The 144,179-nt window shown below is 37.5% G+C and overlaps 2 protein-coding genes across 2 annotated transcripts; one reads left to right on the plus strand and one right to left on the minus strand.

The window, feature by feature from the left end:
- Positions 1 to 11,457: 11,457 nt before the first annotated feature.
- Positions 11,458 to 31,455, minus strand: FANCB (FA complementation group B). Its single transcript, XM_063084372.1, has 8 exons — positions 30,508 to 31,455; positions 25,504 to 25,656; positions 24,594 to 24,683; positions 19,807 to 19,935; positions 17,111 to 17,277; positions 12,755 to 13,179; positions 12,397 to 12,634; positions 11,458 to 11,872 (listed from the first exon to the last, which is right to left on the minus strand). The coding sequence occupies exons 1-8, from the start codon at positions 31,453 to 31,455 to the stop codon at positions 11,458 to 11,460; spliced, it is 2,565 nt and encodes an 854-aa protein (XP_062940442.1).
- Positions 31,456 to 37,578: 6,123 nt separating this feature from the next.
- On the plus strand, positions 37,579 to 93,048 carry MOSPD2 (motile sperm domain containing 2). The gene is made up of 15 exons (XM_063083892.1): positions 37,579 to 37,666; positions 37,817 to 37,886; positions 59,752 to 59,904; positions 60,866 to 60,952; positions 62,610 to 62,764; positions 65,935 to 65,995; positions 68,103 to 68,141; positions 73,108 to 73,232; positions 75,997 to 76,173; positions 76,826 to 76,938; positions 79,905 to 80,001; positions 81,189 to 81,285; positions 81,676 to 81,805; positions 91,902 to 92,004; positions 92,596 to 93,048. The coding sequence occupies exons 1-15, from the start codon at positions 37,658 to 37,660 to the stop codon at positions 92,731 to 92,733; spliced, it is 1,554 nt and encodes a 517-aa protein (XP_062939962.1). The 5' UTR covers positions 37,579 to 37,657; the 3' UTR covers positions 92,734 to 93,048.
- The last annotated feature ends 51,131 nt before the right edge of the window (positions 93,049 to 144,179 follow it).

The raw sequence follows: 144,179 nt of genomic DNA on the forward strand, positions 1-144,179 counted from the left end.
TCTTCCCCTCCTCCCCCAGTTGTTCATGTATTTATTTATTTATTTATAGCTCCCACAAATAAGCGAGAACATGTGTTTTTTCTCTTTCTCTGCCTGACTCGTTTCACTTAATATAATTCTCTCTAGGTCCATCCATCTCATTGCAAATGGCAGTATTTCATTCTTTTTTATAGCTGAGTAGTATTCCATTGCGTAGATATGCCACATTTTCCATATCCACTCATCTGATGATGGACATTTGGGCTGGTTCCAACTCTTGGCTATTGTAAAGAGTGCTGCGATGAACACTGGGGAACAGGTATACCTTTGACTTGATGATTTCCATTCCTCTGGGTATATTCCCAGCAGTGGAATAGCTGGGTCATATGGTAGATCTATCTGCAATTGTTTGAGGAACCTCCGTACCATTTTCCATAGAGGCTGCACCATTTTGCAGTGCCACCAACAATGTATGAGAATTCCTTTTTCTCTGCAACCTCACCAGCATTTAACATTCACAGTCTTTTGGATATTAGCCATCCTAATTAGGGTGAGATGGTATCTGAGTGTGGTTTTGATTTGCATTTCCCAAATGCTGAGTGATTTTTAGCATTTTTTTGTGTGTCTGTTGGCCATTTCTATATCTTCCTTTGAGAAATGCCTATTTAGCTCTTTTGCCCATTTTTGAATTGGGTTACCTGTTTTTTTCTTGTAAAGTTGTTTGAGTTCCTTGTATATTATGGATATTAATCCTTTGTCAGATGTATATTTTGCAAATATTTTCTCCCACTCTGTGGGTTGTCATTTAACTCTGTTAACTGTTTCTTTTGCTGTGCAGAAGCTTTTTAGTTTGATATAATCCCATTTGTTTATTTTTCCTTGAGTTGCCCATGCTTTGGGGTCATATTCATGAAGTCTGTGTCCAGTCCTATTTCCTGAAGTGTTTCTCCTGTTTTCTTTGAGAAGTTTTATTGTTTCAGGGCATATATTTAATTGTTTAATCCATTTTGAGTGATTTTGGTATATGGTGAGAGGTATGGGTCTAGTTTCATTCTCCTGCATATTGATATCCAGTTATCCCAGCACCATTGGCTGAAGAGGCAGTCTCTTTCCCAGTGTATAGGCTTGGTGCCTTTGTCAAAGACCAGATGGCTGTAGGTGTGAGGGTTCATTCCTGGATTCTCTATTCTATTCCATTGATCAGTATGTCTGTTTTTATGCCAGTACCATGCTGTTTTGGTTATTCTAGCTTTGTAGTATAGTTTAAAGTCAGGTAGTGTTATACCTCCAACTTTATTTTTTTTGTTCAGAATTGCTTTGCCTATGCGTGGTCTTTTGTTATTCCATATAAATGTCTGGGTAGTTTTTTCCATGTCTGAGACTAACAAATTTCTGGAAACTATACAAACACATGGAAATTAAACAGAATTCTACTTAATGATATATGGGTCCAAGAAGAAATCAAACAGAAAATCAAAAAATTTATTGAAACTAATGAAAACAATTATACATCATACCAAAACCTATGGGATACTGCAAAAGCAGTACTAAGGGGGAAATTTATCCCATTAAATGCTTACTTCAGAAGAATGGAAAGATGGCAAGTGAACAACCTAATACTTCACCTTAAAGAACTAGAAAAACAAGAACAATCCAAATCCAAAGTTAGCAGACAGAAAGAAATCATTAAGATCAGAGCAGAACTTAATGAAATAGAAACCCAAAAAACAATACAAAAGAACAATGAATCAAAAAGTTGGTTTTTTGAAAAGATAAACAAAATTGACAAACCATTAGCATGGCTAACTAAAAAAAGAAGAGAGAAGATCCAAATAACAAAAATTAGAAATGAAAAAGGTGATATTACAACTCATACATCTGAAATACAAGGAATCATTCAAGACTACTATAAACAACTATACGACAACAAATTTGAAAATCTGGAGGAAATGGATAAATTTCTGGACACACACAAGCTCCCAAAACTGAGCCAAGAAGATGTAGAATATCTGAACAGACCAATAACAATAAAGGAGACTGAAGCTGTTATTGGAAGGTTCCCAACAAAGAAAAGCCCAGGACCAGATGGTTCACAGCAGAATTTTACCAAACATTCAGAGAGGAATTGGCACCAATTCTCTACAACTATTCCAAAAGATTGAAACAGAGACAATTCTCCCAAACTCATTCTATGAAGCAAACATCACCCTGATACCAAAACCAGACAAAGATACAACTAAAAAAGAAAACTACAGGCTGATATCCTTGATGAATATAGATGCGAAAATCCTTGATAAAGTACTAGCTAACAGAATACAGCAATACATACACAAAATTATACACCATGATCAAGTGGGATTCATCCCAGGGATGCAAGGTTGGTTCAACATATGCAAATCAATAAATGTGATACACCATATCAATAAAATCAAACACAAGGACCAATGATCATCTCTATAGATGCTGAAAAAGCATTTGATAATATTCAACACTCATTCATGATAAAGACTCTCTATAAGTTATGTATAGATGGAAAGTATCTCAACATAATTAAAGCCATATATGATAAACCCACTGCCAATATCATCCTGAATGGGGAAAAGCTTTTCCTTTAAGAACAGGAACTAGACAAGGATGCCCATTCTCACCATTCGTATTCAACATCGTGTTGGAAGTACTAGCCAGAGCAATCAGAGAAGAGAAGGAAATAAAGGGCATCCAGATTGGAAAAGAGGAAATCAAACTGTCCCTCTTTGCAGATGACATGATCCTATATATCGAACAGCCTAAAGCCTCTACAAAAATAACCTCCTGGAGTTGATAAATGATTTCAGCCAAGTAGCAGGATACAAAATCAACACACAAAAAGCAGTAGCATTTCTATTCTTCAATACTGAACATGCAGAAAGAGAAATCAAGAAAGCTTGCCCATTTACAATAGCCACCAAAAAAATAAAATACTTAGGAATTGAGTTAACCAAGGATGTGAAAAATCTACATAATGAGAACTGCAAACCACTGCTGAGAGAAATTAAAGAGAACACAAGAAGATGGAAAGATATCCCATGCTCTTGGATTGGAAGAATCAACATTGTGAAAATGTCCATACTACTCAAAGTGATATACAAATTCAGGGCAATCTCCATCAAAATTACAATTTAAATATTTTAGACCCCTTTTTGCTGTTCAAAGTGCTTTGTCTTGAACTTCTTTGTGTATACATTTCTCTCTGGGATTCTCCCTGAATCATATGGTAAAACACAATTATAACACCTTAATCTCATAACCACCTTCAACATGAATATCATTAGCCTTTACCAGATCCCCAAAGAGTCCCTTACCAAAAATTAAGGACTCCTGCTGTGAGATGGTGTCCCTACTGGGTATAATGCCCTATAAGGATGTTCTCATGGAACTCCCTGAACTTACATTACCTTAGCATAGCATAAAAAACTCTGTGCCACTGCCACTCCCATTAAGACTGCAAGCTTTTTGAAAGCCAAGGAGAGTTTTATCTTTATATCTCCAGCAGCTGGATGTGTTCCTCTATACGACAATGTATTCAATGAAACCTCAATAAACACATGACTGAATGGAAAAATTTCTATATCCCCTTCTACTTTATACATCATTGATATTTTGAAAGAAGTAAAATGTTTTCTATAGGCATATCGTTTAGAAGGGTTAGAGCAAAGGGTGAAAATAGAAAACAGAATTCCACCTACTTTTCTTCTTAAATAGTGTAGTATTCATAGAGAATATTGATGTTAACTTTTAAGGCTAGACATCTCACATCTTTTCCTAGAATTCCAAGCCCTACACCATAATGATTGCCAGCCAGTGACAAAAACTTGAGAGACTCTCAAGACCTAGACATGTCTCAAAGAGAAACTACTTAAGGGTTATTTAGAGAACTGACACTTTCATTTAAGAAACCTCCAAAATATGTACCAGCAGTGGTAATACAGTAATTCTGCAGTGATGGTTCTAACAAAGACAACTGGAAACAAAAAAATAGGAAGAGACGTACGGGTTGAGTATCTCTTCTCTGAAATGCTTGGGACCACAAGTGTTTTGGATATTTTTTGGATTTTGAAATATTTGCAGAATATATGCCAGCTGAGAATCCCTAATCTGAAAATCCGAAATCCAAAATGCTCCAATGAACATTTCTTTTTAAGGGTCATGTTGGCGCTCAAACAGTTTCAAGTTTTGGAGCATTTTGGATTTCAGATTTTTGGATTAGGGATATTCAACCTGTATTTACATACAGTTGGAGGGAAGTAGTTAAGAGATAAAAGTAGGCTGGGACCATAAATCAACTCTAAGAACTTGCCCATTACAGGATTTAGAATAACATGGCCCACATTTTCCCTGACATTTCAATTATATTAACGGATTTATACTTTTGTGAAATTGTTTTTTGTAACTCCCCCCTTTTATAATAAATGCATTTTGTTAATATATAACTGTCAGGACATGACAATGTTTTATTACAAACTGACTTTATAAGCAGACTAGCATAGTGGTGAAAGAACAAATGTTCTGGAGCTAGACTGGAGGATTTGAATCTTGGCTCCGCTCCTTATGAGCTACGTGACCCTGGGTAAATTATTTAACCTGTTTGGGTCTCAATTTATATATAAATAAAAGTTGGTTAATAGTACACATCTTATAGCAACACTGTCTAATAGAACTTTCTGTGACTATGGAAATGTTCTACTCTGCACTGACCAAATGGTAGCCAGTAGCCACATGTGGCTGTTGAGCACTTGAAATGTGGCTAGAGAAACTAAGGAGCTAAATTTTTAATTTTGCTCTATTCTAAACGATTTAAATGGCCATCCATGACTATTGGCTACTATCCTGGAAAGCACAGAATAGGGTTGTAAGGATCATAGGAACTAAGCATTCAGATCAATGTCTGGCACACAATAATTAATAAATGTTCACTATCGATATTACCCAACATGCCACATCATAAAAATTGGTGGCCAAGTGTGGGTCTTCTTCAACTCTTCTTGAACCTTGTGGATAATTCTTTTTCCTACTATTTATATTTCCTAGCTAATTCTTCACCTGTCCAGTGAAACTGACTTCAGGAAACACCAGACTAGTCTGCACACCAAGCCCTACTACCTTCCCTTCCTGGACCCAAGACATGTACTGCATGTTCAGCTTTTCTAAAGGTTTTACAGATTATTAAGAACATATTTGGTCCTGGATCCCTTCAGACTTTACCCCTGCCAGCCCCCTTCCCCTCCCCCTCCCAATGTTTTTACTGCTTTTACCAGAATCCTTCAAGTGATGGAGCACATTAATTTCCTATTTGGCTAACTTGTAATAGGATTTCACTATTGCACTTGACACAACCAAATTACTGAGTCATTCTAAATCTTAAAACATCTAATCAGGCTTACAAAAACCACACTAAAAATTACCATCACCTTGTTTTTTGATCAGGTTAGAATAAAGTTAGACAGGATTATCTTTCACTCCCCTAGTAGTCATATATATTAAAAGGCAACCACTCACATTCTAGCACATATCTGTTATCTTTGAAAAAGCTACAAGCTCTAAATTAATCTTTTTTTGGTATAGCAGTACTACTCTATTTCCAAAACAGTTCCATGACATCAAATCAGTTTTTCTTCTAGCACAAAGACTCTTAGAACAATAAAAATTGATAAAAATATCTTCCTATTCCTAGTAGAGAGGATATAGCTGAGAATATTAGAAGAGTTGTAAGAAGAAATGAGAATTGAAAGTCTGAATTATTCAGATATCTAAGAAACATGTTAGACAGGTATGGTCCTTACAGTTATAATTTTGTATCTTATCTTAAAACAGGGAATATTGAGAAATAGGTTAAATAACCTGACATATATCTCAACTCCAGTGAGGAAAGTATAATAAACTGGCCTGGTGTAATACTAGAGGGAAGCTAAGGAATAGAGAAAAGAAAATTAAGAACAAGTAAAGCTTTTATTTCAGGTTCATACTACTATCGAGTATGTACGAATTCGAACTGTAAACTCAAAAAATAAAAAATAAAGGAAAAAAAGCCTAGCAAGCCACTGCCCCAAAATAAAATGTGCTTATAGGGGAAGAGGGTGGGTGGTTCTTTACTACTCTTCTTTAAGAAGTGTAAGCATCCTATCTCGTCTTCTGTCTTGGGACTCCACATGCCTTCTTCTCTGGGATTCTTTTTCCCATTTCTAGCAGTTAGAAATGATTTTATCTACAAGTATAGTCATGTGTCACTTAAGGACTGGACACGTTCTGAGAATTGTTAGGCAATTTCATCATTGTGTAAACATCACAGAGTGTACTTATATGAACTTGGTGGTATAACCTACTACATACCTAGACTATATGGTATAGCCTATTGCTTTGACCACTGTCCTATGAGGAGACTTCAGAAAGTTCATGGAAAAATGAAATTAAAAGATAAAAATAAATACTTTATTTCTCAACATAAGCTCCATCAAGTTCAAGACACATTTATAAGCGATGATATTAGCTCTTTAGCCCATCCCTAGAAACCTGAGGGTCCTGGGAATTTAACCACTTCAATGTAGTCTTTTTCATATTACTAAGTGAAGAAAAATGGGTGCCCTTTAAAGATTTTTTAAGATTAGGAAACAAAAAAGTCAAAAGAAGCCAAATCAGGACTGCGAGGTGGATGCCTAATGACTTCCCATCAAAGTTGCCTTCGTTTGATGAGAGGAATGAGCAGGAGCATTGTTGTGGTAAAGGACTCTCTGGTGAAGCTTCCCCAAGCATATTTTTCTGCTAAAGCTTTGGCTAGCATTCTCCAAACACTCTCATAATAATAAGCAGATGTTATCATTCTTTGGCCCTCCAGAAAGTCAACAAGCAAAATTCCTTGAGCAATGCCCCAAACTGTTGCTATGACCTTTGCTCTTGACCAGCCTGCTTTTGCTTTGACTAGACCACTTTTATCTCTTGGTAGCCATTGCTTTGATTGTGCTTTGTCTTCAGGATTGCATTCATAAAGCCATGTGTCATCTCCTATTACAATTCGTGAAAGAAATGCTTCAGGATCTTGATCACACTTATTTAAAATTTCCACTGAAAGCTCTGTTCTTGTCTGCTGCTGATCTGAACGCAACAGTTTTGGCACACATAGAGTGGAAAGTTTTCTCAACTCTAATTTTTCAGTCAGAATTGCGTAAGCTGAAGCAGTTGAGATGTTTATAGTGGCGGCTATTGGTTTTGCCATTAATCGTCAGTCCTCGTCAATGAGGGCACAAACAAGATTAATTTTTCCTCACAAATTGTTGTGGATGATCTGCCACTGCAGGCTGCATCTTCAAAACTGTCTCGTCCCTTCTTAAAATGAGTTATTTATTTGTAAATTGATTTCTTTGGGGTATTGTCCCCATAAACATTTTTTAAAGCATCAACTATTTCACCGTTCTTCTACCCAAGCTTCACCATAAATTTCATGTTTGTTCTTCAATTTTAGCAGAATTCATGTTGCTTTGATAGGGGGTCTTTATGAACTGATGTCTTATCCTTCTTAGTGCTTCAAACTAGATTTCATTCAAACATTTTATAACAAGTTAGTATGAGTTTATTTTGATGCAAAAAAATTTTGTGATCTATAGTTTTTGTTTTCGTTTTTTTTCACTCGTGTGGCAGCTGGCCAGCACAGGGATCAAACCGTGGACCTTGGTGTTATCAGCACCACGCTCTAACCAACTGAGCTAACCGGCCAGCCCAACTTTTTCATAATATGCATTTCCCATGAACTTTCTGGAGACCCCTTGATCTGTCATTGACCAAAACATCATTATGTGGCACATGCCTGTTATAGAAACCTTGATTTCCATTACAAGGATTTTTTTTTTTTCTAAAGTAATCAGCAGTCCAGAGAAAGGATGGGGTTTAGGTTTAATTCAGGGGCACAGCAATAAAAATCTTGCAGCTGCTGTCAAATTCATCCAAAGGCTTAATTTCCTTGTGATTGTAACTCTCAACTTTTTAAATTAGGGCCACAAGCTTCCAGCAGGCCATATAGAGAGTCTCTTCCTCACTAAAGAACCAAGTCCTTCCCCACAGTCCAATTAGGCCCAATTTAAGTCTTGTGCCCATTCCAGACCAGTGATAGCTGCCAGGGAAAGGTCTTACACTAACTGGCTTAGATTAGTCAGGACCAACCTCTGGAAATGGGGATAATGTCCCCCCTCTCCCAATCACATGAATTGTGGGAAAGGAAGTTTCCTGAACAAAGTGAGGGTTTTGGTATGAAAAAAGGAGGAAACAGATGTGGAGGAGGCAATCAAGTGCACCAGACTTCTCTCTCACTCCTGACTGACGTGGTATCTAGTGCTAAAAGTTTTGACTGATTACTAATGGTATGCTTTAGCAGCCCTAACACTACTTATACTTTGGAGTAAGTAGCTGCTGCTGTGGGGAAATGGATAATTAAAGATGAAGTTAAGGCTCCTAAAGAAACTGCCTAGCTGAACCCCAAGCCATGATGTTGACCCACAGTTATACACACAGGCACTTCTGTCCAGCATAGCTGCTCACGAGTGTAGCTCAGCAAAAACCCGAACAGTGAGAGCATGGTAGGTGTCTGATTTACTGCCCTTATAAAAGTACAGTACCTGGATAGTACCCACCACCCTCCTGAATAAAAGGGCAAGACAGGATTACTGAAATAAGGTCCTAGAAAGTGACTAGACCAATAACATTGCAAGGATACTTGTAACAGCAGGATTTTATATAATAGGGCTATTTTCTTGAGGCAGTAAGTATTCAAGTAACAGATATAGAAAACCCAAAGATGGAAAACAGAACAAACCCTTGAAGAATTCATTCTATTTATGTGTCAGCATTCTTTCCACTGTGACATGCGAACTTCAGCAGTAAAAGCTTAAGGTTCTTCAGATAGAGTTACCCAAGAAAGAGCTTTCACTCCTAGATTCTTATAATGGAAAGTAATGTTTTTGCAGTTTAGAGGACAAGGAAGAGAAAGGATTCTTCTCAGTATCTGGTATTGTCCAAGTTTTAGGCAAAAAACAAAAAAGCAAAAAACAAAAAATGAACACAGAAAAACAGGTGGAGATGTAAGGTAATTAGATCTTTTCCTTTCTCAAACTAGGAGAAAATTTAGTAGTCAATTCTGTATGGTATAAAGATGTTAGGACAATAAAAGATTCATGTGTATATTACTTAGAATTCTTAAAGGGTCCGCTGTTTATGAAATAACTTGCAACAAGTGTACAGGACCAAGGTGTTTTCATGCATTCCCTTAATTTGGTTTAACCTTTTTTTTTAATGCTGAGGACAATACTAATAACTACACTTCATGGATTGCTGTGAAGGATTAAACTCTTCACGTGTAGATATGCATATGAATATGTGTACGTTTCAAGCTTACTATCTGGCACAGAGTTAATGAATATTACAATTCTTGCCCCTTACCTAATCCTGCTCACTGAACTGAAGTGTCACGTCTAGGCTGGCTTGCACATATTCCTTAGTTAAGGGGTCAGGGGCCAACACACAGTTATTTGTCTGAAAACTGTGGCGTGCTCTGTTCCAAAACCAAATTTGTTTTCAACTCAGCAGTGTGGATTTGGGAGGACTGTTTTTGAGGGGAGTCTCAGATTTGTGACGAGGACAGTAGTCAGTGGAATATGCTTGCAGATGAAGACAGACAGAATCATGAAAGTGACAAGGGTGTCATTTCCTCAAACTTTGGCTTTTCTAGTTTATACTAGGCAGAAAAAATATACTGAAGTACAAAACTCACTTGCAAAGGAGTGATTTGGCATAAATAGATTAATACCTTTTGATTGCCTTTATAAATAAAAAATAAATAATGTACTAGCTTTTAGTATCCTAACTTCCTTACAGATAAACTATTACAATTAAATCCTGCTTTATTTTTTGACAGCCTCCATTTTAAATTTAGTTCCTATATTTTATACTCGGTTGTTTTTTTCAGAACATGTCACGGGCAATTTCAAAAGATAGCACATGACACAGTTTCCAGATTTCCACAATTAATCCTGAATTTACTCCATTTCCATTTGCAGAGTCTGAAATATTTTCCATTGACATCTACAGCTCTATTTCAATTTGCAATGGATTGCTAGAAAAAGAGGTAGCATATTATTTGGATAACCATAAAAAACAAGACAAGAAACTAATAATCTATATTCTCTAAAAATCATTTACATTACCAGATCATTAGGAATGAGCACTTCTAAGGTGGGGGGCGGGGGAAATTAGCACTTCATAACTGCAAGCATAAGATGGCACATCTATAATCATCTTTATTTCTTTCAACAGAGATGGAGACTTCCATCTCACTTGAGGGTTTTACAGCAAAAAGGATCAGGAACATTTCTTTCGGTTCATATCTTTTGTGTCATTTTCCCTCTCCTGACACACTCTTATTAGTTCAGAATTCTTATTTTTCAAAAAAAAAGACCAAGTTGAATTTTTATCCCTTTGATATATCTCTCACTGGATCCCTTATAAATCATCTCTTAACTAAAGAAAATTTTCACTTATTTATAAATTTCTCAGTTCCTAAGGAGCACCATATTCTTTACGTTATTTTAGTTAGAATTTCATATTTTGCTTTGCCTAGAGTTGGAATTTCAGATGGCTTAAAATCATTTTCAATGTTTTTTTAAAGTGGCCTATGAGGTATACTTAGCCTTTTAAAAGAGATATATGCTTTTTGGAAAAGAGCCCTAAAATTTTAACATTCCTATAGATTTACACAATTGCAGAGCAGCTTTCTAATAAAATTTAAACTAACAAGGGTTTCAAAAATTTTCATTTTAAGGGTCTCATCCAAACATTCTGCTACTTAAATTTCTGTAGGAGCTTGATATTTACAGAAACTTTTGAATCCTCACAATCTTGATTAATTTACCTATTTTAAGTTGATTTTTACATGCTAAGTTTTACTATACAGAATACAAGAAAAAAGCATTACATTTTTTAAAGACTTAAACCAAAATATTGTTATACCATTTCTGTCTTCACTGAAGTGGTAACTCTAAGTCAGGATTTTTCAACCTCCGCATTACTTACACTATAAACTGGACAATTCTTTGTTGAGAGGCTGTCCTGCACATAGTAGGATGTTTATTAGCAGCATCTCTGGCCTTCTCTACTCACTAGATACCCATAGCACCCCAGCCTCACCTCTTCCCATCCACACAACTTCTGAAAATCAAAAAATGTCTCCAGGCATAGCCAAATACTGCTTGGGATGAGGTTAAGGGAGAAGCAGAGGGAGGCAAAATGGCCCCAGTTGAGAACTGTTACTCTATAAAGCATACTATTTTGTACATCATCAAAACTAAAGATTTCAACTACAATACACCTCAATCTTTATTTTTACAAAGGAGGCATATAATAGAAACAAAACTTTATGGCAGTGAAAATATATTTTAATATATGATCAAACTGAAATTGTAATTATAAACTGGTCAGTTTCTGTGCAGCAAGGTCAGATTTCAACTGAACCTCAGCTAATTTCAAAGTCATTTCTCTGTAAAGGGCACCACTCTCTTTTAGGTTCATTCCCAATGTTTTCTTCTTTTCTCTTTCAAGTTCTTTTCTGTACAGACGGATTTTTTCCTGTCTGTCTGATAAATCAGCCACATCACCACTACTCTTTCCTTTGCTTGCTTCACATGTCTGCATGAAACTGCTTTCAACCTTGACTGAGGCAGAAGAAAGAGAATCAAGGGTAAACAGTTCCTTCTCCAAAGTTGATGCTAAATAATCAATTAGGTAATCCTCATTTCCTAATTTTAGATTTTTGAAGAAACAGTTTATAGGGAGAATGCTGATGAGATTATGAAGGCACTGAAACAGAACTGTTTGATTCCTGGAAAAAAACCAAATACATAAATGTTACAAAAATCAGGACAGCACAAAGCAGTTGTGTACAACATACTGTAGCAATCAATTAATATTCATTTATAAACACTGTAATGATGAATGGAACATATAATCATGTGATCACTGATAAAAGTCAGACCGTATCAAATATACGTATTCTATACCAAGTCAGTTAATATTAATCCGGTTGCTTCCTAACTTTTTTTTTTTTTTTGGCTGAGTAATAAGATCAGTGTAATATTTCTTAAAATTTCACTGTGGAAGAGGTAACGGGAAATCCTAAAATAATTAGTAGGTCCTAAAAAAAGCCAAACACAAACATAAAATTAAAACAGAGATCTTCAGTTTCTAAATGAGGTCACATCTGTCCATTTGTGCTATACCAGGCCATGGATTTGACATGCCCCATGATAGCACAGAACTTTATGTGGGGATCACCGTTAGACCAAGCATTCACCACACTCACACACACCAGCTTCTCTGGACCAATTCCAATTTGATACACATTACCTGGAATAGACTACTAAAATCCCTTCAAATGGTGTTTTTTGTTTCCAGTTGAAGAGTGTCCCATAGAAACTTCCTGGTCTTTTACAAAAGCACATTTCTGGAAATTCTTTGATTACTTCACATTTCATGTGTTCTAAGAGCCATGTCTTCACTGAATTCAAGGTATAGCCAGGTGATGTAATTCGAAAACAAGATTTGTGTGATGCTGCAAGAAGTGAACAAAGGCCTTCCATGTGTTCTACAAGAAAAACACATCACAAGTTCTATCATTAAACTCTGCCCATTATCACATAAACAGAGTTCTTAAAATTTTCTGATTCAGTTAAGTATATGATTAAAAAGTACCAACAAAGATTACCTATAGGTTTCTTCTCTGGGAATGTCAGTAGGTATTTCCCACTTGAAAGATCACGTATACTTAAAAAAAATCTGCCACACAGAATATAACGATCTTCAGTATTGTTTTCCTTCTCCCTAATTTGTAACAGCACAATGCAACAAAATTTACTGAATGCTAAAAGTGGTGAAAGAGATGTTACAGCAGTAATTATCTGTGCATATTCTTTCTTAGATGGTTGTGCACAAACAAAGCTTTCCTCTTCCTTACTGTCAAGGGTCAACTTGATCCTTTTTGCCTCTGATCCTATTTCACACAGCATCAAGTGTGGTGCTGGGACAGAATTCTTACTCAACTTAATCACTCTATTTTGACACTTAGTAAGCTGAAAGCTGGGCCTATGGGCTTGATCCATTAACAGTGATAAAGTCACATCATTCAGGGACCTGTAAAAAATCCAGAGTTTAGTTTAGTTTAAAAGCTCATTCTTTAAAATCAAATAGATGATTAAATGCCACACAAACGACAACAGATTTTTTTATTCTCTCCCTTCCTAGGAAACATCATTTAAATATATAAAATATATCAGAGTTAAGAGTAAAAGCCAAACACATTTTAAAAGTCCTAGAATAGCACTCCTCTTAAAACAGGCAAGCAAAAACACTATAAATTATGCTAGACTTTAGAAAAATATTTTTAAGATAGAGGAGTGGTAAAAAAACACCTGAATTTTACTTTTGAGGTAGGTTCTCCTCCCTACCCCCTTTTTAAACAAACAAACAAAAACCACTACTCATTTATTAAATAGTTTATTTTGGCAATAATTTAGAATGCAAATATGTCAAAACTAAAAATTGCCTTTTATACTCCCTTAAATGACTCATATAAAAATCTGCTTTTTAATGCAGAATATTGTTTATCCCTCAGCAATACTTTCTAGATTTATATTTCTAACAATTTACTAGTATGATACAAGTTTATTTTAGTATGTTACCACATTGCCAAAGTTAACTAAATAAAACAGATGAGGATGATGAAAGAGAGGACTTTAACACACAGGAATTTCATTGTATATATAGTGGGTTTTACTAAGGATTAAAAAGAACTTAAAAAAAAAATCTTAATTTGTAATAGCCATATGGTTGGTATTATTATTCTGTGAATATTGCATATATATTATGGAATGAATCAAATGAGTAATTATGTCGGTACAAATGAGAATTGGGATTTTCAGCAAGGCAGAAAAGAGATACAGATGCAAGATTGGTGGTGATAAGTAAAAACCTTGAAGTCCGTAGTCTGAAGTAGAAGTTTCAGCATGGACTTACACTATATTTTCTCTCTAAAAAGACCAAAAAACCACAACCAACCAACAAAAAAACATATCTCCTATCTGTGCCCATTAAAAGGCCTAGAAACAACAAACCATTCAGGAACACTGAAGGTCTAACTAAATAATTGATGATGAGAAGTTTTTCTTTATAGAAGTATTCTAGCTAATAAATAAAGAAGCAATAATAGAATTACAATACCACCATTTTGAAAACCCTAATGAAACAATGGGACTTGGCAATGATCATCAGTAGCTGCTAATATCACGAAATGAAAATGATTATACTTTATAAATATATGCCTCCTGATGGAAGAAAGCAACACTATTAAATATCCTGTTAACAAAAATTCAAACATTAATCTGCTCCAGCCTCTAGGTCTAACTACCAATTTAGAGGAAACACAGGAGACAGAGAAACATGTTAAGCAATAACACAGGATGAAATCAGCAAAATCAAGGCTAGAGAACTTCACAGGGCAAACTGCCTGGTTTCTTCAAAACATACATTGCAAGAAAAAAAAAGACACGAAGATTACAAGGGACTTAGAGATATCAGTCAAGTCCGATTTATAGACCTTATTAAGGCTCACGATTTCAAAAAAATATTTTAAAATTGAGACAAATGGGAAATGTAAACATTTACTGGGGGAATTACTGTTAATTTTGAGGGGGATGGTTATACATTTTTTTAAAGTTCTTATTTCTTAGATACTTACACTGGAATAGTAATAGACAAAATAATATGATGCTTTCGAGTGCTTCAAAATAATCCGGGGAATGGGGGTGAGGAGTACATGGAGGCATAGACAAAACAAAATTAGCAATGAGTTGATAATTACTGGAGCTCGATGATGGTAAAATAGGATTTGCCATACTATATTCTCTGTGTGTTTGAAATTATCTACATATAAGAAAAATTTTTAAAGTAATTCCATTTAGTATATTAAGAAAATAAAAGATCAAAAACATAAGCGACAATAAAAAGTGACTAGGCAGATCTGAAAAAGAACACACAGAACTCAAGATAAATGCAAATAATAAATACTAGAAACTCCATGACTGGATAATATAGCTGAATAGAGAGAACTGAAGATAAAATTAGTGAACAGAATACAGATCAGAAGAAATTATCTAAGATTCAGCACAGGGAGGTGAATAGAAAATATGAAAGAGAGGTTAAGAGACATAGAGAACAGAATGAGAAGGTCTAACAAAGGACTAACTGGAGTTCCATAAGGAGATAGATACTAGAGAAAATGGGAAGCATCAATATTTGAAGAGATAATAATTAAGAATATTTTGAATTGCTGATAAAAAAAATTCAATTCTCAGAGCCACGAAGCTCAACAACCTAAAAGAGAATAAAAAAAGAAATCTGCATCTGATCATGTCATGGTGAAATAGTTGTAAAAAGAATAAGAGAATAAGCCCAAAGAAAGTAGAAGAAAATAAGAAAGGATCTGAAATGAATAAAAAGGAGACATATGATTGAAGGTCAACAAAAAAATTAATTATTTGAAAAGACTAATAAAATGAATGAATCTCTGGCAAGATTAATCAAGAAAAAACAGAGACCCAAATAAGATTTGGAATAAAAAGAGACTGACAAAGAATTACTGACAACACAGTTGGTAAATACCTAAGAAGATCTTAAGAACAACTTATGCTAATAAATGTGATCACACAGGTAAAATGGATAAATTAATAGAAAAACATAAGCAAAATGTATTTAAGAATAAATAAAAATCAGAATAATCCAATAATTATTAAAGAAATTGAATAAGTAGTTAAAAATTGCTTCACAAAGAAAATGTCAGGTTTCTACTTCTTTCTAAGTAAGTACAACCAAATATCACAGAATGGATAATTCCAAATTTGCACAAACTACTCCAGAGAAAAGGAAATAAAGGAAATACTACTCAACTCATTTATAAACTAGTACAGCCTTGATACCAAAACCAGGCAAGTACTGTTCAGGAAAATTTCAAGCCAATTTCACTCATGAACATAGATGCAAATATTCTTGACCAAGCATTAGCAAACCAAATCCAGCAATGTACTAAAATGATATAATGAACTTGGCTTCAACTCAGGAATGCAGGACTGGTTTTATAATAAAAAATTGATTCCTATAACTCGCCATAATAAAGAAAAGAAAAACTCATATGACCAATCAGCCAAAAACAACTTAGAAATTACACTGAAACAAAAGAATAAACCTGTATCTCAAATTCAGTAGGTAAGTAGTCTGGATTCCTTACTGTGTTAAGCTGCTCAAATATACTGCCATCGTCTCTCCAACTATTACAAGGCACTAGTTGGTTTCTCTCTGCTTGCATATTGACGGTTCAAATGTAGTTACTGCAATGCCTATATTTAGCCTTTTTTAGCTAAAAAGCTCTTTGCTAGTCTCCAGACAGCACAGATATTACTTCCCTATCCATGATTTCAACAGCCCAAAAGAGAAAATTCTCTATTATCAGAGGGAGATGCTTTGTTATCTAACTAAATTTTCACCTGTCCACTTTAATCAATACTCTCTAAATGTTACTAACACTTCTAAATGTTCTGATTAGAAAATTCTGTGCATTAATTAAATCTCCACCCTGAGACTACAACATCTTGATTTCATAAACCTCATTCTCTTCATATTATTAATTCAATACATTTGCATAAAAGAGAAACTTCTACAGCTATGCTGGTCAAGAGAGTAGACACTAGACACTTGTTGGTATACAACACTAGAAATGTGGCTACTCTGAACTGTGATGTGTTATGCATGTAAAATACACACCAAATTTTAAAAACAGTATGAAAAAATAAATGTAAAATATCTCATTAATAATTTTTTGTACTGATTGCATATTGAAATGATAACTGGGTTAAATAAAACATAGTATAATTAATTTCACCTGCTACAATTTACATTTTTTAATATGGCTACTAGAACATTTAAAATTGTACGATGTGGCTTACATTGATTTCCATTGGACGGCACCATTCTACAGCATCGAGATAGTGTTACCATGTTAGAATTTACTTACAGTTTCAAAGAGGACGTGATTTTCACTCCAACAACCAAGCTATCATCCATTACATGATACCATATCTTCTCTACTAGCTGTTCTGAATCTTTAAAATTGTCTGATAAATTATCATCAAAGGTATGGACAGAATTTTCTTCTTCACCACAAAAAGGAACAAGATGTCCCTTAGAGAAAAATATGTTTAAAAACCTGATTACAAAAATCTACAAAATATAGCAAAACTAAAAAAAAAAAGTAAACCAGCTTTTGGCCGGGTCTTATGGCCTAACCATTTAAAAATAAATTATAATAGATTATAGATTACACGCAATTTACTAAAATAAAATTTATAAAACATATATAATTAACTATCTACTCCAATCAAGAAGCATGGCATGACTGGAAACAAGATGGGGCATCCAGCATAGAGCAAGCAGGAACATAAACCCGGAGTCCATTTTGAAAAATAATCTGACAACACATACCCCAGGCATACTGAAAACAATCCAATCGGTATTTTATCAGTGACTTGCACTAAGCCTTTAACTGTAAACTTCTGTATGAATAAAACTGATTAAACTATCTTTGGACTGCTTACAGATTACTGCTAAAATTTTATTCTTAAAGTCCAGACCACACTCACTCATTTCCACACACATACTGATTTATAATAGTAGTAGGAGTAGCAGTAATGATGATAATAATATACATCTATTGAATGCTTACTTTATGCCAGGCACTATTCTAAATGCCATTCATGTAACAATTTATTTAATCCTCACAATAATCCTAGTACCCTAGGACAGTAGTATTATTATCTACATTTTATAGATAAAGAAGATAAGTAACTTGCCCAAGGTCACACAGCTAGCAAGTAGCAGAGCTGGGATTTGAACTGAAACAGACTGGTTCCAGAGCACATGCTCTACCTTAACCATTACTCTATACTGCCTATGTGGTAATTACTAAAAACAGAATGGGCACTTACACAAACAATAGTACCCCTTTATCTGTGGTTTTGCTTACCACATTTTCAGTTACCTGTGGTCAATTGCAGTCTGAAAATATTAAATGGAAAACCCCAGAAATAAACAGTTCATGTTTCAAGTCGCATGCTGTTCTGAGTAGTGTGATGAAATCTCAGGCCTTCCAGCTCTGTCCCACCCGGGACGTGAATCATCCATATCCATGCCGTATTTGTTACCCACCCATTGGTCATTTAGTAGACATCACAGTTCCGTCAGATCGACTGCAATGATATCACAGTGCTTGCATTCAAGCCACTCTTATTTAACTTAATAATGACCCCAGAAGCACAAGAGTAATGATGCTGGCAATTTGCATATGCCAAAGAAAAGCCATAAAGTGCTTCCTTTAAGTGAAAAGGTGATCTTGTCATTCCTCGGCTAGGGGTTGGTACTATCTGCGGTTTCAGCCATCCACTGGAGGTCTTGGAATGTATGCCCCCCGGATAAAGGGGGCAGGTGTCTACTGTAGTGGACTAAACATGTTCCTAGGAATTTGATGCTTCTGCCAGTAGCTGTGAGATCTTGAGGCAGGTTATTCATCTGAAACCTGAGGAAATTTTTACTATCTGCCAGGCTTACTTTTAAAATTAACAATGTAAAGGGCCAAAAAATGGGGCCTCACACATACTGGTTCCAATACATGAATTTCTAAACATTCCTTTCCCTCTCTAATACTGGCAAAATCGTTAAGGTGAGGTAGGAAAAGGAAATGGGGAAACTTAATTTTAACAATGACTTTCATGAGGTTTCCCAGGAAATTAAGACAGTAATGCAGAAATGCAACATGATGTGCTTTTGTTGTGTTTTTTACATTAACAGGATTGTATTTTGGACCAAAACCCTCATATTGCTAAGACTGAAATACAGACACAAGGCATAGACCATGACAAGAATGGTCAACCTAGAAGGAAGTCAGAGCTAGGAACCAAAGTGACCTGAGGGAATAAAATGCAACATAAGTTTCTCTATGTTCAGCTTTTCTTATGTGTAATTTTGCTATGCTGTGTCTTTCTCTGTATGGAATAAATGTGCACAAATACTATTTTCACGAAGTCTGAATAGTTTTTGCTAACTTTCTATGTCACTGTACAGCATAAGTAACTATAAGGTACCGGAAGAGGTTCTTATGATGGTCAGCCACAAGGAAAAAGAGAATAAATTATAAAAGGCAGATAGAGGGGCTAAAAAAACATAGCAATTTAGGAACATTTACTAGAAGAATGAACATCCTTAGAAATGAACAATGCAACAGAGTAAACGAACAATTATTAAAGTAATGTTGAAATTATGTCATCACCAATACAAGGTTAAATAATGCTCAGTATATTCTATTCAAGAAGTCAGGAAATATAAAATTCACTTAGAAGTAATTTCTATCCAAACCATACAAAAGAAAAGTTTAATAGTTAAACCTTTTTCAAACAAAAGGACTTGTTCCCTAAGATTCCTGATAGCTGAGGTTTTAATATCCTACGGAATTTTATGCAAACTGGTAAAATATTAGTTCCTTAAGCAAATATTTTTCAATGTCATAAAAGTCCACCACTATAATCCCTGCCACTTTTCTTCTTGATCCACTGAGCAGCATTTTCTAATATGTTCCAATATTCCAATTTAAGTAACTCTTCAATAGCCCACAGATTTTCAATTCACAAAATGATAAAATGGTCACACGATTAATTTTACCTCTTCTGCACTCGATGTACTATCATCTTTCCCTTGAATCAGGTTTATTAAAGCTTTGCAAGATTTTGAAATAATTTTTTCCTTAAGCAAGAGATGCTGCTGTAATTCCCGAATAGAGGCCAAACCGACCTGTAAAGTAGAAAGAAAAATAGTTGCCAGAGGCATAATTTCAAATGAAACTGGACATGCCATTAATTCAGGAAGTACTTTCTCCAAATATGCTTATTGATTCATTTTTCTACAGAAAAGCAGAGACTACTTCTCGGAGCAAAACTGTTTTATTTATAGATTTTAAGTCTCTAATTATCAAAAAAAAATGTGACTTTTTTCTTTCAAAGAAAAATACAGCAAATAACTGCAATATAGTTTATATATCAAATTGAGAGAATGCCAATGCATCAGCATCCAATTAAGTAACTAGGAGTCAAAATGAATTAAAAATTGAGGCCCACAAATACTTTCCCCACACACAAAAAATCTTTTTCTTGTTGCTGAAATAATTTCAGCTTCAAAAACAAAGCATCCACATAAGCAAAGACATCATGAATAGAAATGATCACTTTTAATTTGATACTGTTTGAAATCTTCTGTTCATATAACCTTTATAGCAAAATTTTAAAAACACAAAATGGCCCCCAAATTGTCATAAGTTTATTTTTGTGCTAATAAACAGTGCTAGGGTTGACTCTACTGGAAAAAAAAACAAAACTGAAAATAATAATAATTTGGCTCTGAACTGGGCATAGAGCAATCCATTCTTTTTATTATACCAGATAATAGATTTCAGCACTAAGGATGAAACACTCATGAAATATATTTTGCTACTGAAAATTTAAAGAGTAGTGTCATTGAACCGACAGAAGTTGTTTCATTTCAGATGAGTATCTGAGGCTGTTTATTAATTGGGCTTTTAAGAAAACATGTTTTTCTAGATTTAAAAAACAAAATGCATCCCTTTTTTGGATTCCTGTCTGTTAAACTAAACTTTAAGGCAGGTAAATTCTTTTTATCAATGAATACAAGTTGGAGGGTGAAGACTAAATTATTTCCATACCTTACCTCACTGCACAAAGTATGTAAAGTGTCTAGCTAATGTTTTAAAACTTATGTTGATGTAGTTCTATGGGCTCCACATCATTCACACTCCATCACTCATTCACTCAGTAATTCATGACTTGCGGGGAGGGAGATGTACTCATCAGAAGTATACGGCCACATCTGAGCTGCTGGAAGGGTAGGGAGTGGAAGAAAGGACTACGTGCACAGATAGAAAATGCACCCTTGGAAATCATCAGTGTTCTCTCTTCCCTCCTCTCCTCAATATGCCCTCCCCTACTCCAGGATGAAATAGTGAATCACTAGACTAGTTAATCTATGCTGTGAAATTTTGTTCTAAAACTACAAAAATAAAGTTAGACATGGTAAGAAATTCAAACAGTATAAAAGTACACCTCACCTTCTCTTCCTAGATAATCAATCCCATTCACACAGCCAATAGATTGTTTACCTTTCCAGAATTTTTCCACATTCGTGTTAAGGAATGCTTTCTTTCTCTTCCCCACAAATAAAAGACCTACCCCCAAATACATGAGCATATTGTATTGCATGACACTGAACCTTGCTTTTTTGTGCTTTGTTGTGATCTCTACCATACATGCAGAAGAGTGTACAATAAAAAAAAAATAGTTTACAGACTAATAATGAAGTTAATGCCCATGTGACTACACCCATATCAATAAGTAGCACTCCAGGAACTGCCCGTGGGCTGTGGGCCCTCTGAAATCATAAACTTCCCTTTCTCCCCTGGAGGAAACACTACCCTGGCCTTTTAAGATAACTTGTTTGTCTTCATAATTTTACCAACATTGTATGAATTCCTAAGGAATATTTTTAGTTTTTTGTGTCATTTTGTTTCTGAACCTTTTACAAATAAAAACATTCAGTATGTGCTAGGTTTTAGAGTCACCCATGTTGTCACTAGAAGCTATAGTTTGTTCCTTTCATTGACCTGCAGTATTCCATCATATGACTACCACAATTTACTTCTCCATTCTTCCATTGATGGGCATTTTTTGGGTTAAGCCCAGCTGTGGAGTATTACAAATAGTGCTGCTCTGAAAACTCCTGTACATGTACATCCTCTAAGGTCCTGGTTTTCCCATATTTCCTGTCACATTGATTGAAAAACAAATTTCATGGGAGAAAGAACAGTGAAATGGACTCTAGTTCTAGCCCTGCAAGTCACTTAACCTTTCTGGCTCTCCATTTGTTTCCTCAGGTGTAAAATGGGGAGAAGGTAGACTTAATTTGTAAAAGGCCTTCTAATACTTAGAACTTTATTATCCACATTGAGAGCTACTGTTAGCAAGTGGATGCTTGAAACAAAATGGACACTCAACTATCTCTTATCCCTCCACCTTCAATTGTCCCTGCCTTCCCTCTATGTTGTTTAAAACCTTTCACATTTTCCTTCTTTGTCTCTGTGCTACCTTCTGAATAATATATATATAATATATTCTGGTTCACTAGTTTGCTCTGCATCTCTTCCACCTCTTTGAGTTAACTACAAAAGTAATCTGTTTTTTATTTCAATGTGTTTTTATTTGACAGAAATGATTTTTGGTTATTTTCTGTGAATAATTACTCATGATGTCTTGTTTCTTTATGTGCTTAGTTATTGTGTGGGCAGCTCATTTTCTTTGAAAAATTACTTGTGGGATTTATAGGAGGCCTAGGATAAATGTGTATTTCCAGAGATGATTTTATGTTCATTTCTGCGCCTGGGGCATCACTGCTTTATTTCAATACCCATGCTTCCAGAGCAAAAGTAGCATCAGTGTTCTGCTTACCTCTCTGGATTCCTGCCTTGAAAGTTTGGCTTGATAACTTATTCTTAAATTGTCAGCTTTTTGAAGCTTTTAAAAAGATTTTTAAAAAATATTTCATCTATCATTTTGGTTGTTTTTAATCAGGAAAGTTGGTCCTGCTTCATTAATTAAACCTTCATAAAGTCATGCTTTCATAAATTAAACTATTTTGGTATCTTTCTAAATTAGTATAAAGATATACCTTATTCTTTTTGACAGCTCCATAGTATTCCATAATTCAGGTATATCATAATTTATTTACGATGTTCCTATTGATGGATATTTAGATTTTGACCAGTATTGTTGTTTATAAACACTACACATTCTTGTAAAATCACCTTCATTCTTAGAATGGATTACTAGAAGTGAAACTGTGGGAGTAAAAAAGACATGTGAAATTCATATTTAAGTAGCTACAACAAGTTTCCCTCTAAGAAAGTTGAGACACTTTAGATTCCCAATAATAATGTGTAAGAATGAACATTTATATTAAGGATATTAATCCTTTTTCACGTGTTACAATTTCTTTTTCCACAATGTCTTTTTATTTTTCTACTGTTCACATTCATATCTAATATGTATTCAATAAGCATTTATTCATTTGAATAAATGAATTCACTTTAATAACTGAAATAGTTGCAAAATAATTTTTAAAGGGCTTGCAAAATAATTTTTAAAGGGCCTGCAAAGTATAAATATATATTATCTGGCCTTTCCAGAAAAAGTTTTTCAACCGCAGGGACAGAGGAAAAAGTTAAATGACACCACAAGGAAACAGTCAGACAAATCCGAAAGGAGGGGCAACTAGCTTGGCCCCCTCATTACTGTCATTTAAAACATGGGGAGAGGGGACATTATTCTAGATTAAAAGACCAAGTAGAGATATTATAATCAAATGCAAGAGCAAACTTTGATTAGATTCTGAAAACAGCAGCCATAAAAAATGTTTTTGTGACAACTGAATCATTTGAATATGGACTAGATAGTAAACAAAATTAAGAAATCATTATTAATTTTCTAATTGTAATAATGGCATTGTGGTTACACAGGAGAACGTATTTTTAGGAGATTCCTGTTGAAATACATAGGAGTGAAGTTATTATAACACTTATAACTTTCAAATGGCTCTGCAAAAATGTACACACACACACACACACACAAACACAAACAGATAAGACAAATATGATTTTAAAAAGTAACAATAGTTGAATCTTCATGGAGACCTCAGAGATAATCCCCGCATTCTTGGAACTTTTTTCTATATATCTGAAAATTTTTGTAAACAAAAAAGTCAGGTTACAAAAGGATACGCATCTTATAATCGCATTTCCACATAAATTTGCATATGTTCATAAAAAAATTTGCAAGAATATACATGCCAAAATGTTATAACTGGTTATTTCTCAGTTGTGAAATCACAGGTAATCATTAGTTTCTTTTTAATATTTCTTTGCATAGTCTCAGTATTTTACAGGAACTGTGAATTACTTTGGTACATTTAGAAAAAAACCGAAAACTCTTTTTAGGGAGCTTTTTAGGGAAAACTTAAGGGTAAACTGTTCATGTTTGGAACATGTTATGATTTATCATATTCACCACCCTTATAAAAAAGATACTGTGGTATAGTGATGCTATAGAAAGAATGTTTTCAGAAGCGAGCCTCTTATATTTTCTCTCATGAGGCTTATTAAATCTATGTAATCTTACTACAAAAGAGTATGCTTTTTAGATGATACATTTATAAGTAATGCCCTAATAGTTTTTATAGAGGTGCCAAAAAGGTAAAGATCCTTTGAAATACCATTTTTTTCCCCAAACACTGAGTTGCTTATACTTTAAGGGCCTTTCTTTCAATGTTCTTTACTTCATTTAGAATAGCACTAATCAAAAAGCAAAAAAGCAAAAAACACAGACACTAACTTTCAATCTTCTTTCCAGAGGTGAAACCACCAAGTAATAATGCTGTCTGTCTTCAAAGAAATCATCTTCATTGCAATCCAACAGTTCACTCTAATAAATACAAAACAAAAAACAAAAAACAAAAAACAACCAAATAACGCTAAAGCTGAAATTTGGAAATAAATTGAAAATTCATAAGATTAACAAAATACAATTAAAATTTATCCAGTCTAAGGGCCCCATGTTACACACAATAAAAGACAATTTTATATATATTTTCCCATTATCTATATATTTATATATATATTTTCCCATTATCTTCTGATAACTACAAAAAAATTACTATAATTACTACTATTACCACCTAACATTTGTATACTGCTTTACAAAGTATCAGCTTATTAGCATTTTATAAAATCCTAAAATCCCATAACTAAAGAAAATAAGAATTATCCTCATTTTACAAATGAAAAAAAACTGAGGCTTGGAGATATTTTGTACAGATCTGAAACTTCAGGGGTATAATTTCCCTTATGCCCAAAATCTCAAGCTATTTTGAGCTGTTACTTCTTTTAACAAAGCAGTTTCACTTCATTCTATTCCTTAATTAATCCAATCCTATAATGTTTATTGGTATAAAATGTGATTTGCAGAAGCAATAGTAAAATTAACTTATAGTATTACTGTCACTTGAGTAACCACCAGATATACTATATTCCAAATTTATATCAAAAACATAGTCAATTTGCATGACATTAGTTGAAAGGACATTCAATGTATATATTTAAAAAATTCAATCCATGTATTTCTAAAGTTCAAAAATTAACTTTAAGTATAAAATCACAAATATTTAAATGGTGGGTCAAAAGCTTTTAAGCACTTAACTTTTCTAAAATGGTTCTTAAAGTATATGTATAATAATAGAACTTACTGAATAGTTCATGTTGCCAAGGTCTGTTATTTTAAATGAAGTCAGGCAATCTGAGTTCAAGGAGTCCTTAAAAAGTAGCAGTACTTGTTCAGTTCCAGTTCCAATGAAGTCATCTATCAGTACTGAGCTAAGTTTTTCCCATTTAGCAGCAACCTGAAATGGAGCATTAAAGGAAGAATAAAGTAAGGAAAAGAAATCAGATGTGAAAAACACTAATAAGTCCTTTTGTTTCCTTTACACATAATTTGTTATCCTCAGTCTTACAAATGAGTAATAAAAATGGTAGTGTAAAAACTAAAATAAAGATACTGGGGTTTCAAAAAACATAAGGAGTTATAACAACTTTATAGATAGCAAGGTACTTAGATTTAATATTTTATTAATGTTTGTCCAGGGAGTGACATGTTCCTGATTTCTACATTAAACTTTTATATAATCTATTTATAAATTATAACACTTTTCAAGACTAAATCTTTTAGAAATTCTAACATTTATCACGAGTAAAACTCTAGTGAAGATTCTTTAGCACGGCTAATTTAAGGTTGACCCTCATTCCCATAAGCCTTAGTGGGTATGTATTTATGATCAAACCAATTACCCAAGGAATTCAGTTGCATTAGGTAACCTAAGGTACTAGTAGACACTTTGAGAGCTCCCAAAGCAGAATAATGTATAACAGAGTCAAGGTGAACTTAATACCTTAAACTCTGTTTGTAGTGGGAAGGAACATAGTGATGTCAGGGGCACAAAAGGTGAGGAACCCTAATAGTGGGACACTTAGAACTGTCCTAGCCTAATGAAATGATTTTGTCAGTTTATATCAGAACATGAGATCCCAAGTTTAAAATAGAAGACAACTTCTTAAAGGCCCATAAAGCTGAAAGGCTCCAGATTGGTCCCCTGGAAAACTAACAGGCGGATCAGATCTCCCTTCTCCCTGAGGCAGAAAAGCTAAAACTCCCATTCAGAATCCCACAAGTGTAAATAAATCATCTAGATGATACAGGAGGGTGACTTGTATTAGCGAAATTTATGCAAGAATTTAAGGAAGGCTCTTCAATCTACATAACCAAATATCAATCTTGTCCCTATGAGGCTAATTTCTAAAGCTGTGATTCTTTACTTGTGCAGGGAGGCAGCTTATTTGTAAACCCATATCCTTCCTTCCTCCCACCTTCCCATGATTATCATGGAATATAACGAACTGTGGGGAGAGAGTAGTAAATAAGAATGTGCTTGGGAGGCAAACGCCACAGAGCTGTGCATGCATGCATGTACACTAAAATGTGCAATCTATAGCTTTAGAACAGTGCTATCCAATAGAAATGAAGGTGAGCCACAAATGCAAGACATACATATAATTTTTAATTTTCTAGTAGCAGTGAAAAGAAAAAGTGAAATTAATTTTAATATATTTAACCTAGTATATCCAAAATACTATGATTTCAATTCAATATAATTAAAAAAAAGATATTTTGCTCTTATTTTTCACTAAGTCTTTAAAATCTGGTGTGTATTTGCCATTTATAACACATTTTAATTCAGACTAGCCATATTTCAAATGTTGAATAACCACATATGGCTAGTGGCTACTGTATTAGACAGCACAGCTCTAGAACATATTAACCTCTATCGACAACACACCAATTTCTTTGCTTCAGGTATACTTGACAATGACCTGTTTTGAAATGCCAGCTGTACAGATTCTTGTCGAAACTTGCAGAGGCAATTTCTACTCAAGACAGAAAGCCTAAGAGAAAAGTTGATCATGTATTCCTCTAGACTCAGCTGTTTCAAGTCCTATCACTGGATTAAACATTATACTTGGAGCTTTTATGAACAACTGATCTGGGAACACATTAAACTTGATTTTCATTATTTATACTTGTATTTTACCTATCTTTGTAAGCTGCCTTCATTCCTTCTTGGAATGAGGTAGTAAAAGGGTGAATAGATGGATCCATAGCCAATGTAAATTAAGACTGCTTCTGCTGCTTTCCGTTTTAGGGCAAAACTGCTATCGAAGACCCATTTTTTTAAATAAGGTATTAATTTTATTATCCAAAACCTCTTACACAATACCACAAACAGTAAATTCCTCTCAGAACTCAATGTTAGAAAAAAATTATCCCTTATAGTGTGTTCCATTCAATTGTAAAACCTGCTATATTTACATTTTTTTTGTCTTAGCTGCTAAACTGAGTCTAATTGCTCAAATGCAATTACTTCCCTTAACCTAGGTTTCCTGACATGATTATCTCCCCTCCCCACTTTACTTCTAGATACTTAGCCTCACTCTTATTTTTACAATAATATAATATTTTCCTTAAGCTATATACCCACCCTTTTTTTAAAGGAGGTGAATATACTTGTAAATGTAACACCAAGATAGAGGCAGGAGCTGCAAAATGCCCAGAGTGGCAAGGTTAGAGGCTATTTAGAAACATTTTCTTGTAGATATCAGGGTGTGACTCCAGAGCTTTCAAAACAGGGCATTTGAGAGCAGCTTAGAAGTACAGAATCCCTGAAGAGGTAGCTTACAGGGGGGTAAAAAATCAGTAGGGATTTAGGTAAGTAATTTGTAGAAAGGATAGTGGTCCATTGTAGAGAAAACTCTAGATCACACTTCAAGTCAAGGAGGCAGCAGTTACAAATCCTCCTATAGGGACTGATGCAGTCTCCTGCTTTGAGTAACATGTTAATGGCAGAGCTTTACAGTGTCCAAATGGGACACACTTCAAGGAAGTGAGGACTATATTCCACTGAATTAATGAAGTGCGAGGAAAATCGAGGAAAATGTTTTTCCTTATCCAAGTGAATAGAGGACCTTGAATAGGTGCAAGTAACTGATGACAGCCCTGGCCCTTGTCTAACATAAAAATAGCTACTGCTTACTGAGCTCCTCCTATACACCAAGCACTGTGCATATCATTTGATTTAATTGTCCCCTCTCAGAGGCCAGGTATAGTGACCACGCTAGTTGTCGGGCTCTTTTACCTGCCGGTAATCCTGACTGGGCCAATGGTTGAGCTAGGGCAGAGGAGTCTGGAACACACGCACACGCACACGCACACGCACACGCACACGCACACGCACAGTGTTTACCAAACGACCCTGAACTGGCTCGAGGTAAGGGGAGCCTGACCAAATTGTTCCATTTTCCCAACAGTCCCAATTTAATAAAGGAGGAAAATGAGTTCACAAGAATTAAACACATTCCTTAAGGCAACAGCAGTAAACTGCTCAGTTGGGATTCAAACCCAGGTGAAGTGTTTTCTTTCCATTACACTGATCCCCATAAGGATTATAGGGTGTATCAGATGTTTTTTTTCCCCCTCTACCATTTCTCCAAAGGAAAATAGACTAGAAAAAGACAAAATGTTACTTTTCAAATACCTCCCAAATATACAACATGCTTTTTAAAGACTGTTTTCAAAGTAAAACAGGATAGCTCTCAAATTATTTTTCTTTTGAGAATTTAAGTATTCTTAAGAGAATACGTATTATAGAGGTTGAATATGTATTACAGAAATTAAACATAATCCCTATTAACATAAAGGTAATTTATAAGGCAAAGCCTGATAAAACACAATTCCAACTTGATATTTCCACACACAAACACACAATGTAACAATTCATATACAAAAAAAGTATATCAATATTCCATACCAAGGTGATAATACGATGATAAAAATTTTAGTTGAGCTTCCAATTAAATGGACAGGGTACACAAAATAAAGCAGTAGAACTTAAAAAGTTATATAATGTACTATAAAATACTTCTAAAATACTTTTGGAAGAGACATTTCTGACTAGTAATGATGATTTGTCTTGATTTATGAATACTTCGAATCACAAAACTGAATGAGCTGATACACATCTTAAGCCGAGAGGATGTAATGTTACCCAAAAAATCAGGGTCAGAAAAATATTATTGGTGGAAACACCCCGTTACACACCTCCAATTTCCTATTCATTTTCTGTGCCTTTTTACCTGTTATTGAACACTCGATACCAGTGAGTATTTTAAGGCAATTTCCAAACTTTACATTAAAAGAGAAGACTATAATACGTGAATATTTGCTCAAAGGTCAGCTCTGAGTTTCAAAACTCAGCTGACCCCTGAAAAACATGAGTCTGAATTGCATGGATCCACTTACACATGGATTTTTTTCTATAAATATATGTACAGTACATATAGTATTGTAAACATATTTTCTCCTTATGATTTTCTTAACATTTTCTTTTCTGTAGCTTAATTGTAAAAATACAGCATAGAATATATACAACATACAAAATATGTGTTAATGAACTGTTTGTTATCGGTAAGGCTTCTGGTCAACAGCAGTCTATTAGTAAAGTTTTGGGGCAGTCAAAAGTTACGCAGATTTCCCACTAAGGGGGAGGGCCATGCCCCTAACCCCAGTGTTGTTCAAGGGTCCACTGTATAACATAATAAAAATCTCTAAGCAACAGTTTTTAGAAAAAGTAACACCACTTGTCTCTGAAGAACAATTATTTGTCTCTAAAGGGATAATAATACATTTCAAGGAATTTATGTTTCATTTTCAGAAATAGAGGGAGACAAAAATTTAAATAGATAATTACCAACGTTTAAAAAGTTGAACTAATTTGAATTTTCTAGTAAGGGTTATGAAGTCAAATCACTAATAATATTACTATAAGTAAAAATATATATTATAACAATAATAAAAATTAGAAATAGTTATAAGACAAACATATAATTATAGTTATATATTGATTTATATATTTCCAAACAACTTAAAGTCTTTATGACTCAAAATGGCAAGGCAAAAAAAAACTACTGTCAGGTAGTACTCAGGTAACCTTAAGAAAAAAAGAATGACGTAATATATATGATTTTAATTGTAGCACTAAAAATTGACTTAGATAATAAGACTCCATGATCAACTCTATAAAGCATAGAAATGCTTAAAAAGTCTAAGACCACCAACTAAATTATCATGAGAATAAATAGTGTACCTGAAAGTTCTTTTTCCAAACAGCACAAACATCATTGGACCTAAAGGATATGATGAAAAAGAGGTTTCCTCCACCTGAATCCATAAGTTGAACTGCACAAGGATCTTCAAATGGAAGCTGGCACACTCTTTGAGGAGTCCCATTTTGGAATGAAATCAGCTGATTCTTTTGAGTAAGGACAACCAGAGACATCCTTAACTGGTTGTTGACAATCTTAGTTGCACAGACATGCACACAAGTTACCAGACTGCTATAAACAGGAGGGATGATGTATGTATCACTTAATACTTCTTGACATTCAAGAGAGTATACACAAAATTTGGTATTCTGAATTGCATAATCTGATTTTGAATACTTTCGGGTGCATCCTTTTTCAGATAGATAATATTCCCTTAGTCCCAATAAAACCATACCTAGATTTTCAATCTCCCCTACCCAATGAACAGAAGAAAAATCAAATGACACACTAATAACTTTGCCAGTTTCAGAAGAGATACGGAAGAATGTTTTGAGATGTCGCCACATAAGTGAAGGGCCATTAAGGACCCTTATGTTGTCCTTCAACTCATGGCCTAGTTTAAAACTCAAACGCTTTTCAAATTTATTGGTACTATGAAGAAACAATAGAATATATTTGAAAACGTTATTTTTATTGCTTTGTATCATAATGCAAGGGAGGTTAATTCCAGTTCTGAAATCTGACACACAGTTGCAACACATAATTTTTAAGTTTAAGTTTTCTTCCTTTATGTGGAAGAATCCAGTGGACTTCTGAACAAATGCTCTTGTTCCTCTGTCAAATACCATTCTTCTGACATGTAATATGGGTGTTTTCGCAGGCCCTTTATCTGCCAAATTTTCTTTAGACAACTGAAAAACAAGGACTTCCCCATTGTAACACAAGAGCCTTTCTTGTTCGTTAGATGACATTGCTTGTTTGCTAGTCATTCCACTGTATCAAGTCTTTGTGTTGATCCAGTTTTCAAATGCAAATTCTTTCCAGTTGATGCTTTAAACCTAGAGAAAATGAGAAAAGAAATGAGAAAAACTGCCATGAAGTAGGCAGAATTGAAAAGAAAACATGTTTCTCTGTTAAGAGAACTATCACATAGGTAAGTATAAATTTTACTAAGTAAACGTTTTTAAGCTTTTCATACTATTTTGACAATGTCACACTTACTGGAAAAAAACATATCCCAAATACTATTTCCGTATATGGCTTAAAAAACATAGCTTGCTAAGAATGAAAACAACTACATCAAAAAAGATAAATGAATGTGTTAACAGGATGTATTTAAGAGTTAGATGCTCTATTAAAAGTGAATTCAGATATTCTTTCTGGCTCTGGGAATTCCTTGAGGGTTCTAGTCTCTCTGTTTCAAAGCCACCAACTGTAATCTGGTTTCCAACTCTCTGCCTTAGCCATTTTAAAATGACAATTCAGTTAGTCAATGGTTTATTGTCTTAGAGCTCAGTCTCTCCCCAAATATGGTGATTCTTGAATTAGACTGCTCTCACTGCCCAGGCAATTGGTCTCCTACTTCCCAGAGACAGAAGGTCGTACAGGCTCCATAACAAAAATGAAACCCCAGAAATAAAAATAGGAGATGGTATAACAAGGCTTAAAAAAAAACCTCCATAGGAGTAATAGAAATAAATCTTACTTTACAAAAACAATGCATTTTTTATGACTGAAGAAACTCACTATTCTTATTCAAAGTAGGAAAAAATTGAGGATTAATATAACTTATTATAATGAACAGAAGAATTAAATAATAGCTATCAATCATTCATGCTTATGTCAGGTACATTACATGTGTTATTTCATTTAATGCTCACAACTAGTCTCTCAAAATAAGTATTCTTATCGCATCTTTTAAACGAGAGAAAACCTTATTTTAATGAAGGTAAGAAAATTTTTCAAGATTACAACATTAAGCTGCAATTACAATACTAATTAACAATGGCAACAGATTTGCAAGAGGGCCCTCTGACTCCTGAGTCTAACTTTTAACCTTATTGTCCTTTACTGTGAACAAACCGGTTTTAAGAAAGGCAACTTTAAGGGCCAGCCCATGGCTCACTTGGGAGAGTGCGGTGCTGACAACACCAAGTCAAGGGTTAAGATCCCCTTACTGGTCATCTTTTTAAAAAAAAAAAAAAAAAAAAAAAAGAAAGGCAACTTGAGAGAATTAGTAAAATAGAATAAAGAACAACAGAACATCCTCTAAATTGAACACACACATAAAAAAAGATGTTGATCTCTCTTTATTCAATAGATATATACACTAAGTCATTCCGTCAACAGTGTTTAGCACTACTGACTGCTTACTATATGCTAAGCAGAAATGCACATGCTTAGAGAACCCATGTGAACAATGGGTCTGCCTTTTACTAGTTGTGTGACTTTGGGCAAGTTACTTACACCCTTTGTGCCTCATATCCACATCTATATAATGGGGTGTAATAACAGTACCTACTTCACAAGGTACTGGAATTAAATATAAAGCACTTGAAATAGAGCCTGTCACACAGGAAATAATGTTAGCTGCTATCATCCTCATAATGGCCAGCTCCAGCTCATACAGTATCTAACCTTAGAAACATCAAAAGAATAGTTACAGACTTAACGACTGGTAAATGCTTCACTATGACTATGAATAACTCTCATACTCTTTTCTCCTACTTGTGGATCATTTTGTACACCAGGAAATTCAACTGTTTCAGAAATAACTGAACACTAGGTCATTTACAAGTAATAATGTTTTACTCTAAATGAGAAGCAAAGTCCAAAAGCTTAAGTTTTGTTCTTCAATTATAAAAATCGACCAATAGTCCAATTAGAAAAAAAAGTATCACTGTGAACCATACATGAAAATTTGACTTAAAGTAGCCTGCATTTTATAGCAATGACTTTGATTTACAGAGGCAATTCTACTTAAAAGCAGATTAGATTAGTCAGCATCTACTTTCAAGATGGAGATGTCACATCTTATTGTTTCATTTCCAAATACATCACTTGTTCACAAATTCTCTGATATTCTTTCCATCAAGAAGTGGTACCTAATTCCTCTCTCTTTGAAAGAGGGCTGGGCATCCTAACTCGCTTCTAGCCAACAAAATAGGGCAGAAGTAACAATGTGTGACTTCCAAGACTGGGTCATAAAGAGCACTGTGGCTTCCTCTTTTACCTCTTTCTTGGATCACTTGCACTGGGGGAAGCCACCTGCCATACCATTAAGACACTCAGGAAGCCCCGTGGAGATGTGCACACGGCAAGGAACTATGGCTTCCTACCAACAACCAGCAAAGGACTTAGGCCTTCTGCCAACAGCCATGTGAATGAAATCCTACAGCTACAGTCAAGCCTTTAGATGACTGCAGCCCTAGGGAGAGACGCTGAGCCAGAACCACCCAGCTAAGCTGCTCCCAAATTCCTGACTCTCAGAAATTATGAGATAATAAATGTGTGTTGTTTTAAGCTGATAAATTTTGAAGTAATTTGTTATTCAGCAATAGATAACTAATAGTTTATTCTATGGCATTTGTTTTTAAAATTAAATTGATGTTATTGTTTTTGAGAATTTCATGAAACTCATTACCTGAAGTAACTGGTAATATATTGTCACAGTGCAAAATTAGGAGTAGAAGTCACTGGCTTACTGGTTTGCTGTTAGGCAATTAATGCAAAGGTCTGGGACAGTAGGTATCACAAAGTAGTTTCAGCTTCATCAGTAAAGAAAATAGGTAGATAAATCAAAGGTGTGGCTTTTACTTATGAAACTATCATTTACTTTAAAGAAAATAAACATATTAGTTGTATTACATTAAAATGTATGAATAATAATGTAATTCGAATTTCCCAAAGACATGTCAGGTTCCTTAGAAGATTTCTAAAAAAAGAAAAGCATTAAAATTATATACTCTGAGATAAAGATCTAAGAACTCATTGTCTTTTACAACCTACTCAGTTTTTCAGGTTTCTTAACATTAAAAACAACCAAAAATAATCTCTGTGAGGATTTTACTATTTTATTTTAATACTAAATGTCACAACTAATGTTTAATCAGCACAATGCTCTCGGTCACCTACCAACAGAAGAAAACAGGTAACTCAAATAAGTTTTATCTCCTGTTGCAGCTATTGGGGGTGTGGGATTTAGAAGCAGGTTATTTATAAAGTAATACATAATTATTTGGAGTTTTTCCTGTTCTGTATTACTATACATCAAAGTTGACTATCTATTTTACATATAGAATTAAAAGATATGTGTATATACTAGAAAAAACTATTTTTACATATATGCTAATGTAATTATAATATCCACTCTTCTCTATTGACCTTTGCCCCTTGAAATAAACATGGTATTCCCCCCCTTTTTTTGATACTCTCTTTAAATGTTAATAAATTCATTTTAGCACTATACATTTCAGAATTCTATAAATAAACTATCGGTGTGGTTCAGGAAGGTCCTAGAAGAACACTATAATATCTGCACATGAAATCCAAAAAAGTCTGTAAGAAACCCTATCAATCGTGACTAAGAGAAAATATCTTTGGAAAAATGGTACAATTAAGATGCCCAACTAAAAATTGCACTTAATAATACTGATCACAATCTTATAAACATAATACTAATAGATGTCCTGTTTCCAACATATATGACATTGTTAACCTAAGTAAATTAACTTGGCTACAAAATAGGTCTACTGTTAAAACGTTTTTCTCCATACATAAGTAGAAGTTATTTGTTGGGGCCTACCAAGAATTGATATTCTCTTTCCCAACATATTTAATATACTGGAAATATCAGTGAATGTAGGGGAATGGTGATTCACTAAGTTAGAGCATCAGGGAAGATTAAATTAAAGGTTTTCTAAGTCATAGTAAGGACTGCTAACTTACTCCTATAAGCAATGATAAATCACTGTGAGATTTCAAAATCAGAAACCACAGGATTGTACTTCTTAATTGTAAAGATCCTTGGGACCACGTTGAAGATGAGTGAGGTGCGATTGAAAACTGAGCTAATAATTAGGAGATAATTATGAGTACTATTAATAAAAGGGAGAGATGACTTTGGAAGGTAATTTGGCAGTAAACTGAAATGCATTTATCCAGCAATTTCATTTTTAGATATGAACCCAGAGAAATAAATATAAGCCCAGAGAAATAAGCACAAGGACATTGCTCTAGAATGTTCACTGTGCTGTTATCTGCAATTTTAAAAAAAAGTAAAAATTTCAATGGCCTCAAATAGGGGAATGAATAAATGTAGATGGAATGTCATACAATAGTTAAAAGGAATGAATTAGATCTATGTACGAGTATATCATGGCTAGACTTCAAAAATAAAATGAATGAGAAAATTAAGTTGCAAACAAATGTATACTGCAGTATATTATTTATATAAATTAAAACACATAAAAACAGCATTACCTATTTTCTATTTACCTACAATGACTACATCCCTGAGTGTTGTCTCAGGGGATAGTGCCAAGTACTGTTCTAAACACTTCGGATTTACTCATTTATTCTTCACGACATTTTTATGCCACAGGCACTATTTCTATCCCATTTTACGGATGGAGAAACTGAGTCGCCAAGTTTCATGATCTTCTCAAAAGCCTAGAGATGAAAAATGACAGAGCCAGGATTCCAACCCAGGCAGTCTGGTCAAAAAAAAAAACCTGGAACAATTTCCTGCCAAGTTCTGAATGACTGTTGATTCTGCACAAAGGGGTGGATATCAGGGTACAGGAATGCAGCCAGAGGGAGACTTTAGTTATATCTGAAATATTTCTTAAGGATGTATGCAAAAAGTTTTTAAACCGTGCGGTTTTGGGTTTTTTGTTTTTTGGGGGGTTTTTTTTTGCCAAAAAAATGTAAACATACAAAAGTCTGGGGCGAAAGATGCTAAAGTGCCATGTTATTACGGCTGACTACGGATGATGGAAAGAAATATGGGGGGCTTTCTTACAACTTCTTTGTAGTTCTCGGTAACTTTCAAATTTTAAAAAGGACACTATTGTATGAGCAATGATTTCCTCTCAATTATTATTTTTCGGTGCCTTACAAATGTAAAACTTCCTCAACCTCGGCATTATTGACATTTTGCGCTGGATAACCGCTGTGGGGTGTCCTGCGCACTGAAGGATGTTTGGCAACGTCCCTGGGCTCTACCCACTAGAAGCCTTTGCACCCCCCACCTCGAGGTATGATAACCAAAAATGTCTCCAGAAGACGCCAAAGGTTACCTGGGTGGCAGAACTACCCCTCCGTTGATCACTAAATCCATAAACTGAAAGACGCTTTTCATCTTTAACTTTATACAGCTGTTTGGGCTTAAAGATTGCAAAGGTATTTTCCTTGTTAATCTCACACTCCAAGTGGGAAGGATGTCAAAGGAATGAAGGAAGTTTTAAGCGAAAAATTCTCTGAATATAGCAAGAACTAAAAATCCGGTTAACATTTCACAGAATGACAGAGCCAGCCCGGGACGCCCAAATCCTTCACCCCCTCCCGCACTGCGGGGACAAGGGGAGCAAATCCAACCCCGCCGCCCCCTCCGCGAAGGCCCGGGATGGGAAGACGCGCCGACCCTACCCTACCTCAGCGCAGCGGCCGCGTTCCCGACGCCCCACGCGGACGCACCGCCCACGACTCGAAACCTCCCGCCAGCGCGCTGCACCCTGGGAGGCTGCGTCGAATGCAGAGGAGCCAGAGCCTACCGAGCTGCCCGGAAACGGTTGCCAAGGGAGGCTGAGGAGGCGGGGCCCCCGGGGAGCGTTGCAAAAGCGAACCGCCTACCCAGCTCTCTAAGGCCGAGATCGGCGTGGGAAGGGCCCGCAATCTCGCGGCTGGCGGAGGCGGGACCGCAGTGCTGGAGATCACGGAAGGCGGAGCCCGAAAGCGAAGCGAATGGGACGCTGGCTGAGGGCCTGGTCCCGCCTCTAGACCCAGGAGGCCGCATTGGATTGGGCAGTGCGGCGGCACTTCCGTCCGCCTTCCGGTGTCACGCGACCTCCTCCCCCTCCCGCCCTTCTCTGTCTACCTCTGGGGCGGGCTGGCGGGTGATGAGATACTCGGGCGGCGGCGGTGGAAGGGGCGACGGGGGCAGCAACTGCAGTCACATCCACGACCGCGACCATGGCCGAGGTGAGAAGCCGACTGCACAGCTGCTGGCCCCCTGGACCCGGAAGCCGGCTCTGAGGCAGGGGGCCATGCGCTGGGGTGCAGGTGGGCTGGGTTGAGGGTAAGCGGGGTGGTGCGAGTCGTATCTAAGTTCCGGTCGTGTCTCCCATCCAGAATCACACCCAGAAAAAAGCCAAGCTCATCTCTGAGACCCGACGGAGGTTCGAAGCTGAGTATGTGGCAGGTAGGTACTGCGTTCACGGGGTTGAGGCAGCTGTGCAGTGAGCATCCCTAACTTTGCTGGGGTGTTTGTGGGTGTTTCTGTGGGAGGCGTTAGGGACCATTTCAACCCTCACAGGAATGATGCTCTGCACATTTCAAAGGCTTTTCTTTTTATAACGTTCTGTGTACTCTGCTCCAAGTTGGCCGATGGTATGTTTGATGCTTCCTTTAAAGGGTTAATGTAAGTTGGAAATTGGTGAGTTCCTATTATCTCGAATTTATGGAACTTGCAGGACACTTGTTAGGCCTACGACACATATGACGCTGCCCAGTCCACGGTTTCTCTGCTGGCCTTTCACCAGCAACACTCGAGAACCTGGAAACTGCAGTAATACTACTGATGTGTACTTAATTTAGTGCAAATTCCTTGGATAGTTTTGCCTGATTCCACTTCATACAACCGAGCATGCTACCCACAGAGTAGAACCTCCAGTGCTGTAACAAGTTCTTTTCATCTCACACCGTATCTAGCAAAGTTCTTTTGAGTCCAGAATGGACTTATTGGTTGAACATTTTGTGTCCAAATGTTACACATACTTAAGTTGTCAGGTACCTAGCTGATAATTTAACACTTGTACAGTAATTTTTATAAAACATGCAGGATAATTCATTATAAATATGGAATTAAAAAAGGATCTATGTGTTACCTACTTTAAGATTGTAATCCTGACGCTGCCACTAAATAGCTTACTTATATATTCTGAGTCTTTGTTTCCATATTTGTGAAATGCAGATAATAAGGTTAGGAGGATTAAGTGAAAAAGTATATATCAAACCGTCTAATATTAGCCTAACGTACAGTAGGCTGTCAATGAATATTTTGCCTCAGTAGTCATTTTGGTTACTCTGAAAGGAGTTAAGCTTACACATCTTGACATTAGTGCTCAGTACAGGTTCCCTGGAACTTTAAACTGTCCTAGATTATACATCAGTTGATGACCTAGAACAAATATAGAAATCTGTTCCAAATAATTTGGTCATTGAATCTTTTCATCTCTCCTTGCCAATTTTCTTCACACCCCAAAGTTTGCACCAGAGAGTTGCAAAAGCACTTGGTTCACTTTTAGCCCAGAGATCTCATTTCTAATAACATAGCTGGTTTCAGTAAGGAGATAATTCTAAAATTGCTTTCTATAGAAATGTAATCCTTATAGCTACATGGTTGATAATATTTTAAGAAGTAATTCAGAACTAGACCATATAATGAGCTAGTGACTATCCAGTAGTCATTTAAGTAGCCTAAGGGAGGAAGCAGAATATAGGCAGAAATTTAGCAATAGACAAGATCTTAAAGGTCATCTTGATTCAACTTTCTCATTTTAAAATGAAGAAAGTGAGATTAAGTGATTTTGTCAATGTCCCTGGTGTTAGTGGTTAGGCTGGGGCTAATGCTCAGGTCTTCTGAATTTCATTATAGTAATCTTTCAGCAACACCATGATATCAAATTAGATCACATCACTCCTCAGCTTGAAACCTTTCAGTGCCAACCCACTGCATTTAGAATAAAATCCCAATTCTCTGTTTCTACTCTCCTTGCTTAATACAGATTCGACTGCTGCCCACATTAAGAAAAGTATTATACGTTACAACCCGGTATACACATGTGCACACTCTCATAACTGAAGCAAAAGTTCCTTAAAGAATACCAGAGTACTTCAAAAAGTTCATGGAAAGATTCCTATTATCTTTTGATTCTATTTTTCCATGAACTTTTTGAAGTGCCCTCCTACTTATTCTGAAAACATGTGACTGATGTTTTTTCTATTTGACTTCCTTTTAGAAAATGCAATGACCCACAAAATTGACATCACAATCTAAAATGTGACCCACTGTTTGAAAAACATGACTAGCCACACTGCCTAGTTTGTGTTCTTCAAACAGAATGAGTCTGTTTCCATCTTGGGACCTCTCCACTTCTCTGCCTTTGTGCATGGCTAGGTCCTTTTTTTTTCTTTTCAAGGTTTAAATGTATTTGAGAGGCCTTCACTAATTATTAAATAGCCTCCTTGTCTTGTTGGTTTTGTCTCCTTTACAGCTCTTACCATAATCTGTAATGACCTTGTTCATTTGTTTATTTGATTATTATTCATTTCCTCGAGTAGAATGTATGTGGCTTCTGTAGCAACCTGTAGACATTGAGGTCAGGGGCCTGGATGTCACACTGACCTCTGTATACCTAGCACAGTTCTCATTACATACTCATTGAATGAGTATAGCGATACTTAAATATATACATGGGAAGATTAGCCCGATTCTGTAGTATTAAGATCTGCGTTAACCAGCTCCCCTCCTCCACCAAAACTTAGCAAAGAGCAGTCTCACAAGACAAGCCTTATTTCTAAGTAAAGTACTATATGGCATTAAGTATAGGAAGGGTTTTTGTCTTTAAATACATGCATTTGGGTATGTGCAAACGCACTTGTGTGGGTTATCTGAACAGCAATTGTAAATGTCAATTTAAAGACTTGCATGGGAAAGGAAAATAGAAACCTTTAAAGACTTTCTCGCCTTAAAGTTTCAGTCGTTTCCTGAAATACAGCATCAGATAAAGGAAGAATGGGAGAGTGGTAAGAAGTTTCTTTTTAATTTGCCTGAGTTTTCTCCTTTAAGTTTGCTTTTTAGAAATTAAGTGTTTAGAACATCCACTTTCCTTCTTCCTCTTTCACCCTTTCTATTGTCAATAATATTTTGTTTCAGAAGAGGCTTAAGGTAGACTTAAGCAAACATGATGTTTTTCCTAAAGGAAAATAATTCATTATCTACAAGTATATCACATCAAGCACTAACTGTATTCCAAAAACTCTTTTGGAAGTAAGTTCTTGGGAATTTCAAGCACATTTTTGTGTCCATAGAAATTAAGTTACCAATTATGGATAGATTTTTAGCTGGCAAAAAGGATGAAATATAAGTCCATATTATGGTACTTTTTTTCCTCATTGTTCTGTGAGAAATTCCATGCTGAGTCTCAAATGAGAAACATTTCCTGTTCTTTCTTCCTTCTTCCTCCTTGTACCTTAGGCAAGAGACTAATCTCTTGTGACAGTAATTTATTCAGTTCCTCAAGTACTCATTATGTGCTTAATTCTGGGAAGCAGTATATCACTATTAGAGAAAGAGCTGAAGAAGGATACTACTTCAATCTACTAGAACTACTACAATCTACTAGAGGCGTTAAAACAGAGATAACTATTAAAATTAAGGCAAATTGTATTAAGAGTAACAAGAGTGCTAAAATATGTTCTGTAAGAGTCAAAGACAAGGAGAAATAACATGTTTGGGGTGACTGGTGCAGAGATAGAAAAAACTTAATAGAAAAGGGGGTGTTTCTTATGAACTTTGGAGGATGGTTGAACTCGTCCAGAAGGTGATCCAGGCCAATGAAATAGTCTGAGTTAAGGCACTGAGGTGAGAAGGTAAGGGGCATATTCAGGAAGCAACAGGAAGCCCACTTTGATAAGCCTTAAGGAGGGTAAGTACACATAGCTAAAAATGGTGGGAATATAGTGTAGAGTGTCTTGGACACCAGAGCGATGTGTTTGTACTTTAGTGAATATGCAAAGCCATTGAGAGGTATATGGGGTTTGTTATTTTAGGTTTGTTGTCTGACTTTACAAGTATATGAATTCACATAAATGAATTGGGTTAATACCAGAAAAGTCTGAAGAAACTCCCAGAGATAGGTCTGCTAACAGTGGATACATTTTTTTCTAGTCTTTTTTCTATACATTTAAGAAAACAGAGTTAAAAAACCACTCTGTATGTAACTTTGTGTTACATTTTTATTGATGTGATCTTATTTCTCCATTTTTTTGAAGTAAGCAACATTGTATGTTACCATTTAATATTTGGTTCTATAAATAAAAGATAGTTTTCTTATCTTTTATCTTAGTCCCTTTTTGGACATTGAGACTCTTTCCAGTTTTTTGTTAATGCAATTTTTTGTTCAGTACTTCAGATAATTTCCTTAAGATTCACATGTAGGAATCGAATTATTGGTTTCAAGAGTGTGAGTATTTTTGAGGCGTTTGATAATATGTGCTAAATTTCCTCCATGGTAGTTGCACTAATATTCATTCTTACCAGCCTGTAGGAGAGTGTTAGTCTCACCACATCCTTACCTATGTTTAGTGTCATCATTTCTTAATTGATGGTTCTGTGTTTTAGTTTGCATTTAATTGTTAGTAAGGGTAAACATCTTTTCATGTTTATATCCATTTGTAGATTAAACTTTTTTTTTCATTAGTATGGCTTTTAATATTGGTATGGGCTTTTCTAGTTATGTCACTTTTACTTATTTTCAGTTTTTTAATGTATTCAAAACTACTCATTCCTTTGAGGTTTCTTCCATTGCTATTAAGTTAGATAATTTTCTCTTACCCAGTGACCTTTCTAATTTCATTTTCATTTGGTTTATTATGTTTTAATTTTGAAAATTTTTAAGTGTACAAATTGTTTAAAACATTAATAAAATAAACACCTATATACTCACGACTCAGCCAAAAACTAGAACCTCCCAGGACCTTAGAAGCTTCCTATGTACCCCCCATCCCTGTCACTTTTCTTGCATTTGGTGTTACTCATTCCTTTGCTTTTCATTAGTTTTACCACCTATGATATATTCCTCACTTATACTTTGTTAGGTTTTGCCTCCTTTTGAACTTTACATAAAACCTGAATATATTTTTCCATGACTCGCTTCTATTGCTCAAGATTCATTCATATTGTGAAATATAACTGTAATTCATTCCTTTTTATGGCTGTGTAGTAGTTCATAGAATGAATATACCAAAAGATGGACTTGGGGTTGTTTCTAGGTTTTTGTATCATGTACAGTACCAGTATGAACATTCTTATAGATGTCTGGTGCACGCTTGTGAGAACTTTTGTAGGGCACTGGTTCTCAAAGTTGCCTCAAGAACTGGTTCCTTGAGACCATTTCAAGGAGTTTAAGAGGTCAAAACTATTTTTGTAATAATACTAAAACATTTTCCATTGTCAATGTCATTCTCTAAGCATACAGCAGTGTTTTCAAGAGGCTACGTGGCATTTGATGATGTCATTGCTCTGATAGCTGATAGAATGTGTGCTTGTGTGTTCTCATGTTTACATTTTTCTCAGTTTTAATACCTAATACAGTAACTACCAATAAATAAAATCCATATAAACAAAAAGCTCTTTGGGGGTCCTCATTTATTTTTAAGAGTGTAAAAGGGGTCCTGAGGCCAAAAAGTTTGAGAACTGCTGCTGTAGAGTTTTCACCCAGCAGTGAAAAGGGTAGGTCATAGAATAGGCACATGTTCAACTTTACTAGGTAATGCCAAGCTGTTTCCCAAAGTGATTGTATCAGTTTTCATTTTAACCAGCAGTATTTGAGTGTTCTTGTTTTCCCATACCCTAAAATTTGGCACTGTAAGTTATTGAAAATAGTTGCCCATCTGATGGTGGCTTTGAGATATCTCATTGTGGTTTTAATTTGCATTTCATGGAATACCAGTGAAATTGAGCATTTTTTTCATATCTTTATGGGCCATTTTGTTTCCGCTTCTGTGGAAATAACTTCTTTGGGCTCTTCTTGTCCCTTTGTTCTTCCATATAAATTTTGGAATCAGCTTATCATGTTTCTGAAAAGAAAAACAAGCAAAAAGCTTTTGTTGGAGTTTTAAGTGGAATTGTGTTAAATCAGAAGATCACTTTCAGGAGAGGTGACATCATCACAGTTGAGTACTCCTATTCAAGAACCTGCTCTGTTTATCAATGTGTTAAACTCTTCCTTATTGAAAGATTTATAATTTTCCCCATTGCAGTTAGTCTACCTTTTATTAGATTTATTCCCAGGTACTATAAATGTTTTATTTTTGCTGTTGTTACTTAATTGGTTGTTTTAATAATGGTTGCTGGTTTATGGATACTGCATTTGACTTTTTTCCATTAATATTGAATTCAGAAACCTTACTAACTGTTATTAATTCTGTTGAATTATCTCTAGATTAGCTTGGGATTTGTATGTAAATAATAACGTCACCATGAAATACTGAGTTTTCTCTCCAACTTTCCAATTCTTACGTCATTCAATGTTTTTACTGTGCTACACTGGCTGGAAACTATAGAACACCGTAGGATAGAAGCAGTGATTACAGCTTACTTGTCTTGTTCTTGATCATAGAAAGGTAGCTCTGATCGTGTCACCATTAAGTATGATCTTTGTAGATATCCTTTATCAAAATGAAGAAGTTTCCTTCCATTCCTGTATTTCTAGTTTGGGGTTTTGTTTGTTTGTTTGTTTGTTTTGTATTGTTCCCATCACGATTGATGGTTGAATTTTATAAAACAGTTTTTTCTTCTATTGTGCACATTTATTGTATGTGATGAAATTTTCATTTGGTTTTTCTCCTTTAATCTGTTAATGTAATAGATTATATCGATCAGGTTTTTAAAGCAAATTGCTAGATTCAGTCTACTAGTAGTTTGTTGAGAAATATTGCATCTGTGTTCGTGAATTGGCCTGTAATTTTCCTTTTTTGTGTTTTGTGTGTGTGTGTGTGTGTGTGTGTGTGTGTGTGTGTGTGTGTGTGTAATATTGACATCAAGATTATGTAAGCTTTATAAGCTTAGGAGTGTATCCTCGTCTCTGTTCCCTGGAAGATATGTTCATTGTTCAGCTCTAACCTGGTTCCCCAAATTCACCATCATAATTTATTATCGTTGTTTCTTATATCAGTGTTTGTTTACTTACCATATATTTACTAATATTTTGATCATTCCTTAAGTTTCAGATCTTGTATATAGAATCATTACTGTTTAATCTAAAGCATAACCTGTAGATTTCCCCTGGTGGGGTCTATTAGTGTTAAACTCTCTTAGTTTCAAAAATGTCTTTATTTTGTCCGTGTTTTTTTCTTAATTAAGTAATTACTTTGAGGAATGCCTTCAATTTATTAGACTGAAGGAGACAAAGTGGTTAGAGAAATAGGAGAGTCAGGAAGCTTTAGCATCATAGATGACAAAAGAGGGGACTTAAAAGGACAAGAAGATCAGCAGTGAATGGAAGGAACCCTTGTAGGTAAAGGATGCATATAACAGGGATTGTCCTTATCGACTGCCATATCTGCAATGGAAAGGTGGAAGGCAAATGACATTTAAAATGTAACTATACTATTGGGTAGTTTATTAACTATCCAAAAGTCCTTCACAAGGGACCACTTAAGGCTTCACTTATCTTTGCGTCTGCAATACCTAGCTGCTTTTTGGACTAGCATATGGTGGGTGATCCTCATAAGTAATGAGTTGTTATTATCCACAAGCAAAGAAGCCTTTGAAAGATAGACAGACAGACCTTGTATTTTCTTAAATTTTGTTCCATCAAGATCAACCTTTGTAAAGTTGTCATGATCAGAATAAGAGGAAAAGATCTTAAGAGTATATCAGATGAACAGATAAAGAAAATGTGGCGTATATACACAATATAATACTATTCAGCCTTAAAAAAGAAGGAAATCCTGTCGTTTGTGACAACATGGATGAACCTGGAGGATGTTAAGTGAAATAAGCTAGACACAGAAAGACAGATATCACACTCTCTCACTTATATGTGAAATCTGAAGAAGTTGAACTCATAGAAGTGGAGAGTAGAGTGGTAGTTACCAGAGGCTAGGGGTGGGAAGATGTTGGTCAAAGGATACAAAATTTTAGTCAGATAGGAGGAATAAATTCAAGAGGGCTATTGTACAACATGGTGACTATAATTAATAACAATGTAATATATACTTGAAAATTGCTAAGAGAGTAGATTTTAAGTGTTCTCACCACAAAAAACTTGGTTTAGCCATTTCACAAGGTGTACATATGTGAAAAAATCATATTGTAAACCATAAATACATACAATTTTGTCAGTTAAAAATAAATCAATTTTTTAAAAAGTATTAATCAGTTTTTGTGCTTATTTTATATCTGAAAATATCAAGCTTCTCTGCTTTAGAGAATATATTCTCACAGAGACCTCAGTGGCAAATTTGTGTTGGGATAAAGAATTGGTAGACCTGCTCATTTATCTTTATTATCAATAATGACTTGTTTTAGGTTCCTGGTATATATTCTTTTTTTAAAAAAATTTATCTTCTTAAGTTGTTGGTACCTATTCTTCATATATCCTCATTCTGAATGTTCCTGAGATATGCAACTTTGAAGAATCTGTTACTAGAATACTGTCATTTCTAGGATGTCAATTTGTTTTTAGTTATTGTCATTTGAAAAGCTTACACAGGAAGAATGGTGTGTTTATCAGGTCTCCTGTGTACTCATGATAGTAGAGTACATGAATGATTTTTCATTACTGAAAATTTAATCTCTAACAAGAATTCTGGCCTGGCCAGTTAGCTCATTTGGTTAGAGCATGGTATTATAACACCAAGGTCAAGGATTTGGATCCCCGTGTTGGCCAGCCACCAAAAAAATAAAAAATTAAAAAAAAAAAAAAAAAAAGAATTTTGGTTTGATAAGATCTCTAGGAGATTGAGTAAAGTTCACAAAAATTCCTAAAGGACTATTTTTCCCCTGCAGCCATTTTGCAAGGAATGGGAGGACAAAAAATTTGGTACATTTCAAGTCAGAACTATTTTTAGCTGAATTTGTGTTGACCACAGAGATTTGGCATATATGCAGAGAACTTTTTTGATATTAGTTACTTTGCATTTACGAGTTGGACCATGATTTACAGACTTTTTTTTTTCTCATTATATTGCTATATATTCACAACTGACATAAGACAATCATAGACAGTTTTTAAGTTTTTATACAAGTACTTACTCTATACCCAGATTATTGGAGGAAAAAAATGGATAAAAATATATGAGAAAATAAGACATGAGAAACCCCATATATATTTAATAGAACTTCCAGAAGGAAAAAAATAGAGACAGTACTATTAGAAGAGATAATTGACAGTTACCTAGAGTTTATGAAAGACATCCAATCCTCAGATTAAAGAAGCATAGTAAAATCTGAGCATCATGAATTAAAAAAATCTGAAGCTGTATCATAATGAAACTAGAAACATCAAGGACAAAGAGAAAATCTTAAAAACCAGAGAGAAATGACAAATTATCTACAAAGGAACAGAAGTCAGACTGGTACTTGTTTTTTCATTAGTAGTAGTAATATCAGGAAACAGTGAGATAATTTTCTGAAAGTGCTGAGGGAAATAACTGCTCACTTACAGTATTTATTCAAAAGTAAAGGTATAATGTTTCAGGCATGCAGAGATTGACAGTCCGTGGCTGATTTTAAAAAAAAACAACAAAAAAACACTACTTCACTAATTAGTAAATAGAACTCAGAAAGAAACAGAGGGATGCAAGAAGCAATGAAAAGCAAAGAAATAGGTAAGCAAATTAGCAAAGAAAAAACTAATTGTTGATAATAAAAAAAATTAACAAACTGGAAGTAAAAACGTTACAAGAACTTGTATTGTTTAGAATGAGGATTAAGATATTAACTTTAGATCTTGTCATTTTAAGAGTGAATATTTAAAATAAGGGTAACCACTGAGAGATAGAGTGATAGAGTTTGGATATGTTGTGCCCCCCAAAGCTCATTTCAAAATCTGTCACAATCTGGCCCCAACTTGGCAACGTTGGGAGCGGTTTAGGTCATGGGGGCGAATCCCGTATGAATAGATTAATGCTCTGGGTTGGGGGTAGTGAGTTGAGTTCTTGCTCTATTAGTTCCCGTGAGAGCTGGTTGTTTAAAGAATCCTGGCACCTCCTCTCCCTCTCTCTCGCTTCCTCTTGCCACGTGATCTTGTATCTGCTGGCTGCCTGCTGTTTTCCACCATGAGTAGAAGCTGCCTGAGGCCTGCACCAGATGCAACTGTCCCAGAATCATAAGCCAAATAAACCTCTGTTCTTTGTAAATTACCCAGTTTCAGGTATTCCGTTATAAGCAACAGAAATGGACTAGAGATACATAGAGATTCATAAAATGTTTAACTTCCAAACCAGTGAAGAGATGAAAAGGGGGAATAAAGAAAAAGTCATCTCTCCAGCAAGAAGCAGGAAAAGAGAAGAAAAGAAGCGTGGTAACTAGAAGACACAGAGGAATACACCGCAGAAATAATCCCAACTTTATCAGTAGTTACTACAAATATAAACAGATTTATACATGTTAACCCTCAGATGAGATTTTAGAAGTCATAATTGCATGTGGCCTTCATTATTGAAGTTCTGGGCCCTCAAGGGCTACTGGGGAACAGACTTGTATGTGGTTAATCATTCAGTAACAGATTTAGTGTGTACCTACTGTGTGTTGCACAGAAGAGGGGAGTGGGGAGGAGGGTGTGACTTTCCAAAGTCTCTGACCTCATGGATCATAGTGGAGGAGACAACGTCAGTACCACTCCCCTCGTGCTATCCCCCATGTCTCACCAGGGCCTTGACATTAAGGGTGTGATTTGAGGAGCTGTTCCCTAAAAATGACTGATTCTTTCTCAAGAATACTGCTAACATATTGCTTTTGATGAAACTGGCCTCTCATTCTCCCATATGACCAAGAAGAGCCAAATGAAAAGTTGTAGATAGTATGCCCACACTGAGGCTTTGAGGGTGAGTTCCTAATATGCAGGAATGAACTGAGGTCCATTACATCTAATTAGCCTGGATAACTGGCTGGTGACTAATGAGGGCCTGGAGAACAGTATTCAAAGTTTAGCTTGTCTTGTGCAGGTCTGCAAGGAATCCAGCTCTTGAAGGATAGCAACTGAAGAAAGAAGCACCTCCCCTATCTATAATAGACTGGTATTCAAAGTCCTATTTTTGTATAGCCCTCAAGTTGAGAATGGTTTTTGTATTTTTAAAGGGTTGTAAAACACATACACACACACAAAGAAGTATCAGCAGCAGAGGACACATGTAGCCCTTAAAGTCTAAGATACTTAGATTTTTACCATCTGGTCCTATATACAAAAAGTTCACCAACCCCTGCAGTAGACCAGTGGTTCTCTAAGTGTGGTCCCTGCACGAGCAGCATCAGCATCATGTAGGAACTGGTTACAAGTGCCGATTCTCAGATCCCACCCCACATTAGACATTCTAGGTGCAGGGCCCAGTAATCCCTATTTTAACAAGGCCTCCTGGTGATTCTTTTCCTTTTTTAATTTTTTTTTAAATTTTAACATTTACATGTACGTATTTGTGGAGTACAGTGTGTTGTTTCAGTACGTTCATATACTGCACAATGATTCACTTAGGGTCAATAGCATAGTTTTGTACTCATTGGTCCAGTGCTTCTCCCCCCTAACCTCCTCTCTTCCTGGCCTCTGGTAATCATTATTCTACTGTATAATTCTATGAGAACTACTTTTTTCCCTTCAGATTCCATGTATGAGTGAGATCTTTTGGTGTTTATCTTTCAGTACCTGACTTACTTCACTTAACATGATGGTTTCGAGTTCCATCCATGTTGCTGCAAATGATAGGATATCATTTCTTTTTATATCTCAACAGTATTCCATTGTGTGTATATACCACAGTTTTTTAATCCATTCACCCGTTGATGGGAATTTATGTTGATTCCATCTCTTGGCTATTGTGAATAGTGTTCCCATGAACGTGGGAGTGCAGGTGTCTTTCTGATATATTGATTTCATTTCTTTTGGGTATATACCCAGTAGTGAGATAGCTGGATCATAAGGTAGATCTATTTTTAGTTCTCTAAGGAACTTCCATACTGTTTTGCCATACCAGTTTAAATTCCCACCAATAACATAGGAGGATTCCCTTTTTCCATATCCTCACAAGCATTTATTTTCTTTTTTAAAAAAATTTATTTATTTATTTATTTATTTTATTTTATTATTATTTTTTTAAATTTTATTTTGTCAATATACATTGTGACTGATTATTGCTCCCCATCACCAAAACCTCCCTCGATCCTCCCTCCCCCCTCCCCCCCGACAATGTCCTTTCTGTTTACAAGCATTTATTTTCTGTCTTGTTGATAACAGCGATTCCAGCTGGGGTGAGACGATATCTCATTGTGGTTTTAATTTGCATTTCCCTGATGATTAGTGATTTTCAGCACTTTTTCTGTGTTTGTTGGCCATTTGTATGTCTTCTTTTGAGAAATGTCTGTTCAGGCCCTTTGCCCATTTTGTAATTGGGTTATTTGCTTTTTTGCTATTCAGCTTGAGTTCTTTATGTGTTCTAGAGATTAGCCCTTTATCTGATGTGTAGTTGGCAAATACTTTCTCCCATTCTGTAGGTTGTCTCTTCACTTTGTTGATAGTGTCTCTTGCTGTGCAGAAGCTTTTTCATTTGATGTAGTCCTATTAATGTATTTTTGCATTAGTTGCCTTTGCTTTTGTAGTCTCATTCAAAAAAGCTCTGCCCACTCCCGTTTCATATGTTTTCTTCCAGTAGTTCCATAGTTTCTAGTCTTAAATTTAGTTCGTTAATCAAGTTTGAGTTGATTTTTGTGTATGGTGAGAAATAGGGGTCTAGTTTCAATTCTCTGCATGTGGATATCCAGTTTTCTGAGCACAATTTATTGAAAAGGCTGTCCTTTCCCCACTGTATATTCTTGGCACCTTTGTTGAAAATCAGTTGGCTGTTAAGTGTGTGGGTTTATTTCTGGGCTTGCTATTCTGTTCCATTGGTCTATTTGTCTGTTTTTATGCCAGTACCATGCTGTTTTGGTTACTATAACTTTATAGTATATTTTGAAGTCAGGAAATATGGTGCCTGCAGTGTTCTTTTTGTTCAAGATTTCTTTTTTGTGGTTCCATACAAATTTTAAGATTACTTTTTCTACTTATGTGAAAAATAGCATTGATATTTTGAATAGGGATTGTGTTGAATGTGTACATTGCTTTGAGTAAAATGGACATTTTGATGATGTTAATTCTTCTGACCCAAGAACACAGAGTATCTTTCCATTCATTTGGGTCCTCTTCAGTTCTTTTCACCAATGTTTTTATAGTTTTCACCATAGAGGTTTTTTACCTCCTTGGTTAAATTTACTCCTAGGTATTTCATTTCTTTGATAGCTACTGTGAATGGGATTACTTTCTTGATTTCTTCTTCAGCTATTTTGTTATTAGCATATAAGGAGACTATTGATTTTTGTGTGTTGACTTTGTATCCTGCTGCTTTACTGAACCCATTTATTAGTTCTAGTAATTTTTTGATGGAGTCTTTAGGGTTTTCTATGTATGTGATCATGTCATCTGCAAATAGGGATAGTTTGACTTCCTTCTTTCCAATTTGGATGTCCTTTATTGCTTTCTCTCACCCCATTGCACTGACTAGCTCTTCCATTAGTCTGTTGAATAAGAATGGGGAAAGTGGGTGATGGAGTTTGGATGTGTTGTACCGAGAAAATTGGTACTGAGGAGTGGGATATTGCTGTACAGATACTTGAAAATGTGGATGCAGCTTTGGAACTGGGTATTAGGCAAGAATGGAGGAGGATGGAGGACTTAGAAGAAGAGAAAAAGATGAGAGAATGTTTGGAACATTTTAGAGATTGGTTAAATGGTTGTGACCGGAATGTTGATAGAAATGTGGAAAGTAAAGGCCATGTGGATGATGAGGTCTCAGAAAGAAATGAGGAACTTATTGGGAATTGGACAAAAGATCACCCTTGCTATACCATAGCAAAGAACTTAGCTGCACTGTGTCAATGCCCTTGGACTTTGTGGAAGGTGGGACTTAAGACTTGTGAACCAGAGCATTTCCAAGCAGCAAAGAGGAAATTTCCAAGCAGCAAAGCATTAAGGAAGCTGCATGGTTACCTTTTTTTTTTTTTTTTTTTTTTTGTCTTTTTCGTGACGGGCACTCAGCCAGTGAGTGCACCAGCCAGTCCTAAATAGGATCCGAACCCGCGGCGGGAGCGTCGCTGTGCTCCCAGCGCCTCATTCTCCCAAGTGCACCATGGGCTCGGCCCTACTTTTCACAGCTTACACTGAGTTAAGGCGGCAAAGGCAAAGGCGTAATGTAAAGCCAGAATTTAAAGGGAAGCAAGGTGTAGAGATTTGGAAAATTTGCAGCCTGCCATGTGGTAGAGAAGTGGAGAGCAGGAGAAAAATGCAAGGGTGAAGCAGATAAACTGGCTGGTAAAGACATTAGTTTGGTGATGAGGCAGCCAGATGCTAAGAACCAAGACAATGGAGAAAAAGCCCTAAAGGCATTTGAGAAGTCTGGAAGGGTGCCCCACCCATCACAGGCCCTGAGGCCTAGAAGGACTGAGTTGTCCTCGAGGACAGACCTGGGGCACAGCTGCCCTTGGGAACCTGCTGCCTGCATCCTAGCTGCTCTGGCCGGAGCAGCCCTGCCTCAAATGGCCCCAAGTGTGATTCGTGCAGCAGCACTGGAGAGTAAAAGCCTGTAACCCTGGTGGTGTCCAAGTTAAGTCAGCAGGCCAGCAGGACCTGAGAGCACTGGAGGCATGGCAGCCTCCACCAGATTCCAGAGGATGTATGGAAAAGCCTGGGGGCCCAAGCAGAGACCTGCTGCAGGGGCAGATCCACCTTAGTGGCCATCTACTAGAAGAATGCTGAGTAGGAAAGTGGGGTTGGAGCCCCCACAGAGAGCCCCCACCAGGGAAATGTCTACTAGAGCCAAGGCAGCGGGGCTGCCACCAGGACCCCAAAACTGCAGGGCCACTGGCAATGTGCATTGCAGGCCTGGAAAAGCCACAGGCACCAGCACAGCCCACACCTGGCAGAACTGTGGGAGTGAGGCTGCCTGATGCTTTGGTGGCCCAGATGCCCCATTGTGCCCAGGATGCACGACTTGGAGTCAAAGAAGATTATTTTGGAGCTTTAAGACATAATGTCTGCCCTGCTGATTTTTGTACTTGTTTGGGGCCTGTTTCTCCTTTCTTTTGGCCTATTACTTCCTTTTGGAGTTGAAATATATACCCAGTGTCTGTTCCACCATTGTATATTGGCAGTAGATAAATTTGGTTTTGGTTTTTACATGTTCACAGCTGGAAGGAGTTTTACTTTTGGTCTCTGGTGAGACTTTGGACTTTGGACTTCGGAATTTTAAGTTGGTGCTGGAGAAAACTAAGACTTTTGGGACTGTTGGAATGATTGTATTTTGTATGTGAGAGCAACATGAGTTTTGAGGGGCCAGGGGCAGAATGATGGAGTTTGGATGTGTTGTCCCCTCCAAAACTCATGTGGAAATTTGATCCTCAATGTGGCAGTGTTGGAAACTGATTGAGTCATGGGGGTGGATCCCTCATGAATGGATTAGATCTCTCTAGGTGGGGAGAGTAATGAGTGAGTAATGAGCTCTATTAGTTCCTGTGAGAGCTGGTTGTTTATAGGACCCTGGCACCTCCCCTCTCCTCCTTCCCCCTCTCCCCCTCCCTCTTCCCCTCCATCTCCCTCCTGCCATGTGATCTTCTTGTACCCGCCGGCTGCCTGCCACTTTTCTGCCATGAGTAGAAGCAGCCCGTGCCAGATGCAGCTATCCCAGAATCGTAAGCCAAATAAACCTTTGTTCTTTATAAATTACCCAGTCTCTAGTATTTCTGTTATAGCAACACAAAATGGACTAATACATTGGGCATCTTTGTCTTATTCCAGATCTTAATGGAAAAAGCCTCCAATTTTTGTCCACTTGGTATAATATTAGCTGTGTTTTTGTCATATATGGCCTTTATTCCATTGAGAGATATTCCTTCACTACCTAATTTGTTGAGGTTTTTTTCCCTTTTTTTTTTATATTAATCACAAAGTGGGGTGGGATTTTATGCTTTTTTGGTATCTGTTGAATGATCATATGGTTTTTTGGGGGGGTTCCCTATATTCTGTTGATGTGATGTATCATGTTTATTGATTTGCATATGTTGAACCATCCTTGCATCCCTGTGATGAATCCCACTTGATCATGGTGAATGATCTTTTTAATGTGATGTTGGATTCTGTTTGCTAGTATTTTATTGAGGATGTTTGCATCTGTTTTCATAAGGGATATTGGTCTGTAGTTTTCATTTGTTGTTGTGTCTTTTTCTGATTTTGGTATGAGGCCTCATAGATTGAGTTTGGAAGTATTCCCTCCCTTTCAATTTTATGGAAGAGTTTGAGAACAATTGGTATTAGTTCTTGTTTAAGTATTTGGTAGAATTTGGCAGTGAAGCCATCTGGTCCTGGGTTTTCTTTCTTGGGAGACTTTTTATTACTTCTTCACAGTCATTACTTGTTATTGGCCTGTTTAGGTTTTCTCGTTCTTCACAATTCAAACTTGATGAGTTGTATGTATCCAGGAATTTATCCATTTCTTCTAGATTTTCCAGTTTGTTTGCATATAGTTGTTCATAGTAGTCTCTTAGAATCCTTTGTATTTCTGAGGTATCAGTTGTAATGTCTCCTTTTTGTATTTCTGATTTTATTCATTTGAGTCTTCTCTCCTTTTCTCTTCATTAGTCTAGCTAAAGGTTTTCGATTTTATCTTTTAAAAACATCAACTCTTTGTTTCACTGACCTTTTGTATTATTTTTTAAATCTAATTCATTTAATTCTGCTCTGATCATTATTTCTCTCCTTCTGATTTGGGGTTGAGTTTGCTCTTGTTTTTCTAGCTCCTTGAGGTATAATATTTTGTTGTTTATTTCGAGTCTTTCTTCTTTTTTGATGTAGGCATTTATTGCTATAACCTTTCCTCTTAGAAATGCTTTTACATGTCCCATAGGTTCCAGTATGTTGTGTTTTCATTTTTGTTTGTCCACAGGAATTTTTTTAATTTCCTTTTTGATTTCTTCTTTGACCCATTCATAGTTTGGGACCATGTTGTTTAATTTCTATGCATTTGTATGGTTTCTAGTTTCCCTTTCGTTGTTGATTTCTAGTTTTATTCCATTATTGTTGGACAAGGTACTTGATATGATTTCACTTTTTAAAAATTTGTTGAGACTTCTTTTGTGACCTAACATAAATATGGTTTACTCTAGAAAATGTTCCATGTGCTGCTGAGAAGAACTGTAGAGCCAGGGCTGGGTCTGGAGCTCACAGACCCCTCAAGCCCATTCACAGACCCTTCACACGCAGATCTATGAGCTAGGTAACTGGCAAAAGAGTCCTTGGAGCCTTGGTTGAAGTAGGAATAGTCTTTATTCAGCACACACACATCTACAAGCTAAGCAGTCCACAGAGAACCTCAAAACCTCAATTGCTCCTGGCAAAGTCCAAAGAAAAACTGAGCAGCTGCCAGCATAGTAAACATGCTCTATTTTTAGATGCAAGCTCTATGGGCCAGCTTCTGCTTCACAAACTGCAGAGCACACAATAGCGACAGTCGTAGATGTCTCTTCATAGCTTCTCCTGCTTTTGTAAACTCTGCAGGTCAGTCCTCTTCTTTCCCCAAGCTCCACCAGTCCCAGGTTGGTAGTCTTTGCTTTTTAGTAGTTGGAAATTGTTTGATCGTGGGGGAGAGTGACACGGGGGACCATCTATTCTGCCATCTTGATGACGTCACTCCTCCCCTCCTTGTGATTCTGATAAATGCTGAAGTGAGAGATTCAATGCTATAGGTCAGTGACTTAATCCTGTCATAAAAGGTTACCAATCCCTCAGTGTCACCAGATAGCTTCACAGGAAAGTGGAGGTTCACAGCAAAGGGTAAGTTGTGACCAACTTGCAGAGGATGCTCTTGAAGGAATATTTTATTTTGGCTCCCGTTGTTGGCATTTACACAATCCAGCCAATAGAAGTAGTCCATCCAATACAAATGCCCTTCCAAGGCCCTACCAGGACTTTCAGTGGATCCGTAAGAGATCAGTCGTGGAGAAATAAGAGATCCTAAGGCATTTAAACTACTATGATGATCTAGAGTTATATGTTTGTTGCTTTTGAATGTTATGACACTTGGTTAATAAGTGTTCTCTAGTTTTCAATATCAGAATACTTTCATATTTTTCAACGTTTATCTGAAATCTAGGCAATTTATAATAACTGCAATATGCTTCCAAGTTTTTCTCAACTGGTTAACTAATAGGTAAGTTAGAATTTAGTCTTCCTTTAATGGTTAACCTTCTACCTTACATTAGTAGAAATTCATTTGTATAATGTTTAAAATTTTTCAGTGTTCTTGTCTTCCTAAGGACCATGGGTAGGCAGACCTTATCTCCATTTTTCAGAGAACAAAATACAGTCCAGATTGACATTTCCTGTCTCATTATACATAGTAGCATGTGTCTTCTGATACCAACACTCTATGCTACATCCCAAATATGGCTAGAATTTTTTTTACATTTGTTAACCTTAAAATACAGTTTCTGACCGGTTGGTAATGTCACCAGCCAACAAGTACAAGAAAGAGAAAGAAAAGTTAATAATGGAATTTGCTGTTTTACAAGTAAGAATTGTAGTCTATTTTTCTTGAGCTTTGAGCTATTTTGAAAATATGCAAAGATGAGGCTTAAAAATGCACCACTTGAGATTGGTGTTGGTTTGTGATGAAGTTTTCACTGGTCCACAATGAGATGAAAATAATAAGGACAAGGCATTATGAGAGTATATTCATATGCATACATATGTGTGTATAACTAAACCCTCTCATCTCTACACTTTAATCATTAATAGGTAAAGCCTTTCAAAATTACATCCTAGGTGTGTGTGTGCACACACATGTGTATTTTTATATCTTCAGATAACTTTTGAGTGTACATCTGTAGCTTCTTCCCATAATATCTTGCCTTAGTCTGTTTTGTGCTGTCATAACAAAATACCTGAGACTGGGTAATATAAAGAACAGAAAGTTATTTTCTCACAGTTCTGGAAGATGGAAAGTCCAAGATCAAGCATTTGGTGTCTGGTGAGGGCCTTCTTGCTGCATTTGCACATGGCAATAGTTGGAAGGGCAAGCTACCCAAGGCTGCATGAAGTCTCTTCTATAAGGGCCTTAATCCCATTAACAAGGTAGGAGCCCTACTGGCCTAATCACTTCTCAAAGACCCCACTTAATACTATCACACTGGCAACACCTGAATTTTGGAGGGGGCACATTTGAACCTTAGCACATGTGGACTTACCAAAGGATTGGTTTTCTGAACACTCCTGACCACTTGAGGGCTCAGTTGTCTGAGGGCTATGTGTGAAAGCAGCAAATTGTGATGTCATAAGCACAGTTAATGATTACCCTTGCCCTTGGGGTCCCAGGCCATGTTTTCTTTACCTTGAATGCACAGTTTATCCTGTTTTTCTCCCTTCCTCTTATGTCTGTCTTTGCCTCCCTCATCTTTCTCTTCTCTCTCTGTTTCATGGTCTCTCTTCCTGTCCTCACTCATCTCCTATATCCCCGTCTTCTGTCCCCTTCTGCTTCCACTTTTCTCCTGACTCTCTTCCCTCCCAAATGTCCCCCTTTCCAGTCTTCTCCTTCTCTTTTATTCCCCCTCTCTGATTTAATTTCTATTTGTCTAGGAGTAAATGATTAACAACCAACATTCCATATGTAAGTACATGTCTATTAATAACAATAATTAATCACTTTAATATAAATGGAGAGCTCTAATTTCAAAGATCTGCATCCCTGAAAGTTATCAAAGAGCAGTAGGCTTTTGATTTCTTAGTAATGGGCACTGTCTTGTTTATGATATTCCTAGTGGTTGTAATAATGATAACACCAACAATAATGTTTTATTCTTTTTTATTATGGCTATTATTTACAGAGTTTTTAACCACTTGCCAAATATTATTATAAGTAATTGGTTTTCAGAGTGTAGTCCAAGAACCCTAGGGAATGCCTAAGACTCTTTCAGAAGCCTGTGAGGTCAAAACTGTTTTTATAATTCTGTGATACCATTTGCCTTTTTCACCATGCTGACATTTGCACTGATTACACAGAAGCAATGGTGCACAAAACTACCAGTTCCTTAGCCTGAATCAAGGCTAGTAGTCATGGTAGTCTTCATTGTCAGCACTCCCAGAAAGGAAAAAGAAAAAAAGCCAATTTTATTTTAGAAAGTCCCTGATAAAGCAGTACATTTTATTAAATCTTAACCCTTGAGTACATGTCCTCTTGATGTTCTGTGTGACAAAATGTGGAAGTACACATAAAACACTTCTGCATGTATGTTTGAGATGCCAGCTGAATTATTCACCTTTTTCATAGACCACCATTTTTATTTGAAAGAACAACTGGTAAGTAAACTATGCTTATGCAGACTTGGGTATTTGGCAGAAATTTTCTTGAAAATGGATGAAGTCAGCCTGTAATTTCAAGGAAAACACCTTATTGGTCCAGTTGCCCAGTTGGATGGTGCTTCCTCAGGGGACAGGAGCTCCCAGGGGCCATCTCAGTGCTAAACAATGTGAACTCTTTTGTAGCCAACTCATGCTTATTATTACAGAAAAATTGTGCTTTGAGTACTTATGAATTTTCAAACAGCAGAGCTAAAAAATATTTTTCAAGGTTTACTTAACACAAAACCACTCCTTTTATAGATTAGAAAAATAGAGCCCAGATATTAAAAGCCATATCCAAGGTAACACTCTACAAATGCATAATTTATGGCCTCATCTTATATTTTATAGTGATTTAAATTTCCAAGTCCTTTCATATGTACTTTTTCATTTGATCTTCACACATCACTGTGAGTATATAAAGCAGTTTAAAGATAAGGAAATTGAGGCTCAAAGGAGATAATTCTCTAAATGCACTTCATGTTTTCCTGCCCTTTCAGCTATTATCTCTGAGGGCCTGAAATAAGGCAGTGCAAATGGAGAGGAAATAGAATCTATAAAACTTGGCAACTAACTAGATGCAAAAGAAAAGAAAATGAAGGAGCCAGAGAAATTCTTTTCAAGTTTTTTGTTGGGCTCCTGGGAGAGTACAGTTAACTGAGAAAAAAAAAAAATGAGAAGGAATGGATTCTGTCATCAAATGTGTACTGAAGTCCTTTTCATTGGCACTACTGTGATCTGCTTTGGAAGATTCTTATGATGTATAGAGTATATGGTCTTACTGTCTATTTGGAAAATATGACACGAATGCCAGTAACTCTAATTCAAGGTAAAAGGTGGTAAGTGCCTTAAGAATGGCTTAGTTTAAGTCCTGTAGCTGTTCACAGGAGGGAAGGAATTACTTCTGGGCTCAGGGAAAATTTTATGGAAGAGGAAGCATTTGAAAGGAGTCTTGCAAAATGGTAGAATTCAGATGCACAGAGATCATTATGAGACAAGAAAGTTCAGTTACAGAAAAATAGAGCAGGGCATGGAAGGAGAAATATCTGGTATAGATGTTAGTAGCAATATAGCATGTGTGTAGGGTGGATTATGAGAAGTTACTGTTACTGGAAATAATTATTCCAATAAATTGGAAATGTTGGCCACAGAGTAGGAAAATAGTAAATACCATAATGCGGCATATGTGATCAGTTTTCCAGTTTGCATTTAATTTATATTTTTTAATGACACTTGCCAAACACATGTCTTTTTAAGTACAACTTAGTTATTTTTTTACATATTAATTTTTTTTATTTTTCTTGGACTAGATTAAGGATTTCAAGTACAGATAACATAACTGATCTTCTCACATGTTGTTTTATAGGTTTAGAGAGGATTGTGCCAAATATTTCACTATGATCTTGTTTTTAAAATCTACAGTGGCTTACTTCAATTAACCTGCAGTCTTTAGATAACTTCAATCTCACATTTCGAAATTTCATCAGTCCTTTAAACTGCATTTTCATCTGAACTACATCCCTGTATCTATCCTCAAATAGCTTAGCTTTGTCTTCTGGGTCTTTCTTCTCCTTTGGCATTAGTGTTTGTTATTTTTCACTGCAGAATTAATCCGATTTGGATATTTATTACTGTTTCTTTCCCTAGATAAGTCAGATAAATATGATCCACGTGATGTTGAAAGGCTACAACAAGATGATAACTGGGTTGAAAGTTACTTAGCTTGGAGACATAATATAGATGAAACACTGAAGATGCTTGATGAGAGTTTTCAGTGGAGGAAAGAGATTTCTGTCAATGGTAAGCTGTTCAATTTAATCTTGACAGTGTAATATCTCCTGCATAAATGTTACTGTTTTACATTTATCTAATCGTGTATTTGCACATATTCTTGGCAGTCAACATAAACACCAGAATATAATTATTTATAAGGACCCAATAATACTTTCAAATGTGATTGGAAATCTAAAAGCTGTAGGTAATTTCAACAAACAGTGAAGCGTTTTTTAATCAAGCAAAGAAATGTAAATCTGATATTTCTAAATCATTTAATTACAGAATAAACTTGTAAACTCAGTAGTACTTGTTTTCTTACATAGAATTGCTAGTTTCTGGTGACAAGCAGCAGAGATATGATTAAAGGGGGTGGGGAAACATAAATCTCTGAAAGTTCTTAGGGAACTGCTGGTGAATGAAACAAAAACCTTGGCGTGTGCAGCCTTGCTGTATTGGTCCTCGGCCTCACCTGAGGCTGGACAGGCCTATTGTTTGTTCCTCCTGCTAAAGGATCTCACATTTTCCTTAAAGTATTTTCCACTTGCCTCAAGGTTTTAAAACATATTAGAGTCTACTGTTTATCAAGCTTTATAGAAAAATACCATTTTATTAGAGAAACCAAAGTGATTTTTTTTTCACTAATTCTGAGACTGTAATGTAGATATTTACTGGCATGTTCTCTTGAAATTATCTAACCATGATAACATTTGTTTGCAAGTCATTATGTGAAACACAAACAGAATGTGGAAATGTATCCACATGTCAAGGGAAATGGAGTTTTCCGTTTCTGTCACCTGTGTCTCTGTGGTGTTTGTTTCATCAGTAGGAAACACCATATTTTATTGCCAGAGATTCTTTCCAGATGTTTGAATAAATTGTATCTTTTTTTAATATCAGAATTACTGCATAGCTTTGCCTTTACATTGTGAGTTTTATCTTTAGGTTCCTAAATTACAATTACTGATTAAAGTTTATCACTTTTTAGACCTTAATGAATCCTCCATTCCCAGATGGTTGTTGGAAATTGGTGGTATTTATCTCCATGGTTATGACAAAGAAGGTAACAAATTGTGTAAGTATATTTAATTTGTGCACTGGATTTTCAAGAGTTTGAGATGTAGGTATCAATGTGAACTGAATTAATAATCAGCAGTACTTTCTCCATATGTAGCACACATGAAGTGTCTTGCATTTAGGGATTATTAGGGCCATCTTTAACAAGTGTCAGATACTTAGTCACTGTGCCTATTGTTTGTATTGTAATAGAGTAGGCAATAAAGGCAAACGTTGCATCCTGTAACACAGCCAAATAATTTAATTCAGAGTCATTACCTTCTTTCTAATTCAACTGAGATATTAAAATGCAACTCATTTTTATGGAAAATCTTTATGACAGTCACTAAACGTTGCTAAATAACCCATGATATTCTCCCTTTAGTTTCTTCTGAAATATGTATACTAACGGGAGGAGCACTAACAATCATCTCTGTTGTTCAGATGACTCCCTTGTGCTTATCGCCTGCTTGCTCTGAATCCAGCTTGGCTTTGTCCCAAGGGTAGCACTTGGCAGGCATGGTCGAGCACGGTACTGAACAGACATCCTGCACTCATCCTGCTTGCCTTTTCTGTAGCATGTGCTCTGTCCCTGCTTTGACAATACTGTCTTTGCCTTTTCCTCTTGTCGCTGCTACTTCCTTTTCAATCTTGTTTTCTCATTTCTCTTTCTCCGCCTGTTCCTTAAATGTGCTTTCCAGGCCTCATTCCTTTTTTGGCCTCTTTTCCTTTCCAGCACACAGTCTCTTTGGTGATCTCAAGCACCTTGACAGCTTCAGCTGCCTGCTCCCATATAGTGGTGACCACATACCATCCCCAGGCCATGTGCATGTACCTGGCGCCACCTGACCATTAGCACCTTCAATACAACATGCAACTGAGCGTCTACATCTCACCACTTGCTGTCCTTCTGTGTTACCCATCTCAGGCCCACGCATTGGCTCTTCCTCAATATAGCTTCAGTTTGGCCCCTTTTCCAACATGACTAGCCACTTCCTCAGTTCAGTCCCTAACTACTGCCCCCGTGCTCCCAGCCCCTTCCCAGGTCACAGCCTCTTGGGTTTCTTTCTTGGCCACTTTCACTCTACCCTCTATGCTACTGCCCGAGTGGTGCTTCAAACTAGGAAAACCAAAATGCCCTAGGGTTTCATTTCGAGTCCTTCAAGCCCAGCCATTGTCCTCTGTTTAGATTCTCTCCTCCCTGCTCATGTGTCATCTTAGCTGCCACTGCCTGAACGGGCTGCAGCGTTCCACCTGCTGCACAGCACCCGCCTGTGCCTCCATCCCACCTCTTTCAGGGTCTTTCCTATGGGTAGAGCACTTTTTCTAGTGCTTGACAGAACCAGTGACTTTCTTTTTTGTTAGGCACAATGAAGAGCACTTCTGGGTTATTACTAAATAGTATTTATTCACCTGTGTTTTCCTTTGCCCCTTACTTAAAGTTTATTTACTTCCTAAGAAAAAAAATAGTTTACTTTTCTGCTACTCTTTAATTTAAGGTTAACAAGTACAACTATTTCTCATTTAAAAGACAGAAGAGGTGTTTTTAATCTGAGAAACAAAACAAATTATAAATGAAGAAAAATGGCAACAGAAAGGCAATATATATATATATAATAATATTATAATGCCATAAATCTTTTCCTTATTTTTATATTTTCCTTTGCTTTTTAAAGTCTGGATCAGGGTGAAGTATTATATAAAAGACCCGAAGACTGTGTTGGACAAAAAGAAACTCATAGCATTCTGGTTGGAACGTTATGCTAAGAGGGAAAATGGGAAACCTGTAACAGTGATGTTTGACCTGTCAGAAACTGGAATTAATAACATAGTAAGCATTTTTCATTAGTTCTAAATCATTGTTTATCATGGCTTCCTCCCTCTCTTCTGTCCTCCCTGCCAACCGAATATTGCTATAAAATTGAGCTAACTAACTTATGTTTGGGATTTATTTTTTTCTCCTTGTATTGTGAGTGTACTCAAACATGGAATAAGGTTTGCAAAGAATTAAATTTGTTTCAGAGTTTGGCATTAAAACTGTAGGTTTCCTGGTACTGTTCCTTGTGTGATACACAGGATGTAGAGAGTTAGACCATCAAGGCTGGTAGGAGATGAGTCAATGTGGTAACAATGAACTTTTATGTTGAAGCTAATATCCTACAGCACCCACCCCTGTGCCTGGCACAGAGTAACACATTCAGTAAATAGTGATCTCTATTATATTATATTCATACCATGTTTTGCATTTGCGAGATGTTCATATGACTTTTGCACTTACAGCACTTTGTGATTTTGTTGGATATTTTTGTTTCCTTGTTTGGATTTGTTTTCTGTTTGTTTGCTTGATTCAGTTAGCTTTGGAAGCCAGTTTTCTTCAGGTAATTTTGCCAAGCTTAAAAAATAAGTAAAACGCAGTCATTAATTTGAGTTCTTGTGACCTTAGTGGTAACTACAAACCCTTCAGCAGCAGGTGAGAGTGGTTGGCACATTTATTCTATTATCTTTTACATTTTTAACCAAGGATGGTTCTGGTAGCAGTGAAGTAGCATTCGCAAACTTGCTCAGGGCAGTGTTGAAATTTTTTTTTAAATCCATTTGGCAAAGTATGTTAAGAACCTTAAGGTGCTTGTATTTATACTCTTTGCCTAGTAACTAACTTCTAGAAATCTAAAGAAATAATCCTGAATACAAAAAAAAGCATTGTACACCAAAATGTTTTTTCAGAGTGTCATTTAAAATAGTGAAAAATTAGAAAAAAAATGTAAATGTTCAGTGTGGTGAAAAGGTAAATTATGGTATATCAGATTGAGGGCGTATGTGTATCTATGTAAAATGATGGTTATAAAGAATTTATAGTAATATTAGAAGTTACCTTTTTTTAAATTGAAAAAAGCTATATAATTATAATATGGTGAGACGTAGCCCAAAGAAAGGAAACCTTAGACATTATAACACAAAAAAATAGGCTAGAGAGAGCTGTTAACAAGAGTTTTTTTGGGTTGTTAGGACCACAGATTTTTTTTTCATGTCTCTATTTTGCTTTTTGTTTTAAAGAATCCAAAGCCCTGGATTTTTCTAACCTAGTTTTCATGCCAATGGGTTTTAATTACAGAGGAAATTATTTTATAACCAAAATCAAATTGTCTAGAAATATTTTGATCATGATTCTGTTATTCTTTGTATATGATAGTTTTCTAATTATTTAACCCAGAATCATGAAAAATAAACATTAATGTTTTCTATTGCCATATATAGGGACAAGAATTGGTTTGAGCTGTCTAATTTTTTTCAAGCTACTTATGATGGATATCTCATCATCTTTAATTTGTAAATAGGTTTATTTGCATTACTAAGTCAGCCATTATTACTATTTTAAATTACTTGAATCTTATTGAATAATTTATTTTTATATATGACCCTTTCATAATTTACAAAGGATTTAAGTCAGCTTATAAAGATGTATACAGAATTACAAGGCAAAACATAAGAAAATTTATTGTTAAAGTTGGGCTACCAATTTAGATCTAAGCTTTCAGCTATCAGCCTGAAAGAAATGCAATCATTTAAAATTATTCACTGGCTATACTTTAAAACCAGTGTCTTAGAAGAAGTGTATCCATTCCTGATACTTGAACTAGAGAGAAAAGTCTTTCATCGGTCCTCAAGGGAAGATATTTTACAAGATAACAAATATCATCTCAAAAACATTTTCATAGAATGCAGATTTCATTGAGCTATTTTATGTAGTATCCACTAATATACATCCACCAGTGTCATCCTATCAAATCCACTCATATTAGCGGTAACTCGAGATTTTATGAACAAGGATGATAGAAACAGGAATATTACGTGAAGACTATTTAGGCAAAGTCTCTGGCGGCTACAGATTATAAACTAGGTGACAAAATTTTTGTTTAATTAGTTCTTTTCTGTTATTTTCTTTGACTCAACTTCAAATTTTGAAACAATGCACAGCAGATATAATGATATAATGAAGGAATTATTGTATACTAGGATTTGTATCATAATAAATACTTAAGATAGTTAAGGATACGTACCTTCAGTTTATTGCATTTAGAGGTGCTGCAACTCACATGCTAGGGATAACTTTATAGACTCTCTCATCTCTAGGACAACCTGCCTTTCAGTAATTGTGATGGATTATAGTTTGCCTGGTTCTGTCTTTTATCCCACAGTCTTTATAAAATGGCTGATCAGTATTAGTGAATCAACCTTTGGCCATGTAGTGACATGGAATAAAATGATCCATGTGAATAATAACACTAATGACCTAATTTCCTGTTGTTGTGCTCAAAGCAATAGAACCAACCAGACAGCTATGTTTATAGTCTTCCAGAAACTGGAGTCAATGAGTGACACTGGAAAATAAACTAAAAAACTAATTCTGTTTCTCTAAATAAAAGGAAAGAAGCCGGCAGTTAAGTAGACACTGCAGGGCGATGTGATCAGATTAACTTATGTAAAAAATTAATAAAATATATTTTATTGTCTATTATGAAGTATAAAACTTAAGTTTAAAAAGCAAAGATACCAGAATTTACATACATACATAGTATCATTCTAGGTAGTCAAGTTATAAACTGTATACTTGTTTCAACAATTCTTTAGTTATTCAGCAATTCTTAAGTTATTCAACAATTTTTTAGAATTTTCCTTTGGGGATTGCTTTTAGATCCATTTTATGCCCTGTTGCCTTAGCAGCCTGAAGAATGTAACTAGTTTGAGGTAATGTGAATAATTTTAAAACATCACTAAGCATCTGATTTCTTCAACTCAATTTTCGGGCTACTTATAACTATTTATAAGTAGTTTAATGACCTGAAACCATAATCCTTGGGAATATAGATATTTATATATGAGCTTATTTTTTTAAGAATTTATTAATTGTGTCATTTGTATTTAATAATTTATCACCTTTAGAAATGTGCATTTTAAAGTTCTCTAATGTGGACAATCTTAAAGATTTAATCTTTATTTTAGGACATGGACTTTGTACGCTTTATCATCAACTGCTTTAAGATTTATTACCCGAAATACCTCTGTAAGTAACTTACTCCTTTATAAAAATATATTAAAACTGTAGACAATGTCTGAGAATTGTAGAGTCTTGTATTATTATAGGTTTTCATATCTGAAGCATTGTTTTCTGATGAAGAGTTTTAAATGTATTCATAGACATGTAATAAGTGCATATTCTGGTAAGTACAGAGGACAGTTTTTTGTAAGTAATGGTTGTCCTTTACAGTTTTAAGGGTTTAAGTTCAAAACTGTATATATGGCATCCTACAATACACACATACATAGGTACAAAAAAAAATACATTTACTTCCAAGATAATCCCATTTTTGCTAATCTTTAAATTTAAAAATCCATTTAAAATATGGAACTTAAAGCAAGCTTACAAGAACAGATATGCAGTATTGATAAAGTACACTGTGTGATAAGCGATACTGATATATAAGGTAAACTGTGTTACTAACTGCTATTTAAAAATTGTCATTAACAAAATACTTGACTAGAATGCACTACATTTGAATCTGGCGTTTAAAGTTTGTTTGTTTTTAATTGTGACTCTTCATTAATTACCTGAATGAAGAACTCCTAAACCTTTTGTGTTTATTTTTCGTTTGTTGCATTTATATGATGGGTTTCCTCTGGGGAAATCAAAATGCCAATCCACATAAGCAGTCAAATATATTTAACCCTAGTGGGTTAAAAGTGAAAAGACAGAAGAGAGGCAATAGGGACATCAGAAAATGGAAATTCACAGGTTTGCCTGGGCATATTCCTGCCAAATACTATAATTAGGGTCTTTTGGGGCTTATGACTCAGGTGATACTAAAGTGTAAAATCCTCAAATCATCTTACTTTGGCATGCTTTCATATTCTCATTAATGTGAAATGAGGAACAGACAAAAAGCATGGTGGATATGGATAGTCAGTGCCACCCCTAACCTTGTACTCTTTAGACAGAGTACTTGTGAATGTTTTTAAATAAAGAGAATGACCAATAGAGTCCATATTATTAGCTTGTTTCTCTAATGGACAAAACGAAAATAAAATATTCACTTGTTTATTGAAATATCTAAAGGAGTTTGTGAAGAGCCACTTACAAATATATAAATATCAATATTACTTTATGAAATATGTCCAAGATTCTTTTAAGAGAACTATTAATAAATAAATGGATCTTTGTAAGGATGAATTGGAATGCCATTCATTTAACTAGAGGTAATGTATATATTCTACCTATGTAATGTGTTTTGCAGACATTGAATTTTGTGGAATTAAATTGATTATGCTCCAAAATCTGTCATGATATATAACTATTATATCTTAACATCTTGAGTCCTATTCTTTCTAAGCATATCCCAACAGCATACCTTTTTTACACATACCTTGTTCCTTATACGTACTATACTTACCCTACATAAATGTAACCATCTAGGAGGTTCTCTGCTCAGAGTAGAATGAAATTACATTTGATTCATCTGGAATGGAAGAATGAATTGTATATCAAAAATTCCCTTTGTGGTTTCTGGTTCTTTTCTCACAGTTGTTAATAGGGCTGTTTAATATCTTCAAGTCAGTGTGCAAATAATACTTCTGTATTTTGGAATTATTGGCCTCTTGGAGCTCATATTAATAAAAATAGAAATAATTTTTGTTTCTTAAAACATAATGGTTTATTAAAAGGGGAGGGGGCAGCTGTGAGACTGGTTTAACAATATAATCTCTAAAAAATTATAATTGAAACCATAAATTAGATGTGGGAATGTTTTTAAAGTTCAGTGGCCTTCAGTGCTAATGTGATATGCCACATCCACAGACTCCACTTGCCCTATTTTCTTCTGTACATTTCTGCAAACAACAAAAGCAATGAGTGAATAAAAGAATTGGCTATTTGCCAGAGGATGGTGATGGTGCATTATTGATTTTCCACAAGCCATCCTCCTGGGTGGGCCCCTCACTTCTGAGAGATGTTCGTTCAGTTTCAGCACCACTCATACTTCACTGAATCAGGATTCAGTCAGCCAATTCAGTTTTTACTTGCATTTAAGTGACCAGTTTTTTCAAGGCCAGGTATAAGTGATATTATATTAGAGGTACTAAGTCACATTCAATAAATTTTTTTTTTCATCTTTCAGCAAAAATAGTGATCTTTGATATGCCTTGGTTAATGAATGGTGAGTGTAAAATTTATGCTTTCCTAAAACAAAATGTCTGGTTTCCTTTTCCTTAACTTTGCTAATTTAGCTATAACATATCTAGTTGTTTAAAAGAATGTTTATATTGTACTTGGCATGTACTCTTAAGAGGCTAGAGCTAGAACACTCAAAGGCTATTCCTAAGCATATTGGGATAGCATTCTATCCCCAGGCTCTGGGGACACCCACTAGTCTTCCCTAAAACCAGCCTCAAGATATTCAACCATTCAGGTAAAACCATAGCCAGAAGACTCAATTTGCCACCCACAGATAGAGAATGTCAAAAAAAACAGGCTTTGGCTGGGTTTTTCTCATGGGCTTCAGGTGTTGAGGAAGAAGGTGAGATGAATCTGAAATTCACCCTGAATCACTGTAGTCACATGACCCCTTTTGATAGTCATGATATATTTTTTGGTAAAAATTTTTTGAAAAAGCCATTGAAAAAACACTGTTTGTGTTTGCAAAAGTTAATTGTTACATAATAAGCAGGAATGGAAAAAAATCAACAAAACCAAACTTGGTTCTTTGAAGAGTTCAACATAGTTGACGAACTTTTAGTCAAATTGATGAAGAAAAAAAGACTCAAATTATTAAAATCTGTAATGAAAAAAAAGGGCATTACAACTGACCTTACAGAAATGAAAGGATTATGAGGTAATACTATGAACAATCATGGCAAGAAATTAGATAACCTAGATGAAATGGACAAATTCTTAGAAAGATACAAACTATGGAAACCTACTCAAGAAGAATCAGAATAGAAGTACAACAAAGGAAATTGAATTAGTAATCAAGAAACTTTCCACAAAGAAAAGTGCAGGCCTGGATGGCTTCACTGGTAAATTGTACAAAACATTTAAAGAATAATTAACACCAATCTTTAACAAACTCTTCCAAAAAATAGAAGTGGAGAGAATACTTCCCAACTGTTTTTATGAGGCAAGTATCACCCTAATGCTGAACAAAACAGGTAAAGAAAACTACAGACCGTTAGTTTTTATGAATATAGATTCACCAATCCTCAATAAAGTCCTAGCAAATCAAATGCAGCAGCATATAAAAAGGATTATACACCATGACCAAGTGGGATTTATCTAAGAAATGCAAAGATGGTTCAACTTATGAAAGTCAGTGTCATCCACCGTATTAATAGAATAAAGGAAAAAAAGCTAAAGGAAAAAAAGCTATTTGATCATCTCAGTAGACACAAAAAAAGCATTTGGCAAAATCCCTCTCATGATAAAAGTACCCTCATAATAAAAGCACTCAACAAATTAGGAACAGAATGTGCAGAGTTGTGAAGTTATAGGGACCACAGTAGTCCATACATTACCACCCTCACTTCTGGCACAATCTGCAAGGTCAGGAGATGACCAAAATCACCCTGAAGTTTGATAATTCACTAGACGGACTCCTAGAACTCACTGAAAGCTATTACAGTTGTGGTTTATTACAGGGAAAGGATTCAGATTAAAATTAGCCAAGGGCAGTAAAACATAGGGTAAAGTCCAGGAAAGTACCAAATGTGGAGCACGTTACTTTGCCGGCATCAGTGCGTGACAGTGTGCATAGAGTATTGCCAGCCAGGGAAGCTCACCCAAGCCCCAGTGTTCTGAGTTTTTATTGGGGCTCCATTACCTGTGCATGATTGATTGCTTATATGTTTGATCTCAGTCTCCAGGTCTGTTGATACTGTGTGACCCAAAGCCTCCACCCTAAATTGTTCCAGTATGACCCAAGGCCCCTAGGCAAATAAAGATAATCCTATCAGGCATAAAGATTACCTCCTAGAAGCTGAGGGCGAAGGCCAGACCTCTCTTTAGGTAAGGCTAATTCCTTACCACACAGAAGAGAACTTCCTCAGCCTGATAAAGGACATCTATGAAAAACCTGAATCTGAAAACCCACAGCTAACATCATACTTAGCAGTGAAAGAATGGATGTTTTCCTCTAATATCAGGAACAAGACAAGGTTGTCTGCTCTCACTGCTTCTATTCAACATTGTATAGGAGGTTCTAGCCAGGGCAGTTAGGCAAGAAAAAAAATAAAAAGCATACCAATTTGAAAGTAAGAAGTAACACTGTATCTCTATTTGTAGATGACATAATCCTATAGAAAATTTTAAGGAATTCACACACAAAAATATATTAGAACTAAAAACAAGTTCAGCAAGTTTGCAGGATACAAAGCCAAAACACAAAATCAGTCAAATTTCTATGTACTAGCAATGAATAATTCAAAAGTGAACTTAAGAAAATGATTTCATTTATAATAGCATCAAAAAGAATAAAATATTTAGAAATAAAATTAATAAAAAGCTCAAGAAATGTGTACTGAAAACTACAAAGCACCATTTTAGGAAATTCAAGATGACCTTTGTAAATAGAAAGACATCTCTTGTTCATGGATTGGAAGACTCAATATTGTTAACATGGCAATACTTCCTAATTGATCTACTGATTCAATGCAGTTCCTGTCAAAACCCAGCTGCCTTTTTTACAGAAAGTGACAAGCTTATCTTAAAATTCATAAGAAAATGCAAGAGATCCAGAGTAGTAAAAAAAAATCTTGAAAGAAACAACAAAGTTGAAAGAGTAACACTTCCTGATTTCAAAATTTACTACAGAGCCATAGTAATCAAGGCATTGTAGTGCAGACATAAAGATAAACATATAGACCAATGAAATAGAGTTAAGAATTCAGATATAAACCCTAACGGTAAGGTCAGTTGATTTTTTTGACGATGATGCCAAGACAAATCAGTGGAAAAAGAAGTATTTTTAATAAGTGGTTCAGAGACAACAGGATATCCACACTCAATGGAATGAAGTCAGACCCCTACCTCACATCGTATATAAAAGTTAATTCAAAATGGATCAGAGACCTAAATGTAAGAGCTAAAACTTTTAGAAGAAATCATAGGAGTAAATCCCTGTGCTTGGATTAGGCAACAGTTTCTTAGCTGTGACACCAAAAGCACAAGCAAAAACAACAAAAAAATAGATATACTGGACTTCATTAAAATTAAAAACTTTTGTGCTTTCAAGGACACCACCAAGGAGTTAAAAAGGCAGCCCTCAAAACAGAAGAAAATATTTACAAATTATGCATCTGATAAGGGACTTATATCTAGAATGTATAAAGAACTCTTACAACCCCAATAATAAAAAGACATATAACCTGATTTTAAAAATGGGTGAAACATTTGAATAGACATCTTTCCAAAGAAGATGTACAAATGGGCAATAAGCACATAAAAAGATGCTCAACATCATTAGTTATTAGAGAAATGAAAGTCAAAACAAGTGAGATTCTACTTCACCCCCACTAGGGTGGTAATAACCAAAAAGACACAATAATAATTGTTGGTGAGGATGTGGAAAAATTGGAACCCTCATCCACTGCTGGTGAGAATGTAAAATGGTGCAGCCATATTGGAAAACAGTTTGGCAGTTGAACAGAATTACCATATGACCCAGAAGTTCATTCTTTAGTATGTATCCAAGAGAAGTGAAAACATGTCCACACAAAACCTTGTACACAAATGTTCATAGCAGCATTATTCATAATAGCGAGAAGTGGAAACAATCTAAATATTCATCAATTGGTGAAGGGATAAACAAATATTATATATCCATAAAACGAAATATTATTCAGCCATAAAAAGGAATTAAGTACTGATACATGCATCATCATGGATAAACCTTGAAAACATGCTAAGTGAACAAAGCCAGTAGAAAAAGCCATGTATTGTATGACTCCATTTATATGAAATGTCTAAAGCAAGTAAATCCATGGACAGAAAATAGATTAGTGATTACCAAGGACTGGGAGAAGGAGGGAGAAGGAGAGATTGCTAATGAGTGAGTGTTCTTTTTGGTGTGATAAAAATGTTCTAAGATTAGATAGTGCTGATGGTTGCACAACTCCATGAATATACTAAAAACCATTGAATTGTATTAAGGGTGGATTTTCTGGTATGTAAATTATACCTTAATAAACCTGTTTTAAAAAATTAGATTTAGCACTTTAAGTAGCATGACATCAAACATGTCAACTCACAAACTTTTAAAATTGAAATTAGTGAAAATTTAAGTGGTTTGTAAAAAAAAAAAACTTAAATCATAGTTAGCCAAAGCAAAAATTAATTTTCTGAACTACCATTTAATTTTTATCATGCTGTTCTTATTTCCTGGGTTTTTTTCATTGACACTTTTGCAAATTTAATGCAGTATTCCTCCTTTAATTTCTTAAAAATGTGCTTAGAATGTCACAATGGAAATAAGATTTAAGGAATTAAATAAGAATAAGAAATGGCATGACAGAAGATTGTAATTACCAAATAGCTGTGTTTGATAATAGTTTATTCTTGTAGATTTTGTTAAGTTCCCCACAATTATATAAACTGCAGGGCCTAGGGAAAGGCAGAGAAGTTTAGGGATAGGAAAGAAGCCTGGGTCCAGCTTACTCCCATAATGAGGAGGGCTACCACTTTCTCTTCCTGACTTGCCATGTGAGAAGGCTTTTCAGATTGGGAGTTTATCAGAACATAAGATAAATGACCCTTCCCATACTATTGTGCAGTTATTCCCTGAATCACATTACAGTTTGATTGAGTGTCTGGAAATCTAAGTACGTAGAATCATTGATGGATTTGTTCAAATGCCAAAACCATGATAAGTTTATTAATAAACATCAGGGTAATTTAATCTTCCTGAGTCTTCATGGAACATTTGAAACGCATAAGGGACCATGTCAATGTGAACACCTACAGGAATTAGAGAATGTTAATTGTCATGCCATGTCAAGTGTCATGCCAGCGTCAAGATAAATATTTACAGATTATAGCCCAAACTGATTTTAGAAGACCTGGGTTAGCACATACAATAAACTAATTGAAAAAGAGAATTGAAAGGATTTTAATGAAGTGACTTTTTTCTTCAGCTGCTTTCAAAATCGTGAAAACCTGGCTTGGTCCAGAAGCAGTGAGTTTGTTGAAGTTTACAAGCAAAAATGAAGTCCAGGACTATGTCAGTGTAGAATACCTGCCGCCCCACATGGGTGGAACTGTAAGTACAGTACTTGAAACTTCTTTACAAAATAATACTGGATAATGGCACATTAGGAAAAATATAACATCCAAAGAGAGATCACATATATCCCCATAATAGTAAGCAGTGGTTACAGACATTTTTTAATTTGTTTTAAAGTTGTTACATTTTTATTTTTTTGAATGTACATTTTTATTTTTTTGAATAAGTAGTACAAAGTACTTCAAAAAGTTCTTGGAAAAATAACAATCTTTCTGTGAACTTTCTAAAGTACCTTTGTATATTTTCATGGTTCTAAACTGAAGAGTATTCAATACTCAGGATAGTATTGAGAAACAAGTCTTCAGTAAAATGTCTCCTCCTACTCTTGTCCCCAGCCACCCTGTTCCCCTCCCCAGTTGCATTTCTTATATTAATTTCCAAGGATATTTATTACCTCCATAAGCAAATAAGTATATTTAATTCTTCTTCCCTCCCATCTCTTTTAAACAGGTTGTGTATTCATATGCTGTTGCACGTGCTGCTCTTTTTTCTTGTCTTAGAGATCATTCCAAGTCAATGTGTCAAGCTCTCTTTATTCCATTATCTATAGATGAACCATAAGTTATTGGATTTCCTTTTGACGTGTCTTCAGTTTGCTTCCAAATTATTTGCTCTTCAGCAGTCTTTAATTTAAAAGATATTATTAAGCATATACTATCTAGATTTTTTTGAACTGATTTTTAGTGTTTACAAATAAGAGATCAGGTATAAGTGGGTACATGTTAAATTTTCAATATTACATAACAATGAAACTTAATTGTGGTAGTGACTTTTTTTTTTTGATAAACCAAAATATATGGATTTGGTATGCTTTGGGTTAGCTTGATAATATTTCAGTTGTTTGATTTTTACAATCTACTTTGTATTCTGCCCACCTGGCAAAATTGTATTCAACCAGAACGAAGGACTAGCAAGACAAAAAGTTTTGGTATGTCCTTCTGTTTGTTTTCTTTGATTAGAAAAGACTTGAACCAATACTTTTTTATTTGAAGTCTGCTGCTTTCCTGTTCTGAGGCTTTATATTTCACATTTTCACCTAGAAAAACCAAGTACGGTTCTTTTCAGGTACTGTGCTTAGTTCAAAAAAAAATTTTGTTTGATTTGTCAGTTTTAATAATTTGCCCATAAAATTGTTGTATCTTAAAATTAATAGTGTTTAGTAAAAATGATTTTTACTTTTACATGTACAAAAGGTTATTTTATTTCCCCTTACATGTACAAAAGGTTATTTTATTTCCCCTCTCTGTTGTTAGTGGTATATTTCTTCAGGACTGTGCTCAGAATTATAGTAGGACTACTATTTTTTAACATAAATTTTTATGGGTTTTTTTTTTTTTTTCCAAAAAGCAATACATACAATTTTTTTTTTTAAGTAAACAATACCAGAGACTGAAAAGTGTAATAGTACAGTGAAAAGTAGGTCTCCTTCCCCACATCAGGGCCCACTGCCACTCCCTAGAAGCAGTCACTCTTATTAACAAGTTTTCTATCCTTCCAGGGTTGTCTATCCATTACAATTCTTTACACATACCATATATATTGTTCAGTTGTGCTTTTTCCACAGCCTTTGTTTTGTAGGTTATACCATATTGATTCATGAGGTCTACCTCATTTTTATTTTATCTATCTATCTATCTATCTATCTATCTATCTAATCTAATCTATCTAGAGATGACCAGTAAGGAGATCTTATCCCTTGACTTGGTGTTATCAGCACCGCATTCTCTCAAGTGAGCTGTAGGCCGGCCCTACCTCATTTTTTAAACTATTGTGGAATATTTCATTGTGTGGATGGATATAACATAATCTATTTAATCAGTCCTCTTTGGAAGGATCATTAGTTGTTTTCTAATCTTTTGCCATTACCAATATTGCTGTGGTGCATATCTTTGTAAATAGCTCTTGGTATATGGGTGCAGCAAGAATATGTATAGAATAAACTCCTAGAAATAAAGTCATTGGGTCAATGGGTGTAGTTAGTTTTTAATTCTGATAGCTGTCGCCAAATTCTCTCCAAAGAGATTGTGCCCATTTACCAATAATGTGTGAGAATGCTTGAACTGTATCCTTGCCAACACCACACATTCTCATTTTTGTAATCATTGCCAGTCTCAGGTGAAAAATATTTTATTGTGGTTTTAATTTGCATTTGTTTTATTATAGGTGATATTGAGCATTTTTATGATTCAAAAGGCAGTCTTGTCTTTTTCTGTGAACTCTATCATTACTTTTATTCTAGTGGGTTGTTAGTCTTTTTCTGATTGATTTATATATATTAACAAAAGCTCTCTTTTGTTTCTGATGTGTGTGGTACATATTTTCCCAGTAGTGACTTTTAAAACAAAAAACAAAAACGTTATGTGTTTTGTTTTAGGATTTTTTTGGTGGTTGGTTTGTTGGTTGGTTGATTGGGTATTGTTTGCATTTACACACACACACACACACACACACACACACACACACACACACACACACAGTTAAAGCTTTTATTTGTCTGAAATTCTGTTTGGTGTAAAGAGTGAGCTAAAGATTGAATTTGATTCTTTTATAGATGGTTAGACAACTGTTCCACACCACTTACTGCTCTTTTCTGTTCTGGTTTGAAATGCTTCCTTTATTTTAAATTTTACTGTCTAATTAGGTCTGTTTTCTTGACCAAAGTAATAAATTTTAAACCTACTAAGAGAATCATTTCTCTACCCACCTGTTAGCAGGCTGACATAAAATTCTTTTCTTTTAGGACCCTTTCAAGTATACCTACCCACCACTAGTAGACGATGACTTCCAAACACCATTGTGTGAGAATGGGCCTATCACTAGTGAGGATGAAACTTCAAGTAAAGAAGATATAGAAAGTGATGGTAAAGAAACCTTGGAAACAATTTCTAATGAAGAACAAACAGCTCTTCTAAAAAAGGTAATTTTATGAATAAAATGAAATCAAATCAAAAGCTGTAGTCTAGCCCCAATTCTACCACTAGCTGGCTATTTTGGGTAATTCACTTAATTTGCTGCCCTTCCACATCTTTGTGTGTAAAAAGAAAGAGGAAGGACGGGACTGGCTGACCAGTAGCACCACTTTAGTGTATAAAAGGCTGATTCCATGCTTTTGTATAAAAATTAGCAAAATGTATCCAGAAGGAATTGTTTTGTCTAAAGTATTTTTTTGTCTAATATAAAATAAAAATGATTAATTTAAAATTTTACCTTGACCTAGTTCCTTTCTCTATCTCATTTTTTAAAGAGCATTAGTTGTCACTCTTTTTACAAATAATCAGGGGCTTGATAGAGTGATAAATACAATGTTATAATTTACAACAAATTTAAAGACTCTTAAGGGAAGGACCATGTTATATTTTCTACGTGACCTATTTATATAATAAGCACTCCAACATATGTTAATGGTCATGTTAATATATGCTAAGTATTTCATTTAGATGTGATAAGCCTGTATCAAAGATTCTAATTTGGATTAATCAAAATAATGTTTACTTTTGACCTAATGATCTGCCCAACTGGCAGTGTGAAACTAAAGTTTCTTTATCTTTTCTTTCTTTTTCTGTTTTTAGAGTAACCCAACCGAATCTACTTCCAAAGTGGAAGAACATGAAAAAGTTGATTCAAAGATAAAAGCTTTCAAGAAACCATTGAGTGTGTTTAAAGGGTCCTTGTTACACATCAGGTAATAGTTGAAGATTTAATTAGCTATACTTTTATAACATATCTTGATCATCTTGAGGGAACCACAAAATTAAGAAAACTTTTATGCTGTTTTTGAAACTGTAGAGGTACAAAATCAAGGGTTATCTGAAGGCTTGCCTTGGTTTCCAGACATAGTGGGTGTTATTAGCTACCTTTTCTTATTTATTCTGTTGAGTGTTTTTAAAGGGCTCTCAACACACATCACATGAAATGATAAAAGTAAATATTCATATATTAACAATAAATCTGAGTGACATGTATTTTTCTCACATTACTGATACTGTTAGACTTGCACAAGTTTGGGGCTATCAGGAATGACACTGAAATTGCATTTGTCAGTTTGACCTTCCAGAAGCCACAGGTGAAATAGAAAAATAAATTTGTGACTAAAGCCAAATTTCAGCACGTCTCTATTTTTGTTGCTAGGTTATTTGATTCAAAAGATTCAGGATTGTTTCTTTTATTATTGTGTAAAGAAACTCTTTCTCGCTCATGATGCTTTTGGTTGGTAAATCTGTTTGGCCTTATGTTAATATTGCCACACCAACTTTATGATCTAATGTAGCATTTTCTGTCCCTTTACTTGAAACCTTTCTATGTAACTGTTCTAGGTATGTCTCTTATGAACAATATAGACAGACTTTTTGAAAATATAATCTGAGATTCTGTCTAATTGGCAAGATTGGTTTGTTTACATATTCGAGGGTACTTCGAAAAGTTCATGGAAAAATGGAATTAAAAGATAATACAATATATACATAATGAAATACTACTCAGCCATAGAAAAGAATGAAATCCTGTCACTCACAGCAACATGGGTGAGCCTGGAAGACATTACATTGAGTAAAATTAGGCACAGAAAGATAAATACTACACGTCACTCATGTGAGAGCTAAAAAAAAAAAAGTTGAGCTTATAGAAGTAAAGAGTAGAATTGTGCTTACTAGAGGCTGGAAAGGGGAGGAGGAGGAGGGGGATAGGGAGAGCTTGGTTAATGGATGCAAAATTACAGCTAGACAGGAAAAATAAATTCTAGTGGTATACAAGAGTGCTAGGCATCTATAATTAACAGTAATTTATCATATGTTCCCCAATGGCTAGAAGAGAGGACCTCAAATGCTCTCATCACAAAGAAATGATAAAGTTTTACAATGATGAATATGCTCATTACCCTGATTGGATCATCACACATTATGTACATATATTGAAATATAACTCTGTACTCTGTAAATATGTACATCTATATGTCAATTAAAAATGAATTAATTAAAAAGACATTATTGTGAGGATTAAAGGAGATTATCTCTGTAAAAACCTGAAGAATGTTTTTTGACACATAAGTGCTCTATAACTAGCATTTGTTACAATTCTTCCTAAAGCACTAAGTTAGTTCTTAGTCCCTCTTCCATATGAGTTATTGTCCTGTTTTCCATTTATTGTAGATACATGAAAATATTAAAATTAAATTTTAAAACAAAGGAAAGAATGGAAATCCTTCCCTGAACTTTTTGAAGACTCTGTGTTTTGATTTACTGTTGTATTTGGATTTATCTCCACCATCTGTGTGTGTGTGTGTGTGTGTGTGTGTGTGTGTGTGTGAGAGAGAGAGAGAGAGAGAGAAGCATATACATTTTCTGTCTTCCATGGTTTTTCTTTGCCATTTCCTCCCTTTGGAGTTTGTTTGTTTACACTTTTTTTTTTTTTTTTTTTTTTTTTTTGTCCTGGTCTGGGAAGTGCATATTCTATGTTTTCCCTGGAGGCCTGTCAAAAGCATAGGTCCTAGCTTATAAGTGTAGAGGTATGACAGGAAGTGCAGGCTAGGGAGAAAGCCAGCCTGGAGCAAGACAGCTTCTCGGCTGCACTTTGGGCACTGTCTCTGCCCCCAGTAAAATCACAGACTGCTCCTACACATGCACAAGGACCCAACCGACATCTGTCTTCCTGGAGCTGCTCACAGTTTTTGTGGTTACTGAGAGCAATTCTGAGACCTATAGCCTTGCTGTCTTTTCTGTGACTAGAAAGATTGGGCTCTGAATGGAAGCCAGCAACCATGTTAATTTACCATCTTGTCCAAGCTACACAAAGCCTTTCTGGAAGAGCTCTTTCTTAAAAATATGCTCTAGGTTAATAAATACCCCTAATGTGCAGACATTCCTGATATAAAATGAATCTATTTAAAGATGTATCTCAAAGTCAAGGGCTATCTGAAAACTCCCCTTAGTTGTTATTCACCTTTTTATGTAAAACAAAAGCACTGTCCTTCCCATTGTTTTTTGAGGTACTTGATACAATTTGGCTAAAGTAGTAATTTTAGGTCATGGGCATTACATTGGCCAATGATAGTAAAATTTGAATTTTGAAGCTCACTGATTTTACTGTTTGATAAGTTCTCCCTGTAGTTCCCACCCCAAATTTATTTCTGTGTTTAGTTTTCTTCTTCCCTACTACTGAGAAAAGTTATTGTATAGTAAAACAAAATTATTCTATTACTTAACTGTGTTCCTAATGATCTTTCTTTTTAAGTTATGTTCTTCTCTGTCAGTATATAAAAATATGCCCCATTTGAATCTATTTGTAATTAGGTAAAGTTGAAGCAGCAATACCTTCTTTGCTTTGATTATTATCTATAACCTTCCAAAGAGTTTAAATGATGCACCTTAACGTGGTGCTGATTTAGGATTAATTCAGAATTTTCCTGATTCTCTCCTGTTCTTTCCTATTTTGCTTTTAATATTGGGGGAAACCGCAAGACTTTTTATATAGCATGCATTAAATCAGTAAGATTAAAATACAAAATTGTATTAGGTAATTGTTTTTTATTTTTTGGTAAAATCTCTTTATACAGATGAGCATAAAGTATTAACTAAATACTTTTCTTCAAGCTAATGATTAGATTGTCATTTATTCTGAGTAATATAAATGCCTTATATTTTTGTTACTACCTAGCCCAGCGGAAGAACTATATTTTGGAAGTACAGAATCTGGAGAGAAGAAAACTTTAATAGTGTTGACAAATGTAACTAAAAATATAGTGGCATTTAAGGTAAATATCCTAGATTATAATAAATTATTTGTGAAAATTTGACATGGAAAGTGATTTTAGACATATTCTAATTGAAAGATTGATAATTTTGAATTTGTAGTGTTTTTATTTATGGTATTTTTAGGCACATTGTACTGACTTCTAATTCTAACCAGGCAGCATAGTTTATCTAAAATTCTTCCTGAGGTCTGTATCTCAATTTTTCGTTGTTGTTGAAATGTGATTGTATATATCCATGGGGTACTACATTGAATATCAATACCTGTGTGCAATATGTGATGTTCAAATCAGGTTTATCTCAATCTTTAATGTGTAGTAATAGGCTAGTGTAAAAATTAATCCCAGGGTTTAATGTTTATGTAAATAAAAGCCCAAGAAAAATCACTCTTTATTATATGAATAATTTAATTCATAATAATAATGACACATAAAACTATAAAATTGAAAGTGTGTTTTTCCTTCAAGTGTGGTATATTTTGGAGTGTAGTTCATATTGGATACTAACTTGAAACTGAGCATTAAGTGTAACACGATTGAATCGACCACCACCCCATATTGTAGGTATTCCTTTTTTAAGTCTTCTGTTTAATTAATTAATTTATTTTTTAAAGATGACCAGTAAGGAGATCTTAACCCTTGACCTGGTGTTATCAGCACCACACTATCCCAAGTGAGCTAACCGGCCATCCCTATATAAGGATCCAAACCCGTGGCCTTGGTGTTATCAGCACCACACTCTCCCAAGTGAGCCACGGGCGGCCCTAAATCTGTTTAATTTAGATGTAACCACTAAGATGTGTTCTGGATATGCTTTGATTATCTACTGGGTTTTTTTAATTTCTGAAAACTATTGTAACATACAATCTAATGTTTATTCTGTTTTGTGAATTTGCATCATAAAATTCAGCCGATTAGCAGACAGGATAAAACAGATTGATTCACTTTTTTATTTAAGAGGAAGGCAAAGTGACAATTGAACTGAGAAGTATCTTTTTTAGATAGATTGAGATGCTTTTTTCCTGTTGGTGGGGAAAATACATTCTATGCATAACTACCAAGGTTGTTTTATAAACTCTTTGTTCATTGATTATTAACTGTTGATTTAAGAAAAAAGAAAAAGTCATTCCTAAGCAATTTCCCCCCAAAAAGCCTGAAGGTTATCATGTGACAGCTGTGTTTATAAACAGGTAAGAACAACTGCTCCAGAAAAATACAGAGTAAAGCCAAGCAACAGCAGCTGTGATCCAGGTGCCTCAGTTGATATCATTGTGTCTCCCCACGGGGGTGAGTTATCACATGGTGGCCATGACAGGTATGGTGGGGGGTTGTGGACCTGGGACTGAGCACTGGGTCAGCAAAGCTGGGCTGGAATCTATAAATTAGCAGAGTATCAGTAAGTCACCTCACCTCACTCTAGATATGTATTCTCATGTGAAATGAAGTGGTCAAAGGGGTCTCTAAAGCACTTTCCAGCATTAATTGTTTAAACCTACACCAATTAAAATTGAGCTTCAAAAAAATAAAATTCCTTTTTTAGATCTTTTTCCTTTTTTAAGGTAGTTCCATTTTTTTCTTTTTCTTTAATGTTGTATTCTAGAATAATGCCTTAAGCTACATATTCAACCCCTTGGAAAGGTTTCTGTTTATATGCTAAATCACCCTCTTGGAATGTAGGCTTAACAGTCTCTGCGCAAGACCGTTTTCTGATCATGGCTGCAGAAATGGAGCAATTATCTAGCACGGGTCCAGCAGAATTGACTCAGTTCTGGAAAGAAGTTCCCAGAAACAAAGTGATGGAGCATAGGTAAGCTTTTTACTCACAGGCTCTCAAATGTGGTGTGAAGAATGAGAAAGAGAAATGTGCCCCATGGGCTCAGCGGTGGCTTTTCCTTCTTGAGTCTGGCAGTCATCGGAGCGTCCAGTGTTGCCAGGTGTCCTGCAAGACTCTGGGGATGCCCAGAAGAATGAGACTAGAGCTGCTCAAGGAGGTCGCTAATAGCAGAAACTCGCTTTCAGGCCAGTGTAAGAGTCTGGATCTGTCCAGATTACAAATGCAGATACTTTGTCCCAGCAGTTCCCCTTGTAGGAATGCTCACCCTTCATACTACAATGTTTGTTGCATTGTTTTTAATAGTGAAAAATTGGAAAGAAAGAACCTAAATGGTCACCAGTAAAGCAATAATGAAATACAGTTGAGTATATACATACTAAAGAGTACTCTACAGCCATTCAGAAAAGTATGGTAAGTCTGTTCTGACATGGAAAGACATCCAAAATATATTATTAGAAAAAAATCTAGTCACAGAAAAATATGTATGACATCATCCTATTTAAGAGTGGAAAAACTTGTGAGTGTGTAGGTGTACACATGTATGTGCATGTGTGTAAGTATATGGCCAGTTGTGACAAATGCCTTGAAAAGATATATAGAAAAGAAAGGGAGACTAGAGAAGGCTGTGTTGTAGTTCTGTTTTGCTTTGGTTTTTTAATTGAGATTATGGTTTATTGGGGTGTTTCTAGTTTTGCCCCCAGGGGACATTTGTCCATGCCTGGAAATATTTTTGGTTGTCACGGCTGAGAGATGGGGTGCTATGGGCATCTAGTGGAGGGATCCCAGGCATAATTCTAAACCTCTTGCAGTGCACAGCACAGCCCCCACCCCCAAAAATGATCTGACCCCAAATGTCAGTAGTGCCGAGGTTGAGAAACCCTAGTTTATAGGACAGTTAAGTGTGGCCACTCTGATGACATTTCAGTAGGACTTGAAGGAAATAAGAGAATAAGCCACATGGATAACTGGACAAAGAACTTTGAAGGCAGAGGGAACAAAAAATGAAAAAGGAGTGTGTGTGGCCTGTGTGAGGAACAGCAAGGAGTTCAGTGTCACTTGATTCCAATAAAAGTGGAAAATGGGGAGATGAGGACAAAGTGATAGTAGAATACCAGATCATGGCCATAGTGAGGACTTCTGAGTTTGAGAGGAGAAACTATTAATCAACAATGAGCAGAGCTGTGAGGTGACTCGGCTTATTTTTTAAAAGGATTCTTCTGGGGGCTGTGTAGAAAATGGTGAGTGGACAGGCAACACAGTGACACACAGTTTACTCGGAAGCAGAGCTTGCTGTGTGCCAGCACTGTTCTAAATGCTTTACTTTTATTAATTCTTTTAGTCATTAGGACAACCCTCCGAGGTAAGGGGGTATGTTTCCCACTTTATAGATGACAAACTGAGAATCTGGTGATGGTCATGGCTGGTCTAAAAAGGGGTTGAGAGAAAACAAATGTGGCTGGAACAGAGATTGAGAGGATCCAAGGTAAGAAAGAAAGTTGGAGAGTCAGGCAGAGGCCAAGAGGAGGAGCTTGGTCACCATCACAAAAGCAGCAGCAGAGCAGTGACCCAATCTGATTTGCCTTTGACAAGATCATCCTGTTTGCATTGTAGTTAATAGGGTGGAAGAGAACAGAGTGGGCCCAGAGAGACAAGTGTTATTTCAGTTGTCCCAGCAAGACGTGAAAAGTTAGACCTAGCCTAGAGGAATATTTAGTGGCCAAATGGAGGAGGACGATCTAACAGGGAGTTAGGAGTAAAACCAGCTGTGGGGCTCTGTCGTGTCATCAGAGCCCAGGGAAGAGAACGTTTCATGAAGGAGGATGTTACCAGTGGTACCAGGTGTTGCCACACTGGTCAGGAAGGATGAGGTGTGGGCAGTGCCTATTGGTAGTGACATCACAGAGGCCATTGATGACCTTACAGAGAGCACTTTCAGGTGACAGGAGCCACACAGGAGAGAGGAGCCAGATGCTGAAGAAATGGAGGTACAGGTTGAGTATTCCTTGTCCAAAATACTTGGGACCAGAAGTGTTTTGGATATCAGATTTTTTTAGGATTTTGGAATATTTACATTATATATAGGCATACCTTAGAGATATTGCAGGTTCAGTTCTAGACCACTTTGACAAAGCAAATACTGCAATAAAGCAAGTAATATGAATCTTTTGGTTTCCCAGTGCATCTTAAAGTTATGTTTACACTGTAGTCTGTTAGGTGTGCAATAGCATTATGTGTAAAAAACAATGTATATACCTTAATTAAGTCACCAGCTGCATTAGGCCCTAACAAGAGAGTCAGCCTGTCCTTTGGAGCTTTGAAAACAGGCACTGACCTCTCCTCTCTAGCTATGAAAGTCCCAGATGGCATCTTCTTTCAGTATAAGGCTGTTTCATCTACAAGGAAAATCTGTTGTTTAGTGTAGCCAACCTTCATTAATGATCTTAGCTAGATCTTCTGGATAACTCGCTGCAGCTTCTACATCAGCACTTGCTGCTTCACCTGGCACTTCTATGTTATGAAGAAGCCTTCTTTCCTTAAAGCTCATGAACCAACCTCGGCTAGCTTCAGACTTTCCTCCTGCAGCTTCCCCACCTCTCTCAGCCTTCATAGAATTGAAGAGTTAGGTCCTTGGTCTAGATTAGGCTTTGGCTTAAGGGAATGTTGTGGCTGGTTTGATCTTCTATTCAGACCACTACACTTTCTGCATATCAGCGATAAGGCTGTTTTACTTTCTTATCATTGGTGTGTTCACCGGAGTAGCACTTTTAATTTCCTTCAAGAACTTTTCCTTTACATTCACAACCTGGCTAACTGTTTGGCGCAAGAGGCCTAGCTTTTGGCCTGTCTAGGCTTTCGACATGCCTTCTTCACCAAGCTTCATCATTTCCAGCTTTTTATTTCAAGTGAGAGACACGTGAGTTAACTTTCACTTGAGCACTTAGATGCCATTGTAGGGTTATTAATTGTTCTAATTTCAAAATTGTGTCTCAGGGAATAAGGAGGCCTGAGGAGAGGGAGAGAGACAGGGATTGGCGGCAGTAGAGCAGTTGGAACACACACAACATTTCTCAATTCAGTTTGCTGTCTTGTATGGGTGCGGCTCGTGGCGCCCCAAAACAATTACAATAGTAACATCAAAGATCACTGATCACCATAACAGATATAATAATAATGAAAAGGTTTGAAATATTATGAGAATGGCCAAAATGTGACACAGAGACACGAAGTAAGCCCATGCTGTTGGGAAAATGGCGCCAGTAGACGTGCTCAATGCAGCGTTGCCACATACCTTCAGTTTATAAAAAACACTGTGCCTGCAAAGTGCAATAAAGTGAAACAGTGAAACAAGGTATTCCTGAACTTACCAACTGAGCATCCCAAATCCAAAAATCCAAAATTCGAAATACTCCAATAAGCATTTTCTGTGAGCATCATATCAGCACTGAAAAAAGTTTTGAATTTTGGAGCAGTTAGGATTTGGGGTTTGGGATGCTTAACTTGTAGTAAAATTGTGCTGAGTGTTTGGCTGCTCGGGGAGGGACCTGCAGTAGTATTTGGAAGGAGGAATATGTTTGACAAAGGGGTTGTTTGTTTTGGAGTTTTTAATAGGAGAGATTTGAGCATTGTTTAAAAGGCCTTTGCTACAACCATTCTAGGGCAGGCTGAGTTTACAAGATAGATCATTGACAGTGAAATTTCCTTTTGTTTTTTTTTTTTAATTTCATTTTATTTTGTCAATATACAATGTGGTTGATTATTGTGGCCCATTACCGAAACCTCCCTCCCTCCTCCCTCTCGCCCCTCCCTCCCAACAGTCTCCTTTCTGTTTGCTTGTTGTATCAACTTCAAGGAATTCTGATTGTTGTGTTTTCATCCCCCCCCCCCCCCCCCCCCCCCGGTTGTTTGTGTATTTATTTATTTATTCTATAGCTCCCACAAATAAGTGAGAACATTTGATATTTCTCTTTCTGTGCCTGACTTGTTTCACTTAATATAATTCTCTCTAGGTAGATCCATGTTGTTGCAAATGGCAGTATTTCATTCTTTTTTATACCAGAGTAATATTCCATTGTGTAGATATACCACATTTTCCATATCCATTCATCTAATGATGGGCATTTGGGCTGGTTCCAACTCTTAGCTATTGTAAAGAGTGCTGCAGTGAACACTGGATAACAGGTATATCTTCGACTTGATGATTTCCATTCCTCTAGGTATATTCCTAGCAGTGGGATACCTGGGTCATAAGGTAAATCTATCTGCAATTGTTTGAGGAACTTCCATACCGTTTTCCATAGAGGCTGCACCATTTTTCAGTCCCACCAACAATGTATGAGAGTTCCTTTTTCTCCACAACCTCGCCAGCATTTATCATTCATAGTCTTTTGGATATTAGCCATCCTAACTGGGGTGAGATGGTATCTCAGTGTGGTTTTGATTTGCATTTCCCAAATGCTGAGTGATGTTGAGCATTTTTTCATGTGTCTCTTGGCCATTCAAATATCTTCCTTTGAGAAATGCCTATTTAGCTCTTTTGCCCATTTTTTAATTGGGTTACCTGTTTTTTTCTTATACAGTTGTTTGAATTCCTTGTATATTCTGGATATTAATCCTTTGTCAGATGTCTATTTTGCAGATATTTTCTCCCACTCTGTTGGTTGTCATTTAACTCTTAATTGTTTCTTTTGCTGTGCAGAAGCTTTTTGGTTTGATATAATCCCGTTTATTTATTTTTCCTTTGGTTGCCTGTGCTTTTGGGATCATATTCATGAAGTCTGTGTCCAGTCCTACTTCCAGAAGTGTTTCTCCTATGTTTTCTTTGAGAAGTTTTATTGTTTCAGGGCATATATTTAATTGTTTAATCCATTTTGAGTTGATTTTGGTATATGGTGAGAGGTATGGGTCTAGCTTCCTTCTCCTGCATATTGATATCCAGTTCTCCCAGCACCATTTGCTGAAGAGGCAGTCTCTTTCCCAGTGTATAGGCTTGGTGCCTTTGTCAAAGATCAGATGGCTGTAGGTGTGTGGGTTGATTTCTGGATTCTCTATTCTATTCCATTGATCAGTGCGTCTGTTTTTATGCCAGTACCATGCTGTTTTGGTTATTATAGCTTTGTAGTATAGCTTAAAGTCAGGTAGTGTTATGCCTCCAGCTTTATTTTTTTTGCTCAGCATTGCTTTGGCTATGCGTGGTCTTTTAGTATTCCATATAAATGTCTGGATAGTTTTTCCATTTCTGAGAAAAATGTCATTGGAATTTTGATGGGGATTGCATTGAATTTATAGATCACTTTGGGTAGTATATACATTTTCACAATGTTGATTCTTCCAATCCAAGAGCGTGGGATATCTTTCCATCTTCTTGTATCCTCTCTAATTTCTCTCAACAGTGGTTTATAGTTCTCATTACAGAGATTTTTCACATCCTTGGTTAACTCAATTCCTAAGTATTTTACTTTTTTGGTGGCTATTGTAAATGGGCAAACTTTCTTGATTTCTCGTTCTGCTTGTTCACTATTGGAGAAAAGAAATGCTACTGACTTTTGTGTGTTGACTTTGTATCCTGTTACTTTGCTGAAATGATTTATCAACTCCAAGAGTTTTTTTCTAGAGGCTTTATGCTGTTCGATATATAGGATCATGTCATCTGCAAACAGAGACAGTTTCACTTTATCTTTTCCAATCTGGATGTCCTTTATTTCCTTCTCTGATTGCTCTGATTAGTACTTCCAATGTAAGGTTGAATAAGAGTGGTGAGAGTGGGCATCCTTGTCTAGTTCTTGTTCTTAAAGGAAAAGCTTTCAGCTTTTCCCCATTCAGGATGATATTGGCAGTGGGTTTATCATATATGGCTTTAATTATGTTGACATACTTTCCATCTATACCTAACTTATAGAGAGAGTATCGTGAATGAATGTTGAATTTTATCAAATGCTTTTTCAGCATCTATAGAGATGATCATATGGTCTTTGTGTTTGATTTTATTGATATGGTGTATCACACTTACAGATTTGTGTATGTAGAACCAACCTTGAATCCCTGGGATGAATCCCACTTGATCATGGTGTATAATTTTGCATATGTGTTGCTGTATTCTATGAGCTATTATTTTATTGAGGATTTTTGCATCTATTATCTCAAGGATATTGACCTGTAGTTTTCTTTTTTAGTGGTATCTTTACCTGGTTTTGGTATCAGAGTGATGTTTGCTTCATTGAATGAGTTTGGGAGAATTGTCTCTGTTTCAGTCTTTTGGAAGAGTTTGTAGAGAATTGGTGTCAATTCCTCTTTGAATGTTTGGTAAAATTCTGCTGTGAATCCATCTGGTTCTGGGCTTTTCTTTGTTGGGAGCCTTCTGATAATAGCTTCAATCTCTTTTATTTTTATTGGTCTGTTCAGATTTTCTTCGTCTTCTTGGCTCAGTTTTGGTAGCTTGTATGTGTCCAGAAATTTATCCATTTCCTCCAGATTTTCAAATTTGTTGGCATATAGTTGTTTATAGTAGTCTCAAATGATTCCTTGTATTTCAGATATATCAGTTGTAATATCTCCTTGTTCATTTCTAGTTTTTGTTATTTGGATCTTCTCTCTTCTTTTTTTAGTTAGCTGTGCTAATGGTTTGTCAATTTTATTTATCTTTTCAGAAAACCAACTTTTTGATTCATTCATCTTTTGTATTGTTTTTTGGGTTTCAATTTCATTAAGTTCTGCTCTGATCTTAATGATTTCTTTCTGTCTGCTAACTTTGGATTTGGATTGTTCTTGTTTTTCTAGTTCTTTAAGGTGAAGTATTAGGTTGTTCACTTGCCATCTTTTAAACATTTAATGTGATAAATTTCCCTCTTAGTACTGCTTTTGCAGTATTCCACAGGTTTTGGTATGATGTGCCATTGTTTTCATTAGTTTCAATAAATTTTTGGATTTCCTGTTTAATTTCTTCTTGGACCCATATGTCATTAAGTAGAATGCTGTTTAATTTCCATGTGTTTGTATAGTTTCCAGAGTTTTGTTTGTTATTGATTTCTAACTTTAATCCATTGTGATCTGAAAAACTACATGGGATAATTCCAATTTTTTTTAATTTGTTGAGGCTTGATTTGTGACCTAACATGTGATCTATCCTGGAGAATGATCCATGTGCTGATGAGAATGAATATTCTCAGGTTGTTGGATGGAATGTTCTGTAGATATCTGCCAAGTCCAGTTGATCTAGAGTGTTGTTTAGATCTTGTGTTTCTCTGCTGATTCTTTGCCTAGATGATCTGTCCAATATTGATAGTGGGGTGTTCAGGTTCCCTGCTATTATGGGATTAGTGTCTATTTCCTTCTTTAGGTCTAATAGTGTTTGTTTTATAAATCTGGCTGCTCTGACATTGGGTGCTTATATATTTATGATTGTTATGTCTTCTTGATGGATCAATCCTTTTATCATTATGTAGTGGCCCTCATTGTCTCTTTTGAAGGTTTTTAATTTAAAGTCTATTTTATCAGATATAAGAATAGCTACCCTAGCTCATTTTCCATTTCTCTTTGCATGGTAAATCTTTTTCCATCCTTTCACTCTTAGTCTATGTGAATCTTTATAGGTGAGGTGAGTCTCTTGAACCCAGCATAATCCAGTCAGCCAGTCTGTGTCTTTTGATTGGGGAATTTAATCCTTTTACATTAAGAGTTGTTACTGAAAAGTGTTGATTTAGTCCTAGCATTTTATTGATTTTTGTTTGGATGTCTTAAGTGTCTTTTGTTCCTTTCTTTCTGGTTTACTGTTTGTCTTCTGTATTTGTTGGATCCATGGGTTGTAGATAAACTGTTTTTTCTTATCATTGTTGCCATTTTTATTTTACTAGTGGGTGTTGATTTTTCTTGAGTTTTTATGGCAGTGGTAGTTATTTTTCAGTTTCCAAACCCAGTACTCCCTTAAGAATTTCCTGTAAGGGTAGTTATGTAGTAGTGAACTCCTGCAGTTTTTGTTTGTCTGAGAAATATACTATTTGCCCTTCATTTTGGAAGGATAGCCTTGCAGTGTAGAGTATTCTTGCCTGGCAATCTTTGTCTTTTAGTATTTTGAATATATCATCCCATTCCTTTCTGGCTTTTAGAGTTTGTGATGAAAAGTCTGATGTTAGTCTGATTGGGGCTCCCTTATATTTGATTTGATGCTTCTTTCTTGCAGTTTTTAAGATTCTCTCTTTGTCTTTGAGTTTGCCAGTTTGACTATAACATGTCTTGGAGAAGACCTTTTTGTTTTGAATACGTTTGGGGATCTTTGAGCTTCCTGAATCTGAAGATTTGTGTCTTTTCCTATACTTGGGAAGTTTTCTGCCACTATTTTGTTGAATATGTTTTTAATGCAATCTCCGTTTTCCTCCCCTTCTGGAATACCCATGACTCGGATATTTGAGCACCTAAGGTTGTCTTATATCTCTCTTAGATTTTCTTCAATGTTTTAAATTCTTTTTTCTTTTCTTTCTTTTTTTTTTTTTTTGTCTGCCTGTGTTATTTCAAGCAGCCCATCTTCAAGGTCAGAAGTTCTCTGTTCTGCTTCTGCAAGCCTCCTGGTTAAACTGTCTTTTGTGTTTTTTATTTGGATGAATGAATTCTTCAGCTCAGCAAGCTCTGCTACATTCTTTTTCAGGGAATTGATTTCCTTGTACACTTCCTTCAGGTCCTGTGTACTTTTCCTCATTTCATCGTGTTGTCTAGCTGAGTTTTCTTATATCTCATTTAGTTTCCTTAGAATTTTTACTCGAAATTCCTTGTCAGACATTTCAAGGGCTTCTTGTTCTATAGGATCTAGATCTTGAGATTTATTACCCTTTGGTGGTATACTTTCTTGATTTTTCATATTTCTAGTATCTTTCCTTTGATGTTTAGTCATTGTGGCAGGGGATTTCACAGTCCACTGGTTTGACACTATTGTCTAGCTAGGATGCTGCTGGGCCTGCCAATTTGGTACGGCTGCCTCAGTGTCTGCTCGGTTGCCCACTAGTGCCTCGGGTGCATGGTCGCTTCGGATCTTGGGCCTCTCAGGGGGGCGCCTCTCTGGTCAGCACACACTCAGCTGGGCTGGGGATGGAGTTGGGCAGTGGTGGCAAGGCCTACCTACTGGGTCATGCGCTGGCACCACAGGGCCTGTGGTCTCCGTAGATCTTAGATTTCTCCTGCTGGGTGCCTCTCTAATCGGCATGCACTCAGCAGGGCAGGGGATGGAGTCGGGCAGTAGTGGCGAGGCCTACCTGCTGGGTCGTGTGCTGACACCACAGGGCTCATGGTCTCCACAGATCTTGGGCTTCTCCTACTGGGCTGACAGTGAAATTTCTGACACAGCTGAAAGGGAAGAGTTTCAGGGGTAGCCTTAGCTCCTTGATCTGGAGGGACGAGGGGAGGAATGCAGATAGAGGTCAGGGTAGCTAGCTGCTTGTTTGTACATGGAGTATTTACATATTTAAATTTTCAAATTATATTACAGGAGGGCCTACTTTTGTTTTTATCAAGAGTTTTTGTGGGTTTTTTGGTCAAAGTCATGGCTATGGGAATATTTTGAAAGGTTAAGAAACACTCATACAAAAGGTGTAGGAGATTAATTTGAAGTTCTTATGAAACAATCCCTCAAAGTAAGTGTTTTTTGGGGGGTTTGTTATGTTCCAGTTGCTTTGTTTTCTTTTTTTGTTGTTGCACCAATTCCTAATGGCTTGCTTTTCTACAACTGTAGAGAGGGGATCACTCCCTAGAAAGTGGGAGCGAGGCTTGGTGGTTTGGTACCGAAGGCCCAAGTAAAATACCATCTCATATCTAGAATGGGTGGTTTCCTTCAAATTGTAAGATATTTGGATATATTGTACGATATAAGATATTGTAAGTATCTGTGATCTCTTGTTCTTTGTATGTGCGTTAAGAACCTGAAAGATAAACACTGATCTGCTACCTTAGGGGAACCTGGGAAGAGGAATGAAGACTTTCACTTATGTTACATAGACTTCTATGTTTAATTGTTTTCATTTCGTATTTTACTTTTATAAGAAAATTCATTAAAATTCTAAGAAGTTATGTTTCCTTTGGATTTTCATAGGTTAAGATGCCATACTTTTGAGAACAGTAAACCAAACATTCTTACCTTAAAAGACAATGCTTTTAACATGTCAGATAAAACCGGTGAAGATATATACCTACAGGTAAGTGTACTTCCTTCTTAATTAAAACAAAGTTGTTAATGCTAATCAACATTAGAAGTCCATTTTTTCCCACTTGCATAAGGAAAAACCTTTGGCATAGATATGACAGAAGTGCTTTTTTCTAAGCAGTGAGTTACTTTTGGAGATCTACTAACCTTTCAAAAGCTCTGGCCATTTTAATTTGGATTTATGACCAAATAGCAGAGCACAAGGTGTTTGGGGGAGTATCAAAGAATTCAATCTTGCTGGAAGTGGATGGGGGGGAGTACCAAATAGTGCATTTAAATTTGAAAGAGACAGAGAGGCTTGGCTCTGTGACTAGCTATTGGTAGCTCAAGGGTTTCTGTACCTCAGGAAGTGATTGCTGTGCTCCTGTCTCAACTAGAAAATTAGACCTTTAAAAAGGGTAAGCGGAGACACATCTGTCCACCAAACAAATCTAATGCCTTCTTGCATTTCTGTCTCCCAGCCTTTCAGAGTAGATGGGCCCCATCCCTTCAATGTTTGGATTTCTAATATTCCTGTTCGTTAATCACATGATTAATGGCTGTTTTATTGATATAAATCTTTCATCCCTTTTTTCCTATTCAGCTCAATCGTTTACTAGAAAGCAGTAGAAAGCTTGAAGACCAAGTTCAGCATTGTATCTGGTTCCAGCAGCTGCTGCTTTCTTTAACAGTGCTCTTGCTTGTTCTTGTCATGTCTTTCTTCTATTTGTTGTACAGTTAAAGAAGTGGTGCCCAGTAGGAAACCCGGCTCCTTCATCCATTAGTTGGAAAAAGTAACACACCCAAAACTTCTCCACCAAGCTACTAAAACTATTGCACATCTGTGATTCCTGAAAGGAAATGTGCAGCATATAGAGGGGAACCCATACATGTCTTGAAAATAAATTGTTAGAATAATGAAATGCTGGTGAAATTGATTATTAGAGACTATAGCTAGTTAGGAAAGTAAGTAAAGGCATATCCATTGTGTAAATTAGTAGTTTAAATGTAACTTATTTTTTCCTTTTCATTTGAATACTTTTAAAGCTTAAGTTTTATCGTGTAAATACATTAGCTGAACTGAAAAGTATAAGTAACATGCTTTGTTGCAGCCAAAAATGTAATCTGCTTTTTTATGACAGAATTATTATAGCTGAGCCTACTTATTAGCTTTTCTATACTATGTATATAGACCAATATGTATATTTAAAATAAAAAACATACAGATTAATTTATGTAATCATGACTTTGTAATTTTGAGAATTACTTCCAGATGATAGTCAATATTCTTTTGGAATGTAAACCTATTTAATGCCAAATCACCTACCCTTTGTTTCTCACTGTTCCTTAATGGCCTGCCTTTTATTAATCTCAGGCTTTTTTATGAACACTCATTTCGGTAGACTTTGGAAAACTAAGTGTGGTCGGATTTTCTTCACATTCTGTTAGAAATGCCCAGAAGGAAAGTCTCTTCAAGGAATCCCCCTTTCTAGTAATTTTTATGCACTCTCATATTGTCCACTATGGCTGGACACTGAACCTTTTGCCTAATTTATTACAAGGGCCTAATCCTCCATCATTCCGTCTTCACCCTCATTCCAGAGCAGAGGAGCATGAATTATACCATCTTCACCCTCATTTCTAAATGAAAGGAATTAGAATTATTTGAAAAGTTAGTTTTTTGAGATGCTAAGCACTATAATTAGTTAATGTTTCAAAATGTTCCCTGTTAAAATCAGCCATAAGAAGGAAATTTATAAAAGACGAGGATATATATCTATAGGGGTGAAAAGAAAAAAACAAAAACAAACAAACAAAAAAAATAGAAGCCTAAGTGTCAGCTCTCCATTTAAAGAATGAAAAATATAACTTGGACTGTAAGACCTTCAAACCAGGGCTAATCGACTTACAGTACTTGATATTCTGCATTTTGTATGGTAATACCCACCTGGTATGGTTCCTAAATTCCTAAAAAGATACAACTTACAGGAGCAGAGGCTAATGAAATTAGTTTGTTTTCTTAGTTATATGACCAGTTTCAGTCCATGTTGGTTCACACGTACATCTACTTCATAAAAAAGAAAAAATAGTCTGCCTGTAAAATAAATCGTGAGCTTCTATTGAGCCACGTTTGGAGATTTATTATTATCCTGAGGTGGAGTGTTGTTGACTTTCATCTTGAAGAAGTTGATTCCGAAATTGAGTCATGAAGAATGATATGAGTTCCTTCAAAATTGGCCTAGGAATAAAACCTTAAAAGGACACTGATGTGATACTTTGTCTTAATTTAGACTTTTCTGTTTCAGTTTGCCACCTCCAGATGTGAAACGGACTGCAGTCCACCCTAAGTACTATCCATAATATCTCCCTGTGTATGTGTGCACAGTGACTCTCTCATGGTAGATTTTTGGCCTTAATATAATCTAATCCCAAAGTATTTGTGTATGTTTTTTGTTCCTCAGCAAATAAATAAGGAAATAATTAGCCAAGATTAGAAATGTATTGTCCTAACAGTGTCCCTTTAATGTTTTCATATGAAAATTATGTTGACTCACTAAAATATACTTGCTCGGTTAAATTTAATTACATATCTTGTTAATGTTTGTGTGTCTATTAAATATGACTAAGCAGAATTAACGAAAATTAATTATAAAATCAGAGGCATCTAAACTTTGGTACTTGTCTTGATTGATCATATATATTTACATTTGATTTTATTCTGTCTTTGGTTTTATTTAATCACATTTGCATGATTAGTGTTGGTGATCTGATCAATAATTTTATTTTTAATCATGTCATTACCTGTTTATTGACCATATTACCAAGGACCAACATTTAGATTTAGATTTTTTTACTTGGAAATTGGAATTCATAGATTTTCCATGAAAACATTAATGAAATATCATTAGCTTGATCTGCAAGTAGCCTAAAATGCAATTGCTGGTAAACCTGGCCTCAAATTTCATAGTATCATAACTGTTTTTATATCTTGCCACTAATTTTGACTGGATTTAATAGCACTTTATTGTACAATTACAAAAAATATATTCCTAGAATTGTTGCCAGTGTAATTTCTCTAATGTTCTGGTGCTTTTCATATATTTTCAGTATTTTTATTACTATATTGGTATTTTCTTTGTATAAATTGATTAAAAGAACATGTTTTCTATTTTAATATGTTTTAGAAAAATAATTACATTTATGAAATAAATATCATCAGGAAAAATCCTCTGGTCTCTAATTGATAAATCATCTTAAAGAAAAATCAATGTTCAGACTCACTCTGACCTTTTAAAGATCATAGTAATTCCTTTTGGATCTGCTTTGCATTTTTATAAGGACAGCGCCGCAAGCTTCCAAGGATGCAATTTGATGTCAGGTGAGCCCATCCTTTAGTGTGTCCTGTTTCATCTCATCCCTATGTTGGGTCTGGCTGCTCTTCAGTGCAGTTCTTTGTTTTTCCCGGTCTTAGCATTGGACACACTGCCATGGCTTGGAGCTCATTATTGAACCCATCCACTAGAGTTGCAGTGAGTCAAAAGTGCCCCAATGTCCCTGCAATCCTAGTATCTACACAACTTCCTGCCCAACAGGAGCAAGCAGGAAGCAGCCTAACAAGAAGTCCTGCCTGGCTACAGGGCTCACAGAAGACAGCAGCACCGCACTGTCCATTCTGGAAATCAGGCACATGGACAGCTATGTTGGGGAGGGGCAGCAGGGCAGCCCAGGATGGTGATGGAAGAGGCCCTCAGGGTTGTTGACCTCAGGTCCCCTTGCCACTGGAAGACATGACCTCCCAAATGTTGGCTACTTCTCCATAGAATAGAATGAATAGGACAGGCCCCTCTTCTACACTGAAAAAGAGGTGGAGATACAAAATCAGGTGGGTAAAGAATCCAAGCCACCTGTTAAAATCGAAATAATCAAGATAGAGCTACAGAGACAGAACACCATACCAACCCAGGGCTGTGAAGAAGAAGTGTCCTTTCCTAGAGAATACAATTTTCTAAGAAACAAGATCTCCCATGGGGAAAATCTTCAGCTAGGGAAGGATTGGTTACTTTACAACAATCTTCAGCTCTTTCTCTCCTAAACTTTCACCACCACCCTGAGGTTTCCTAATATAGAACAACATGGGCCACCAGAAACATAGGGCTCTCCTTCTCTCCCTGGATCAAAGGGACAGACTGGAAAACATCCCATTTCAACTGAGACAATGGTGGTTGGGAGTGAGGGCTCTAGGACTGCCTGGGTGCAAGTCCTCTCTCTGCCACTTACTACCTGTGTGACTTGGGAAAGTTAACTAACCTCTTTCAGCCTGTTTTCTCTCCCTAAATGATAATCATAGTACTACTTCACAGGGTGGGTATGAGAAGGAGAGGAAATAATGCATTGAAAGCATCCGTGGAGGTTGGCCTTGCTTTGCTGATATACCACCTCCACCATCTTCCATCCCAGCTTCATAGAACTTTTCACACTTGAGTTGATCTTCCTGAATATCTCACCTCTTTCAAAGCTAAGTGAGTTTCCCAAACTTCCCTGCCATTTATTTCTACCATTGCCTTCTTGGTGCCTCAATGAAATTATCACACCAGATCTTTCACATCTGCATCTTCTTTTGTCCTTGTATTGAATAAAAATTACCTCCCTGTAGTGTCCACAGAGGCTCATACCTTCCCTACCCCACTCATATCCTCTGCCATGAACAATAAGACTAATCTCTTGCACGTGTGAAATATTTGAAGACAACTAGTTTGACTGGCAAGGATATAGAGGAGTATCTCCCTGACCTGTAGGGATAACAGATGTGCACATTTTCAAGTCTTCCTAGAGGGAGAATTTGAATGGTCCTTGAAACTAGCAGTTTTTCCATGTTCCTTTGTCCTGAGCAGTCTGGGAGTATGTGATAAGATCTTATTTGTTTTTAATAGATAAGGAAACCAGAGATCCAAGAAGTAATTCTCTTTTTCAAAGTCCTATGACTAGTCAGGTTCAGAACCAAGAGTTGAACTAGTCTACCAAGTCTAATGTCTGTTATAACCGCCCAGAGCTCCCGTGTCTGAATAAGAGATTAAAGTGTTGAATGGGTAAATCTGAAAGCTTTACCTTCACCAAACAGCATGAGAAGAAAATACAATGAAAATAAAATACTTGAGAGCAGAGGTGACAAAATCGGATAGCCACACAAGACCGCTGGCTGGAAAAATAAGTTTCTTGGTTACTTTGAACAGGTTTTCAGTGTATGGATTAATGTAATGTTTACTTTGATGGAGCATTTTGGTGTGCAGCATCAACCTTCAAAGAAGTTTATTCATCACTGTAGAAGGACGTCTATTAGGATGTGTTTCCACCAATCACAGGAACCATGGTCTAGAGACCTGAAGAAGTGATGTGTTTAATGAGATCAGCATTTATATTAGTTTTCTATTGCCACATAAATTTCTGCAAACTTGGTGGCTTAAAACAACACATTTATTATCTCACAGTTTCTGTGGGTTGAGTCCAGTACAGTGAGGCTGGGTTCTCTGCTCAGGGTCTCACAAGTCTGAAATCAAGACATCAACTTACTGCATCCTCCCTGAGCCTCAACTGATTTCAAGTGCCTTCAAGTGGTTGGCAGAATTCATTTCCTTGTGGCTGTAGGACAGAGGTTGTCAATTTGTTGCTGACAAGGGGGACTGCTCTCTGCTCTTAGTGGCCACTCCCAGGTCTTTGCTCTGTAGCCCCCTCCATAGGCAGTCCACAGCATGGCTGTTCCTGTTACACTTCCCCCTGTGTAACGGAGGTGTAAAAAAGAATTACTTGATTACTCAAAGCACTATGAATGCATGGAGAAGCCCGGAATGACTGCACTTCAGTAATTTCCCCATTAGGAGGAGAAAGCTGAATGTGACAGCCCCGATTCAAAGTTAGCTTCTCCCTTTTATTGTAAAGACAAGGAAGTTTCACAGGAAAATTCAGTTGATTTAATCATTACAAAGAACACAAGGACATGGGCAGAGTTAGGGCGAAGTATAGTTTTAACAATGGAAACTAGTAACATCAATGAAATAAAGTGACATTCCATAATGCAATTTGCAAAAGGTTAAGTTGATCCACCAACAAAAGCTTGTTCTTAGCAAACATGTTCTTTTCCTACAGCAATTTCCTCAGTATATTTACACAACAATCAAGCAACTTTCTTAACATATCAATCAGGTTAACCTGTACCAAGGATATCTGCCCTTTGAACCAGCAATTTTGCTATGTTACAATTCTTTATCTACAACAGAGACTTTAGCCTGGGGAAAGTTTCCTGTCTTTTGCAAGCTTAACATTTCTATGTGTAATTTTAAAAAGTTAGGTCCTGTGAAATACATTTGTTTTATTAATGTTAGTACTCTCCACATGTTCCCACTTCAAATTCTTCATTCAGCAAGGGCCAAGTTCCCTTTAAGGGCTCGCCTGATTAGGCCAGGCCCACCAAGGACAATCTCCCTTGGGATTAACTCAAAAGTAGTTGATTCACAGCCTTCATTACATCTGCAAAATCCCTTCCACCATATAACCTAATCATGGGGGTGATAACCCATCACATTCACAAGCCACACCCCTACACTCAAGGAGGGAATTATACAGGGTGTGTGTTGCATGGGACCTACAAGCTCATCCAGTCCAGTCCCCCAGGAAATCAAGGGTTAGCAAGCTGAACTCAATCTTACCCAGTCCGATTGATGGCTTTGAATTCACAGATGTTTCATACCTAAAAGGAAATAGACTAGAACTTCTGTGTTAGGCACCAGATGGCAGGCGTGGGGATGGAGTATTTCTATCCTAGTTGGCTTTCTCTAGTCTCATAGCTTAAGTTCACACAAGTATTGAAACTTTTATAAATAAATTTTTAAGGGAAAGCATGTCACCACTATTTTAAACATTTATTCATTCAATTATTAAAAGCTCTCAAGAAAGATTCTCACAATGAGTTAATTAGCTGGGACAAAGAGTACTTCCAATAACTGTGTGCTTTTATAACTGAATCTCTAGTGAAAACAATTGGATTCTTTAACTTTCTCTTTTCTTTCAAAATCATTCACTCTACTTAGTTTATTTAAATTAGTTTTCTTAGACATAAATATGCTCTGTGAAAGTAATCACATGAAAAGGTTAAAACTGTAAAAAAAAAAAAAATGGTTTTTAATAATTCTTTTCTGAGAGAGACCTGCATCAAAATTTCCAGCATTTATACTGTCCAATTTACTTTGGTTTTTGTTGTTGTTGTTGTAATAGTGGTAAAATTCTGAATTTTTAAAAAATAAATTGTATTGTGTATATTTGAGGCTTACAACATGATGTTATGGGGTACATATAGACAATAAAATGGTTACTACAGTGAAGCAGATTAACATCTATCATCTTACATAGTTAGTTTTGTGTGTGCATGTGTAACAAGAGCAGCTAAAATCCAATTTTGTCCAGTTTACTTTGGATCAAATTTCAGTGCCTTGAATTTCATTATTCCAGAAAGTGCCCTGCATATTTTCAGGTTGTTCTGAAGCTATATGTATATATGTATATGTGTTGAAAATCTCACTGGTTTCCTGATTCACTTTTGGAAATCATGTATGTATGTATTCTTGATAAATTTCTGACTGCAAGGAACTTCTGAAACTATTAATATTATGCCTGCCCCCTTTCCTTGCTGGGATTATAATAAACTAAGAAGTGAACCATTTGTCTTTCTCAATCCAATACTCCTCTATGTTTTTATGCACCAAGCCCTCAGTCTAATACTATCATACAGATTCATTTAGTGGAACTTACTATTTACAGTTAAATTTGCCGTGAACAACCTTTGCCTACTATCATGCAAATGTGGTTAAGCAACTTGAGTCAAATATCAAGTAACTGTTCTCAATCATAAACTAAATGTCAAAAATGTGGTTTTGGTACTTTTCCAGTGTTCTAACTGGGGGTGGAGAGTAAGGAGGTTATTATTAGGGGCAATAACAACAGTATGACAGTCTAGCAAAACAATTTTTTTTTTTTAATATGGCTGAACTGGTAAGTTGCTAAAAAGGAAAGTTGAAAGGAAATTAACGTAAAAAGCAAAGCTTCCTTGCAAATCCATTATTTACTGCTCTGGGATTTCTTAAACTTCTTAAGATCTTAGTCATTAAAGATCGCAGTGGACTGAAGGGCTCCCCAAAGTTGTTGAAGCTTAATTCTCACTGTAACTGTTGAGGGTGGGAAATCCTATTATGATAATCGAAAGGTGGGGCCTTGAAGAGGTGATTAGATTGTAAGGACCATGCCCTAGTTCATGGGCGTGGTTCTGAGTGCTTTAAAAGAAGAGCATGTCAGAGTCTTTCTCTGTCTTTGCTGTGCCATCTGCCATGTGAGACCCCTGCATCACTGTCACCACTAACAAGGCCTTCACCAGATATGTTCCCTCATCCCAAAAATGTATGTGGCCAGGTCCGCTTATTAGATGATCCCATGACACCACCATGTTTTCTTCATAGCACTCATAATAGCTGGTATTTAAATATTTGTACCATTTTTATTAATGCCTTTCTCCCCATTAGGCTATAAAGTCCACAAGGGAACAAATGTTGTTCACATTGAGTCCCTAGCATGTAACACAATACTTGCCCCATAGGTGGAGCCTGGCTGATGAAGGAAAAAAATTCCAAGATTTTAAAAAATATGAGGATACTTCAAAAAGTTTGTGGGAAAATGGAATTAAAAGATAATACGAATCCTTCTGTGCACTTTTCGAAGACCCCTCATAGACTAGTGTTAAGTTTTAGGCTAGCCTTCCCCTTCCTCATCCCTAGCTTTTTCCCCATGTACATCAATCAATTGACATTTGTCAAGCACAGCTTCAGGCAAAGAATATAATAACTTGGTGCTGTAGGAGGAAAAGCAAGTAAAAGAGGACAGTCACTGTTTTCAAAGAACCTAGAATAGCTGGTCTTTTAGGTCAGTAGGGCCATTGTCTCTCCAGGACTCACAAAGTTATTTCTTCTGTCATGGGTTCACTAGAGCAGGACAGTGTTTGGGCTCACCCAGATGTTTTATGAACAGGGAGCTTTCCCCAGCTTTTCTTACCCTACTCACATCACAGCAGGGACAGCTACGACCCCATTAATATGCTAGAGTAGTTTTTCAGGCGCGATTTCTATCTCTATTTCTTCAAGTAGATCCCTTAGAACACTAATTCCATAGCTATCACTGGGCCAAAAGGTTTTCATTGTTAAATTTTGAGAAACACTGAGTTAAACAAAATTAAAATCTTCTCCCCATAGAATTTTTCAGAATCTTTAGTGTATTAATGTGCATGGCAAATCTCCAAGAATACTATGTATTTCCCAAATTTATAAGCTTGGAATTCTCTTTTCAAGCATTTTATTTTGGGACTAAGCATTCTGAAAATACACTTTGTTGGTGGTTTGCCTGTAAGCTCAACCTGCAAGGGAAATGTAAATCAGGGCTGAAGGGGTGGTCAAAGTTAAAATTCCACAACACCTATAAATAAAGGAGGGGAGATTTACCGCTAAAGCCCAGGCTATGTCTTTATATTCTAATTTTCTAAATTCCATTTGTAAAATTAATTGGACTTGACAGCATGTGTATTTTAACTAAAAGCCACATGTAATCTTGAAGACCTTTCTGTGGATTCACATTTCTGTGTTCTTTTTTACCCTTTAGCAGTTTATAGTTTAGTCATGACCAAATTTCACACGTCTGACTCTCCCTTCCTTCTTATTCCTATCTGGACCAATTTTTTGTCTGTTATCTTTCCATGGATTGGTTAAATATGTGAACCATGTTTGAGACTCACAGAGGTGGAAGCTCATCATGAAAGACAGCCATTATTGCTCTCTGCCCGCTGCTTGACAGGACTTCAGCCAATCCATACACAGCTTGGGGCCCAAGCTCCTGGCAGGCAGTTATTATCTGCAGAAAACACACCCACCTTGGTTTGGCTTTCATTCACAAAGGGCAAATCCAAGTAGACCTCAGAGGTATTATGAGAATCCTAAATTAGGGGACTTCATTATAGATATTAAATGTAAGAAGCAGATAATACTTGTTTGAAGTTAATGATATTTTCTTAGTATTGGCAGACTTAGATTTAACTACAAGGAATCCTTTCATCTCAGCCTGCCTCTCTGTGTGTATGAATGGCATTTCTTTTTGAGTCTTCTTTTTCAACTTGATGTTTCTCTGAAGACAGAAATTCTATTGAGTACTTCATTCAAGTAGTATTTTCTTCTTCACTTACATCTTTGAATTTCAATGGTTCTGACACTGATCTTTGGCTAATTGTACCTATTAACCCTTCTGTTTCATGGCTTAAAATCAATGTACATTTTTATTAGAGGTTCAGCAAAAAAAGGTGACTCTATGAGCTTCCTATATATAAATACATTTTATTTACCCCAAGCACATCTTTCTGCTACCTATTGAAGTTAGTGTTCTTTGACTCAGTTATAGGTGAAATTTCCACAATCCCTTTCTTGCCCGTGGGACTCATTATTCAATATTGTATTTGCCTGCCCTCCAGTAAAGAGCATGCATAATAGTACTAGGCTGTTTGACAGGCAGTCCCTAAACAAACATGGCTTGAATCAAATAAACTGAAAGTTCAAAGTTTTATGGTTTCAGTAAAGTACAAGGGATAGAAATCTGCTTTGTTACCCCTCAGCAATAAGCTTGGGAAAGTCAATCAATTATAATGGAGACATAGAGGCATCAAAAAATACATATAACTTCTTAAGCAGGGCCAGGTAACCTTAAAGAGAGATCAGGAGTCTTTGGACCTTTTCAAAAAGTGTGTTCAAAGGAATCATTGAAAGAGGAACCAGTGTCTTATTAAGAAGGGCTAGGATAAGGCTGAAGATTCTGCATTTCTAACAAACATCTATGTCATGTTGATGCTGCAGTGCCTAGAACACACTTTGAGTAACAAGGCTTTAAAAATGTTAGAAAAGATGAATCTCAGGCTCACCCCAGATATGCTGAATCAGAATCTTCATGTTCATAAGATCCCCAGGTCCCCAGGTGATTCATATGCATGTTATTTTATTTATTTATTTATTTATTTATTTATTTTTTCATATGCATGTTAAAGTTTGAAAAACATTCATCAAGAAAACTCTCACCTTCTACTCAAAAAGCCTTTTTTTCTAATGGCCTTCTCATTTTATTCAACTATTAAGCATTTCCTTGGCTGCAACCATTGTGGTTAGAAGCCATTATGATCTTTTGTGGATTTTGTAGCCAAATAGTTTATGGCCATTTATAAGTGGGCTATGTCATGTATGTACATTCTTTAAAATGAATTAAACATTTATCGAGTGTTTCCTAGGTCTTGTGTACTGTGCTAGGCACAGTGTTACAGAGAGGAATAAGATGTGGTCTACTGTCTTCAGAGAATCACAACTGTACGTTGGAATAACCCTGGCCAGAACTTAACATGTGAGATCTCTAAGCATTGCAAGAGGAGGCATCGCATACACAAAAGTTGCTATTTTTGTCATGAAACATCTTTATTTTATACTCTGATAATTAAAGGACATTTTTCAGCTGGCCACGCTCCAGAAATTCATAGATTCTAGGTGTGTTTGCAATACGTAATCCTAGACAAACCTGGTATATCCTGACAAAAGCATACTAAAGATAAGGACTCCCTATTAGCAAATACCATCAGGAAATCCAATTAGCAAATCCACAAGAAGATTTGACCAGGCCATTTCTCCTTAGTGTGTCCCCAGAGTGGGAAAGACTGGAATGCAGACCAACTGTTAACCCTTTCTCACTTGCATAGATGTGTCAAGCTAAGAACTAGCTGTTGAAGTGCACTCTTTAGAGGGTGGGCTCTTCAGAGGGTGAAGGACAGGAGAAACACATTTCTAAGAGGCTTGTGGATAAGAGCCCACCATAGTCTAACAAAAAGCATCCTGGAAATGTAACATCTGAAACAGGGTAGGAAGTCAATGAATGTTGAATGAATGAAAATGAAAATCTGTCTTAGGGCAAACAGCTTGGAACACTAATTGATTCATAACACATCCCTGCACCATCTTGAAGACATTAACAATTAACTCACTTTCACACTGGTGGGAGCATACCACTATGCAGGGTTAATCTACACAGTATACCCTGACCTCTATTTGGTGGGGTCCAGTTAGAACTGCTGGTGTGATCACTAGTAATAAATGGCTCTATGTTTTTTTCTTATTTCAAAACTACTTTGACATGCAGCTTTGCAAAATGAATTCTGATATTTAATGTTTCATTGAAAATTAGCAGATTTGTTTAATGTTCAAAACCCATGAGCAAAACAGAGTTTATTCTAAGAACCAATTATTCAACATTCTGAGGCTCTTCAGAGCACGTATACAATAGATACTTGAACAGGTACCATTTACAACTTTTTTTTTTTTTTACACCTGAACAGGTGTAAAACCTGATCAAACAGGGATGATCCTTGGAAACAAAAAATACTATGCAAACTCTCTCCTGGCAATCATCCTTATTAAGTAAGTGTGTTTCACTTGGGTGCTAATTAAATGGATTTTGTTTTGGTAGATCTGTGAAATCACTGTATTTCTTGTTTAGCTTCTTTAGATAAACCATACCTCTACTAACTTGTGATGACTTGGAAAAAGATCCTGAGGCACTGATAAAATATCAAAGAGTTTATCTGAGCTAATATGTGTGACCAAGGCCCAGGAAAATGCCACCAAGTTGCCTTGGGAAGTGCTTTCCAAAGGGCCAGTAGAACTTTAGCATTTTTATAATCACAGAGAAAGGGAGAAAAAGAGGAAGAGAGGAGACAGACCCTTAATCAGTACATCAGTTTTTCTATTGGTTACATAGCTTCATATAGCCTAATGATAGGTTCTCAGTTGCACCCTAGGTACAAATGTATGCGTAAGGGTCACAGGATACATTTTCAGCATTCCTAAGTTAATACAACTTTTTTAGGCATTGGTAAGTCTGGTTTTAGGTTAGTCTTGTGGTAATGGTTCCAGAATGTGTAGATATGATTGTAGCCCCATTCTAGATTCCCCAAGGCTATTAAGAATTTAGCTGACCTTAGAGCAGATTTCTGGTTTATCACTTGTCTTTTTACATTCTTTCTTTTAAAAAAGAATTTCTTAAACTAGGTCTAGGATTGGAGAAAAGGGCAGGGCTAGATTATGATTAGATCCAAAGAAATGTTGCTGGAAGGCAGATGGGAAAATAAGAGTTCTGTGTGGTACAGCAATCCTGTCTGCCACTCATAAGGCGAGAATAAAAGGGCAAGTTTGCATCTAAAAATAGGTTCTACAAATAGTCACTGAGGCAAAGCCGTGGCTTTCTTGGGCTTTGCTGCCAGTGCAAAGATTAGATTCCCTGTTCCCAAATGAGGTAGGTGTTGTACTGGGAAAGGGCTCTTGGCTCAAAAAGTCCTTTGAGTAGACGGGTGGGGTCCTCAGGATATTATGTCACAAACTTAACTCACTAGTTAGGAAATATAGGACCTGTGAAAGTCACACATGCCCGTGCAAATCCAAGCACCTCCCATAAATGCTCAGAATGATTTTGCACCCAAAATGATGCAAAGATTACATAATGAGAAAAAAATATTGTGATAGAATTTAAATGAAGAAAGCAGTGTATATAACTACTTGGAAAGTACAGTTTAAAAGAAAATGTTTACTCTTCGTGGGGGGGAAGAAAATACACTGAATTAACAGCAATTTTATCTAATGGTACAGACATTTCCCCATTTTTTTCTTTTTCCATTTTTTAAATAAGCTTATGATATCTGTGTGTTTTTTAATAATTAAAAATTTTAATAGATATAAAACAAAATAAAAACAAACTGTGATGTGTTAGTTTTATTTCTTTGATACTATAAAAATATATTTTTAATCAACATCAAAAAACAAAATTAAAAACAATCGTCACTGAGTATAAACAGGTAGGGTAAATGCATTTCTAGCAAGGTGTCTTACACGTTGTAGACACTGTATTTTCATGTTCATTCTCTTTCCTTTTCAAATGGACATTAGTTCACTTTCATTTTTTATTCATCCAAGCCATGATCTAATAACCTGAATTATTTTTTTCTTGTTTAGCTAATGGATTATAAATAATGATGAATCTGAATAATGATAAACTCACAAGAACCCTTCCATGGAAACTTGATTTGCTAGACAGTGATCTGAACACTGCTTAGGATTTTAGGAGTACTCTGCCTACTCCAACCAGAGATCCACTCTCTGTCTCTAATCCCCCACACCCAACAATCACCTACACTTTTTACCTCCTTGATGGATGTGTCCTGAAAGTGTTCATTTTCTCCAACCCTACTTGCTGCTCCTCTAAAGCAGGGCTTTAGTTAAAGTTTTTCTGTAGGGGGCCAGAAAATAAGTATTGTATACTTTGCAGGCCATACGATCTCTGTTGCAGCTACTAAACTCTGCCATTGTATAGCAAAAGCAGCCATGGACAATATGCAGGTGTGTGGACTGAATATGTTGCAATAAAACTTTATTTACAAAAATAGGCAGCAGGCCAGACTGATCTTATGGCCTGTAGTTTGCCAACCCTGGCCCTACAGTATTCCATTGCCTCATTGGTCTACCTAACTCAAGTCTTCTTTACCTACAACCTGCTCTTCACACTATAGTCAGAAAAATATTCCTAAAATGCAAATTTGATTGTGGCAGAGTCTTCCAGAGAGATATGGGTATCAAATATCTATTTTCTCTTACTTGCTTTGTCACAGAGTTCTGATTTTTAGTTTAGTATATGGCAGCCCAGAAAAAAAAAAAAAATAGTACATTGATTGCCTAGCCTCCTTCACAACATGGTGTAAATATGTAACAAGTCCTGATAATAATATGTAAGTAGAAGTATGATGTGAGATTTCAAGGAAGAATCCTTTAAAATAAGGAAGTGGGCTACTGACCTGGAGTGCTGATGTGATGGGTAGAATAGCAGCAACTATCATGGCCAATGAGGATAGAATTCAAAGATAGCAAACAGAGTTCCTGGTATTTTGTGGTAGCTGCCATTCCAGCCTAGACTGCATATCTCTGAATTTGTCTCTATGTGAGGGTGCAATAAATACATATTTCATGTCAGCAAATATTGTTTTGGATTTTGTGTATGTGCAAACATAATCCTAACTGATATGTTAGTAATTTGTCATTCTGGGCTGGTCATAGGAATGCTTTCAGTTGCAAGTAACAAAGAATCAATGAAGAGGGTCTAGAGAAAGGTGTCTCCTGGCTTAGGTTCCAAAGTCGAACAAGTCAAGAGCAGCATTGGCCTTTTTCCCATAACCAAGATGGCTGCCACAACTCCAGAAATAATATCCACATTAAAGGCAGAAAGAAATGGCAGAGATCTGCTGCCCACACCTGTTATTTTAATCAGGAAAGCAGTAGCTTTCTCAAAAAATCTCCCCAACAAATTTCCACTGAGGTGCTCTGCCCTTTCCCTCAGCTGCAAAGGAGTCTGGGAAAATGAATATTGAGCTACATAATCATCTACCTTGTACCTATGGCAAAGGTAGGTGAGAGTGCCTGGGGATATCGTTGGTTTAGCCAAACTTAAGTGCTTAAAAAAACCTTATAATCGTTACCTACATTCCTTGGAATGAATGCTCCAATCAAGAATCCAGCCTTCATATTTCTTAGAGCAGTGCTCCTCAGGCTCTACTGAGCCTATGGATCCCCTAGGGCTCTTGTTAAAATGCAGATTCTGATTCAGTAGGTCTGGGGCCAAGTCTGAGATTCTGCATTTCCAAAAAACTCCCAGGTGATGTAAGTGCTGCTGGTCTTTGGCACCATAGCTGGCATAGCAAGGGCTGAGAAAACAGGATTTGGCCTCTGAGTTATTTCTCCAGCTTCATCCCATGCCCCTTCCCCTCCCGCTCTCAGCTTCAGCCATGTTTGACTTTCAGTTCCCTGGAGGGGTCATGACTCACGGCTGACCATCTCCCACGCAATCATCTCTGTGTGAAACATGCTCTCAGCCTCCTCTGCTTTGCCCCCTGTGTTGTTACTCGTTCCTTGGGTCTCAGCTCGGGTATCACTTCCCCCAGAAAGGGTTTCTGATGGCATTACCCTCCCTTATATGTGGAATTTCCCCCTCACTGATCTTTGGATCCCCAGGGCCCAGCCCAATGCCTGGTACACGGTGGCATGTGAAACAAATACATGTTGAATTAATCAATCAATAAATCAAAGATATCATGTACTATCTAGAAGCCAAATGCAGATCTCAGCTGGAGTCTTCATAGTCAGCTTTCCTGGGCATAACAGCTATAAAGGATTGTACTTTCCCAAAGTCATTTACTCTTTTTAAAATTAAATAAAGGTCGCCAACAAAACCATGAAAGCAAACTGAAATAATATAATTCAAAGGTGACAAAAAGCTGAATAGGATGTAAGAAACACAAAGGCTTAAAAACAATTTCTTACTATGCTGCAAGTATTACTTAATTTAATGCATTTTTCTTTCTCTCTTTAAGTCTAATTTCTTCCAAATTAGTGCTACTGAGGACTGGGCTGGTCCACTGTTTATCACTTGTCCACATAAGATAATACAAAAATTGAGAGTGGAAATTTTTTATCAGCTTTACAAAGTCATTTTATTTCATTTGAATCTAATAATAAGAAGAAAAATGGTTTGTTACTTTATTTTTTATGTAATTAATTTGTGTTGTGTTTTAAAGATGTATAGGTTCACAACAGAGTGGAAATTTTTTTTAAAACTTTCCCTGTGGATAATTTGGGAAGCACTGCTCTAAATCTTCTAATCTGAGTCAGACCATCTACAGCAGTGGTTCTCTATCAGGAGAGACTTTGCCCCCCAGGGGCATTTGGCAATGTCTAGAAACATTTTTCATTGTCACAATTGGGGAGGAGGGTGCTACCTACTGGGTAGAGACCGGGGATGCTGCTAAACGTCCTACAGTACACAGGACAAGCCCCACAACAGAGACTGTTCCGGCCTCAAACGTCAATAGTTCTGAGGCTGAGAAAACCTGATCTAAAGATTTATCTAAACTCAGAGTCTTAAGCCATTTAAGGCCAAAGATTTTTTCTTTCTTGCTTGCTACCTTCATTCCTTCCTTTCTTTATTATTTTTGGCTCTTCTCAGCTGATGAGTTGCTTCTTACCATCAGAACTACAAACAGAAAAGTCACACACTCATGTGCTTACACAGTCAGATTTGATAAGAACCTTCTGCTCTCTTTCTTTGAGTCAGATTCTTCCCTCTTCCCCTGACACTCTTGGTTTTTTCATGGCAGAGCAAAAAGAGCACAGTATGATTATTTTGCTGCAGGAGGGTCTCATGACTTTTGTCCCCTATCATCCATTTTTCTGACAGCTAGTGTTTTTGGATTCTCAGCCTTTTATTTAGAACGTGCCTTAGCATGAATTTGAAAGTAATGCTGAGATGTTCCCACTACAAAAAAACTTCTGTGTTGACCCTTCTGGCAAACATCTCTAACAGGACTAAATTAAAACTCTTTTCTGGTTGGATTCGAAGTTACTGTTCAAGCTTCTTGGAAAATATGACGGTACTTGAAAAAGTTCATGGAAAGGTTCATACTAGTTTTTAATTCTGTTTTTCCACAAACGTTTTAAAGTGCCCTTGTATCATTTCAAACACATATAAACAGGCTCTAACAAGATTTTATAAACAAAAATATAAAGTGGTTTTTCCATTTTTCTTTAGGCTTATTTGCATTTGCATTGCTACTAAAAATCATTTAATTTCAGTTGGTTTTCATTCAATGACCTGATCCTTTTTCTTCATTTTGACAAAGTCAACTGGCTTTCATAGGTAAGCATGCTCATTGGCAACTGGGCTAATTTCTGAATGTTAACAATTAACTTGAACCCAACATATTTCCTAAAGTTCTTGTAAATGAGGTCTTTGCAATCTTTATTGAAGCCATTCTTAATAATGATCTTTTTTCTCCAGCTGTTGCCTGCTATTATTTTTTTTTATAAAGAAGGTGATTGTTTTTACTTTTTGATTTACTAAAATGCTGGCTATAAAGCTTATATTCCACAATAAAAGTTCTGATTGGTATGATATAATAATAAGAGCTACTACATTTTAGTGCTCATTATGTGCCAGGTACTGTTTAAATATATTATCTCATTTATTCATTATGACAAACCTATACAACAATTACTATGATTGTTCCCCCTTTACAGATGAGTAAACTGAGGCACAAAGAGTCAAGGTTATAAAAGTACTGAGCAGCAGGGCTAAGATTCAAGGCACACTGAATCTAGAAGCTTTCCTATTCTCCCTCTTTTGAAAGTGGAGCGTCCTCTAAACAAGAAATGCAAATAGAGTACATAATAACAAACAGAGAAAGTCTCTCTAAAAGAATAATGAGTTTAATTGGGAAGATAACATTGCAATACAAATACATGTGCCATAGTAAAATATGTGCATATTCAGGGAGGTAAGGAAGACAAAGTGTTTTAAAGGAAAATTGATGAATGATTACATAATTGTTTGGGGATAATTATCCCTGGCTACAAGGATCGATAACAATGGTGATGTTAGTCCAGGGTTGGATAGACAGTTGCTGGGCAGATGTCCTTGCTGAAGTATTTTCATGTAAGGTTGTGATGGCCACTGCAAGGCTGTGGTTTCTAAGCGTCCTTTGTGATAATTTTTTTAGATTTTATTTTATTTTATCAGTATACAATGTGGTTGAATATTGTGACCCATTACCAAACCCTCCCATCCCCCTCCCTCTCCCCCCTCCCTCCCAACAACCTCCTTTCTGTTCGCTTGTCTTAACAACTTCAAGGAATTGTGATTGTTGTGTCTTCCCTCCTCCTCCCCGTTTGTTTGTGTATTTATTTATTTATTTTTAGCTCCCACAAATAAGTGAGAACATGTGGTATTTCTCTTTCTGTGCCTGACTCGTTTCACTTAATATAATTCTCTCTAGGTCCATCCATGTTGTTGCAAATGGCAGTATTTCATTCTTTTTTATAGCTCAGTAGTATTCCATTGGGCAGATATACCACATTTTCCATATCCACTCATCTGATGATGGACATTTGGGCTGGTTCCAACTCCTGGCTATTGTAAAGAGTGCTGCGATGAACATTGGGGAACAGGTATACCTTCGACTTGATGATTTCCATTCCTCTGGGCATATTCCCAGCAGTGGGATAGCTGGGTCATATGTAATTGTTTGAGGAACCTCCATACCATTTTCCATAGAGGCTGCACCACTTTGCAGTCCCACCAGCAATGTGTGAGAGTCCCTTTTTCTCCACAACCTCTCCAGCATTTATCATTCACAGTCTTTTGGATATTAGCCATCCTAACTGGGGTGAGATGGTATCTGAGTGTGGTTTTGATTTGCATTTCCCGAATACTGAGTGATGTTGAGCATTTTTTCATGTGTCTGTTGGCCATTCATATATCTTCCTTTGAGAAATGCCTATTTAGCTCTTTTGCCCATTTTTTAATTGGGTTGCTTGGTTTTTTGCTGTAAAGTTGTTTGAGTTCCTGTATATTCTGGATATCAATCCTTTGTCATATGTACATTTGCAAATATTTTCTCCCACTCTGTTGGTTGTCATTTAACTCTGTTAATTGTTTCTTTTGCTGTGCAGAAGCTTTTTAGTTTGATATAACCACATTCGTTTATTTTTCCTTTAGTTGCCCATGCTTTGGGGGTCATATTCATGAAGTCTGTGTCCAGTCCTACTTCCTGAAGTGTTTCTCCTATGTTTTCTTTGAACAGTTTTATTGTTTCAGGGTGTATATTTAATTCTTTAATCCATTTTGAGTTGATTTTAGTATATGGTGAGAGGTATGGGTCTAGTTTCATTCTCCTGCATATGGATGTCCAGTTATCCCAGCACCACTGGCTGAAGAGGCAGTCTCTTCCCCAGTGTATAGGCTTGGTGCCTTTGTCAAAGATCAGATGGCTGTAGGTGTGTGGGTTGATTTCTGGATTCTCTATTTTATTCCATTGATCAGTGTGTCTGTTTTTATGCCAGTACCATGCTGTTTTGGTTATTCTAGCTTTGTAGTATAGTTTAAAGTCAGGTAGTGTTATGCCTCCAGCTTTATTTTTTTTGCTCAGAATTGCTGTGGCTATGCATGGTCTTTAGTTATTCCATATAAATGTCTGGATAGTTTTTCCATTTCTGAGAAACATGTCATTGGAATTTTGAAAGGGATTGCATTGAATTTATATATCACTTTGGGTAGTATGGACATTTTCACAATGTTGATTCTTCCAATCCAAGAGCATGGGATATCTTTCCATCTTTCTGTGTTCTCTTTAATTTCTCTCAACAGTGGCTTGTATTTCTCATTACAGAGATTTTTCACATCTTTGGTTAACTCAATTCCTAAGTATTTTATTTTTTTGGTGGCTATTGTAAATGGGCAAGCTTTCTTGATTTCTCTTTCTGCATGTTCACTTTTGGAGAATAGAAATGCTACTGATTTTTGTGTGTTGATTTTGAATCCTGCAACTGTGCTGAAACCATTTATCAACTCTAAGAGGTTTTTGGAGACGCTTTATGCTGTTTGATATATAAGATCATGTCATCTGCCAACAGGGACAGTTTGACTTCATCTTTTCCAATCTGGATGCCCTTTATTTCCTTCTCTTCTCTGATTGCTCTGGCTAGTACTTCCAACACTATGTTGAATAGGAGTGGTGAGAGTGGACATCCTTGTCTAGTTCCTGTTCTTATGGGAAAAGCTTTTAGCTTTTCCCCTTTCAGGATGGTATTGGCAGTGGGCTTATCTTATATGGCTTTAATTATGTTGAGATACTTTCCATCTCTACCTAACCTGTAGAGAGTCTTTATCATGAACAAATGTTGAATTTTTTCAAATGCTTTTTCAGCATCTATAGCAATCTTCATATGGTCTTTGTGTTTGATTTTATTGATATGGTGTATCACATTTATAGATTTGTGTATGTTGAACCAACCTTGCATCCCTGGGATGAATCCCACTTGATCGTGGTATATAATTTTGCGTACGTGTTGCTGTATTTTGTTAGCAAGTATTTTATTGAGGATTTTTGCATCTATATTCATCAAGGGTATTGGCCCATAGTTTTCTTTTTTTGTTGTATCTTTAGTTTTGGTATCAGGGTGATGTTTGCTTCATAGAATGTTTGGGAGAATGGCCTCTGTTTCAGTCTTTTGGAATAGTTTGTAGAGAATTGGTGTCAATTCCTCTTTGAAGGTTTGGTAGAACTTTGCAGTGAACTCATCTGGTTCTGGGCTTTTCTTTGTTGGGAGCCTTGTGATAACAGCTTCAATTTGTTTTACTGTTGTTGGCCTGTTCAGATTTTCTGCATCTTCTTGGCTCAGTTTTGGTAGTTTGTGTGTATCCAGAAATTTATCCATTTCCTCCAGATTTTCAAATTTGTTGGCATATAGTTATTTATAGTAGTCAGTAATGATTTCTTGTATTTCTGAGGTATCAGTTGTAGTATCACCTTTTTCATTTTGAATTTTTGATATTTGGGTCTTCTTTCTTCTTTTTTTTAGTTAGCCTTCATAAAGGCCTGTCGATTTTATTTATCTTTTCAAAAAACCAACTTTTTCATTCACTGATCTTTTGTATCTTTTTGAGAGTTTCTATTTCATTAAGTTCTGCTCTAATCTTAGTAATTTCTTTCCATCCACTAACTTTGGGTTTGGATTGTTCTTATTTTTCTAGTTCTTTTAGGTGAAGTATTAGGTTGTTCACTTGCCATCTTTCCATTCTTCTGAAGTAAGCATTTAATGTGATAAATTTCCCCCTTAGTACTACTTTTGCAGTATTCCACAGGTTTTGGTAAGATGTACCATTGTTTTCATTAGTTTCAATGAATTTTTTGATTTCCTGTTTAATTTCTTCTTTTACCCATATGTCATTAAGTAGAATGCTGTTTAATTTCCATGTGTTTGTGTAGTTTCCAGAATTTCGTTTGTTATTGATTTCTAATTTTAATCCATTGTGATCTGAAAAAATACATGGAATAATTACAATTTTTTTGAATTTGTTGAGACTTGGTTTGTGACCTAATATGTGATCTATCTGGGAGAATGTTCCATGTGCTGATGAGAAGAATGAATATTCTGAGGTTGTTGGATGGAATGTTCTGTAGATATCTGTCAAGTCTAATTGGTCTAAAGTGTTGTTTAGAAATTGTGTTTTTCTGCTTATTCTTTGCCTAGATGATCTGTCCAATATTGATAGTGGGGTGTTCAGGTCCCCTGCTATTATGGTATTAGTTTCTATCTCGTTCTTTAGGTCTAATAGTGTTTGTTTTATAAATCTGGCTGCTCTGACATTGGGTGCTTATATATTTATGATTGTTATGTCTTCTTGATGGATAAATCCTTTTATCATTATATACTGCCCTTCTTTATCTCTTTTTATGGTTTTTGGTTTAAGTCTATTTTATCAGATATAAGAATAACTACTCCAGCTCATTTTTCATTTCTATTTGCATGGTATATCTTTTTCCATCCTTTCACTCTTAGTCTATGTGTGTCTTTACAGGTGAGGTGAGTCTCCTGAAGGCAGCATATATTTGGGTCCACCTTTTTAATCCATTCAGTCAGTCTGTATCTTTTTAGTGGGAAATTTAAACCTTTTACATTAAGAGTTGTTATTGAAAAGTGTTGATTTACTCCTAGCATTTTATTGACTTTTTTGTTCAGATGTCTTAAGTGTCTTTTGTTCCTTTCTTTCTGATTTATTGTTTGTCTTCCATATTTGTTGGTTTCTTGGGGTGGTAGATAAACTTTTTTTTTCTCTACATTGTTAGCATTTTTATTTTACTATTGGATTTTTATTGTTCTTTTGTTTTTATGGTGGTGGTGGTTATTTTTCAGGTACCAAACCCGGTACTCCCTTGAGAATTTCTTGTAAGGGTGGTCGTGTGGTAGTGAACTCTAGCAGTTTTTCTTTGTATGAGAAATATATACTATTTGCTCTTTATTTTGGAAGGATAGCCTTGTTGGGTTAAGTATTCTTGGCTGGCAATCTCTGTCTTGTAGTATTTTGGATATATCATCCCATTCCTTTCTGGCTTTAGGGTTTGTGATGAGAAGTCTGATGTTAATCTGATTGGGGCTCCTTTATATGTGACTTGCTGCTTCTCTCTTGCAGCTTTTAAGATTCTCTCTTTGTCTTTGGGTTTTGCTAGTTTGACTATAACATGTCTTGGAGAAGACCTTTTTGGGTTGAATGCAGTTGGGGATCTTTGAGCTTCCTGAATCTTGAGATCTGTGTCTTTCCCTATACCTGGGAAGTTTTCTGCCACTATTTTGTTGAATATGTTTTCAATGCAATCTCCTTTTTCCTCCCCTTCTGGAACACCCATGATTTGGATATTTAAGCACTTAAGGTTGTCTGATATCTCTCTTAGATTTTCTTCAATGTTTTTAATTCTTTTTTCTTTTCTTTTTCTTTTTTGTCTGCCTGTGTTATTTCTAACAGCCCATCTTCAGGTCAGAAGTTCTCTCTTCTGCTTCCACAAGCTTGCTGGTTAAACTCTCTGTTGTGTTTTTTATTTTGTTGAATGAATTCTTCAGCTCCAGAAGCTCTGCTACATTCTTTTTCAGGGCATTGATTTCCTTGTACATTTCTTCTTTCAGGTCCTGTATACTTTTACTCATTTCATCATGTTGTCTAGCTGAGTTTTCTTGTATCTCTTTTAGTTTCCTTAGAATTATCACTTGAAATTTCTTGTCAGACATTTCAAGGGCTTCTTGTTCTATAGGATCTAGAGCTTGAGAGTTATTACCCTTTGGTTGTGTGCTTTCTTGATTTTTCATATTTCTAGTATCTTTCCTTTGGCGTTTAGTCATTGTGGCAGGGGATTTCACAGTCAACTCATTTGACCCTGTTGTCTGGCTAGGGTGCTGCTGGGGCTGCCAATTTGGCAAGGCTGCCTCAGTGCCTGTGGGTTGGAGGCTTGGGCCTGTCTGGGCCAGGGGGACCGGACTGGGCTGGGAGTCCAGCAGTAGCGCCTACCTGTTCCCACGTGGGTGCCTCAGGGTGCTTGGTCGCTGTGGCTGTCGGGCCTCTCTGGGGGGGCCTCTCTGGTCGGCACAAACTTGCCTGGGCTGGGGGATCCAGCGGCCCTTTCTGATAATTTTTATCAGACATTTGTACATGAGAACCCTCCCTTCGTGGCCTTCCCCAGCTCTATTTATCAGTTTTTTTGTGTGTGTGTTTGTTTTTGTTTTAACACAAATGACACCATTTTGATTCTGACAACTTTTACAAGTAGAAAAGCAAGAGCTATCTACAGTTTATGTGCTCTCAGACTGGTCACGAAAAGCCCTATGTGGAAATTGGTGTAAATAGTTTCTTATCTTTGGGATCCACATCTTACCTGTCCTTGTTTCTCCCACAGTCTCTTGTAGTGCACCATCACTACACTGCTTTGCACAGTACGGGTGGTCAGTCGATGTTTGCAGATTTGCCCCACACTAGGAGCTGGTCAATCACATATTTGTTCTTCTCCCTCACCCCATATTTGCCTCTCAGTGATCTGTAAGTCTGGTCTGGAACTAGTAGCTTGTATTCTCTCCCTGGGAAGCCCCTTATGACATCCCAAGAGCTTCAGTCATGTGTCTGCATTGTGGTCTTTTTCACTCTCTCTAGCCACCTGTCCGTCCTTGGTGAACTGAAGTTCAAGGTAGATTAGATTACAAAATCTGGAGCTATTGGGGTTGTTTCTGTGCTGGGATGGGAAGTCTTAGGCTCCCCTTTCAGAAGAAGAGAGGAGGAATACTAAAGTTTGGATGTGCTTGCCTCCCTTCTGTCAAGTAAACGTATCTAAACTTTCTTCATCCTGATATCGCCAATGCTATTTCTAGCATAGTGGTCCCCAAGTTAAAATGACAGATCAGAATGATGCCAAATAGAGAGAGTTATTTTTCAGTGCCTCACAAAACAGCTTCAAGTTGTGGTTTCTAACCATGGCATCAGTGTCACCTAGAAACTTATAGAAATGCAGATTCTCAGATCCCACCCTAGACCTAAGCTCTAAGGGTGGAGCCCTGCAATCTGTGTTTTTAAAAACTATCCTAGTGATTCTGACACATGGTCAAGTTTGAGAACCACTGGCCTACATTCATGATTTTTAACTCTGGTTGCACATTAAAAATGGCTTCGGGAATTTTAAAAGTCCTGAAGCTCATGCTACATTCCAGACTAATTAGATTCTTTGTGGGTGAGACATAAGAATTTTTTAAAGTTCCCCAGGTAATTCCGGCGTGTAGTCAATGTTCAGAGCCAGTGGTTTAGCCCAGGGTTCCTCAACCACGGGAGACTGTTCTGAGCACTGCAGGATGTTTAGCAGCATTTCTGGCTTAGAAGCCAACTAGAAGCCAATAGCACACTTTGCCCCACTTGTCACAGCAAAAACTGTCTCCAGACATTGCCAAATGTCCCTGAAAGGGGGGGATACTACCTCTCCCCACTTCACCCCTGGTTGAAAACCATTGGGTTAGAGTTCATCATTATCTTTCTAAGAGTGGTCATTGGCCTGCTCACAGCAGAATCATCTCAGAGCTTATTAGCAGTGCAGATTCTTAAGCCCCACCCAGGCCTCCTGTTAGAATTCTTCAGGAGATCAGGAAGCTTGTTAGCATCTGAAATCTTTTAGTGATTTAAAGTTGGAGAATCACTGAGTTGAGTATTCCTTCTTAAAGGTAGATTGAAATTGACCTTGGGTTTAGAAAAGCAAAATCTGGCTTGTTTGGGATCCTGTTCGTTATCACAGGTAGAAGCAAATTGATTTATGTTTCTTCCAAAGATTTTACCTTGGCCAGATAGACCCACTTAGAATTTAGACATCTCCCTGATGTGCAGTGAGATAAAGCAAAACTATAAAATTTTAACCCAGTGACAGTAGTGTCATGTTTTGTACAAATGAGTATTTCAGCATCAACACGATAACTGTTTATTCCCAGATTCTCGACTGTAAAGGATAATCATGACGAGTGTCGATTTGTACATCTTGAAAGTCACTGATAACAGAGTCAGATGAGTTTGCCACATTGGTTCCAGTTTACTTAAGCATATGAACAGCACTGGTGACCATTTTTTTTGTGACTACTTTTGGTCATGGACACTGTCAATCCTCTTTACTAATTTTTTTTACACTGTTTTTGGAGGGCTTCTTGGCCGTGTTCCAAGCATGCCTCCATTTACTGGTCACTTTTGCTTTGTCCATTGTCCCTGCATATATAAAATGTACTTCTTGGTTTAATCAAAGTTTGCTATGCCTCAACTCCCAGCTTCTACCTGTAATGTCACTTGTAATCATGCATTCTCTACATGGGGATGACAATTATAATGAATAGACGTTGGTAGAGAAGCTTCTGCAAAAAGTGAGAAGACTTCTGACAAAGATGTCATTTTTTTCTGCCTTGGGATATTAGCAAAGTCTTCACAAATGAGGAGGCATTTAAACTGGCCTTAGAGGATGAGCAGGAATTCATCGAGCAGAGAATATAGGACTGTTTCAAAAGATAAATCTAATATCAAAGATTAGATGAAAATCTGCCCTATTTCTGCATCTCAAGGAGTCCATAGTACCTTGGCCTGAAACTGAAGGTGCCATTTTCTCAATGACTAAAGAATCTCAAAGGCACTTTTAGAAAACATAATTTCTCCTCAAAGAGGAAAATGAGTTGCAAAGTGTAACATTCCATAATATTAAAGGAATGTTGTTAGTCACACAAAATTTCAAATTTGTCCCCTCCCCCAAAAAAAGAAAAAGAAAGGAAAAAAATAAAAAATAAAACTCATGCATGCATCAGAAATTCATCTTACTATATAGTCCAGCGATTCTCAACTGGGGACAATTTTTGACTGCACAGGAACATTTGACAATGTTTGGAGACATTTTTGTTGTCACTTCTGGAGCAGGAGTGTGAATATTGGAGACCAGAGATGATGCTAAACATCCTATAGTGAGCAGAACAGCACCCCACAATGAGGAATAAAAAATAAATAAAAATAAAAAATCCAAAATGTCAATAGTGCTGAGATTGAAAAACTCTGTTCTAGTCTATTCTATATGGCTGAGGGTACATTTATTTAAAGTGGTGTGCTTTCATTTTGGGAGTGGAAATCAGTCCTGCTCAGCTCTTTGTTCCTTAGGCAGTTTAAATAATGACATGTAAGATTTACCTTGTCCCACCCTCACTGCTGCACAGTTCCACCTATAAACAAGGCCCTCATGAATTTAGAACACTGTGCAAACTCATGTGAATTTAATAACTTTAGTTGAGGGAAAATAAGATAAGGATCAAAGCATGGGGGGAGGCCATCATGGTTCCAAGGATGCAGGCCCATCACTGTCAGTCCCACATCAATATTTATGGCAGCACATTCCACAACGAATGCATTTGTCTAGAAGAGAATTGTTTCATCGCGCTGCAAGCAGAAGCAAGGTTTTCTAAATACAGCCTGTCTTATTTGAAGTGAGTAGTCCTACATTTGTGCCAGGTAGAAACAGTGCAGAAATTTAACATTGTCAGCAAACATGCAACTCAGGGAACAAGACTGTCTTTGTCTAAAACTGCACTGTCCAATTTGGTAGGCACTAACCACATGTGGCTATTGAGAACTTGAAACGTGGTGAGTCCAAACTGAGATGTATAAAATACACACTGGATTTTGAAGTCTTAGTCCCAAAAAAGGATACAAAATGTCTCATTAATAATTTGTATATTAATTAAAAGTTGGAATGATAATATTTTGGATATAGTGGATTAAATAAAATATATTATTAAAATTAATTTTATCTATTTCTTTTTTTATGAGGCTACTAGAAAATTTAAAATTATATGCATGACTTGCTTTATATTTCTATTGGACAGCACTGGTCTAAAAGCACACATTTCTGTTGTTCTGTTTTAATCTTATTGTGATGCTCATGAAAAGACCTTAGAGTTCGGATTTTTAACAAGCATGTCCTTCAGTCACCAGGCCACTGGTTCTCAACTTTCGCTGCACATTGACATCACCTTGGAGAACTTTTAAAACATTCTGACTCTTGGACATCCATAGGCAAAAAACCAAAAAAAAAAAAAAAAAAAAAGAAAAACCCAACAAGAAACCCCTAGACCTAACTTCACATCTTATACAAAAATTACCTAAAAGTGGATAGACTTAAATGTAAGATGTAAAACTATAAAACTTTTATTAGCACCGCACTCTCCCGAGTGAGCCACGGGCCGGCCCAAAACTATAAAACTTTTAGAGGAAAGCACAGAGGAAGATCTTCAGAACCTAGGGCTAAGCAGCAAGTTTTTAGCCTTTATACCAAAAGCACAATCGATAAAAGGGAAATTTTTTAAACTAGGCTTCATTAAAATTAAAAACTTTTGCTCCATGTTCTTTTCATCTTACAGCCTGGGAGAACCTATTTGTAAACCCTGTATTGGACAAAGTATTGAGAAGATCCAGAGAACTCTCAAACTCAACAGTAAAAGTACAAATAATCTAATTAGAATATGGGTAAAAGACATGAACAGGTGTCTCACCAAAGAGGGTATATAGATGGCAAATAGCACATGAAAAGTTGTTCAACACCATTAGTCATTAGGAAAATGCACCTTAAAACCACTGCATGCAGGACAAGTATCATATGACCTCACTCATTTGTGGAATCTAAAAAAAATGTTGATATTATAGAGGCAGAGAATAGAACAGTGGTTACCAGAGACTGCAGAGAGGAAACAGCAGAGGGAAAACAGGGAGAGGTTGGCCAATGGGTACAAAATTACAATTAGATAGGAGGAGTAAGTTCTGGTGTTCTGTTGCACAGTAGGGTGACTATCGTTAAGTTTTGTATATTACGTAATAGCTAGAGGAGAGGCTTTTGAATGTTTTCACCACAAAGAAATGATAAATGCATGAGGAGATTGATATATTCACTTCCCTAAACCAATTATTATACAACGTATACATGTATCAAAACATTAGATTGTACCCCATAAGTATGTGTAATTACAGTGTGTCAATTGAAATTAAAAAATAAAAAATAAAACCACTGCCTGTGAATCTATAATGATCTCAATACAAATTTCAATTTTTAAAAAGTGCTAACACCACCCCCTCCTACCCCTTCAACTCCCCAGACTCTGATTTAAATGGTCTGGTGTGCAGCCTGGGCAGTGACAGCTTAAAATCTCCCCTTGTGATTTTAATGTGCAGCCAAGGTTAAGAACAATTCTTACAGGATAAAGGGCATAGCTTAATAGGAATTTATAAAATACAGCCTGAAGGCAGGTGAGGGAAAATGCCAACCAGGGGCTTTCTGATAAAGGGTTGTCTTCACACTTAATCCCCAAATAAGAGAGTGAACGCAGCTTGTCCTCAGGATGGTTTATGTTCCAGCATAATGTCTAGCCAGAAATCTAGCTATTTCTATTCACTGGAAAGAACAGGATTTGGGCAAATTGACCAGATGGATAAAATTATTAGTGATGCGTTCTTGTGTCCGCTTTCCTTTCCCCATTAACTTCACTTTCCACTTTTCAGACTACTAGTTTTCAAATTTGTCTGCACGTTGGACTCACCTGTGGAGCTTATAAAATGTTGACACCTTAGTCCCACCCTGGAGATTCTTATTTTGTTGGTGTGAAGTGTAGTCTGAGCATCAGGACTTTTTAAAAAATCTCCCCGGGGGATTCTAATATGCAGCCAAATTTAAGGACCACCATTTCAGGCCACTGGTTCTCAACCCTGCCTGCAAGTTTGAATTACATGAAGGTGTTTTTCAGTATCCTGCTGTCTAATCTCCAAAGATTCTGATTTAATTGTTCAGGGCTGTGGCCAGATCATGGGGATTTTTAAAGCTCCTCAAGCACTTCTAATATGCAGTTAGTATTGAAAACCACTAGTTTAGGCATTCATCCTCTGTTATATTCAACCGAGATATCAGCTGTGTTCTTGCACTCTGATGTTTAGCAGGCTTCAAGATTGAATCCTTTAATAGGTAGGAGAATACTTTGCAGGTCAAGGGGTGGGGAGGGTCCTGTTTGGTCTCTCCAATTTCACTTACTACTTCATCTATTTGTAAGGTTGGGGAAGCTTTTTCACTTAGCCTTATTACCAGTGCACAGCACAATGTCCCCTTTCTCTTACAAATGGATTTGTCTACTTTGAGAGTACAAAATCCTCCTCAACCACCTATTCAACTGCTATATGGTTCTTAAATTTTGCTGCATATTAGAATTTCCTGGAGATGTTTTAAAAATTCCAATGGCTGTACCCCACCCTGGGACAGTCTGATGTAACTGGTCTGGGGTGCAACCTGGGCATCCAGTAATTCTAACGTTTGGCAATGTTTGAAAACCACTGGCTCGAGTGGTATATTTTATTTAGTGATACAAAACTGACTTTTGTGATAAAAGATCTTAAGAAAAATAGTCAACAAGGTAAGAAGGAGGCTTGTAGACTATGTCTTATGTTCAAGCTAAGGACTCACTATAACATGGAAGTATTTGCAAGTACAACAGAGGATGTTTGTAGATGCATCATTACTGGGAACACCATATTCCAAATCCAAATCACCCCCTCCCACAGTTAAGACCCCTACAGTGCATCATAGAGTCTCCTGTGTGAACTATGCAGAGTTCATGGACAAGTCTACAGATGTGCTGAAGGGAAGGTAGCTCTTCTGCAAAACAGTGACTCTCAATTCATCTGCTCTCTACCTCCTGGTGGGCCAACATCAAATGCAAATTAAAGATAAACTAATTTAAGTACTAACTGCCTCTACCTCATCTCCCGAGGGGGCTGGTGTTTGTGATCACACCTCCAAAGTGTGTGCCACCTGCAGACTGAAATTTCCATCAGATGTGCATAATTACACAGCTTCATTCTGAAGATATCTGCCTGCATTCATTTCCAGATTCTGTAACAGTGGAAGATATTTTCCCAAGCTGAAATATCTTCTCCACCCCCATTCAGAGTGCACTTCAGTTTCAAGATGAGCATCTGGGAGGAGTTACCACCCCTGGCAGCAGTCTTTAGTGAGATTTAGAAGAGAAAAGAAATTTGAATAAATGTCATAAGAGAGAGTCAGATGCTTTGCAGTATGACCAAAAGTCCAACCACTTGCCAAAAGGGCCGGGTGCCACAGGATGAGTCACACTGGCAAGGGGAGTGGGATGTTAATAGCAAGAAACAGTATGTAACAGGTGCCCTCCGAACTGTGTCTAAAGGCAGGCAAAGAAGTGGGTTGAAAGCTTGTTGACCTGGATTTTCTTGGGCTGCGCGTTCTGGAAGCAAACATTTAAACATCTAGAAGACACTGTGGTGGTTTTGCCCGGCTGAGCCCACTGAAGCTCTTCCCACACGCAGTTAAAGATGTGAAGTCAGAATATAATTGTGGGTTAGAATGAACTTTGGTGTATTTAAACTACCCATTGGTTCTGTATAGTTCTCTTCCTACATAAGGGACAGTCTGTCCTGGGGTAAAAAGTTTACTAAATCAGGGAGCAGAATGACTCTGTTAGACTGAGCCTAAAAGCATAGGAGATTCTGCCTGCAAAGCTGTGTACCCACGTCATGGCCAGAAACAGAGAGACAGGAAGCAATCATACTTCATTATGCACACTGGGTTTTCCTGACCATGTGTCTTTCAAATTCCAATAAAATTAAAAATCTATACAAGTGATTCTCACTCTTTAGTGTACATTGGAATCACCTGGATGGCCTGTTAAACCACACCCCCAGTGTTTCTGGTTCTGCATATCTGGAATGGGGCCTGAGAATTTGCATCTTCTACAAGTTCCCAGGATATGTTGATACTGATGGTCTGAGAGCCACTGCTCTGAAGACAACTTATAGTTATTACCATTTTTTTTATTTAAAGGGTGATTTACACATTACTCTGGGGACTTATACCCAAGTATCTTTTTTTTTTGGTAGATAGTTGGATCCCCAGTAAGTTAGCACAGGATTTGGAGTCACATGGTAGATGCTGACTTTGGCCACCCATGATGTAACTAGTGCAACAGGAACTTCCGGTTTCACATACAAAGCAGCAGCTGACTGCAAAACAAGAAAAACAATGCAGAAAAACAGGGGTGTAAAGAGAAATACCAACCCCAAATGCAGAAAGCAGAGTGGGTGGGTGGGGCAGGGGACTGGAAAGATGAAGGAATGTTATCTTGTGGATAAAATGCTCATCTTTTATACAGAGGACAGACCAGCTTTGAGGCATCAAGCAGGAGAGTTTTGGTCATTTATTTAGCAATTTCATGATTATTTACAGAGTGCAAGGGGTTGTGCCTACTTACACATCTGAAAGAATTTCCTAGTTGGGAGGTTTGTGATGTTGGGATATGGTGCCAGTGGAGGTGAAGTTTATCTTTTCTGAAAATTTAAATTTGGGTCTTGACCATTATTTGTCAGCCAGGGCTAGTTTTAGGTAAACTCTCCTAGATGCAAGAGAATTGATTTAATGACTTCTCCAGTTCCATTTCTTCTTCATGTAAAAAAAGTACAGACAGAAAAATCAGTGCTTCAATGGGAAACTATGCACCCTTCTTTGTTATGTCATTCCGAGTCTGTGATTCTGTAAGCTTGTAAGCTGTAGATAACCCATAGCAAAACAATTCTTGTCTGTAGATATGCAAATTCTGTCCCTGTCTCACTGAGGAAAAAGCTGGTTTTGTCTCTACCATACTGTAATACAATTCTGATACTAACCACGTGGAGTTTGTGCAGACTCCACAGGTTAAGAACACAGTCCCCAATAGACTGTTCTTACTACAGATGCCAGCTGTAAATTTGGCAGTCCCCAGGCCACCTGAACTTCTGACTAACTGGCTACAAATTCAGGGATTCCCACTACCCCCTCAGGTTCAATAATTTTCCAGAATGACTCATAGACTTCTCAAGAAAGTGCTAGACTTATGATTATAGTTTTATTATAAAGGCTGAAAATCAGGACCAGCCAAACAAAGAGACACATAAGGTCTGGGAGGGTCTCAAATGTAGACCTTCCATGCCCTTGCCTCTTGGAATCAGGGCACATCACTCTCCCAGCACATCAGCTTGTTCAACAACTGATAAGCTCACTGGAGTCTGGTGTTCAGAGTTTTTACTGGGGTTTCATTATGGAGGCACGATTGATTGAATCCCTGGCTACATGACTGAGCTCAATATCCACCCCCCCTTCCCTCTCTGGAGGTCAGGCTGACATTAACTGGCTCAAAGACCCAATCTTCTAATTGCATGGTTGGTCTTTCCAGCATGATCAGCTCCTGTCCTGAGATATCTCCTCAGCATAAACCCAGGTGTGGTCCAAGAGCCCACCACCATAAATAACAGAAACACTTTTATCACGTGGAAGATTGAAAGGGTTTAAAAGCTCCCTCCCTGCAACTGGTGGGAACAAAGGCCAACGAAATTCTTTATTATACAGTGGTCTTCATTTGCACATTCATTTTGATATTGTTGATGTATAAATGTGTCTGTTCTTTGGATTGTTCTTTTAACTAGTTGTAACATTTGCTTGATTTCTTTGTTTTTCGATTCTTAGGTATGTTGGGGGCTCAGGACACAACACAGCAAAATATTCCTTTTGGCATATTGATTATCAGCTGGTTATCTTGAGAAATCATAGACACAGGAGTAGGTCTAAAAAGCTGCACATTTGTAAAAGAAATTTGCATCTATAAAGGACATTTTCATTAGTAAAGTATCTGTCTCAGGAAGAGAGTTGCCCCCATCCCCAGAAGCCCCAAGCCCCTAATCCTTTCTCTAGATCAGGATGTTATATAAGCTTTCATCATCTGGCCTTTCTTTGAGTCTTATATTTTGTGGGACTCCTGTGCATATGTAGGTAATTAAATATGGGTTTTCTCCTGTTAATCTGTTTTATGTCAATTTAATTCATAGCCCCGCCAAAGAACCTAGAAAGGTGGAGGGAAGACCATTCCCTCATTTTTTAGTTAAGAGTCCAATGCCTAGAGAGGATATGTGAAGTGATCTTGGCCCTGAGAGCCAGGTAGGGCTAACCTGGGATTGGAATTTCTGCTCCCAGATTCAGACTCCAAGTTGTGTTCTTTGCCACCACACACACCATGTATGTGCCTTTATTCCTCTCTCTGCCATTCCCCACATGTTTGGCTCCCTAAAGAGAACGTCACCCAGGCACTTATTTACCCCACTTAGGAACCTTCTGCTTTTCCTGTCTGACTCTTCCATTAGATCATGAACCCTTTGTGGGTGAGTATGGGACCTTGTCCCACTTTGCATTTGTGATGCCTGGGACAGTTCCACTCACATGTGGAATGTGCTCAATAGAAAACTGTTTATGGACTGAAGAACTACATAAATGACTAAAGCAAGTAACGATGATGTAGGGAAAGTGAAGATAAATGGTCAGGCTCCCTCGCAGGGTTCAGAATCTTGCCGAGCATTTGATGTAGTGTGTGTGTGCACCCAGGTGTTCCTGTGTTATCGGACTTAAGTATAAAGGACAAACAGCTCTGATCCACATCACCCTCTGCCCCTGGAATGCCCCAGGGGGGGCCACAGGGAGTTTGCTACTGCTGCTTGAGGCTGTTGCTACAAGCTGTTGCTGACAGGGCTCCTGGGATGCCCCAGGAGGCCACCGCCACTGCTGTTGGAGGCTGCTGTAAGCTGTTGCTCCTGCTGAGGAAGCTGAGGAGTGAGCTCTGAGCTCGCATTGGAATGAACCTGTCAACTCTGTCAATGGCTCCCAGGGTCTTTTCCCAATTACCTAGCTCGCAACCTGTATGTGAGGGGTCTGGTGACCCAGCCTGACCTGTGAAGGGTCTGTGACCCACTCTGTACAACGGGTTTGAAGGGGCTGTGGGCCCTAACTGGACAATACAATTGGTGACATTGGTAGGATTCTGACAATTGCCCTAACTTTAGCATAGCCATACACCTGCAATATTTTGCTTTCCCCTAATACCTTAGAGCAATTCCACGGATTAGGTAATATTACTATAATTGCTGCTTTACAGATGAGGAAACAGGCTTACAGAGGTTGAAAAACTTATCCAAAGAAGGTGGCAGAACTTGGTTTGTTTTTTTTCCCCTAAGCTCTTAACCTCTAAGCTAGCATTTCTCAAATATGAATGTACATAAGAATCTGGAGGGCTTGTTAAACTACCTGCAGTTGGTGGGATACGGAATTTGCACTTCTGGTGAGTTTTGAGGGAATAATGACGATGCTGGCTCAAGGTTCACAGATAAACGGCTGCTCTAGGCTCTGCTGCTTGTAGTGAATAAAATCAGTAACACAGGGCAACACAACATAAGAATAAATGCAGGCCGAGTTTAAACCACCATGGGCAGTCTTCTTGTATGTGTTTCATTTTTACCAAGCAGCCATGAGCAACCCAGGTTTACTCCTTCATTGTTAATTAAGCACTTGATGGGATTGGGGCAGAGTATGGAATTAAAGGAAAGGATGTCCTTTAATTATTAGGATATTTCACGAGATGGGAAAAAATGCCAGTAAAGTTATCTATTTCTATACAGAATTCAAAACTGAAATATGGGCTTTTTTCTAAATCAGAACATTATATAAATTGTGTGTCCTGAGAAAATGATACGGGAGAATGGAAAAAGAAAATTCATTTGAAACTCCTTTTTTCTATCCAGGCCTGTGCCAGCCAGGGAGAAGGTGGTGATGGTGTATCTGTAGTGGTCTTTGGGGGAGACAAACAAGCATCGTTTACCAGTCCAGTCCTTTTGCAAGAACACAGGTCGCAGCTGTAACATTGTGGTCAGTTGCTGCTCTGCTAAACAAAGTCCACACAATACTAGTCTTTCTCAGTTTAAGGTGAATGGATATGTGTTGGGAAAACACAGGAAAATGGTCAGGGCCCCTCAGATGTTCACAATCTTGCTGAGTATTTGATGTAAATAAGCACATGCGCCCAGGTGTTCCTTGATTATTGTCTAATGTAACTGTGCATGTGCACCCAGGTGTCCTGGGTTATGTATGACTTAAGTATAAAGGACAAGCGGCTCTGATCCACAGTGCCCCCCCACCCCCGGGATACCCCCAGGGGGATCATGGGGAGGCCGCTACTGCTGCTGGAGGCTATTGCTGCAAGCTGTTGCTGCCAGGGCCCCCGGGAACCTTCAAGAGGCTGCCGCCACTGCCGGACCTGTAAACTGCTGCTGCTGCTGAGGATTGAGCTTGTGTCGTCTGCCAATGGCTCCCTGGATCTTTCCCAGTTACCTAGCATGGACCTGCATGTGAGCGGTTTGGTGACCCAGCCTGGCATGTGAGGGTTCTGGTGGCCCAGTCTGTACAGTGGGTTTGAAGGGTCTGAGCCCTAGCCCTGACAATACAAATAGAAACTTAGTATAACTAAAATAATGAAACATTTTGGCTTTAGTTAAGATTTGCCTTACTCAACAACTGGCATAGTCATGTAGCTTTACAGATATGGACTGTTGGATTAGATATCAAACAAATGCTGCAAGAGTCCTCAAAGGACTCTTTGTCCCGCGCTACCGTCTCGCCAGCAAGAACGACGCGGCACACAAAGGATCCTTCTGCAGATCAGCTTTAATGCATCTTGAGAGGGAGAGCATAAGCTTGCCAAAAATGGAGACCCCGAGCGAGGGAACCCGCGCCCTTTATATAGAGACTGCTCCTCGCCTAGGACGTGCTCCTACCTTATTGGTGGCTGCCTAATCGGCCCAGGCGTGTTACCGAGCAGCCCTGCCCTCCACCGGAAATCAGCGCCATCTTGTAATGGCGATTTCGGGCAGCTCCTCACATCTCCCCCTTTTTTATCATTTAAAGCGGCTGGTACAAGCTCGGCGGTCGCGGACAAATTAGCCAGCGTTCCTGTCCTAGGTCGTCCCTCCACAGACTTTGACCTTACCCGTCATAGGTTGACCCTATCGCCACCGGGCACCATGTCTTAGGTTGGTTCAAGTCTGGGGGAAGTTGCCCGTCTCTGGACACACTGGAGCCTGTTGTTACACATAGACCTGTTTGAGCAAGGGCGAACTCCTCTGAACAAGCTTCAGGGAGGCCAGCCAACAGGAAGGGGGAAGGGGAGTCAGAGCAGGCTAATCCTTAAGCATGGACAGCCAAACGTCAGGGTTGGCCCCCTGTTCCAGGGCTAGAAATGCCTGGGCGATGACTACCCTGTCTCTCTGGGTCTGGGCTTTTAATCTGCAGACCAACCATAGTAGGAGCACAGTTCCCCCACATAAGAACATGCCAACCCCAATCACTCCTGCCCACTCCTTGAAGTGGGACACGGCCGTTTTAATCCATGAGGACAGTCCGGCTGCGAAGGAGACATCCACTCTTGTTGAATTCACGGACACAATGGCCATGCGCAGCTGGTTTATCAGGTTGTCAAATTCTCTCGTCCAACCTGTTGAAAGATGCTGGGATAATTGTTTAGACAAATTTGCAGCTTTGGTATACTTTTTATATTGGATACTGGTGACACATAACCCTGAATATTTCCATTGACACCCCAATTGAGCAATTTGCCATAAAACGTCTATTTGTTCCTGCACAAGATCCACCCGCTGGTTAACCACCATTAATCCTCCCTTCAGCTGAGCGTTTAGTGCAGTCTGTGTTTCTAGGGCCTGTGTTACCGCGGAGGACAAATTATTCAACGTGGTGGCAGTCTGTACCGTGGTAGTCAAGGAGACGGCAGCAGCTGTGGCTGCACCCGCCGCCAGGGATACGGCGGCGACTATTGCCGCAGTGAGACCAAAATCCCTCCTCTGCCTGAACAAGACCATAGTATTGGGAGCTTCTACTGGGACAGGAATCCATCTAGGCATTCGAGCAACTATGGCCAAATTGAATAGCGTAGCATTCCAGCACTGTGCATAAAAGCAAGTATCATTATTGCAAGAGACCTGACTCCCCTCAGTACTAATATTACTTAAAATAAACATGAAAGGAGGATACAGGCAAACTGGTGTTGGCAAGACAGACACATTATATCCCGGCTGCAATATGGACACACAGGTTTCAAAGCACTCGGTAGTATTCCACTGAAAAGTGGCATTTCCCCAACCACCGCCCTTTAAAAAGGCGAATGGTGAAAGGTCCGTGCAGCTGCCATTTACCCCACACAACAGCCAAACATCAAATGGGTTGGAACGGATCGCCATCGTGGGGTTTTGATATGTCCAATTTAGGCCTGAAGAGGTAGCATTATACTGGGTACCCATATAAGGCGAAAAGGTAAAGTAATTTTTTAGTGCCAACCCCGCCTTTTTAGACTGGCAGCCCGTCCAGGGCGGGGTATCTCCCTCCCTTCTGGGGCTCAGGCAATCCTTTTTTAAATGTCCCGGTTGACCGCATTTAAAACAAACTCTCTGGTTCCGCCCCTGTCTTGGCTGTCCCTGTCTAGGCAGTCTCTGCGACTGGAGGATGGCAGCTGCCAGCCCTGCATTGGTCAGGGGTCCCCCGAGTTCTCGACAAACTCTGAGCCAATCCTGTACACCTTTACCTTTTCTGGGCGCTATGGCCGCGCGGCATTCCTGGGTCGCCTGCTCAAAAATCAGTTGTTCAACAAGAGGCGCAGCCTGATCAGGGTCCCTAAAGATGCGCCCCGCTGCTTCTGTCATTCGAGCCACAAAATCTGAGAATGGTTCCTGAGGTCCCTGAATGATCTTAGTAAGTTGTCCAGAAGCTTCCCCTTTTTTGGGGAGTGCCTTCCAAGCCTTAATGGCAGTGCTAGAAACTTGAACATAAGCACCCCATGGGAAAGCCGTCTGATCAGCGGCAAATGGGCCCTGGCCTGTTAACATATCAAAGGTCCAATCGCGCTGCTCGGGGGTCAGTGCAGCAGCGTTTGCCCTGGCTTGAGCTTGTGCAGCCTCATGCCATAGTGCCTTCCATTCCATGTATTGACCCATGGTAGGGAGCGCTGCCTTAGCCAACATTTGCCAGTCAGCGGGTGTCATAGCCACACCAGCAAACCTTTCTAGCATTACTAGAGTAAAATTGGCATTTACACCATATTTTCTAACCGCCTCTGCTAGATCCTTAATTTGGGTGTACTCGACGGGGGCATGAACTCTCCCTCCGCCCTCAACCTCAAAAACTGGGAAGGCAGCTTGAACCTTTTTCCTCACTTTATCAGAGAGGAATGAGAAGGGATTAGAAGACTGCACGTAAGGAGGAGGCGCCGAAGGCGCAGGCCGTGCGGGGGCCACTGGGGGCGGCCGGCATTTCCACTCCCCGAGTGGTCTCCGCCGCCTGTCGGGATGATATCTCTCCTCCTCGTACCTGGCAGCTTCCTCCTCCAAATCGGATTCCTCACTAGGGCTGAGGGGATCGGAGTCGGACTCATCCAGATTTAAATCTTCTAATTCTTGTTTTAAGGCCCCCAGCTCTTGCATAGGGTAGAGGCCTCCTTCTTTCCCTTCCAACTTTTGTCTGGGTTTTGAAATCCCTCCTTTACCGGCAGATGTGCCGGGAGTGTCACTTTGTTGTTTTAGAATCTCTCCCTCGTCCGTAGACTTACCGGGAGGGCCCTTTTTCTTATGGGAGACGTCTCTCCTCCTGCGGGTACCCATCCTCTCACTCCGTTCAGTTTCTGACATGCTGTCTTGGACCTCCTCTAATGTATTTTGCCCTACTATCACTACCGGTTTACAGCCCTCATCTTCTAAGCAATTTTTAATAAACTTCCAAATGGTCTTGGTGCCCTGACGGAGGTCTCCCTCCGCGTACTTGCGGTCAAGGTCTCTGCCTAGTTTGTTCCAAGAGCTCAAAGTCAAGGAGCCGGAACAAGCAAACCACGGCGCTACACGATCTACCTCTTTTACAAAATTTTTGAGCACACGGCCCCCTACCTTTATATCACGTTGTCTCAGCACGGCCTCTAACGCGGTAACCATGGACTGAGTGGAACCCATAACGCGCCCCACTCCGTGGGAGGCGCTGTGAGACGCGCCGTTCCCTTATGTACTAGAGGCTCACACAGGTCTCTGGTGCAGCTGCTTATCTACGTCAGTCTGACCACACCAACGGGCGATTTCAAAACCTTTTAAACCAACCGGATTAACCCCAGACCAAGAACAGGCATACCTCTCCGAACTTACCCTCCTGCAGTTCTGAATCCTCCCTGTCTCCAGGGGGTCTCCGAAGGTGCTGACGATGACACAAGTTCCCGGGTTTCGGCACCAAATGTCCCGCGCTACCGTCTCGCCAGCAAGAACGACGCGGCACACAAAGGATCCTTCTGCAGATCAGCTTTAATGCATCTTGAGAGGGAGAGCATAAGCTTGCCAAAAATGGAGACCCCGAGCGAGGGAACCCGCGCCCTTTATATAGAGACTGCTCCTCGCCTAGGACGTGCTCCTACCTTATTGGTGGCTGCCTAATCGGCCCAGGCGTGTTACCGAGCAGCCCTGCCCTCCACCGGAAATCAGCGCCATCTTGTAATGGCGATTTCGGGCAGCTCCTCACAACTCTTGTTTGAAACAAGTGCCCACAATGACCAAGGATGAACATCTGGTGAGAAAGAGAGGGCCGTTTAAAGCAGTGGTTCTCAAACAACTGCAAAATAGCATGATCTGGGGAGCTTTTATAACTCCCAATGCTAAGGACATAGCCCAGACCAATTGCAATAGAACCTCCTCAGGTGAACCCAAGCACTGGCATTTTTTGAAGCTTCCCAGGTGATCCCAATGTGCTGCAAAGCTTAAGAATCAGTGTTCTACAGTGGCACTTCTGAAATTTTGAATTGTGTAGGATTTCCTTGGGGATCATGCTAAACTGCAAATTGATCCAGTGGGTCTGGGGTAGGGCCTCCCAGATGTTACTGATGCTACAAGGTATCTCAAGTGCAAGAAAAGTAGGCAAAATGGCAAAATTGTGCTGTATTGAATGCAAAGACCTCCTGTCGCTGAGACCTGCCTGCTTCTGCTTGCCTGTAGTCTTAGCAAGCACCAGGAGAATGTCTGTTATTCAGTCCCCATTGCTAGTGTTAATAATGAGGAGTTAAAGAAGCTCTAGACACGGAGCTGAAATCCTAATTTCTCTGATGTAGCATCACTACATGAAATGTTCCAGGGTTTTCTAGAATAGTATATTGTACCCCTTTGGGTAGACTGTTAGATTTGATGAACCCTCAGCAATCCTGTTTATTATTGTGCAGTGAAATCAGTTTTCAAGGGGCAGGATATCCTTCCAAATGATGTGCATTGGGCTAAGCCTTGCAAATGATTTTCCAAGTAATCAGGCATCCCTCCCCCCACTGCAGTTCCGTGAAATGTGTGATTTGCATTGGGCATATGTTATTCAATGACATCCCCCCTCTTCCTTCTCATGCTAGCTCTTCACCAAATCCCATCATTGTCTTCCTAACTAGTCTGCCTATCCCAGCCTCCTTTGCTGTTAGGTGTGGTTATGTGACTGAATTTTAGCCAATGGAATCTGAGTAGAAATGGTATGTGCTACATGCAGACTTGGTCCATAAAAATTTCTCCCCATGTGATATTCCAAACACTTTCCCCTGTGCCTACTTGGTGCAAATGAGCTCAGCAACGTGGAAGCCATGCATTGAAGATGGCAGAGCCACAAGATGGCAGAGGAGCTTCCTGTCGATTAGGAACACCTCTCTTTGATTTTATTTGGAGAAAGATATTTCTTTTGTGTTTGAGCCATTCCACCTTTTGTGATTTTTTACAGCAACTAGCCATATTTTAAGTAATATACTTCTCAACCATCCCAATTCCACCCTCCATGGAGAAACAGAACTCAGGGGTATGTGAAGAGAACCATGAGTCATTAAGGGCACACAGTGTGCCAGCATCCCATCCTGGAGAGCAAGATGTTTGTTGGAGGAGTTGAAGAGATTCTCTTCCTCTTTGTGTATCCCTCTTTCTATGCTTCTCTGCTGCTAGACCGTTGCCATGGGGCTTGAGAGAGTTCTTCTGCTAAGAGAAGAGATAGCAGGAGCCAAGTAAGGAGCAAGGATGACCTGGTTGCTTGGGTCTGCTTCTTGTCTTGGTTTTCAGAATAAGGATGAAAAGACAGGTTTACACATTGTTCAAGTAACCTCAGCAAAGAAGGAGACAAGGAAGGGATAATAACGATGTTGATGATGAGGAGGAAGGAGTAGAACTAACACTATTAAGTGTTTAACATATGCCACTTGAAAAGGACGAGTCGACACCAGTTGACGATCCACCGGAGAGAGCTCGTTTTATTAGGCAGCACACACACATATATATAGGGCTTTAAGGGAAAGCTGATTGGTTTAAAATACAATCCCTATTTAGCATACCGCATGGGGCTTGGGGTGAGCTGATTGGCCTGCGATTTGTGCTGGCGGGAAGGAGAATGTGGAAGAGAAGGACAACCAGCGCCATGATGGGGTGCGGCCGAGAAGGGCTTATGTGATCAGAGTGTGATCCCTTGGGGCATTTGGGTTCTTACACCACTGCTTTTACAAAATTTTACACACATTACCTCATTTATTTTTGTGAACAATTTTATTAGTAAGTACCATTAATATTCTCATTTTGCAGTGGAAAAAAACAGACCTAGAAAGATTAACTCAACCACTCTGCCAAGATGCAAACCCAAGCAGTCTGCCTCCAGATCTCATGCTCTCATCCATTGTACTGTGCTGCTTCATGGTCTGGGAGAAGAGACCGACAGTGAAAGTTACACGTTTCTGTAATTTGTCTCTTCTTTCTCAGGAATAAAACTTCAGCTGAATAGAGTAGGGATCTGGCAGAATCAAGGAATCCCAACAACTGGGAGATCTTGAAAACATGGGGCACAGTTATGAGAAGGAGCCCTCAGGTAGCTCACATCTAGCAAGCTACACAGGCTATTTTTCACCATTATTCCTGGCTGAGACTGAAAGTAACACATTCAAGCATCACCTCATGTGAACCTAAAATAAATAAATGAATAAATGAATAATTCATCAAAAAGGCTTAATTTCTTCTATGCCTATTTCTTTACTTATAACCTAATTATATGCTCATAATTTTTGAATTTTATTATCTGAAAAATTTAATCACACAAAAATTGTGCTAATATATCCTTCAGGATAATAAAGTGCATATCTATGTACCTCCCACTAAGCTGAAGATAAAGAACATTCCAGGATCTTTGAAGTGCCCAGTGTGCCCTTCCCTAGTTTCATTTTTCTCTTCTCCCCCTCCTCCAATAGGTATTTAGAATTATGTGCTAATCACATAATTAAGAGATGTTAATCTCTTGCTTTCTTCTTTACCTTACTCCAGAGTTTCTCAACAGCAGCACTATTGACATTCTGGATGAGATAATCCTTTGTTGTGGGGGACTATCCTATACTGTTATGGGTTGAATTGTGTCCCCTAGAAAGATATGTTGAAGTCCTAACTCCCACTACCTCAGAATGTGGCCTTATTTGGAAACAGGGTCGTTGTAGACGTAATTAATTAAGATGAGGTCATACTGGAGTAGGGTGGGCCCTCAATCCAATATGACTGATGTCATATAACTCTAGATGAATGGAATCGTACTACGTGTGTTCTTCTTTAACTTGCTATGTTTTTCATCGACGTTGTGTTTTTGAGATTTACCCAGGTTGGTGCATGTAGCTGTAATGTATTAATTTTCTCTGCTATATAACAGTCCATGGTATCAGTATGCCTAGATCCGCCTCTCCTTCTATCCCAGGGAAAGGCAGAGGCAAGCAAGTTTCTGACCTGTCTCTTCTGTATTGTAGATCTATTTCTTATTCACCCTAACTCTAAAGGTGAGGCTTGTCAGGATCCTGGCTTTATGGAGGGTTCTCCTATTAAGGTCTTGACTTTAGTGTTCCATAGGCTTTGTTTTCTGTTTCCCTGACCCCATGTAACCTCTAAAACAGAATCTGAGGGTCATCGGATACCCTCAGGGTGAAAGCTAGATTGAGCCGTCCTCAATTTCTGGAATTCTCGCTTATCCTTCCCCTTGACCTTTGTAGATTTCTTACTTTATTGCCAGCCTAGCCATGCATTTCAAAAACTCATTTTTCCAGGACTATTATCAGGACTATCAGAACTGAAAGAGTGTGCTGTTTCTTTTCTAGGAAAGAAGAGAAGCAGTTCTTGGAAATGAACTAAACAGGCTGGTAAACCTTAAGAAGTGCTGGAGTTGAACACTGAAATATCTCAAAAAACATCATTTGTTAACTGCCAATTATCATCTTTCACAGCCCATAGACAAAGAGATCTCAGGCAGTCTGTATAAAATTGCCCCTTCAGCATTTCCCTCACCCACTGCATTTCCTGTTAGTTACTACCTTAGTCCACACCTGCTGCTATAACAAAATGCCTTAGACTGGGTATCTTAGAAACAACAGAAATTTATTGCTAACAGTTCTGGAGGCTGAAAAGTCTGAGATTAAGGTGCAAGCAGATTCGGTGTCTGGTAAGGTCCTGTTTCTCTAGGATGGAGCCTTCTTGTTATGTCTTTATACAGTGGAAGAGGTGGATGTTGTGTCCTCACGTGGCAGAAGGGATGAACAGTTCTCTTGCACCTCTTTTATAAGTTCACTAATACCATTCACGAGGGCTCTGCTCTCATGATTCAATCGCCTCCTAAAGGACCCACCTCAATACAATCACATTGGTGATTAAGTTTCAACATATGAACTTTAGGGGGACACACTCAGACTATAGTAGTTACTAAACTGAATATTTCTTCCATAAAACACATATCCTTGTCTAAGCCTAGTTCCAGAAAAATCACTTTTCTCCTTGTGTAGAGAATCAGAAGAAATGAGCTTAGAAGCATCATCTGCATTTTTAGGCTAAATATTTACAGGTCACAAGCCCCCTCTGCATTCTGTTGAGATTTCCAGGGCCATTCCAGAATTTCTGGGTCCAGTAATTTTTCTGTGGAAATTTCACTACAAAGCTTATGAAATTTGCCTTGTAAGAGCTACACAATAATGCCAGAAGCCAGCTCTGAGGCATCCTTTCCCATCAATAGATTTAAATCCAAAGTGAGAGGCAAACTTTTATGCAAAATGAATAAAGCAAAACAAGGTTGGGGAGGAGAAGATGATTAAAAATGTTCTGACATATTTCAAGCCAGAAGCCCACAGTCCATGAAAACCCTTATTTCTGACAACCCAAATATCTGCTCTGACCAGGTCAGCTAAATTATAGTGCCTTGGGAGATCTGGGGTAAGTCAGTAGTCACGTCCACCTGTCCTGAAAAATGTTATGATAAGACCATTTTTACTTAGAAGCCAACAGGATGACACCAGAAAGCCATAAAATAACATTAAGATGCTTCTTGTAACTCTTATCCTAGATCCTGCAAGTAGGACATACCCTAGTAGCAATCCCAAATCTATATGTCATGTACAACCAGTAGAAAACCTGAGGAAGTAATTAGGTGGAGCTGTCTTTCTCTCTCTCTCTTTTAACCCTTAACCCTTCTTGTGATAAAATGCTAAGTTCTGCTGGCCCTCTTCAGAACACATTTTTCGGGCCGGTCCGTGGCTCACTCGGGAGAGTGCGGTGCTGATAACACCAAGGCCACGGGTTCGGATCCTATATAGGGATGACCAGTTAGCTCACTGGCTGAGCGTGGTGCTGACAACACCAAGACAAGGGTTAAGATCCCCTTACCGGTCATCTTTAAAAAAAAAAAAAAAAAAAAAAGAACACATTTTTCAGGGCCACCTGACTGTGCGTCTCCCCGGTTGCAATTGTCATATTGGCTAAATAAATCCTTGCTATATGGATTTGGCCTCAGTTTCTTTTTAGGTCAATGTATTAGTCAGGGTTCTTCAGAGAGACAGAATCAATAGGATATGTTATAATCATATGAGAGAGATTTATTACAGGAATTAGCTCACGTGACTATGAAGAAAAGTCCCATGATAGGCCATCTATAAACTGGATGCTAGTAGCGTGGCTCAGTCCAAGTCCAAAGGCCTCAGAACCAGGGAAGCTGATGGTGTCCTTGGTGTAAGTCCTGGAACCCAAAAGCTGAAGAGTCTTGAGCTCTGATGTCCACGGACAGAGGAGAAGAGTGTATCCCAGCTTTAGTGGATTGAGACATTCACTTTTTTCCTATATCTTTTGTTCTCTCTGGACCCCCAGAATATTGGATGGTTCCCACCTACATTGACGGTGGGTCTTTCCCACCTAGTCCACTCAGACTTTCATATTAATCTCTGTTGGAAATGCCCTCATGGACACACCTAAAAAGATTGCTTTACCAGGTTTCTCAGCATTCCTTCCTCTAACCAAGTTGACACCTAAGGTTAACCTTCACAGTCAACGTTCTTATTTTTATTCTTTATTTCTATATTTCTATATTTATTTATTAATTTTTATTGAATCAAAATTGATTATACATGTTTTGGGGGTTCAACATTGAGATATGTTGATCAAATCAATATTACTAGAATATATATTGTTACAAATCATAATTATTCTTTATGCCCCTTGTCCAAACTCTCCCCCTCTTCCTCCCCCATCCCCCTCTAATTACCCTAGATTTCTTCTCTCCTTCTGAAAGAATAACGGTTACTCTGTTGATTTGTTGCCTAGATGATCTGTCCAATGCTGAGAGGTGTGATCAGGTCCCCCAATATTATCAAAGGACAGATGCTTCTTCTGTCACTCTGAAATGGGCTTTGTGGAGAGAGCCATCCTCTTCTTTTCTTTATCTCTGCTGGTGACTCTCCTTGTGTCAATGCACTCCAGTGGCTGGTGGACCATCTGCATGGTGGTTGTGGCATCTAGCTGCTTTCATGGCAGCCATGGTTATTGTGGTGGCTGTGGTGGGCCACCCACATGGAGGTGATGTTTTTGGCATGCTCCTTTGTGCTGGTGGTGTGCCTGGTTGTGGGGAGTGTCCAGTCCCCGGCTCCAGGCCTTGGGTCACTGGGTGGGCCCCAAGGCACTGGTGTGGTATGCTTGGTTGTGGGAAAGGGGTCCAGTCCCCAACTCTATGCCTCGGGTCCCAAGGCAGGCCCTGAGGCACTGGCATGGTGTACCTGGTTATGGGAGGGGGGTCTGGTACCCAGCTCCATACCTCATGTCCCTGGTTGGGCCCCATGGCACTGGCACAGTGTGCCTGGTTGTGGGAGGAGGGTCCAGTCCCCAGTACCAAGTCTCAGGTCCCTGGGCAGGCCCCAAGGTGCTGGTGTGGTGTGCCTGGTTGTGGAAGGGGGTCTGGTTTGCTTCTCCATGTCTCGGGTCCCTGGGCTGGCCCCAAGGTGCTGGTGCAGTGTGCTTGGTTGTGGGAGGGGGGTCTGATCCCCAGATCCATGCTCCAGGCCCCTGGGTGGGCCTCAAGGTACTGGTGGTATGCCTGGATGTGGGAATGCAGTTCAGTCTCTGGCTCCAAGCCTTGTGTTCCCAGGCTGGCCCTGAGGCTCTGGTGGTGTGAGTGGTTGTGAGCAGTGCCTAGCTCCATACCTCAGTCCCTGGGTGGGCCCTGAGGCACTGGTGGTGTGCCTGGGCTGGAACTAATTTTTGTCCTTTGCTTACTTCTAAAATGGGGGAACTTCCTGTGGGAACCAGTACTTGAGCTGTGTGGTTGAGCTAAATTGCTGCTTTGCTGCTGTTTCCCTAGGGAAGGCTTTTTGTGCAGCTCAGGGTTTAATGGTTGACCATGTAGGTACTTCCAGATCTCCAGGGACCTGGTGCACCTGGGTTATGTAGAAACTCTGATCAGGGCCTGAGTTTTATCATCAAACTGCACCCCATGCAATTCTGCATTCCCGACCAATCTCCTCTGAGTGGTCCTGTGCTGATTTGGGGGGCAGATCGGCTGTCCTTGCTGTGTCCCAGTGTTCTCCTGGTGGGCCCGTCTCCCTCACTGACCATGCTACAAACACTTCCCATGGGATGGGCCCTGCATTGGTCCCTTGCAATGACTCACCGGCCTCTAAATGGCTCCTCTTTTTCAGCTGTTCTGGGTCCTCACTCTTGTGTGGGTCCATGGGAACTCTATTAGTGGTCTTGCTGTCCTGGGGGCCACCAAGGCCTTCTTCCCTGCTGCCTCCAAGCAACTCCATCCAAAAGGCACAGCTACGGCTTCTGCCAGCTCCTGCTCCATGCACTCATAGCTCGAGGTTTAAAGTGGACACGGCCCAAAACACTCAGCAGTTTTTTCTTTCTCTCATCGTGGCTTCTCCCATCTTCATGAACTCCGGGTCTCTCCTCCTCTTCCCCCGAGCTCCAGCAGCCCCAGCTTGGCTGATGTTACATTTTTATAGTTGTAAATTGGTTGATGTGTGGGAGAGAATGATGCTGGGGACCGCTTATTCTGCCATCTTGACCAGAAGTCCACAGTCAACATTTTGATAATTTTGAGTTTCTTCTAGATGATTTTCCATCAGAGTTGGTTGGTTTTTTCCTAATGTGACTGATACAGATTTTATTCCTCTCTGGTGCTTGTGTTATTAGTATTGTCTTATTAATATTTATTGTTTACTGGTATTTTTCAAAACCACTCATCCATTGGGAGGTTTAAGTCAGTTACCACTAGATAATACAATCTGTAGACATACTGAACAGGTATTTGTGAAGGTCATTATGTCACCACACACTGACAGCAAGAAAATGAAAGTGGAGGTGCCACTGCCCATTTCTCTGTACAGTGAGATTCCAGTGCTCTCTCCAGATGTCTCATGGGCAGGACAGATGGAAGGGACAAGGGTGCCAGTGTGAGCCGATATGTGACATACTTAGAAACTCTTATTTTTCCTTTAAGAGAAAAATAACCCTAAATAAATGTCTGAGTTTTTCCCCCTGAACTACAACAGAACATCTTGAGAGGTGTATACTCTCTTTTGTAGAAGCAGCCATAGACAATACATGAATTAATGAGCATTGTGGTATAATAAGAAATATATTTGGTCTTTTCTCAGGATTCTGGCACAAAACTCCTAAAACCCTTGGAACTTCTTGAGTGATAGGACTGTCTTTTGTTATTCATAAGAAGCCCCTTTTGATCATACATGAGCTTATGCTAATGAGTTGATTTAGGGTGGGGCCCTTAGATAGCCTCAGGAGGAAGCTGGTCACCAAAAAGACCAAGTCACTGGAGGACTGGAACTTTCAGCTCCAACCATTGGCCTCCAGGAGGGGGGCGTGGGCGGGCTGGACATTAAACTCTATAAAAACTCACGAACAATGAGATCTGATGAACGTCTAGGTTGGTGAACACATCAAAGTGCTGGGAAGTTGGTGTACCCAGAGAGGGCATAAAAACCCAACGTGTGTTCACCCCCATACTTTGTCCTATGAATCTCTTCCATTGAGCTGTTTCTGAGAGGTATCCTTTATACTAAACTGGTAAACATTAAGTAAAGTTGTTCTCTGAATTCTGTGAGCCATTCTAGCAAATTACCAAACCGGAGGAATGGGTTGTGAAACCCCCAAGTTATAGCTGGTTGGTCAGAAATACAGAATGCCTGATCTTGTGATTGGCATCTGAAGTGTTGGCAATCTTGTGGGACCGAGCCCTTAACTTATGGGATCTGACACTAATTCCACGTAGATTGTGTCAAAATTGAGTTAAATTGTAGGACATCCAGCTGGTGTCCAAAGAGTTGCAAAATTGTTTGGTGTGGTAGGAAAACACCCACATATTTGATGTCAGAAGTGTTGTATGAGTGTAGAGAAACAGTGTTTTCCCAGAAGCATAGCTGTGTTCCAATATAATTTTATGTAGAAAAACAGGTGGCAGCCAATTTGGCCAATAGCTGTGGTTTGCCCATACCTTGATGATGGCAGCAAAAGCCCAGCTTCTCCCAGGGAAAATTCGACACAGAAGAGTCTTGCTGACACAGAAAAATTAAGACAAGATATAAATGCTTTTAGTTCCAAAGAATTCTAAATATAGCTAAGGGTTAGGAAAGTAGGTGCTGGCTTCCAGCTTATTGAGTCAAAGCCTTGGCGGGTAAACTACCAGGTCCCAAGATCAGAGGGTTTTTCATGGTATGCACTAGGTTGAACTATATGAAAAGTGCTAATATTTGACCACTATTGACAAACAAAAATGGCAATTGTGGAACTTATATATATGCAGAAATAACCATAATAATGGTTAGGTTTTATTGAGTGCTAACTATATTCTTGGTAATGGGGCCAATATTTTGCATGCATTCTTTTACTCATTTTTTTATATCAAATGTGTAAGGTCACTATTACTATTTGCATTTTCACAATAAGGAAATTGATATGTAAGCTAGTTATATACCTTGCCCAAGAACCCACAACTAGAAAATGCCGGAATAGAAAATACTGGAACTGGACTCAAGAAGATTGAATCAGAAGTCCCTGGCTAGACTGAGTGCAGTGGTGTTTACAACTAATTAATCACAACCAGTTACAGAGTTCTTTGTCCCTTCCTCACTACCACTGCTTCACTTGACTAGCCTTAAAAAAAAAAAATAAAATAAATAAATAAATAAATAAATAATTTCCTGCTGTTAGCCATCAAAGGATTTCATGTGGAAAATAACCACTTTGGAAAAGTGTTTGAGGCTATGAATGAAGAAATAAAAGGGCACCGTTTTATTTTGACTCACTGTTATACAAATGAGCTAAATATGGCCCTTGCATGTTGGCCAATATGTTGCTTACTTCTTCGCAGTAGGCTGGAAACTGTTAACCTCAAATCCCACTGACATCAAACTCAAATTCTTACCCAACCAATTGTTTTAAGTATAGACCTCCAAAAGCATATTTTTGTAGCATATTTTTATTTTAACTTCTATCTCCATGATTTTATTTAAATAAAAACATGCAAAAATTTTAACATGCTTATTTTAAGTAATAAGTATATGGTGTTTTAATATTAGTTTATATAACACCAAGGTTAAGGGTTTGGATCCCCGTACCGGCCAGCCACCAAAAGATACAAATAAAAAAAATTATTTCACATATTTCTGCTGTATTTTAAAAATATGTTTGAAATAAATAAATACCAGAAGATAATAATTTGCCTGAAGACCTATCCTATCAAAAAGAGAAACTGAGATTTGAACAAAGCAATTTGACTCTTAGAGTCTGTGCTCTGTTAAATTAAAATGGAGATCAGGCCTGAAGAATCCCTGAACAGACAAAGCCAGTTAGGCCTCATAGTGACCTTAACCTTGCTTGATTTGCAAACCTAAGTGAAACTTAACTTGGACTATTTCTTTTAAATACCTACATTAAAGGAAAATGAAACTTAAAGCTAACCAATCAGAAGCCACCAACTAACTTATAGTTATATAACTAGGAACTTTCCAGCAGGATAGACATATAAGGCAACTCTATAACTGTAACCAATCAAATATTTTCTTTGTTTTACTTCCTTATTTTTCTTATAAATCCCTCCCCTTACATTCCCTTGGCGAAGCTCCAGAACCACCTCCTGTTTGGAACTGCCTGATTCATAAATGACGGTTTGTTCAAATAAACTCTTTAAAATTTTGTTGTGCCTCAGTTTACCTTTTAAAAGCTCTTAACCTTTATACTTGGTCTCATGGAAAGTTTCTTTCCTATTTTTAAGATGTGGACAGTTCTAGGCAGGTTTTATAGGTAGGCCTTTCTCTACTCTTAGTAAAAGAGACCTTGATATCTGCCTTTAATGGTCAATAGTGTAGGTGAGTTAATTTACCATAAAATAGTTAATTTTTGTTTTGTTTAAAAACTCTCCCACTTAAATTAATAATCTCAATATTCCATTTCCATGTTCATTTGATATTTCATGAATGCTATTGGCAGAATGAATTTGGGTCATTACATTTTCTTTTCATGATAAAAAAAAATCTTACCGTATTTAAACTTAGAATAGTAATGTAAATTCAGCATAGATATTTTCTCACTCTCAGTTCAGTTGTTTATTAATAGGTTGCCTGTGTCCTACTAGAGTTTGCCCCGTTACAGTTGTAGTATATGTATTCCAGCTCCAAGTGGAAATACAGATTATACTGCTAGCATTCAGTTTCTTGCAATCGATAAATGGATCCCATCAAATTCTACACTTTTGAGTCTCTATACACTTTCTGTCAAGCTGAATTTGCATGAGGACATAGTATTTAAATCCATAATAAAATATGTCCTCTGAAAAAAATGAGAAATAAAAATTCTGATGCCTTGGAGCTAAAGTAGTAAGTTAGGAAAAGTTACTAAAGCACTTTAGATGTT

This window comes from Cynocephalus volans, chromosome X (genome assembly GCF_027409185.1).
Source record: "Cynocephalus volans isolate mCynVol1 chromosome X, mCynVol1.pri, whole genome shotgun sequence".
In the NCBI taxonomy this organism is placed as follows: domain Eukaryota; kingdom Metazoa; phylum Chordata; class Mammalia; order Dermoptera; family Cynocephalidae; genus Cynocephalus; species Cynocephalus volans.

Coding starts and splice junctions, on each gene's coding strand:
- MOSPD2 (XM_063083892.1), top strand. Junction 60,953..62,609: donor CAAAGAAGGTAACAAATTGT/GTAAGTATATTT, acceptor TGCTTTTTAAAG/TCTGGATCAGGGTGAAGTAT. Junction 76,939..79,904: donor GGGTCCTTGTTACACATCAG/GTAATAGTTGAA, acceptor GTTACTACCTAG/CCCAGCGGAAGAACTATATT.
- FANCB (XM_063084372.1), bottom strand. CDS start 31,455: ATGACTAGCAAACAAGCAATGTCATCTAACGAACAAGAAAGGCTCTTG. Junction 19,936..24,593: donor CTCTGGAAAGAAGATTGAAA/GTTAGTGTCTGT, acceptor TCTACTTTACAG/GTCGGTTTGGCCTCTATTCG. Junction 13,180..17,110: donor ATCACGTCCTCTTTGAAACT/GTAAGTAAATTC, acceptor GATTTTTTACAG/GTCCCTGAATGATGTGACTT.